The sequence below is a fragment of the Gossypium arboreum genome, chromosome 9 (genome assembly GCF_025698485.1).
Source record: "Gossypium arboreum isolate Shixiya-1 chromosome 9, ASM2569848v2, whole genome shotgun sequence".
In the NCBI taxonomy this organism is placed as follows: Eukaryota; Viridiplantae; Streptophyta; class Magnoliopsida; order Malvales; family Malvaceae; genus Gossypium; species Gossypium arboreum.
The window spans coordinates 37,105,627-37,249,805 of NC_069078.1; positions in this window are offsets into that span (position 1 = coordinate 37,105,627).

Genomic DNA, 144,179 nt, shown 5'->3' on the forward strand with positions numbered 1-144,179 from the left:
AGCGAGTAAAAGCAAGATAATCAGGTAAAAATACCTAATGTTCATAACTATATGATAGAGTGGGAATTTGATGTTGTTGTAGAAGAGAAAATGTTCAGCATATCATAAAACATAAGAATAAGGGCTGAAATTAAATTCCGAGCCTAGGGAAAAATTGTAATTTTGTAAAAGTTAGGGGCAAAATGTAATTTTTCTACAATGTGATTTTGGATTGAAATAAATAGTATGAGTATTAAATGAGCTAAATGTGTTATTATAGATCAAGAAAGGCGCGGAACCGACCTCGAGCGGGGAAAGAAAAAGTTTTGGACTAAATTGCAAAATTTCCATATTTTGCACCAAGGTAAGTTGTATGTAAATATTACAATAATTTCATGTACATTCTTATATTTCAGCCTATTATATAAATATACTAGCTGATGTTAAAATATAAATTGACTATGGGAAGAATGGAAATCAATACAGAGAGAGGATCCGGTTGAACATTGGAGAGATCGAATGAAATAGAGGGAGCGTAGCTAGGTCACATGTATGATGCTGGGTGCACATCATGTGTACAAGAAAGCTACTGAGACACCTGTAGTAGCTAGGTCACATGCGTGATACGAGATGTATCCCATGTAGACAAGAGAGCTACGTGAAAGATAAATGTAGCTAGGTCGCATGCGTGATTCCAAGTGAAGGACACCATGTAGACAAGAGAGCTACTGAGACAAATCGGCTAGGTCGCATGAGTGGTACTAAGTGTTCCCCATGTGTACAAGAGAGCCGAACTAAATGAAGTATGATGGTGGGGTGTGTCTTTGAAACCGTTAAATATCGAGGATTGATTCAATTGTTCAACGGGATGGTTTTGTGGTGACATTGTGGTTTGGACCTACACTTATAGTGAATGAAATGTGGTGAAAATGAATTGTGGCATATACATATATACGATAAAATGAGGTTAGCATAAAGAATGTGTGAAAGAGTGAAATTAGTATTAAAGCTGTTTTAGATGGCAGCAGTGACGTGATTTTGAAAAATCACCAAAAATAGAAGGAATATAATTAGAGGTTGAATGAGATGTGAAATTAAATCTTAATGAGTCTACTTTCATATAAAAGAAGCAGGGCAAGCAAAGGAATTCTATATTTTGAGATATTTACAATTGTAACTGACTTGCTCAGGATGAATACGTGATCCCCTGTTTCCACTTTGAAAAATCATTAAAAATTGTACAAAGCAAACTAAGAAATATAGTTTACATGCCTAAATTCCTTATTGAGACTAGTTTTAAATACAACAGACTTCAGGGTTGTTTGAGTTATGTACTGAGAGAAATTCAATTCGTAGTGGACAGAGGTCAGGCCAGTCGAGCTGTGTAACAGGGAAACTTTAACTAATAAACTGTACTAATCTGCTGAACCAAAATTATAAAAAAATTTAGCAAGAAGCTTTATGAGTCTAGATTCAGGAAATTTTACGGATATGAATTTCGAGTTTTGTAACTCGAGTTATGATTTATTTAGTGAATATGACACAGCAGAGACAGCTTAATCGAAGTGGAATAAGTAGTGAAGTTAAAGTAGACATACTTGAATTGTTGTGTAAACATGTTAGATTCTTAAATTAGTATTTACATACTACTTACTAAGCTATAAGCTTATTTCGTTTTCTCTCTTTTGTCTTATAGTGTTCTCCACTTGCTCAGAGTCAAGGATCGTGAAGATCTACCCGCACTATCATACTTTGGGGTATTTGAACTAAATGTTTTGAATTATGGCATGTATAGTAGGCAAAAATTATTTTGTTATGTGTCATATTTGTCTAGGTTTAAAATATTAGTTACATTATTCGACCGATTACTTTGTACAAGCCATAAAAGTTGGCTAATATTGTTCAAGATATATGTTATACGATGCATTATCAAATGGGATGACATATTTCTATCTTGGTATATGTTATGTTCGGTAATACCTTGTATCTGTTCCTGACGATAATGGGTAAGGGTGTTACATTACCTAGTAAGATTTTTGAGGACGAAAATTCTTAAAGGGGGGAGAGTTGTAATATCCCGAATTAGGGCCTAATTAGAATAGTGGTTTCGTGACCACAAATTCGAGATAGAAATAATTATTTTATAATTATTTTGATGTTTATGATATGATTGCATGATTTTGTGAAAATTTCGTGATGAAATCCTATGCCTAAAGTGCTTAAATTAAAACTAGGGACTAAATCGAATAATTTGTAAAACTTGCATTCTAGGAGTTTTTAGTATGAAATTATTTTGGAATATTAATGAGGAGGTCTTAAATAGCAATTTGACCAATTTCTAAGTCTATGGACAAAAATTGGACATGGATGGAATTTTTGGAAAGTTTAGTAGTAAGGGCATTTTGGTCATTTAGTTATTAAAATGAATTAAAAACAAAATTAAAAGCCAATTTTTGTCTATCTTCTTCATTAGGCCGAAATTTCAAGGGTTCTCCATAGTTAGGGTTTGTTTCAAGCTTCCAAGCTCCATAGTAAGTGATTCCAAGCCCCGTTTTTAATGTTCTTTACGTTTTTGGAATCACGGTAGCTCGATTAAGCTTATGCTAGCAATAATTCAACCTAGGGTTCATATTTGGAAAAATGCCCATAGGTTAAATTTGTGTATTTTGGTGTTTTATGATAGAATATGAGTTTTAAATTATGTTAGACAACTTGTACTACTCGGTTTTAAGCGAAAACGAGTAAAAGGGCTTAATCGGTAAAAATACCTAATAGTCATAAGTACATGTTAGAGTGTGAATTTGATGTTGCCATAGAAGGGAAAAATGATCAGCATGTCATAAAACATATGAATAAGGGATGAAGTTTAATTCCCGAGCCTAGGGGCAAAAGTGTAATTATGCAAAAGTTTAGGGGCAAAAATGTAATTTTGCCAAAGTTCGTATTAAATGCTTTTTTGATGAATGTATTTATTAAATAAGATTAATTTGGCATTATAGATCAAGAGAAACGAGATTCAAGTCGCGATCGAGGGAAAAACAAAGTTTACGAAGAATAGGCTCGATTGCTAATAATTTTGTACCGAGGTAAGTTCATGTGTAAATATAGTAACATAATTGTCATTTTAAGCAATTTAATGTTGTTTATATGATATGATGCTGATAATTATCATGAAATATTATGCTTTGTGGTTATTGTTGAATAATATGTAATAATGTAAATTACTTGATGAGTATGAACTATCACCGAAGTATCGATTTCAATATTCCGTGGAAGACGGAAAAGATGTGTGATCGAGGAAAATGCCCATTTGAACCTTGGGAATAGATTAGAATACAAGTGACATGTCACTAGGATGGTTGAGTTCCGAACTCGTTGAGTTGAGTCCGAGTCGTGAGATGTAACTAGGCATCCGAACTCGTTGAGTTGAGTCTGAGTTCACTTATGGATGCGAACGCCCGAGCTCGTTGAGTTGAGTCTGAGTTCACTTATGGGCGGGTTACATGGTAGCTTGGCTACATAAGTTCCGCAGGCTATTGAGTTTGTCTAGATGTGGGTATGGCTCTTCTGTTCATGAGATCCGCGTATTCAAATTATATTCCGATGTGTTCAACGGGTGAATCTTAAGTGAATAAGAAGAATGCCTAAAACGAAGGTGACATGTTGGTAAGTGTGGTAAATGAGAAAATTTGACAGGTATGTGCTTAAACCCTCGGGTTGAAAACTTGGTATGATGAAATCGTAGAAAGATATTAAATGTAAATGAAACATGAATGTCTTGGTGTTGTTTATGCAAATGATGTTTTATGTGAGATTGTGTGATTATGTTACTTGCTATTTGCATGTGAACTTACTAAGCATTTGTGCTTACTCCCTCCTTTTCTTTCATTGTAGTTTTGACAAGCCGGCTTGAGAATCGGGATAGGTCGAAGACTCTTCACACTTTCCGAAGGCTTAAATTGGTAAAATGGCTTGTGTATTTTGAATGTGGCATGTATGGCAAAACACTCACTTTGTGTAATTGATCTTATGCTATGGTTTGGTAAGAAAAGGGTTTGTAAATGATTAGCCATTGGAATGTCATATTTGATGTATGTTTAAAATGCTATTTAGTCCACGAAAATCCTTAGTAAAGTGAAATTTGCCATAAAACAGAATCTGACAACAGCCGTGATGTAAATTTGAAAAATCACTAAAAATAGTAGAAATGGAATTAAATGATGAGTAAGTTATGAAATTGAAGATTAGTCTATTTTCATATGGATTGAACAAAACAGGTATATAAATTATATTTTATGATTTATTTGAATTTTTGTTAAATAGGGCCAGAGTGATTTCTGGATCCCCTGTTCTTACTTTAAAAATTCATCATAAATTGTAAAACAATAATTAGAAGTCATGCTTTATATGTACAGATTCCTTATTGAGTCTAGTTTTAGGATAAATAAACTTCATAGTCATTGAAATTCTGTACAGAGAGATATCTGATTCGTAATATATAGAGGTCAGAGTAGTCGAACCCTGAAACAGGGGATACTTTAACTAATAAAATGTACTAATTAGATTGACCAAAAATTCTAGAAAAACATTAGTAAATAGATATCTGAGTCTAGTTTCATGGAAAATTTACAGAATTGGATTTCGAGTTTTGGAACTCAAGATATGAATTTTTAAGCGACTGTGATACAGATTGCTAGCTTGACTGGAAATTTTAAAAATAAATTGTTTGAGCTGTTTAAGTAATGAATTAAGTCGTTAACACCTCGTGTTCGACTCTGGTGACGGTCTCAGGTACGGGGCGTTACATGCCATCCATGCACATTCATCCAAGTCAATTTTGCTTAACCATGAAGCTGCCCATTGAAGTTCCAATCAGCTGAATGTGGACTTAACCCTTTAATGATTTATTCTAGAATATTCTAGTGCATTCTTAGCTAAATTTACTTAGTCTTTAAGCTACTAGTTTGTCCATTCGGTTACTACATGATAGGTTATAAATAGTTTGTTCATTTCATTGTAAAAGGACTTTTGCCAATTTGTTTAATGAACATTGTTCTTGTGAGGTTGCTTCCTCTCATATCTCGTACAAGTTTCGAAAGACTTATCTAGCTTGTGCTAGTGGCGTCAATCGTCCTTGTTTGAACTTATCACCAATCTTGGTGTGGCGTTCACCTATCCATCTATTCATCCTTTTCACCTTGACAATATAGGAATCGGGGTGACACTTTTTAGTGTTGAATCATTCCTAACGTTGAGTTTGTTTTCCATTCCCATCTCAAATTTCTTTCTTGTTAACCAAACGTAGCCTTCTATCCTTCATCCATCTTTGTTACCCATAGCCGAACCTATTATTAAACTTACCCTTCTTCAAAACCTTCCGCTTATCCTATCTTATTCTTTTACTTCTATTACTAAAATTCAAGGCACGAACGACTCTCTTGACTACGATCGGGCAACTAAGTGAATTCGACTCAACCACCCAGGCCGGATCACATCACAAAGCTTCACATTCATCCAACTACTTTTGCTTATACATGAAGTTGTCCAATACATTCCCATCAGCCGAATCAAGACTTAGCTAATTAATGTTTTCATTCTAGAACATTCTAGTTAGTTCATAGCCGAATTTACTTAGTCTTAAAGCTTGTTAATTTGTCCATTCCGCTACACATGTTAGTCTATAAATAGTTTACTCATTTCTTTGTAAAAGGACTTTTGCCAAATTATTGAATGAACATTGTTCTTGTGAGGTTGCTTCCTCTCATATCTCGTACAAGTTTCGAAGACTTATCTAGTTTGTACTAGTGGCGTCTACCGATCTTGTTTGTACTTATCACCATTCTTGGTGTGGCGTTCACCTATTTTCTATTCCATCCTTTCTCCTTAACAATATAGGAACCGGGGTGACACTTTTTAGTGTTGAATCATTCCTGATGTTAAGTTCGTTAATCCATCCTCATCTTTTGAATTTCTTTCTTGTTATCACCAAACCCGAACCATCTATCCAACATCCATCTTTGCGGTCCTTAGCCAAACCTATCACTATTCCTACACTTACTTGAAACCCTTCTGCTTAATTAAACCAATCCATTCACTTCTACTTTCTAGATCGAGGTACGAACGACTCTTCTTATTTACGATCGAGCATCTACGTGAATTTGACTCTATCACCCAAGCTGGATCACATCATTTGGTATCAGAGCTTGTAAAACGAGAGACACCGATGTTTGAATCAAGACCAAAATAGGTTCATTGTAAAAAAAAGGTCGAATTAAAAAAAATTATCAAGTTGTATTTGAAGTTTCTCCATTGTAATGTGTTATTTTGAAGTTAAAAAAAAAAAGAAATACGAAATTATAAAAAAAAGAAAAAAAAGTGAAGTGCTCAAATTTTTTTCTCTACTGTTTATACCATTGTTCCGATCATTAAAAAAAATATTCATTTCATCAACTTTTAACCCCCTATTCCAAAACGCTACACTACACCAAAAATTTATTTTTTTTAGCCTACCCATACACTAATTGATACGAACCGTCTCGAGAAGAGTCGAGTCGTATGTAGATTGCCCGATCGTCTACGAGAAGTTTCGTTAGGATTAGTTGAGTTGAAGGTATAGTCGAGTAGAAAGAGAATGCGAATGGAATGGTAGGAGCGAAAGGGTAGGAACAAAATGGTATGAACAAATTGGTGCATTTAGGTTCGATTAGGTAAGAAGAAAGAATGGGTTTGAACTACTAAAGGTACTTTCAAGAACCAAATACCGAAATGGTATCGACCCGTTGATTTAGCCTTTTGAGTTCGGTTATAGGTTTGGTAAGGGAAAACCTTGACCCACTATCTAACAAGATAGGAACCTCGGTATGTTGAACGCCACACTACGAATAGTGATAAGTTCGGGTACGACAAAGAACACGGTTGACACAACTAGAACGCTAGGAACGCCAAACGAATCTTTGAACGAAATATAAGAAAAGTATGCCTCACAATTTCGGCAGCATAACATTAACAAAAGTTTCAAAAGTGAATTGAACGATACTTTCTCGTAGATAATCGGGCAACTCAGCATACGCCTCCACTCTCCCCGAGGCGGTTCGTATCATTTGGTATCAAAGCTACCTAAAACGAGAAGCTTAGACGTTCGAAGCGAAGCATTCCCGAGGTAAGTTCAGAAAAAAAAATTGTATACCGAAGTTTTCTTATTTCGATTAGTTTGTTATTGTTGCTATAAAAACAAAAATCTACGCAGCCAAAGAAAAAAAAATCGCGTACAAAAGTGATTTTATTGTATTTAACTTGTCGATATAGTACAACAAAAAAAAGTTATACAAGTTAAAAAAATTCAAAAAAAAATTCAAAAAAAATTTGAAAAAAAAAATCAGAAAAAAAGAAAAAGAGTGATTTATGCAAATCAATTGATACTTGATCGTCAAGCTTTGATCTGATATAGTTCCCGACCCTTCTTCTATTCTACTCTCCTTAATTCGCCACATTTTTTTTTCTTGCCCAATTCCCTTTTCTTTCAGCCAACCTTAAACCTATACGCGTCTCCTTTGTTACCCTATTGAAACCGACCCCTAAGCCTACGATAAAGCCTTGGCAAGTCCGACTACGAAGTTGCGAGAGAAAAGATTGAGAGGTAGAAGGCACGAGCGAGTGAGATCATTCGAGCGGAGGTAAAAGCCAAACGAGTGTAAACACGAGCGGGAGTGACACCTTTTCCTTCTTCTTACCGAGCGAAATTGTGAGGTTTGTGGTGAGGTACTTAATTTTTTTTATTTTGTTTTGTGATCTAACATTTTCTTTTTAGCAACAAAAATCATGTCACGCGAAGAGTTAACCGAATCGGAATACCATTACTTGGTTCAAGAAATGCGAAGAATGGCGACTAAACGAGACCAAAGTGATCGAGTTTCTTCAAGTCGTAAAACGGAACCAAGAAACCCATGAAGATATACCCCCGACTACTACCTGAAAAAAAGTTCCAATCGTGATTCCTTTTCGCCATCTACATCGAGACAAAGAGATTCATACTATGACTCATATTCATCAGTGAATTCGAGAAGTGACTTCGATCGAAAGTCCTTTTCATCAAGAAATTCGAGAAGACGAGAAGCCGATTACGATTTTGATTCTTTCCAAGATGTCGTTCGGAGAGAAAGACATACTCCTAGTATATCTTCAAAGAAATCATTCAAGGAGTATTCTTCACGAAGTTTTGATTGTGAATCATACGCAAATAGTTCTTCATCTTTTGAACAAGATTTGTATTCTCATCGTTCTTTTGCACATTCTTGTAAAGAGAAAATAAAGAAAAGAAAAGAAAAGGCAAAAGAAGAAAAAGAAAATGAAATAAAAAGAAAAGAGAGGCAAGAGGCAAGTAAGAGAGAAAATGAGCGAATCTTGAGAGAACTTGAAAAAGCCTTTGAAAAAGTCTTTGAAAAGCAAAAAGAAAATGAAAAAGAAAATGAGATTGAAAAAGAGAACGAAAAGAAATTTGAGAGTGAAAAAGAAGATGAAAAAGAAATTGAAATAAAAGAATCGAGTGAGAAAACAAGTGAGCAAGTGAGGATTATTTCTACTAACCCACCTGTTCGATCTTCTTGTGAGTTAACTTTTCAGGTTCCTAGAAGTTTATGCGACCAATTCCATCTACATTACCTTCCAAACGAGAGGTGTTTTAGGTTGTTCGAAAAAGGTAAGTTCACGAATGACAGCCACCCACTTCCAATTGAAGGTAAGAAAGGTAAGGATTCCTTATTTATTGATTCGAGGCCGTTTGAATACAAAGTTGCTCATATAGATTTTTATGGCCTTATTTTTGAAAATCTTCCATCTTTTGATTTGGTTAATTACTGTTCACATACTAATGTTAACGATGTTGTTTCAAAAGATGTCATGAAGATTCCGTCTTATGACATGTTTTATAACGACAATTTTGTTAATTACATTGGATTGGTTCATCTGTGCAAATTGTGAATGTGTGTGATAGCAGTTTTCACGTTTTGATTTGTTTGATTATAAAAATTCTTTGAATTCATCTTTCTGTTTAAACGTGCCTATTCAAATGATTTGTGATGGATTTGAATTTCGAAAGGTTGCATGAACACAACTTCTTTGCTCGATATATGCGTTAAAAGATTTTTGTATGAAGTAATTGATCTGTTTGACTTTGTTCTTCAAGATAAATCTCTGAAATTTTGTGCAAGATTTCCATGCTTTGATCTATCTATTCGAGTAGAAATTACGATGCAAAATTGTTCGAGTATTTGCATGTTTAAGTTTCCTTTGATTTACTTGCATGATAACATGTTGCATCGTTTCTTTGGTGATAAAATGAATATGCTTGGTTGTGCCAATTTTTCAAGTCTAATTGAGCAGTGAAATTTGAATCATGCGATGAGTTGATTATATTTTCCTTATTTAACATGTTGCCTGCTAAATCAAATGATCAAGTTTGTGTGTTCAAGCCTGGTATTTGCTACATGAATTCATTTTATGGAAACATTAAGCACTTTGCATCATTTGCAATCAAAATATGTTTGCTTGATGTTCAAACTTTTGATAAGAAGGTGAAATTCAATGATTTGGGTTTCAATTTTGATTCATTTATTAATCACCTTGTTTGGCCACATCTGAAATTTTCGTTTCATTTCGAGAAGGTAAGGCCAAGCTATGTTTTTGGAATTGAATCAAATTTCCGTGGTAACTTTCCTTTTCCATTTAAGTCCATAGTTTTCGATAATACTAACCATTCTCATTTTTGTGAATTCCACCCCTCGAGGAGCAAGACATGTCATGGTGCGTCACCACCTATTCAAATTTATCGGAGTAATAGGTTAGTCTTACGTTATCTATCCAAAGAGAGAAGATTCATTTTGACCGAGAAAGGTAAACCCAATCCTCAATTGTCTTCTCTTCATATTCGTCAAGGTAAGTCATCTGAAAATTTTCAAATATCTTTGCTCAATTCGATTGAAATTGAAAATTCCATTGATTTGTTGTTTGGAAATTATTTATATTGTGATGTGATGGATTTTTCCTTTTGGCATTGTAATGATGTGATTATTATGTTGGAATTTGGAGACAACCCTTATGTTGTTCAAAAACGAAAGAAAGAGTTAGCATACCTTTGGCCATGGCATACCTTGCATGAGCAAGACAAAGGACCAAATGAGTTGCTATATTCGATTAAAGAAATTAAAAGGTTTTGGATGAGGAATAATGTGTTTAAGTGCCTGCCATCATTTTCAATCAATTATCCCTTGATCCAACTTAGTTTTCATGTTTGCAATGATAGTCTAACGAAACTCTTCGATAAATTTACGTATGCTTGCTTTGACCAATTGAGATTTTTGGCATATGTTCGATTGAATGAATTTTTTATGAACTGTCGAACACATTTGAATCTGACTCCTTTGAGTTTCTTTTTACTGGTTGTGGTAAGAATTTTTCATGTTTGTGTGACATCTTCCATCCCATTTGATTGAGGAAAGCCATGCACGAGTCAAAGTTCTCCCATGGACAAACAGCTCGACTTGAGGACAAGTCGCCTAAAAGAGGGGGAGGATGATACGAGCACGCCCTGCGAACTTCATCGAACAAGCCTGTCAAGCCGAGCATTGACATGTTGGCAAGCTAATCCAAGCTCGTTTCCAGCTCCACGAGCTCTGTCCAGCTCAAATCCGACTTATTCGAGCTCAATCCAACTTGCTGAGCTAAGCCGAGCTCACTCCTAGCTCATATTCAGCTCACGAGCTAAACCTTAGCTCGACTTCACTTAGGAGTTTAATCTCAGCTCAACTTTAGCTCACGAGCTAAAGCTTAGCTCATTTTAGTTTAACTTCGGTTTTGTCTTTAATGCATTAAATAAAATTTGCACATATTTATTTATGCATTAAACTTGTCTTATATTAATATTTGTTATTAATATGTCATAGATATCACATAACTTAAATGTGTTCACATTGTGCTGAATTTATGTGTGTTCACATGATGTCTTATGAATTGTTTTATTTCCTGTAGGTACAATGCTCATGGATGGCGCAATGAATGCTTGAAGAAACATCTCTTTTGGACATCCCACATGCATGAATGAACAACATTTATTTAGGTGCATGTATGACCAGATTCAAGGTGTTTACAAGTTCATGTATTTGCCAAATACATGAATGCACAAAATACATGAATGCTTGGGTTCAAATGCACATTCGGCTACATGAATGATGAAGATTCATGCATGAATGTATCTAGAAGATCCAATCCCTTTGGACGGTACACATGCATGCATGGAAGGAAATTAATGCAAGTTCATGTAGGGCTTGGTGCAATGTATGAAGAGGTGCATGTAGAATTGAGGTTCAATGGGCGGCATTTAAGGAGTACATGTCTGGAGACGTTCATGCAAGTAGGGGCTATTTAATGTTCATGTTTTGAAGGTTCATGGACCGAATTTATGGAGGAACATACATTGGGACGTTTCATACATGATCCATGCATTTTCAAGCTAACCATTCAAGTATTCAAGGTGCATTAAAGCTTCATTCGGTCAAGGGGGATGATGGAACATTAAAGGGCTGCACATTCATGGATATTCATGATTTTTCTTCTAGAATTATCTAGGTGTTTATGGCCGAATTTCTTAGCTTCTAAGCTTGTCCATTCAGCTACTTTTATTTAGGCTATAAATATATGTTATTTCATTTGTAAGAGGTTAGACTTTTCACTTAATGAAACTTTGTTAAACTTTTATGGAATTTGTGAGATTTCTTTCTCTCATATTTCGTTGAGGACTTCGTTGGCTTATCTAGGAAGCCTAGTGGCGTCAACCCTGTTCTTCACTATCCCGAACTTATCACTATCAAATAGTGTAGCGTTCACCCATATACCGAGGTTCCTACTTTGCTAAGTAGCGGGTCGAGGTTTATCACTTTCATCCTCCACCTTGAAAGCCTATAAGCATTTTGGGCCGATATTTTCTAATATTGGTTCGTGCTTGCTTTTAAGAACCCTTTTCTTCCATATCCATCATCTATTTACTTCTTTCACTTTCCCTTCCAATTTAGCCGAATATTCATATTATTCTTATCCATAAACCATCATAGAACCACTATACATAGTTTCCGTCCTATTTTTTCCATCAACTTCATTTCAAAAGTGAATTGAACGATACTTTCTCGTAGACGATCGGGCAACTCAGCATACGACTCCACTCTCCCTGAGGCGGTTCGTATCACTAATACATCATATCCATTGTAACCAATTTTGAAACCGACCCCAAAGCTCCAAGACGAGTTAAGAGAAATAAAATACGAGGTTACAAGAGTAAGTTCAAGTGGTAAAAGGCAAGAGAGTGTGAGCACATTCGAGTGTTGAAAATGTGACAGCCCTATAGTGACCCTAATCGGAAAGTGGTTTTGGGACCACAAAACCGAGTCACAAAAATGATTAGATGTTATATTCTGTGCTTATTGTAATTGGAATTTGTATGTGTGAATACCTTGTGCCTTGATTTTATCAATTAGGTGTTAATTTATAAGATAAGACTCATGTGATAAGACTTGAAAATGTGATAGGTGATTTTTAAAGTGCCAAATAATGCATGAACTATTGACATGGGGGACTTACATGTCAAATGGACCACTTTTAATATAGTGGCCGACCATAATGATGGTTGATAGATAATATATATTTTATTTAAGCATTATAATAAGTAATGGCATTATATTGAAATAAAAAAATTAGTAAAATAAGAAAAGGATGATAAAAATTAATGGAAGTTCACCTTTCTTTCTTCATTGCCGAATTAGAGAAAGAAAAAAATAGAAGAAGAGGTCAAGGCATTCCGGCCATGGTTGTTTCAATTTAAAGGTATGTTAATGTGATTTTTTATGTAATTGTTTATGAAATTAAATTTATAAGTGCATAGTATAGTTAACCCATGGTTTAAATTCATGAATCATTGAACATTTATGCATTCGGCAAGTTGCTAAATTTGTGTTATTTTGATAAGTTTTTGGAAGGTGTTATTTAGATGTTAAAGTAGCTTAAATGATGGTTGAATAAGTTGAATTCATTGTTGAGAGGTATGAATTGAAGCTGTATGTATACATATGCATTTTGGAAAGAAAATTTTGTTGTTGTTTGAGTTTTTATATATATGCACATTCGGTCATGGGGGATTTAAGATGAATTTAATTGTTATAGATTATTTTTAAGGTTTGTTAAATTGTTGTGGTCATTGCCGAATATATGTTTAGTTAAAGAAAATTGTTAAATTGTTTAGTTAATTAGTAGGTTAATGGTGTGTGCATAAATTATTTGAAATACAAACTTTGTATGAGTATTAAAAGTTGTATATGAATTTGGCCTTGGGAGAATTTTTAATATGAAATGCTTGAATTCTAGATAGGTTATTGCTTTAATGACCGAATGTGCCAAAGGTTAATGCATGGTCAAATTGATCAATATGTGTTAAGGGAATAGGAATAAATATCTGTTTGATGAGCTATATATATATATTCGGCTATATGGTTAAGATATGTACATGAAAATATGATAAGCCATATGAGTTTTGTGTTTGTGTATGTGAACTAGGTATTTAATGAATATTCGGCTAAGAGGGTTAAAGGTTAAGTCATAGGAATTTTGGTGAGATACATATTCGGTCATTAGGGTTATATGTACTTTGGCTATATAGGTTAAGTATTAAGTAAGCTACTTATTTGATATGTGTACTTGGTGAAATGTTTAATTAATTGTATTAAATTGTTTAAAGTGATTAAAATGGGTATGACCATTTTGTATTTGAGCTAAAGGTAGCTATATAACCTAGTAAATCTCTTGACATATTCGGCCATAAGCTAGCATGATGGAATTTTAATAAGTTAAATTTGTTTGAATTAGCTCAAGAGTATAGAGGGGCAAACTCAGATAGGGGAAAAGAGAAAGTAATCAAATAGCAGTTGTAATCATTCGACGATATCCGAGGTAAGTTTTAAGTAGTCACCTTTAGTATATAATTGATGATGCCTTGATATGTATATATTAGATGAATTGGGACCTTTTGGTTCTACTTGAATTAAGTTGTGTGATAAATAATTTATGTATATGACATATAGTCGAATGGTCACTATGGGTTAAGCTTGAATGGTGAAATGGATATGTGATATTTATGTATGACTTTTGAACCGAAATGTAAATGATGATGTTCATATGGACCTTGTATCGGAATGTAGCAAATAACTACTAATGTGATATGTTGAATGAGATGTGTTAATATATGATTAAATATGCATGATATTTGATGTGTATCCAGGCTTAAAGGTCCGCAGGCTTCGTGCTGGTATTATATCCGGGTTAAATCCCGCAAGCTTCGTACTGGTATTATATCCGGGTTAAATCCCACAGGCTTCGTGCTAGTATTATATCCGAGTTAAATCCTGCAGGCTTAGTGCTGGTATTATATTCGAGCTTAAAGTCCCACAGGTTTTGTACTGGTGACTGGATTCGGGTTTTTAAACCTTGCAGGCTTAACGCCGGTGATTCAAGTAAGAATATGAATTCGAAAGTTCGAGGTAAACTACTATTGATTATGTATGATACATTATGATAGTCAGTCGTATTATGTCTTGGCATGTGAATTGATTTTTAAGGTGAATTATTAGTATCAAAGAACGATATATGTGTGTGAATGATTACTATATCTACGAATAAGAGCATGACCTTTTCGGTCGATGTCTGTCATTATATGAAAGTATGTGACTTAAATTAATTGTATGAGCTATAAAGTAAAGTAAAGTATGTGCTGAAATTTCTTTGCGCATTCATATATTTATATACATATATATTCGGCCAATAGGCTTTTTAATTGGTGTACTTGTGTATATTCGGCCAAGTGATAACTAATTAGAATATTAGTTTTGATATACTAAATGCTCGATTTAAATGACAAGTTTTAATTGTTTGTATTGCTTAAAACTTACTAAGCTTTGAAAGCTTACTCTGTTCTTTATTTCTCTATTTTATAGATTGTTGATTTTGGCCACCGACTCAGGGATCGTTAGCAATTAATCACACTATCAATCTTTTTGGGTATAGTTATATTTTGGAATCAATATGGCATGTATAGGTTAGGCTGATGATAGCGATGTTTTGAAATTGTAAATATCCTGGCCATACGAAAATGGCGTATAACTTAAATATCAGTATGTATTTCAGCTCGATCTCTGTTTATGTTTATTTACAATGTGAATGAGATTATTAAATGTTTAGTTCGGTAATACCTCTTATCCTTAATTCGGCGATCAGATTTGGGTTAGGGGTGTTACAGAAAAAGCCTAAACAAGTGAAAACACGAGTGGAGTGCACAACTATTATTTCTTTTTCGAGTGAAATAGTGAGGTTTGTGGTGGGGATTTCATCTTTCTATTTTAATCATTTTTTTCTAAATCATGTTGCGAGAAGAATTTTCAGAATTTGAATTTCAGTATTTGTTGAAAGAGATGGAGTGCATGCTTGACCGAAAAATCAAGCCCATCCAAGAAAAGAAAGATCATCGAGCAAGAGCCCAATGGGAGCAAAGTCGAGGGATGGATTCAAGACTATTAAGAAAACAATCATCCAATGACTATTTTGGAAAAGACCTATATCGTGATTCTTTTTCATCAAGGAATTCGAGACGAAATCAAACAAGTTTCGAGTTTGAAGCCTATTATGGTGGCAAACAAGAAAGCACAAGTCGATCTTCGTGTACACCAGTTATTCATCCATGAAGAATCAATCTTGAAAAGATGATCATCGTTTGTATGAAGACCCCTCTTCTCATTCTCAACCAAAAGTCTCTCATTCTAATTCCTTCTTGTATTCTTCCTCTTGTAATAAAATTGAAAAAGCAAATGAGAAAGAATTTGAAAGAAAAAAAGAAACAAAAGAAAAAGAGCGTGAAAGAAAGCAAAAAGAGAATAAGAAAAATAAAAATGAAATTGAAAAATAAAGTGAAAAACAAAAAGAGATCGAGAGTGAAAAAGAATGTGAGAAGAAAAAGAAAACTGAAAAAGAAATTAAGTCTGAAAAGAGAAAAGTTATTGAGCAAGAAATGAGTGTTGTCGATGAAAAAGAAATGAGAAAAAGAGATCCAATAGAGTAAGAAAATATGAGGAGTGTTCCTACTAACCTATACATGAGATTTCCTTGTGTTGTTCCTTTTCAGGTTTCTGAAGATCCGAGCAAAGAATTTTGACTTCAATACCTTTCCGAGGAGAAAAGGTTTACGTTGATTGAAAGAGGTAACATTTTCAATGATCCTCGTTCGTCTTTTCCAAAAGGTAAGCAAGGTATGAGTTTTGAAGTTTTTAAAACACATCAGCCTCATTCGATTGTTGACGAAAACTTTGTAAATGATTTGGGTTTTGAAAAGCACCTTGTACTGTGGCATGGTTGATTGTCCTTCTTTGTTTAGTAATGATTTGTCTGTTACAAATGTCGATAACGCAAACATTACTCATAAAGAATATGTTGTTGACCAGCATACGAGTGGAGTAGTAATCATTAATCAGCAATTGCAAGGTTGGGTTATGCAAGATAATGAGCTATATAAACCTTTCAATTTTCTTGATAGTGGAGAAAATGTGTGGATGAGATTTGAAGCATATGAATTGGTTTAATTGCCAAAGTTTGGAGTAAGAAACTGGACCAAGATTGTATGTTCTTAATTCTGTGTGTCCCTAATGTTCTTCTTTATTTTGTTGTTGATAATTTGAAATGGCCCATCCAAAAAGAGGAAGGACATGTGAATAATACTTTGTCCTTCCAAGTTGTGTGTGTGAATCAGGTTATCGTGAGCCATGCTACCCCATTGATACAACCACACCTCCCGAGTTGTCGGCTGCCAATGAAGATCCTCTCGAATTGCCCGTAGGACCGATCACCCGAGCTCGAGCAAAGAGATTCAAAGACGCAACAACAACCTTAGTTGATAGAGTTTGGGGTGAAACCGTTGCTGGACTTCTTGAAAGCTCTTGGACCAGCAAGCCAAGCAAACCATGCATACTCCTTCAAGCTCAAATCAGCTCAACTTCAACAACTTAGCTCAACGAGCTCGTTTCACTCATTTCATTATTGCGTTTATTATGCGGGAATAAATCATTTAAGTTGCTGCTAGTTTTATTAGTTATTTGTTTTAATAATTAATTTGTCATAATCTGGACATGTTTTAATTATGTTCTAAATTAAGTACTTAATTAATTAGGACCAATTAAATGTCTTAACTATTACAAAGATTAATTATGTCCAGCCTAATTTATGGTGCAAGATTTATTTGTCTATGTTGCCGAATTTAATGTGTCTAAAAGGGATTTAATTTGCTGAATTAAATGTTGTAGGTACATTACCCCTTGGACGGCATAGGTGCATGGATGATTTAAAATTGGTGTGCTGATCTTTGGTGTTCCCTAAGTGACCATTCAGCCAAACCTTACAACTCTTCAAGAAGACCGATTGGCTGCCCAAGACAAATTAAAATTTGTTCACACCCACCGATTATTCCTTTCACACCAAGGGCTGTTCGGTTTTGTTTGTTCACACATGTGTGGCTGTTCAAATCGGTTTGTTCACACTCTAAGACTATTGAAGTGCTCTAGACAGCTCCTTAATCACATGAACATTCGGCTGAATCAAGCAGCAGCATTAATTCCAAATTCAAGCATTTGGCCGAACCTATTGATGGCATTTCAGCTCCCAAACAATTCATTCAATTTTTCTATTGAATCAAGGCATCTAAAAGCTGCCCCTTACCGTTCTCCGTGCACAAGAAACTTCAAGGAAGCTTCATCAAAAATTCTGGAATTTTCAGAAACCATTTAGCTACCTCAAGAGCCTATTCGGCTATCCCTTGCATTCACTATAAATTGTGGCTTGTGTTACTTTAAAAAGAACTTTTTGGACTTTTGTTAATGTTATGCTGCCAAATTTGTTAGGCAAAAACTTTTCTCAAATTTCGTTCAAAGATTCAATTGGCTTCCTAGCGTTCTAGTGTGTCAGCCGTTGCTCTTTGTCGAAACCGAACTTATCACTACTCGTAGTGTGGCGTTCAAACATACCGAGGTTCCTATCTTGTTAGATAGTGGGTCGAGGTTTTCCTTTACCAATTCAAACCAAACTAAAAAGCTTATAAACAACGAATTCGATACCAAATCGGTATTGGTTCTTGTTTGCACTTTTGTTCAACCCCATTTCTCCATTTACCTAATTGAACCAATTCCTTCATCCATACCTATTCGGACGCCAAACTCGAATTTTCAAACTCTTCTTACCTATTCTAATCCGAGCCTAAAACCAATACCTTCTTTCCTTCATCTGACCTTTTCAATTAAACCTAACGTAACTTCTTGTTGACGATCGGGCACACTAATACGACTCGACTCTTCCGAGGCGGATCGTATCACCCATTCGACAACCAAGGGCCTTATGGCGACAAACACTTTTTCGCGAGCAAGTGGCCCGACTTGAGGACAAGTCGCTTTGAAGAAGGGAGGAATGGTGTATGCATGCCTGGGGCTCCCACAAGTGCGAACCAAGATTCACTCGAGCTGCCTAAAGGACCCATAACTCGAGCTCATGCTAAACATTTCCTAGTAGCTATTTTAGCTTCTAATGCAAAACCTTGGTTCGAAACAAGGGCCAATGCTCACAAAATCAGCTCGAAGCAACTATCTAAAGAACCCTTGCATTGTTGGCAAGCTGATCCTAGCTCATTTCCATCTCTTCGAGCTCCGTCCAGCTCAACTCAGCCCATTTGAGCTCTTTTCAGCTCGTTTGAGCTCAACCGAGCTTACTTTCAGCTCATTTCTTTTCCATTTCAATAAACTAAGTTCTAAATTTGTTCTTAATTAAATTTTCTACAGCTTATGCCGAAATCCCTAGCTCAAATTAGTTTATTAGTGGTTTTTGATTATTTGAGCTAGCCGAATTTAATATGCTAGTTGACTTTTAATTAAAGTGTCTGAATTTAGTTAGTGTCATTTAAGTTGTCTAATTGCTGTTTAAAATTATGATTATATGAATAATTATATTTTATTTAATTATGTGTTTATTTCTTTGTAGGTTCAGTCAAATGTGGAGGAACATTAACGGCTAGGTGCATGAACGGGTTTGTTCAATGACTGAGAAGATTCATGCATGGTTCGATTCAATGCTTGGAGTAATTATGTTCATGTACATGGAAGATTAATTACATGTATTGGATTGGAAGATACATCCACTTTGGATGGCACAAATGCATGAATGGAGAGCATTTAATGCAAGTTCATGTACGGCCAGATTCAAGCTCCCTTCCAAGTTCCATGAATAGCCAAATGTATGTGGGAGAACCTTTGGAGTTTCTATGCACCTATTCAGCCAATAGACACCTCTTGGAAGCTTCATGCACCCCATGGCCGATCCTAGACAACCCATTGAGCTTCCAAAGCTTCACATTCATCCAACTGCTTTTGCTTATACATGAAGCTGTCCAATACATTCCCATCAGCCGAATCAAGACTTAGCTAATTAATGTTTTCATTTTAGAACATTCTAGTTAGTTCATAGCCGAATTTCCTTAGTCTTTAAGCTTGTTAATTTGTCCATTCGGCTACACATGTTAGTCTATAAATAGTGATACGATCCGCCTCGAAAGAGTTGAGTCGTATTAGTGTGCCCGATCGTCAACAAGAAGCTACGTTAGGTTTAATTGAAAAGGTCGGATGAAGGAAGGAAGGATATTGGTTTTGGGTTCGAATTAGGATAGGTAAGAAGAATTTGAAAGTTCGGGTTTGGAGTCCAAATAGGTATGGATGAATGAATTGGTTCAATTAGGTAAGGGGGAATTGAAGAAAAGGACGTAATGGAATGAAGGGTAAGAACGAAATGGTATTAAGAAATGGTTCGAATGGAATAGTCAGTTTAGGTACAATTGGTAAATGGAGAAATGGGGTTGAACAAAAAGTGCAAACAAGAACCAATATCGATTTGGTATCGACCCGTTGTTTATAAGCTCTTTTAGTTCGGTTTGGAATTGGTAAATGAAAACCTCAACCCACTATCTAACAAGATAGGAACCTCGGTATGTTTGAACGCCACATTACAAGTAGTGATAAGTTCGGTTTCGACAAAGAACAACGGTTGACACACTAGACGCTAGGAAGCCAATCGAATCTTTGAACGAAATTTGAGAAAAAGTTTTGCCTAACAAATTCGGCAGCATAACATTAACAAAAGTCTAAAAAGTTCTTTTCAAATTAACACAAGCCACAATTTATAATGAATGCAAGGGATAGCCGAATAGGCTCTTGAGGTAGCTAAATGGTTACTGAAAATTCCAGAATTTTTGATGAAGCTTCCTTGAAGTTTCTTGTGCATGGAGAACGGTAAGGGGCAGCTTCTAGACGCCTTGATTCAATAGAAAAATTGAATGAATTGTTTGGGAGCTGAAATGCCATCAATAGGTTCGGCCAAATGCTTGAATTTGGAATAATGCTGCTTCTTGATTCAGCCGAATGTTCATGTGATTAAGGAGCTATCTAGAGCACTTCAATAGTCTTAGAATGTGAACAAACCGATTTGAATAGCCACACATGTGTGAACAAACAAAACCGAACAGCCCTTGGTGTGAAAGGAATAATCGGTGGGTGTGAACAGCCTTAATTTGTCTTGGGCAGCCAATCGGTCTTCTTGAAGAGTTGTAAGGTTTGGCTGAATGGTCACTAGGGACACCAAAGATCAGCACACCAATTTTAAATCATCCATGCACCTATGTCATCAAGGAATAATGTACCTACAACATTTAATTCAGCAAATTAAATCCTTTTAGACACATTAAATTTGGCAATATAGACAAATAAATCTTGCACCATAAATTAGGCTGGACATAATTAATCTTTGTAATAGTTAAGACATATTTAATTGGTCCTAATTAATTAAGTACTTAATTTAGAACATAATTAAAACATGTCCAGATTATGACAAATTAATTATTAAAACAAATAACTAATAAAACTAACAGCAACTTAAATGATTTATTCTAGCATAATAAACGCAATAATGAAATGAGCTGAAACAAGCTCGTTGAGCTAAGTTAAGTTGAAGTTGAGCTGATTTGAGCTTGAAGGAGTATGCATGGTTTGCTTGGCTTGCTGGTCCAAGAGCTTTCAAGAAGTCTAGCAATGGTTTCACCCCAAACTCTATCAACTAAGGCTGTTGTTGCATCTTTGAATCTCTTTGCTCGAGCTCGAGTGATCGGTCCTACGGGCAATTCGAGAGGATCTTCATTGGCAGTCGACAACTCGGGGGGTGTGGTTGTATCAAATAGTTTACTCATTTCTTTGTAAAAGGACTTTTGCCAAATTATTGAATGAACATTGTTCTTGTGAGGTTGCTTCCTCTCATATCTCGTACAAGTTTCGAAGACTTATCTAGTTTGTGCTAGTGGCATCTACCGATCTTATTTGAACTTATCACCATTCTTGGTGTGGCGTTCACCTATTTTCTATTCCATCCTTTCACCTTAACAATATAGGAACCGGGGTGACTTTTTAGTGTTGAATCATTCCTGATGTTAAGTTCGTTAATCCATCCTCATCTTTCGAATTTCTTTCTTATTATCACCAAACCCGAACCATCTATCCAACATCCATCTTTGCTGTCCTTAGCCAAACCTATCACTATTCCTACACTTACTTGAAACCCTTCTGCTTAATTAAACCAATCCATTCACTTCTACTTTCTAGATCGAGGCACAAACGACTCTTCTTGTTTACGATCGAGCAACTATGTGAATTCGACTCTATCACCCAAGCCGGATCACATTATTTGGTATCAGAGCTTGTAAAATGAGAAACGCCGACGTTGAATCAAGACCGAAATAGGTTTGTTGTAAAAAAAGGTCGAATTAAAAAACAAAAAAATTATCAAGTTGTATTTGAAGTTTCTCCGTTGTAATAGTGTTATTTTGAAGTTTAAAAAAATACGAAATTATAAAAAAAAGAAAAAAAAATGAAGTGCTCAAATTTTTTTCTCTACTGTTTATACTATTGTTCCGATCATTAAAAAAAATATTCATTTCATCAACTTTTAACCCCCTATTCCAAAATGCCACACTACACCGAAAATTTGTTTTTTTTAGCCTACCCATACACTAATACATCATATCCCTTGTAACCAATTTTGAAGTCGACCCCAAAGCTCCAAGATGAGTCAAGAGAAACAAAATACGAGGTTACAAGAGTAAGTTCGAGTGGTAAAAGGCAAGAGAGTGTGAGCGCATTCGAGTGTTGAAAAAGCCTAAACGAGTGAAAACACGAGTGGAGTGCACAACCATTATTTCTTTTTCGAGTGAAATAGTGAGGATTGTGGTGAGGATTTCATCTTTCTATTTTAATCATTTTTTTTCTAAATCATGTTGTGAGAAGAATTTTCAGAATTTGAATTTCAATATTTTTTGAAAGAGATGGAGTGCATGCTTGACCGAAAAATCAAGCCCATCCAAGAAAAGAAAGATCATCGAGCAAGAGCCCAATGGGAGTAAAGTCGAGGGATGGATTCAAGACTATCAAGAAAACAATCATCCAATGACTATTTTGAAAAAGACCTATATCGTGATTCTTTTTCATCAAGGAATTCGAGACGAAATCAAACAAGTTTCAAGTTTGAAGCCTATTAAAGCACAAGTCGATCTTCGTGTACACCAAGTTATTCATCCATGAAAAATCAATCTCGAAGAGATGATCATCATTTGTATGAAGACCCCTCTTCTCATTCTCAATGAAAAGTCTCTCATTCTAATTCCTTCTTGTATTCTTCCTCTTGTAATAAAATCAAAAAAGCAAATGAGAAAGAATTTGAAAGAAAAAATGAAACAAAAGAAAAAGAGTGTGAAAGAAAGTGAAAAACAAAAAGAGATCGAGAGTGAAAAAGAATGTGAGAAGAAAAAGAAAACTAAAACAGAAATTAAGTCTGAAAAGAGAAAATATATTGAGCAAGAAATGAGTGTTGTCGATGAAAAAGAAATGAGAAAAAGAGATCCAATAGAGCAAGAAAATGTGAGGAGTGTTCCTAGTAACCTACACATGAGATTTCCTTGTGTTGTTCTTTTTCAGGTTTCTGAAGATCCGAGCAAAGAATTTTGACTTCAATACCTTTCCTAGGAGAAAAGGTTTACGTTGATTGAAAGAGGTAACATTTTCAATGATCCTCGTCCGCCTTTTCCAAAAGGTAAGCAAGGTATGAGTTTTGAAGTTTTTAAAACACATCAGCCTCATTCGATTGTTGACGAAAACTTTGTAAATGATTTGGGTTTTGAAAAGCACCTTGTACTGTGGCATGGTTAATTGTCCTCCTTTGTTTAGTAATGATTTGTCTATTACAAATGTCGATAACGCAAACATTACTCATAAAGAATATGTTGTTGACCAGCATGCGAGTGGAGTAGTAATCATTAATCAGCAATTACAAGGTTGGGTTATGCAAGATAATGAGCTATATAAACCTTTCAGTTTTCTTGATAGTGGAGAAAATGTGTGGATGAGATTTGAAGCATATGAATTTTTGAAAACATGAATGTTTAATTTTCAAATGATTCGAATGTTTGATAACTTGTTGATGTGTAAAATGCCTAGTTTGTTTGATTGTGATGGTGGTGTAATGTTTCTGCTTTGTTGTGTAAATTCCGCATGCCTGTGTCAGTTTGATCGAGTGAGACTTGAGTTTTATGATTGTTTGAATGATTGCTTGATCACATCTTCTTTGATTAACATACGTGGGACATTGGAAATCAAGAAACTCTTATTGCATATTGAATCAAGTGACCAAGCTCATGTGTTTAAACCCGAAATTTGTTATTTTAGTTTGATATGTGGGGAACTCAAGCATCCTAAATTTTTTGCGAATAATTTATGTTTATTTGTTGCTTGGCCTTTGACTAAGGAAACGAAATTTAAATATTCTGATTGGTTGTCATCGATGAATTTCTTGTTTCGTCATGATAAGGTGAGACCCCCTTTTATTTTTGATCCCGGCATTGGTTTAATTGCCAAAGTTTGGATTAAGAAACTGGTCCAAGATTATATGTTCTTAATTCGGTGTGTCCCTAATGTTCTTCTTTATTTTGTTGTTGATACTTTGAAATGGCCCATCTAAAAAGAGGAAGGACATGTGAATAATACTTTGTCCTTCCAAGTTGTGTGTGTGAATCAGGTTATCGTGAGCCATGCTACCCCATTCGACAACCAAGGGCCTTATGGCGACAAACACTTTTTCGCGAGCAAGTGGCCTTACTTGAGGACAATTCACTTTGAAAAAGGGGGAATGGTGTATGCACGCCCAAGGCTCCCACAAGTGCGAACCAAGATTTAATTGAGCTGCCTAAAGGACCCATAACTTGAGCTCATGCTAAACATTTCCTAGAAGCTATTTTAGCTTCCAATGCAAAACCTTGGTTCGAAACAAGGTCCAATGCTCACAAAATCAGCTCGAAGCAACTATCTAAAGAACCCTTGCATTGTTGGCAAGCTGATCCTAGCTCATTTCCAGCTCCTCGAGCTCCGTCCAGCTCAACTCAGCCCATTTGAGCTCGTTTCAGCTCGTTTGAGCTCAACCCAGCTGACTTTCAGCTCATTTCTTTTCTATTTCAATAAACTAAGTTTTAAATTTGTTCTTAATTAAATTTTCTACAGCTTATGCCGAAATCCCTAGCTCAAATTAGTTCATTAGTGGTTTTTGATTATTTGAGCTAGCCGAATTTAATAGGCTAGTTGACTTTTAATTAATGTGTTTGAATTTAGTTAGTGTCATTTAAGTTGTCTAGTTGCTGTTTAAAATTATGATATATGAATAATTATATTTTATTTAATTATATGTTTATTTCTTTATAAGTTCAGCCGAATGTGGAGGTACATTAATGGCTAGGTGCATGAACGGGTTTGTTCAATGACTGAGAAGATTCATGCATGGCTCTATTCAATGCTTGGAGGAATTATGTTCATGTACATGGAAGATTAATTACATGCATTGGATTGGAAGATACATCCACTTTGGATGGCACAAATGCATGAATGGAGAGCATTTAATGCAAGTTCATGTACGGCCAGATTCAAGCTCCCTTCCAAGTTCCATGAATAGCCGAATGTATGTGGGAGAAGCTTTGGAGTTTTTATGCACCTATTCGGCCAACAAACACCTCTTGGAAGCTTCATGCACCCCATGGCCGAACCTAGACAACCCATTGAACTTCCAAAGCTTCACATTCATCCAACTGCTTTTGCTTATACATGAAGCTGTCCAATACATTCCCATCAGCCGAATCAAGACTTAGCTAATTAATGTTTTCTTTCTGGAACATTCTAGTTAGTTCATAGCCGAATTTACTTAGTCTTTAAGCTTGTTAATTTGTCCATTCGGCTACACATGTTAGTCTATAAATAGTTTACTCATTTCTTTGTAAAAGGACTTTTGCCAAATTATTGAATGAACATTGTTCTTGTGAGGTTGCTTCCTCTCATATCTCGTACAAGTTTCGAAGACTTATCTAGTTTGTGCTAGTGGCGTCTACCGATCTTGTTTGAACTTACCACTATTCTTGGTGTGGTGTTCACCTATCTTCTATTCCATCCTTTCACCTTAACAATATAGGAACCGGGGTGACACTTTTTGGTGTTGAATCATTCCTGATGTTAAGTTCATTTTTCATTCCCATCTTTCGAATTTCTTTCTTATTATCACCAACCCAAACCATCTATCCAACAACCATCTTTGTTGTCCTTAGCCAAACCTATCACTATTCCTACACTTACTTGAAACCCTTCCGCTTAATTAAACCAATCCATTCACTTCTACTTCCTAGATTGAGACACGAACGACTCTTCTCGTTTATGATCAAGCAACTACATGAATTCGACTCTATCACCAGAGTCGGATCACATCAATTATTCCCAACCCATATGCAACCTAAACAAAATATCATATGAATACAGCAGGTATACATGTAACATCCATAAATCTTACATTCCACACATAAGGGTATTTTAGTCATTTCTGCCCTTAGGGGCATTTTCGATAATTTCTCTTTGTTATGGGTTTATTACTTACCTTGGCCTGTCAACAAGTCCTCGTTGGCTAAAGTGAATAGATACTATGCACCAGGTAGGATTCCAGAGAAGAGGAGGTGAGTCATCAAGACCGCTTAATTACCAAGCTCTCCCTAGATCCAATCCTAGACATGCATATACCCATTGCCACACCTCAACCTTATGACTTGTCCACGGTCGCAATTAATTAATTAATTAAGTTTTATGTCTGTTTAATCAGTTATCATATACTAGGCCCAAAACCCCTTACAAAGCCCAGACAAGTCTACATACATGCATATGGCCCACTAGGCCTAATCTCTTTCATATGGCCCATTAGGCCAAAATCACATTCATATGGCCTATTAGGCCCAATCACATTCATAGTCATGCAATTGTATGACTTTTCATCACTTAATATCAAATTGCCAATTTTGCCTATTATGGGGCCGTAGGCCCATTGGGCCCATTTAGCTCATTCTGGCCTAGTTGGCCAATACATGGCCCAAGTCCATGGAATCGCTCATGGGGCCTCTGATAAACTATTGGTTTCCCCCTTACGAGTGTTCACGCACTCGCAAGACTATTGTAGCCAAACTTTTGGCTTTCCAGCATTTCGAGATTTGCTGATCTACTGTGTGTGTGCAGTGTATTTACACACCTAGTAGTAAACGTACTGTGATCTCCTTAGCCACAAACCTACGAACGGTATCACTTAATGATTAATCACACACCTTTGCCTTACCTTGAACGACAAGCCTTACAGACCTTCCTTGATCACTAATCATGAGTACTCCTTAAATCTGCAACAATCTTAATCATTAAGAACTAACCAACAAGTGACTCGCAATCATCTTAAGTCACTCTTAAAACATCCATGACCATTCGGCCAACCTTAACCAATAAAAGAGGAACACTTTCCCAAACCCTAAAATGCCTAAAGAGCAATTTGACATAGATTTGAAACTCGAGATTCGATACTAATTCCACAAGAATCGACAGAAGTAGAGGGAGTAGTGGCAGCATAGAGGGTCTTCAAGAAAAGCGTTTTGACTTTTGAGATTTGTATGGTGAAAGGGGTTATTCAGCACAAATAAGAAGAAGAGAAGAAGGAATCGACTAAAGCCAAAGGTGAATCAAAAGAGACTTTGAGAAGAGACAGAATGGAAGATCGGCAAGCAAGGAACAAGGAATTCGGCTTCTGAGCACTTAGAGAGAAAAGTGTTTCGGCAACACAAAAAAACATGAGAAATTCAGCTAAAGGAAGAGAAGTAATTTCGGCATTACTCCAGAATCCCCAAAATCGGCACCTATATATACTATAGCCGAATTTCCTATCCCCAACTTCCCAATTCAGCTCCACCTCTCTACACCCCTCATCTTCTAATTTTTCTCCCTGATAACTCCTTAATCCCTTCCTTAAATTTCTCCTCTGTTCACTCCCTTCAGAGTTCACATCCAACGCCACTACTGGCCATTTATTGAGCAAAAATAAATCCATCTTTTGAGCAAGGAGGGATTCAAACCCCAAACCTCCTTGCCATGCATGTGATGCCACCTTTAAGCCCCACATGTGACGCTACTTGCCACTCCAACACAAGGCTCCTTGTGTCCAGTTCCTCCTTTATTTATTTAAAACCCAAACTACTTGCCATCAAGGTTCTTTTAATTATTAAACTATAATTTCCTTCACCCTAAAGTTCGACCTCAAAATTTAACCAAGGCCTATTATCACATAAATAACACTCGACTAGGAATATTAAGCACACCTTTTATCAAAACCAAAAAAAAAGGAGAAAGTTTGGGATTTTTGGGGCGTTACAACTCTTCCCTCTAAAAGAAATTTCATCCTCGAAATTCCCAACAAATAGTATAGTTGCATAACACAGACTACCACACCACGCTCCCGCTGTGTACTTTAACTCCAAACTAAGTAAATAGCACATTATGGGTAAAGTACGTACCAATATTTGCCTCTGGAACGTCTCCGTCCTGTCGACGACGTGCTGCATAGACCAACGCTGGCTGTCTCGCCTCCCAAGACTATGGTTTCCAACCCAAGTTCGCTTAATTAAGACCTGCATACAAATTAACAAACTGAAATTAGGTTTCATTTTGCACTCGGGCCCCTCACTTTTAGGCCAATCTCGATGTTGTCAAACTGTGTCAAAACATGATACGATCGGGATCGCTTCACTAGATAAATCACAAGCTATCCATTCGGTCTCCCAAGTGGCTGATCAGTTCTCATTCATTTTAAATATTTCCAGCTGCAAGAAGACACCTTGGAAGCTAACCATTGACGTTCTCAAGGCTGGGAAGTTCATGGCACCTTTATGAATAATTCTGGAAATTTCTAGCTCATTAAAAGCTAAAAAAAAAGGTCCATTTAGCTGCTTATTGGCCATTTGGCTACCTCTTAGTTTTTAGCTATAAATATGTGTTAATTTCATTTTGTAAAGGTTACTCAATTTTAGACTTTGTCACTTTTATGAATTTTATTGTTCTAGTGAGAATTCAATTCTCTTTATTTACTTTAGGACTAATTTGACTTATCGAGAATTCATTTCGTGGCGTCTATCTTTCCTTATTATCCCGAACTTATCACCTTTGTTGGTGTGGTGTTCAAAATTATACCTTTGGTTCCTATCACTCTTGATAGCAGGTTACGGTTCTTCGTTAATTTTCCTACACCAAAATCCATCTAAAGCCAATTTGAGACTCGGGTCAATAATCCCTATTGTTGGTTCATTCTCCAGCCTTAGTCACTCATTCCAATCAGTCATCAAAATATAATAAATCCTTCTTTTGAAACCCTTTTGAGCCTATTCCATACTTTGATTTCACCTTCTTTTCAATCGAGCTAAAGAGTTACCCAATTCACGATTGGGTAACTAATACAACTCAAATCACTCCTGAGGTGAGTTTGTATCATTTGGTATCAGAGATTGTTAAACTGAGGCAAGAATCGACATTTTTGATATTCTCGGGATTACATTTTAGCAAAAAAATTCAAAAAATTTTGAAAAAAAATTCAAAAAAAAGGAAAAAAAATATATATTTGAAGTGTAAAATTCAGAAATAGTAAAAAGAAAAAGAAAAGAGAATTACGAAAATATTAAAAAAAGGAAAAAAAGTGAAGTTGTCGTACAAGTTTTCTGCCCAAAATTCCTTCGTTCCTTTCTATTACCAGACAACTACACCTTCATCCTCTTGTTTTTTTTTTTTTAATTTTCTAGCCTACCCTTGTTCCAACAACATTTCCTACCCAAATCGAACATCATTTTTGTAAGCCGACTCCACACCGACGATCGCTAAGTCTAAGTAGTCCATTGTGAATCAAGAGAGGCGAATAGAGTGGAAAAAGGCACAAGTGTGTGGTGAGATTATTTGAGTGTGTAAAAGCAAAAAAATGTGAGAATTTTTCTTTTTGAGAGAAAGTGTGAGGTTTGCGTGAGTAAGCACCATGTTTCGAAATACCAAAAGTAATGGTAATTATGATAAAGATCTATCAGACCCAACATATCAAGAATTTATTCACGAGGTGGGTCAAATGCTCCAAAGACGACTAAAATCAATACAAGAATGTTTGGGATGTATCGAAGAAAGAGCCCAAACGTATCAAAGTTCTACAAATCAAAAGACGAAGACAAGATTATCATGGAGACACGTATCCGATGATTATTCAAGGATAGACTCATACCGAGGTTATTATTCATCAAGGAAGTCAAGTCAGTATGAAACAAACCATGAATTTGAAACCTTTTGAGGCTACCAACAAGAAGGTAGAAATTCTTCTTCAAACGCTTCAAAGTATTCCTCTGCGGAAAAGTCCAAACGAAGAAGTTGATACGATCACGGCTTCCCATAAGTCAAGTCCAAGCCGAGATCCGATGGTGCTACCTCAAGGGCCGATCATAAGGGCTCGTGCAAAACAATTTAAAGAAGCCGTTATAGCGTTAGTTCAGCATGTGTGGGATGATGTCAATGCTAGACCTATCGAACCGGTTAGTGGCCATTTGGAAATCCATGCGAACTTTTCTACAAGTTCGATTCACTCACCGAGCTCACCTTGATTCAAGTTAGCTCCCATGTAGCTCCACACTAGCTCATTAGCTCGGGACCAGCTCATTATCAGCTCACGAGTTTAAGTCCAGCTCGAGTTTAGCTCATGAATTAACCATCAGCTCGTGGAGTTCACTTTGAATTCATTTGACTACTATTGACTTTTTAATTAATAAGTTCAATAATTAGTTAACTAATATCCTACATATTAAATTTAGTTCACATTAGTTATATTAAGTATGTCTTAAAAGTGTTTATTGATGATAATTAAATTTGTCATAACCGAATTTAATGTTGATATTTGTGTTCACATTAGTTTGAATTAATTCTGTTCACATTTCTTGTAGAAACGCAATGGACATATGGAGATTAAAAGCAAGCATGAATTTTGAAGGTGCATGGACGGTTGGGGGACTTGAATCTCTTGGGTGCATGTTCGCCAAGTGCATGTATGACCATATTCAATGTCTTTAAGGTTCATGAATGTTTCCATTCATGTATGGTGTGCTATCTCTTCATTCTCCAAGGTGACCATTCGCCAAAGGACACTCACACATGCATGAAGATAGCTTGGCCAATTAGCTTCCCATGACTCTCCTTAATTTGTTCACACCTATGTTCACATGGCAAGACTATTCGGTTCACCTTGTTCACACTAGAAGACTCTTCAACATTCGGTTTCACACACATGATGGCCCTTGGAGTGTCCACAATTAATTCATACTTTTTGGCCAAACGTTGCTTCATTTAACAAGGTTGGTCGAACCTACAAGTGACCATTGGATATCATGCATTCACTTTGAGTTTTCTTAAGCATGAAGATTCATTCATTTCCTATTACCATAGCCGAATCTAGACATGCACATTAAGGGTCATTTTTTTCTAGAACTTTCTTTAATTAATATGTAAGCATGAAAGGCCAATCGGCTACCTAGACTTAGGCCTATAAATACTTGTTCAATTTTCATGTAAAGGACTTTTGAAACTTATGTTAATGTTATGCTGCCGAAATTGTGAGGCAAACTTTTCTTATATTTCGTTCAAAGATTCGTTTGGCGTTCCTAGCGTTCTAGTTGTGTCAACCGTGTTCTTTGTCGTACCCGAACTTATCACTATTCATAGTGTGGCGTTCAACATACCGAGGTTCCTATATTGTTAGATAGTGGGTCGAGGTTTTCCCTTACCAAACCTATAACAAAACTCAAAAGGCTTAATCAACGGGTCGATACCATTTCGGTATTGGTTCTTGAAAGTACCTTTAGTAGTTCAAATTTGTTCATATCCTTTTGTTCCTAACCTTTCATTCCTACCATTCCATTCGTACCCCTCTTTCTACTTTGATCATACCTTCAACTCAACTAAACCTAACGTAACTTCTCGTAGACGATCAGGAAATTTACATACGACTCGACTCTTCCCGAGACGGTTCGTATCAGAAGTGAACATGGTTCGTATGCATCTGAGTTTTCACTCACGAAAGGTCATCCCTGAAGAGATCCATATCACGATCCCTATTCAATGAGGAATTCGAGACGAAGCAAAGGAAACTTTGAGTTTGAACCCTATTACGGAGACGAACGAGAAGGTCCAAGTAATTCTTCGTATGCGCAAAGGTATTCATCCAAAAAAATTCAATCTCGAAAAGATGATCATATCTCATACCTAGATCCTTCATGTCTTTCCAAATGAAAATTTTCTCATTTTGAAGCTCTTAAGTTATCCCCCTCTTGTAATAAAATTGAAAAAGCATGTGAGAAAGAATTTGAAAGAAAAAAAGAAATTGAGGAAAAAGAGTGTGAAAGAGAGTAAAAAGAGAATGAGAAAAAGAAAATTGAAATTGAAAAAGAACAAGACTTTGATCAATAAAAGAAAATTGAAAAAGAGAGTGAGTATGAAAAAGAAAGAAAAATGAGCAAGAAGTGAGTGTTGTTAAAAAAGAACGTGAGTTAGAAAAAAAACGAGTGGAAGAGATGAGAGAGAATAAGAAAAAGTGAGTGTTGTTTCAACTAATCCATATGTGAGTTGTCCTTGTGCTATTTCTCATTTTCAGGTTTCTAAAGAATCACGTGACAAGTTCCAACGGCAATACTTCCCTGATGTGAGACGCTTTCATTTGATCGAAAAAGGTAAGGTCGAAGATGGAATCCAACCACAAGTGCTTAAAGGTAAGGAATCTTTAGCAACTGAGCCACGGCAAACAGGTTTGAAAGTTGTCGATAAAATTTTCGATGACTACATTTTTAAAAGATCTCTTTATTTTGAAATAATTACTCGTTATTCTTTGCTTGTGGTTGATAAATTAGTTCTAAGTGAAAGCATGACAAGTTGTTTTCTTGAATTGTTTTGTGATAAAAATCTGTTGATGTTGTTCGATTAGATCGACAAATACCAAATATGATCTTGCGTGATAACATGTTTTCACGAAAAGGGTTTAAGTTGTTTGACCGTGGTGATTATGTCAATCATCTCATACCTTGTGTGACATCCTTGAATTTGTGCAAATTTGATATGAGCACGCCCTGCGAACTTTATTGAGCAAGTCTGTCAAGCCGATCAATGACATGTTGGCAAGCTGATCCAAGCTCGTTTCCACCTCCACGAGCTCCATCCAGCTCAAATCCAGCTTATTCGAGCTTAATCCATCTTGCCTGAGCTAAACCGAGCTCACTCCTAGCTCACTTTCAACTCACGAGATAAACCTTAGCTCAACTTCAGCTTAGGAGTTTAGCCTCAGCTCAACTTTAGCTCACGAGCTAAAGCTTAGCTCATTTTAGTTTAAACTCAGTTTTGTCTTTAATGCATTAAATAAAAATTTGCACATATTTATTTAAGCATTAAACTTGTCTTATATTAATATTTGTTATTAATATGTCATAGTCATTACATAAATTGATTATGTTCACATAGCTGAATTAATGCATGACATTAATGTGTTCACATCATGCCGAATTTATGAGTGTTCATGAGATATCTTAATGACTTGTTTATTTCATGTAGGTACATCCCTTTGGACGGTACAATGTATGGATGAAGAAACATCTCTTTTGGGCATTCCACACTCATGAATGAAGAAGTACTAAATGCTGGTGCATGTACGGCTAGATGCAATGTTTCTACAAATTCATGCATGTGTCAAATGCATGTATGGACATTAAAGGCTAGTCCATGAATGGATCAAATGCATGGGATGATAGAATGCATGAATGGCTTAAGTGCATGTATGGTGGCTGTCTCCTAACTTCCCAAGGCACTTATTCAGCCAAGAAGTAGCTGCTAACTAATTCTATGTTGACCATAGAGCTCCTTGAACATGTTCACACTTTGAATTGACCTATAGGCTACTACACATGCATGGATGGGTTCAAGAACGTCCAAGGGAAGGAATTAACTCAATAATTCAACACATTGATTGAATTAAGTGCATGCACAAAGGGAGAACAATTTACTAGGTTCATGCTGCCATTTATGAACTTACATGCCATTAAAGTGTTTAATTATGAAGATACATGTTCCATACAAGTGCATGAACGTCCCAAGGAGATGAATGCAACCTTTTGGTGCACATACAAGTTACTTGAAGCCTTTCTTTATGACTAAGCATTCATGCACAAACCAAGGGGAAGAAAGTGTCCATTCAACTAGTGCATGAATCTGGAATTTATGAACTATTTTAATACATTAGTGTGAATGTTTTTATTATTGTGTGAACACCTAGATGCCGAATTTGAATGGTCATCTATGTGCCTATAAATATTTGTTTTCTTTCATTTGTAAAGGACTTTTTGCCAAAATTTTTATTGAATTTAATCTTGTGAGAATTTTCTTCTCTAAACTTTGTTTGAGGCTTTGTTGACTTCTACCTAGTAGTGGCGTCAACCCTGTTTCATTCACCCATATACCGAGGTTCCTACTTTGTTAAGTAGTGGGTCGAGGTTCTATCATTTTCATTTTCGCCTTGAAAGCCTATAAGCATTTGGGTCGATATTTTCTAATATTGGTTTGTGCTTGCTTTTGAGTTCCTTCTTTCCATTCTTTCATTTACTTTAAACCGAACCTTAATATTCATATTTTAACCCCTTCATTTGAACCCTTTGAATAGCTTCCACATAATTTATTTAGAAACATCTTTTTTGAACAAACCGAACTATACTTTCTCGTAGACGATCAGGCAAACTCGCATACGACTCGACTCTCCCCGAGGCGGTTCGTATCAAAATCTATCCTGATGAATGTAAAGAGTTTTGATTGTTTGATTCTGTATATGCAGAAATCCTTTTGGATTGGCATGTTTGATTTAATGAAAAAAATTAAACCTTTGCTACACTTTGGAATAAGTAAATAAATTCGTGTGTTCAAACCTGGAATTTAACATTTTGGTTTGTCTTGTGGGAAACTCAAGCACCCTAAACTTTGTGCGAACAATTTGTATGATGCCTGGTCTTTGACTAAGGAAACAAAATTTGGAAATTTTGATTACAACTTAAAATCATTCCTTGATCATTTTATGTGGTTATACATGAAATTCATGTTTCCTCTCGAAAAGGTAAGATCAACTCATGCTTTTGACCCTGGTATCGATTCATACATCCAATATGTGAATAACATATCAGTATGTCCCTTTGAGTCCGTTGTCCATGGTGACATTAGCCTCTTTCATTATTGTGAATGCAATACTTTGAAAAATGCAAGTTGTCTTTCTGTTTCATCATCATGTCAGGTTAGTCGAAATAAAAGGTTTGTTCATCACTATATTTCCGAGGAAAGAAGGTTTATGTTGGTTGAAAAAGGTAAACTCGATCTTCATTTCCCTATTCCCAAAGGTAAGCAAGGTGAGAATTCTTTATTCCTTAACCCACTCCATTCAAATTGTATTGACAACTTTGCTCATGACTTGCATTCTAAAAAGGATCCATCCATTGATGTGATCAATTGCTATTCTTTGATTGATGATAGCATGTTTGTCTTAGAAGATGGCAAGGCAAGTATTCCCATTGGAAATTGTGATGTTGGTGAGTTTGTTAGTAAGGTAAAAACCAATCGGCAATTGCAAGGTTTAATTATGCAAGATCTTGAATCATATGAAACTTCTCACTATGATGAAAATTTGCACTTATTGAGTTGCTGTGTGAAATTAATTTGCTAGAACAATGATGTGCAGAAGAGATTTGAGATTTATGAGTGTCTAGAAACATTTCTCTTGGATCGTTTATTTGATAACACCTTGGAATGTAAGATGTTTTGATTATTTGATCATGCATGCTTTGCATGAATGATGTTTGGACTACATATTTGTTTGGATAAATTCTTGTTGCATGCTGATTATAATTTGAGATCGAGTCTTATGCCTTCTTTATTTGTTGAATATAAAGACCAATTCGAAAAAGGTAAGACTGACTTCTATTTTTGATCCCGGAATTAGTTTATTTGTTCAAATTGTGAATAAAATTTTGGAAGGTTCCTTTGTGTTTAACCTTCATCGAGTCACTAATTGGTTTTATTCTTTTGTAGGTAACGATGTGAGGTGGTACCCTCCTAAAGAGGGAGGGCATACAAATAATTCCTTTCTTTTTGAGTCATGTTCGAATTTCAGATTCATGGGAGCAATTTTGTCAAATTTACTAACCAAGGTGTTCGTGACGAAGAAGGATTTTTCACAAGTAAGTTGCCCGATTTGAGGACAAATTACCTTAAAGAGGGAGGGGATGATACGATCACACCCCAAGCACACTCTTTGAATAGCTCCCCAAGCGTTGCTTACACTCTCTTGCTAGTTGAATTAGCTTGGTTCCTGTAACAGTCTGATTTAGACCTAATCAGAATGGTGGTTTCGGGACACAAATCTGAGTCAGAAAAATATTTAAAAATTATTTTTTGTGTTTATTTTGTGTGAATTTATATCTTTGAAATTTTCGTGATTTAATTTTGTCGTTTGGGTGTCCAATTAAATAAAGGACTTAATCGCGTAAAATGAAAATATGGTGGTTATTTCTAAAATGGGCCTAATTGCTATTGGCTTTATTAATGGAAGCCTTTATGTTGCAATTAGCCCATTAAAAGAAAGGGTGGACAGTAATAGGCATATATATTATATGGTTTTATTATAATTATATTAAGGTTAAAAATGTAATTAGGTAAAAATGTTAATATATGTTATAATAAACACTAAAATAAAACATGTTCATTCATTCTCTCTTGACTGAAACTAAACAAAAGAAAAAGAAATAACAAGAGCTAGGGTTCGTCCATCTTTAAAGCTCAATCAAGGTATGAGTTTAGCTCGGTTTTTGATAATTTTTACGTTTTTGAGATCGTTGCTAAGTTATCTTCAAATTTTTCACTTTGATGAATATTTTGAGTTATGCCATTGATGAGAGCTTTTTATTTTTGTTGTTTGATGATGAAATATGAAAGATATGTTTTAGATTAACATGTTTTGTATTGGAGTTTTTGATGATTTTGAGTAATTAGGACTAAATTGACAAAATAATAATTTGAGGGACTAAAATGTGAAATAAATGAAATATATGAACTTGTATGGATAGGGGTAAGATTCGGCCAAACATGGGTATAGAGAAATTTTGCATATTTTGTGTTTTGTGCAATAGGGACTATATTGTAAAAATTGTAAATATCAGGGGTAAAATGGTAATTGGACTAAATTGAATGAAAATATGTTTGAATGAGCTTAATTGGAATATGTTTAGATCAAGAACCAAAGAAATCGGATTTAGATAGGGGGAAAGCGAAAGTTGTCGACTAGCTATCCCGTTCCGTTGTACATAGTCCAAAGTAAGTTTATAAGCAAATAGTTGTACTCAATTTTAAATAAATGCAAAGTATATATGCTGAATTGATATGTATGAATTATTATATGCTATAGTTGAATGTGAATAAGCTTGATTACTATGTTTCCGAATTCGTTTCAACCAAGGTACGACGTCCGAAAGCACCGTATGAACCTTAGGAATAGTTAGGATACATATGTCATGACATAGGATTCTGATGTATGTGTACGAGTAAGACCATGGCATCAATATATGATTTCGATATATGTGTGCGAGTAAGACCCTGTCTGGGACAATGGCATCAATATGTGATTACATGTAAGACCACGTCTGGGACGTTGGCATTGTACGATTTATGTGTGATCATCTGAGTCCTATCCAATTCCGAATGGTTCATCGGGCAAAGACAAGTTGTGTTCGAATGTGCAAGATAAGCTAAATGGCGAGGTACGAATTGGCTTGTTGTTTATTTAAAATAAGGTAAGTGGGTAATTTGGTACTTATTTCAAATTATGCATAATGCAATTAAAGGTTACATGTGAATTTGGTAAGTGTACTCGGCCTTTTGAATAGTATTAAAATGAGTTTAAATTATACGTATGTATGAATACATGTATTCAGCTACATAACTAAAATGCATATGAAATTATATGATGACACATGAGCTTGTGTATTTGTGTGCATGTGAACTAGGTTGATATTAACTAATTGGCTTTGGAAGTTAATTGATAATATGTTAACATGGCTATATAAGCATTCGGTCAAAGTGACAAATATGAATGAATATATATATAATATAGATTTTATATGTTTAAATCTAAATGTTTTATAATAATGTGCTTTGGCTTAGTTTAATTAAATTGATGATATTTTTGGGTTGCTCATCTACTTATGACTTACTAAGCTATAAATAGCTTATTCTATGTATATGAGTGTTTCTATTTTATAGATTTTGGAGTCAAGCTATGAGCTCGGGGACTGTCAGTAAAGTTTCATCACACTATCAGCTATTTTGGTACCTTTATAAGTTTCATCACACTAAGTTTAGTTTTTGATTATGTTCGATTATGGTTTAAATTGTTTTTTTGGTGATGATGCTATGAGTTATGAATGAATGGCATAGGTGATAGATGTTATACATTATGGAAATGGTTGGATAGTGACATGAGTTAGGGTATTAAAGTTGGTTAATGACTTTGGAAGTGGCATGAATGAATCGGCTAAATATGTTTGTTTGGTTAGGATGTGTTTTATACTAAGATATAGTATACATTTGAATTTGCTTATTATGCTTAGTTTTGATCAAATAAGTTCTTAGCTATAATACCTAATGAGTTTAGTTTTGATAATTTGGTGATGGTAATTTTGGTTGTGTAAGTGTTTTGAAATAACATGATTCGGTATTATAGGTTGGTTATTGAAATAATCATGTCCGAATATGATATACCTTTGTCTTAATATGTTTATTATTGTGATATGGGAAAATTCATGTTACTAATATATTTATGTAAATTAGTTAAATGACTATGATTGTAGAAATGATATTCGGTTATGAGATGGGAGATATGATATTATTTTTGAGCTACCTAGGGTTTGACATTTGTGATTATACATGTAATAAAGTGGTTCGATGTATTATTTGAATTAAATGTTTATAAGATAAAATGATTTAGAATATAGGGATTGGGAGTTTGGTTGTAGTCTATGTTCATTGACAAGTATGAAATATATATATGTATATATATATTTAGTCATATGTATTTGGTTACTATGATAAAACATTCATTTAAGTCATAAAGGTTAGTTTCATTAATGAACTATTACATGGTATTAGCATGCATAAATGTTATAGCAAAATGATGTGACTTATGTGGTTGTTTTCTTTGAAATTAGATATTCGGTACTAATTGGGTTAGTCATTCTGCAAATATTTATTAAGATATTTGTTTGTATAATGTGTTGACATGTGGATTTAAGTATAAATTCGATTGATATTAGATATTAAAATGATACTCGAGTTTGGGTTGAGTAATGATATCATTAGCAGTTAATTTGGAAAGTCAATGTATACTCATGTATTTATAATACCTAAATAATCATTTAAGTTTATATCATATCCTTGTTAAAGTCTGTAAATGCTTTAATATTTGCATGTTATAATTCATTTTATTGCATGTGAATGATATGACTGTATGTATATGTATGATATGAAATGCTTCAAATTTAAGTGCTTTGTTAGTTCATGAAATAAATTTTGACTGATTTTCGAGATTCGTTCATGTGTATATATCAATATTTGGCATTGTGCTTTTGATCGATAATGCCTCATAGCCTTAATCCGATGACGGATACGGGTTAAGGGTGTTACAGTTCCAACTTGTTGAGCTCAATTCAGCTAGTTTGTAGCTGAAAAAGCTCGTTTGCTCATTCTATGAGATTAGTTCAGCTCAACTAAGCTCAAATTGAGCTCATCTCTATCTTTTAATTCTTGCATTTTGTTGCTAGAATAAATTACCTATTTTAGCTAAATTAGTTTAATTAGTTTAAGTTGTTTTAATGATACGAACCGCCTCGGGGAGAGTCGAGTCGTATGCTAAGTTGCCCGATCATCTACGAGAAAGTATCGTTCAATTCACTTTTGAAATGAAGCTGATGGAAAAATAGGACAGAAGCTATGTATAATGGTTCTATGATGGCTTATGGATAAGAATAATATGTATAGGTTCGGCTAAATTGGAAGGGAAAGTGAAAGAAGTAAATAGAGGATAGGTATGGAAGAAAAGGGTTCTTAAAAGCAAGCACGAACCAATATTAGAAAATATCGACCCAAATGCTTATAGGCTTTCAAGGTGGAGGATGAAAGTGATAAACCTCGACCCGCTACTTAGCAAAGTAGGAACCTCGGTATATGGGTGAACGCCACACTATTTGATAGTGATAAGTTCGGGATAGTGAAGAACAGGGTTGATGCCACTAGGCTTCCTAGATAAGCCAACGAAGTCCTTAACGAAATATGAGAGAAAGAAATCTCACAAATTCCATAAAAGTTTAACAAAGTTTCATTAAGTGAAAAGTCTAACCTCTTACAAATGAAATAACATATATTTATAGCCTAAATAAAAGTAGCTGAATGGACAAGCTTAGAAGCTAAGAAATTCGGCCATAAACACCTAGATAATTCTAGAAGAAAAATCATGAATATCCATGAATGTGCAGCCCTTTAATGTTCCATCATCCCCCTTGGCCGAATGAAGCTTTAATATACCTTGAATACTTGAATGGTTAGCTTGAAAATGCATGGATCATGCATGAAACGTCCCAATGTATGTTCCTCCATAAATTCGGTCCATGAACCTTTAAAAACATGAACATTAAATAGCCCCTACTTGCATGAACGTCTCCAATACATGTACTCCCTTAAATGTCGTCCATTGAACCCCAATTCTACATGCACCTCTTCATACATTGCACCAAGCTCTACATGAACTTGCATTAATTTCCTTCCATGCATGCATGTGTGCTGTCCAAAGGGATTGGATCTTCTAGATACATTCATGCATGAATGATACGAGCACGCCCCGCAAACTTCATCGAACAAGTCTGTCAAGCCGAGCATTGACATGTTGGCAAGCTGATCCAAGCTCTTTTCCACCTCCATGAGCTCCGTCCAGCTCAAATCCAGCTTATTCAAGCTCGATCCAACTTGCCTGAGCTAAACCGAGCTCACTCCTAGCTCATATTCAGCTCACGAGCTAAACCTTAGCTCAACTTCAGCTTAGGAGTTTAGCCTTAGCTCAACTTTAGCTCACGAGCTAAAGCTTAGCTTATTTTAGTTTAAACTCGGTTTTGTCTTTAATACATTAAATAAAAATTTACACATATAGATTTAAGCATCAAACTTGTCTTATATTAATATTTGTTATTAATATGTCATTGTCATTATATAAATTGATTATGTTCACATAGCCGAATTAATGCATGACATTAATGTGTTCACATCATGCCGAATTTATGAGTGTTCATGAGATGTCTTAATGACTTGTTTATTTCATGTAGGTACATTCCTTTGGATGGTACAATGTATGGATGAAGAAACATCTCTTTTGGGCATTCCACACTCATGAATGAAGAAGTATTATATGCTGGTGCATGTACGGCTAGATGCAATGTTTCTACAAATTCATGCATGTGTCGAATGCATGTATGGACATTAAAGGCTAGTCCATGAATGGATCAAATGCATGGGATGATAGAATGCATGAATGGCTTAAGTGCATGTATGGTGGCTGTCTCCTAACTTTCCAAGGCACTTATTCGGCCAAGAAGTAGCTGTTCACACTTTGAATTGACCTATAAGCTACTACACATGCATGGATGGGTTCAAGAACGTCCAAAGGAAGGAACTAACTCAATAATTCAACACATTGATTGAATTAAGTGTATGCACAAAGGGGAGAACGAATTTACTAGGTTCATGTCGCCATTTATGAACCTACATGCTATTAAAGAGTTTAATTATGAGGATACATGTTCCATACAAGTGCATGAACGTCCCAAGGAGATGAATGCAACCTTTGGTGCACATACAAGTCACTTGAAGCCTTTCTTTATGATTAAGCATTCATGCACACACTTAGGGGGAAGAAAGTGTCCATTCAACTAGTTCATGAATCTGCCGAATTTATGAACTATTTTAATACATTAGTGTGAACGTTTTTATTATTGTGTGAACACCTAGTTGCCGAATTTGAATGGTCATCTATGTGCCTACAAGTATTTGTTTTCTTTCAATTGTAAGGGACTTTTGCCAAAATTGTTAATGAACATTTGTTCTTGTGAGGTTGCTTCCTCTCATATCTCGTACAAGTTTCGAAAGACTTATCTGGCTTGTGCTAGTGGTGTCAATCATCTTGTTTGAACTTATCACCAATCTTGGTGTGGCGTTCACCTATCCATCTATCCATCTATCCATCTTTCACCTTAACAATATAGGAACCGGGGTGACACTTCTTAGTGTTGAATCATTCCTGATGTTGAGTTCGTTTTTCCATTCCCCATCTTTCAACTTTTCCTTCTCGTAACCAAACCGACTCATTTATCCATCACCCATCTTTGGTACACATAACCGAACCTATTACTAAACTTACCCTTCTTGAAACCTTCCACTTTATTCTAATCCATTATCTTACTTTTATTACTAAAATCTGAGGCACGAACGACTCTCTCGAACTACGATCGGGCAACTATGTGAATTCGACTCATCTACCCGAGCCGGATCACATCATTTGGTATTAGAGCTTGTAAATCGAGAGGCGCCGACGTTCGTATCAAGATCGAACTAGGTTTGTTGTGAAAAAAAATTTTGAATTAAAAAAAAATTTCAAGTTGTAATTTTAATTCTCTCTTGTAATAGTGATATTGTGAAGTATTAAAAAAAATAGACAAAAAAAAACGAAAATTATAAAAAAAAAAGTGAAGTGATCAAGTTCTTCTGTTGTTATATTTTGACCCGATCGACAAAGTGTTCTTGTCATCAACTTTGCACCCCATTCCCAAAACGCCACACTACACCAAAGACTAATTTTTCTTTTAGCCGACCCGTTCACTGTGACATTCTAACCTTTGTAACCATCTTGAAACCGACCCCAAGGCACTAAGACAAGTCGAAAGAAACAAAATACGAGGTTACGAGAGTAAGCTTGAGTGGTAAAAGGCTAGAGTGTGTGAGATCATTCGAGAGTTAAAAAAAAGCCTAAAAACGAGTGCAAACACGAGTGGAGTGTTCATCAATATTTCTTTGCGAGTGAAATAGTGAGATTTGTGGTGAGGTACTTGATTTTTTATTTATTTTGTTTTGTGATCTAACATTTTCTTTTCAGCAACAAAAATCATGTCACGCGAAGAGTTCACCGAATCGGAATACCAATACTTGGTACAAGAAATGCGAAAAATGATGGAGTCCAACACTAAGAACATACACGAGAGATTAAATCATTTGGAAAAACAAGATCAAAGTGATAGAGTTTCTTTGAGTTGAAAAATGGAGACAAGAACCCCACGGAGATATATCCCCGACTACTACTTAAGAAAAAGTTCCTATCGTGATTCCTTTTCGCCATCTACTTCGAGACAAAGAGATTCATACTATGACTCATATTCATCAGCGAATTCGAGAAGTGACTTCGATCGAAAGTCCTTTTCATCAAGAAATTTGAGAAGACGAGAAGTCGATTACGATTTTGATTCGTTCCAAGATGGCGTTCGGAGAGAAAGACATACTCCTACTAGATCGTCAACGAAATCTTACTCAGAGTATTCTTCACGAAGTTTTGATTGTGAATCATACGCAAATAGTTCTTCATCTTTTGAACAAGATTTGTATTCTCATCATTATTTTGTACATTCTTGTAAAGAGAAAATAAAGAAAAGAAAAGAAAAAGCAAAAGAAGAAAAAGAAAAAGAAATAAAAAGAAAAGAGAGGCAAGAGGCAAGTAAGAGAGAAAATGAGCGAATCTTGAGAGAACTTGAAAAAGCCTTTGAAAAGCAAAAAGAAAATGAAAAAGAAAATGAGACTGAAAAAGAGAACGAAAAGAAATTTGAGAGTGAAAAAGAAGATGAAAAAGAAATTGAAACAAAAGAAATGAGTGATTCAGAAGAAAAAGAATCGAGTGAGAATTAACTTTTCGATCTTCTTGTGAATTAACTTTTCAGGTTCCTAGAAGTTTGTGCGACCAATTCCATCTACATTACCTTCCAAACGAGAGGTGTTTTAGGTTGTTCGAAAAAGGTAAGTTCGCGAATGACTACCACCCACTTGCGATCGAAGGTAAGGAAGGTAAGGATTCTTTGTTTATCGAATCAAAGTCACTTGATTTGGATAATTTTTGTTCACTTCTTGTTGTTAACGAATTTGTTTTAAAAGGTGCCATATACTGACTTTTCTTATGACGATTACTACATTGGCAAATTTGTTGACAACATTGGATTAGTTTTCTCTAAGTGAATTTTGAACATGTTTGATCAAAGTCATCACGTAAAAATTCTCATGTGTTTGACCTCGCAAACTTTTTGAACTCATGTGTTAAATCTTTATGTTTAAATATGCTCGCTCAATTGATTTGTGATAAATCACTGTTTGAAAAGTTGCATGTTCGTTAAAAATTCTTTGTTTGGCATCCATGTTAAAAGATCTTTACATGATATGTGCAATTGTGTTCTTCATGAACAATCTTTGAGTTTTTGTGTGAAATTTCCATGTAGTGATTTGCATTCCCGATTAATACTCTTGAAGTATGAACCTTTGCATTTTGGTATGCTCGGTTTTGTCAAATCAACATGTGTGTTTAAACTAGTGAAATATAATTCGTGTGGTGAGTTGATTATATCTTTTTCTAATATGTTGCTTGTTGGAATTCCTAAACAAGTTCGTGTGTTCAAGCCTGGTATTTGCTACATGAATTCATTTTATGGAAACATTAAGCACTTTGCATCATTTACATTCAAATTATGTTTGCTTGATGTTCGAACTTTTGATAAGAAGGTGAAATTCAATGATTTGGGTTTCAATTTTGATTCATTTATTAATCACCTTGTTTGGCCACATCTGATACGAACCGTCACGAGAAGAGTCGAGTCGTATGTAGATTGCCCGATCTTCTACGAGAAGTTACGTTAGGATTAGTTGAGTTGAAGATATAGTCAGAGTAGAAAGAGGGGTACGAATGGAATGGTAGGAACGAAAGGGTAGGAACAAAATGGTATGAACAAATTGGTCGGTTTAGGTTCGATTAGGTAAAGAAGAAAGAATGGGTTTGAACTACTAAAGGTACTTTCAAGAACCAAATACCGAAATGGTATCGACCGTGATTTAGCCTTTTGAGTTCGGTTATAGGTTTGGTAAGGAAACCTCGACCCACTATCTAACAAGATAGGAACCTCGGTATGTTGAACGCCACACTACGTATAGTGATAAGTTCAGGTTCGACAAAGAACACGGTTGACACAACTAGAACGCTAGGAACGCCAAATGAATCTTTGAACGAAATATAAGAAAAGTTTGCCTCACGATTTTGGCAGCATAACATTAACAAAAGTTTCAAAAGTTCTTTTACATGGAAATTGAACATGTAAATATAAGCCTAAGTCTAGGTAGCCGAATGGCCTTTCATACTTACACATTAATTAAAAGAAAATTCTAGAAAAATAACTCTTAATATGCATGACCAGATTCGATTTTGGGAATGGTGGATGAATGCATCTTCATGCTTAAGAAAACTCAAAGTGAATGCATGATATCCAATGGTCACTTGTAGATTCGGCCAACCTTGTTAAATGAAGCAATGTTTGGCCAAAAAGTATGAATTAATTGTGGACACTCCAACAGCCATCATGTGTGTGAAACCGAATGTTGAAGAGTCTTCTAGTGTGAACAAGGTGAACCGAATGGTCTTGCCATGTGAACATAGGTGTGAACGAATTAAAGAGAGTCATGGGGAAGCTAATTGGCCAAGCTATCTTCATGCATGTGTGAGTGCCCTTTGGCCGAATGATCACCTTGGAGAATGAAGAGATAGCACACCATACATGAATGGAAACATTCATGAACCTTAAAGACATTGAATATGGTCATACATGCACTTGGCGAACATGCACCTAAGAGATTCAAGCCCCCAACCGTCCATGCACCTTCAAGATTCATGCTTGCTTTTAATCTCCTTATGTCCATTATGTTCCTACAAGAAATGTGAACATAATTAATTCAAACTAATGTGAACACAAATATCAACATTAAATTCGGTTATGACAAATTTAATTATCATCAATAAACACTTTTAAGACATACTTAATATAACTAATGTGAACTAAATTTAATATGTAGGATATTAATTAACTAATTATTGAACTTATTAATTAAAATGTCAATAGTAGTCAAATGAATTCAAAGTGAACTCCATGAGTTGATGGTTAATTCATGAGCTAAACCCGAGCTGGGCCTAAACTCGTGAGCTGATAATGAGCTGGTTCCGAGCTAATGAGCTGGTGTGGAGCTACATGGGAGCTAACTTGAACTGAAGGTGAGCTTGGTGAGCTGAAATGAACTTGTAGAAAAGTTCGGCATGGATTTCCAAAATGGCCACTGATACAACCACACCTCCCGAGTTGTCGGCTGCCAATGAAGATCCTCTCGAATTGCCCGTAGGACCGATCACCCGAGCTCGAGCAAAGAGATTCAAAGATGCAACAACAACCTTAGTTGATAGAGTTTGGGGTGAAACCGTTGCTGGACTTCTTGAAAGCTCTTGGACCAGCAAGCCAAGCAAACCATGCATACTCCTTCAAGCTCAAATCAGCTCAACTTCAACTTAACTTAGCTCAACGAGCTCGTTTCAGCTCATTTCATTATTGCGTTTATTATGCTGGAATAAATCATTTAAGTTGCTGTTAGTTTTATTAGTTATTTGTTTTAATAATTAATTTTTCATAATCTGGACATGTTTTAATTATGTTCTAAATTAAGTACTTAATTAATTAGGACCAATTAAATATGTCTTAACTATTACAAAGATTAATTATGTCCAGCCTAATTTATGGTGCAAGTTTTATTTATGTTGCCGAATTTAATGCGTCTAAAAGGGATTTAATTTGCTGAATTAAATGTTGTAGGTACATTACCCCTTGGACGGCATAGGTGCATGGATGATTTAAAATTGGTGTGCTGATCTTTGGTGTTCCCTAAGTGACCATTCAGCCAAACCTTACAACTCTTCAAGAAGACCGATTGGCTGCCCAAGACAAATTAAGGCTGTTCACACCCACCTGATTATTCCTTTCACACCAAGGGCTGTTCGGTTTTGTTTGTTCACACATGTGTGGCTGTTCAAATTGGTTTGTTCACATTCTAAGACTATTGAAGTGCTCTAGACAGCTCCTTAATCACATGAACATTCGGCTGAATCAAGCAGCAGCATTAATTCAAGCATTTGGCCTAACCTATTGATGGCATTTCAGCTCCCAAACAATTCATTCAATTTTTCTATTGAATCAAGGCATCTAGAAGCTGCCCCTTACCGTTCTCCATGCACAAAAGGAAGCTTCATCAAAAATTCTGGAATTTTCAGAAACCATTTAGCTACCTCAAGAGCCTATTCGGCTATCCCTTGCATTCACTATAAATTGTGGCTTGTGTTACTTTGTAAAGAACTTTTTGGACTTTTGTTAATGTTATGCTGCCAAATTTGTTAGGCAAAAACTTTTCTCAAATTTCGTTCAAAGATTCGATTGGCTTCCTAGCGTTCTAGTGTGTCACCGTTGCTCTTTGTCGAAACCGAACTTATCACTACTCGTAGTGTGGCGCTCAAACATACCGAGGTTCCTATCTTGTTAGATAGTGGGTCGAGGTTTTTCCTTTACCAATTCCAAACCGAACTAAAAGAGCTTATAAACAACGGGTCGATACCAAATCGGTATTGGTTCTTGTTTGCACTTTTTGTTCAACCCCATTTCTCCATTTACCTAATTGAACCAATTCCTTCATCCATAACTATTCGGACTCCAAACCCGAATTTTCAAACTCTTCTTACCTATTCTAATCCGAACCCAAAACCAATACCCTTCTTTCCTTCATCTGACCTTTTCAATTAAACCTAACGTAACTTCTTGTTGACGATCGGGCACACTAATACGACTCGACTCTTCCGAGGTGGTTCGTATCAGCCACTAACTGGTTCGATAGGTCTAGCATTGACATCATCCCACACATGCTGAACTAAAGCTATAACAGCTTCTTTAAATTATTTTGCACGAGCCCTTGTGATCGGCCCTTGAGGTAGCATCATCGGATCTCGGCTCGGACTTGGCTTATGGGAAGCCGTGATCGTATCAACATCTGAAATTTTCGTTTCATTTCGAGAAGGTAAGGCCAACCTATGTTTTTGGAATTAAATCAAATTTCCATGGTAACTTTCCTTTTCCATTTAAGTCCATAGTTTTCGATAATACTAACCAGTCTTATTTTTGTGAATTCCACCCATCGAGGAGCAAGACATGTCATGGTGCGTCACCACCTATTCAAATTTATCGGAGTAATAGGTTTGTCTTACGTTATCTATCCAAAGAGAGAAGATTCATTTTGACCGAGAAAGGTAAATCCAATCCTCAATTGTCTTCTCTTCATATTCGTCAAGGTAAGTCATCTGAAAATTTTCAAATATCTTTGCTCAATTCGATTGAAGTTGAAAATTCCATTGATTGGTTGTTTGGAAATTATTTATACTTTGATGTGATGGATTTTTCCTTTTGGCATTGTGATGATGTGATTATTACGTTGGAATTTGGAGACTCCCCTCATGTTGTTCAAAAACGAAAGGAAGAGTTAGCATACCTTTGGCCATGGCATACCTTGCATGAGCAAGACAAGGGACCAAATGAGTTACTATATTCGATTAAAGAAATTAAAATGTTTTGGATGAGGAATAATGTGTTTAAGTGCCTACCATCATTTTCAACCAATTATCCCTTGATCCAACTTAGTTTTCATGTTTGTAACGATGGTCTAACGAAACTCTTTGATAAATTTATGTATGCTTTCTTTGTCCAATTGAGATTTTTGGCATATGTTCGATTGAATGAATATTTTATGAACTATCAAACACATTTGAATTTGACTCCTTTGAGTTTCTTTTTACTGGCTGTGGTAAGAATTTTTTAGGTTTGTGTGACATCTTCCATCCCATTTGATAGAGGAAAACCATGCACGAGTCAAAGTTCTCCCATGGATAAACAGCTCGACTTGAGGACAAGTCGCCTAAAAGAGGGGGGGAATGATACGAGCACGCCCCGCGAACTTCATCGAACAAGTCTGTCAAGCCGAGCGTTGACATGTTGGCAAGCTGATCCCAGCTCGTTTCCAACTCCACGAGCTCCGTCCAGCTCAAATCCAGCTTATTCAAGCTCGATCCAACTTGCCTGAGCTAAACCGAGCTCACTCCTAGCTCATATTCAGCTCACGAGCTAAACCTTAGCTCAACTTCAGCTTAGGAGTTTAGCCTCAGCTCAACTTTAGCTCACGAGCTAAAGCTTAGCTCATTTTAGTTTAAACTTGGTTTTGTCTTTAATACATTAAATAAAATTTGCACATATTCATTTAAGCATTAAACTTGTCTTATATTAATATTTGTTATTAATATGTCATTGTCATTATATAAATTGATTATGTTCACATAGTCAATTAATGCATGACATTAATGTGTTCACATCATGCCGAATTTATGAGTGTTCATGAGATGTCTTAATGACTTGTTTATTTCATGTAGGTACATTCCTTTGGACGGTACAATGTATGGATGAAGAAACACCTCTTTTGGGCATTCCACACTCATGAATGAAGAAGTATTAAATGCTGGTGCATGTACGGCTAGATGCAATGTTTCTACAAATTCATGCATGTGTCGAATGCATGTATGGACATTAAAGGCTAGTCCATGAATGGATCAAATGCATGGGATGATAGAATGCATGAATGGCTTAAGTGCATGTATGGTGGCTGTCTCCTAACTTTCCAAGGCACTTATTCGGCCAAGAAGTAGCTGTTCACACTTTGAATTAACCTATAAGCTACTACACATGCATGGATGGGTTCAAGAACGTCCAAAGGAAGGAACTAACTCAATAATTAAACACATTGATTGAATTAAGTGTATGCACAAAGGGGAGAACGAATTTACTAGGTTCATGCCGCCATTTATGAACCTACATGCTATTAAAGAGTTTAATTATGAGGATACATGTTCCATACAAGTGCATGAACGTCCCAAGGAGATGAATGCAACCTTTGGTGCACATACAAGTCACTTGAAGCCTTTCTTTATGATTAACCATTCATGCACACACTTAGGGGGAAGAAAGTGTCCATTCAACTAGTTCATGAATTTGTCGAATTTATGAACTATTTTAATACATTAGTGTGAACGTTTTTATTATTGTGTGAACACCTAGATGCCGAATTTGAATGGTCATCTATGTGCCTATAAGTATTTGTTTTCTTTCAATTGTAAGGGACTTTTGCCAAAATTGTTAATGAACATTTGTTCTCGTGAGGTTGCTTCCTCTCATATCTCGTACAAGTTTCGAAAGACTTATCTGGCTTGTGCTAGTGGTGTCAATCGTCTTGTTTGAACTTATCACCAATCTTGGTGTGGCGTTCACCTATCCATCTATCCATCTATCCATCTTTCACCTTAACAATATAGGAACCAGGGTGACACTTCTTAGTGTTGAATCATTCCTGACGTTGAGTTCGTTTTTCCATTCCCCATCTTTCAACTTTTCCTTCTCGTAGCCAAACCGACTCATTTATCCATCACCCATCTTTGGTACACATAACCGAACCTATTACTAAACTTACCCTTCTTGAAACCTTCCGTTTATTCTAATCCATTATTTTACTTTTATTACTAAAATCTGAGGCACAAACGACTCTCTCGAACTACGATCGGGCAACTACGTGAATTCGACTCATCTACCCGAGCCGAATCACATCAATGAATCTTCATCATTCATGTAACCGAATGTGCATTTGAACCCAAACATTCATGTATTTTGTACATTCATGTATTTGACAAATACATGAACTTGTAAACAACTTGAATCTGGTCTTGCATGCACCTAATAAATGTTGTTCATTCATGCATGTGGGATGTCCAAAAGAGATGTTTCTTCAAGCATTCATTGCGCCGTCCATGAGCATTGTACCTACAAGAAATAAAACAATTCATAAGACATCATGTGAACACACATAAATTCAGCACAATGTGAACACATTTAAGTTATGTGATATCTATGGCATATTAATAACAAATATTAATATAAGACAAGTTTAATGCTTAAATAAATATGTGTAAATTTTATTTAATGCATTAAAGACAACATCGAGTTAAACTAAAATGAGCTAAGCTTTAGCTCGCCGCCAAAGTTGAGCTGAGATTAAACTCCTAAGTCAAGTCGAGCTAAGGTTTAGCTCGTGAGCTGAATATGAGCTACGAGTGAGCTCGGTTTAGCTCAGGCAAGTTGGATTGAGCTCGAATAAGCTGGATTTGAGCTGGACGAAGCTCATGGAGCTGGAAACAAGCTGGGATCAGCTCGCCAACATGTCAATGCTCAGCTTGACAGACTTGTTCGATGAAGTTCGCGGGCGTGCTCGTATCATTTAATAACTTGGCTAAGTGTTAAATATGTCTTTTTAAAAGCTAATTAATTTGTCTAAAATATTTCGGCATTAATAGGTCTAAATTACTATAGCAATTTAAGTTGTTTTTAGCTCATTTAATTTGTCTTAGTTACTGCATTATTTTAATGTGTTTAGATTAAGACAAATTTAATAGTTACTGCCAATTTAATTTGTCTTTGTCCAACCGAATAAGCTTAATTAGGTTGTTTTTGAGCTGACGATTTTTAATGTGCCTTAAAGCTATTAATTTGCTGATTGTTAATATGCAGCTCACATACATGAACGACATTAAAAGAGAGCTGAAAATTATTTCTTTTCATGAAGTTTGCTCGTGCAACTCAATGGACATGTGCTGAAATTAAAATTCCACCAGCAGCCATTTAAATGTCTCCTGGTGTCTCTTTGAGGATTTCACTAGCCACCACTCTTCATCAAGATTCGGTTGAATAGTTGCTATCCATTAGAGTATCCTAAGCTCCATTATTAATTCCCCAAGGCTGTTCAGCTAACTGAAGCAGCATATTAGCTCCATGGATTCACTTGGCCGAACATACCAAGGAATTTCTAGCTCATTCATTACCCTTCAACTGGTTAGGAAGCTACAAGGAAGTTTCAAGGAAATTTCAGCCCTTCTAGATAAATCACAAGCTGTCCATTCGATCTCCCAAGTGGCTGATCAGTTCTCATTCATTTTAAATATTTCCAGCTGCATGAAGATACCTTGGAAGCTGACCATTGACTTTCTCAAGGCTGGGAAGTTCATGGCACCTTCATGAATAATTCTGGAAATTTCCAGCTCATTAAAAGCTAAAAACAATGGTCCATTTAGCTACTCATTGACCATTCAGCTACCCCTTAGTTTTTAGCTATAAATATGTGTTAATTTCATTTTGTAAAGGTCACTCAACTTTAGACTTTGTCACTTTATGAACTTTATTGTTCTAGTGAGAATTCAATTCTCTTTATTCACTTTAGGACTGATTTGACTTATCGGGAATTTGTCTCGTGGCGTCTATCTTTCCTTGTTATCCCGAACTTATCACCTTTGTTGGGGTGGCGTTGAAAATTATACCTTTGGTCCCTATCACTCTTGATAGTGGTCAAGGTTCTTCGTTAATTTTCCTATACTGAAATCCACCTCAAGCCAATTTGAGACTAGGGTCAACAATCCCTATTGTTGGTTCATTCTCTGGCCTTAGTCGTTTATTCCCATCCGTCATCCAAATATAATAAATCCTTCTTTTGAGACCCTTTTAAGCCTTTCCATACTTTGATTTCACCTTCTTTTCAATCGAGCCAAAGACTGACCCAATTTACTATCGGGCAACTAATATGACTCAAATCACTCCCGAGGAGAGTTCATATCATGAAATCAGCTTGTGTGAACACCTTTAAGCACCAAATAAATTCGGTTAAGGCACCTTCAATAGCTCAATTTAAGTTGTACAAACTTAAGACATTTTAAATAACTGTAGGAGCTAAGACATATTAAATGGCTGTAGTAATCAAAAAATATTTAATTACTTAGACATATTAATGCCGAATATTCTTAGACATGTTAATTAGCTTAAGAAACATTTAATTACTTAAGCTAAATATTATTTAAACTTATTCCAGCAACTAAGTAAGCTAAAAAAAATGCATAGATTAAGTAAAGCTAAATTTAAGTTGAAACCGAGTTAGATATTCCAGCAAATTGGTGCACAAGCTAAAACGGAATAATATTGAGCTCAATGAGCTTGGATAAGCTATGAACGAGCTGAATGAGCTTGTAGCAAATTGCATAGAACACTTAAATCGGACTTCTTTGATTGTTTGATTTTTCTAGCAATGGTTTCCAACCCAAACTTGTTTAATTAAGGCCTGCACACAAATGAACAAACTAAAATTAAGCTTCATTTTGCACTTAAGCCTCTCTTGTTTAGGCCAATCTCGATGGTGTCGAGTTGCGTCGTAACATGATGGGATCGGGATTGCATTATACCCTCTGTCTTGAAGATGATTTGTCCTCAAATCGGGCCATTTGCTCGCAAAGAAACTCTCAAGGACACAATCCCTTTTGTTCATGAGTCTAACAAAATCATTTTCAAAACCCCAAGAACCACAATTGGTTCGACAAGGAAGTAGGTTATTTGCATACCCTCCTTCTTTAAGAGGATACCACTTCGGCTTGTCACCTACACAAGAATAGAGCAATTAGTGACAAAATAAGTTATAGGCACAAAAGAACTTGCTGAAATGCTATTCATAAATAAACCAATGTCGGAATCAAAAACACAATCGGTCTTACCTTTCCACAATGAATCAAAAAGCTCATAGATGGAAACAAGCCCGAATCACAAGGCATTCGATAGCTATAGTTTTGAACATCAACACCCCATGGTTCAAATCCTTTAGACAAGGATATAGGATGATGTGCATCGGGATCAAAGACAAGGTTTTCTCTTACTAGATGTTCGATGTGGAATGTTTTAGTTTTTCTATTTCATTTTTATTTGTTATAATTTGGTCCTATCCAAAATAGATAGTTACCTATCCATATCAATCATTACTTTTTTATTTATTTATCTATTTTTAAATCTAATATTTAAATATATCAAATGATTTAGATTAAATATTTTAAATATAAAAGAATTAATTGAATGTATAAAATTTCATCATTTAACAAATCTCAAGTAAACATTAAATCTTAAACCATTTAATATATATAAAGTTTATCTATTATCTCTTAAATAATTTAAACTATAATCATAATTTTAATATATTAAAATTAATATTAGATCTTTTACAATTATATAAGAAATTATTTAATATATAAATTACATAACACTAACTAATCTAAACCTTAAACCCTAACCCTAAACCCTAAATCATAAAATATAAATCATAAACCCTAAACCCCTAAAACTTAAACCTTAAACCTTAAACCTTAAACCCCAACCCTTAAACATAACCCATAATCCCTAAACCCATAATCCATAAACCTTAAAATAGTAACTCATAAACCTTAAACCCTAAACCCTAAACCCTAAACCCTAAACTATAATGATAATTAATTCAATATTTTAAATTTAATACTATATCTTTTATGATTATATAAGAAATTATTTAATATATAAATTAAAAACAATCAGTCATATACCCAAAAAACTTTAAAATTATTTTAAATAATAGTATTTTAATTTTTTCAATTTTAACAAATATTTTCTATGTTTTAATTTCAAATCTTTTCAACGTGTCATTATTTTTTGAAGAATTTAAATATTCAATTAAAAATTGTATTTTAATTAATATAAATAAACTAGTTAAATAATAAATAGACAGATAAAATGTTTTTTGCGGTGTTTTTAAAAAAGCACCACTAAAGCTCAATCTATAGCGGCATTTTTCAAAAAGTGTCGCTAATGCTGATCTATAGCACGTTTTTCAAAAAGCTCCGCTAATGCCACTAAAGCTCAACATAAAACAACATTGTGCTTAATTTTTTTGGGTTGTTCTTCAGAAAGTGCTGCTAATGGTCGACCTATAGTGACATTTTTTAAAAAGCATCGCTAATTCTCGATCTATAACGGCATTTTTTAAAAAGCGCCACTAATACCACCAAATCTCAACATAAAATGACGGTGTTGTGCTTAATTTTTTGCGGCATTTTTAGAAAGCGCCGCTAATGCTCGATCTATGGCGGCGTTTGTCAAAAAGCGACTCTAATGCTCTATCTATGGCAGTGTTTTTTTTATCCAAACGCCTCTAAAAACCTGTTTTGCTGGAGTGTTGTTTAAGGTGCCCTTATGGCATATTGGTTGAATGGAATTTGGTCATTTGAAAGTATGCATGGTTGAACATGCTTTGATACCTTGGTCATATGTGCAAATGGCTTGTTTAGGTGTGCTTGAATTTGTCATATTTCTTGTCAACACAGCCTAAGGCACGGGGGAGTGTCTCCTATAGACATTTTAAAGGTTGCATTTCAAGAGTTACACGGCCTAGAATACGGACGTGTGGCTTGGTCGTGTGAATCAAGTCAGAGAATTACACAAGCACGGACACAGGTTGGGATATGGTGTGAGTCCCTACTTCGAATGTTCACACGGCCTGAGACATGGGTGTGTGTCAGAGCCGTGTGAGTCACACGGTTGTGCGACCCTATAGTTTGAATTTTTTAACTTTTTTCCATGAAGTTTTAAATGCTTCTGATTTAGTCTCAAATCGTTTCTAAAGTATTTCTAAGGCCTCAAGGCTCAAATTAAAGATGTTATGAGCGTGTATGTTTGAATTTTTCAATGATTATGAAATGTTAGGAATGAATTATTTAAGTTTGGTGTTTACAGTAATGCTCCGTAACCTTATTCCGGTGAAGGATACGAGTTAGGGGTGTTACAGAGGAACTAAATTGTAAAAGTCCAATGGCTATAGTGTTTTAATTAAGAAAAGCGTGGGGACCTAGATAGAATTATCCAAAGAATTAAAAAGGTATATAAACAAATGTTCTTTATATAAATGGTGTGATGTGATGATGATATCTATTATGCATAATTTATAATTAAATTAAACTAAACATGTTTTCAAAATTAACTAAACATACTTAATTAAGTTAATTAGCTTACTAATTATACTATATATATGTTAAATGGGATGATAGAGAAAAGCTATATCATCTTCTCCCAACCTGTAAACACCATTTAAGAAAAGAAACAAGAAAGCATGAAACTTTTGAACATTTGTCTATTCAGTTTCAAGTAATTCCCTAGCCATTTTTCTTTGATTTTTATGGAAATTAAATTGTGGGAGCTTGATTTAGCTAGCCCATGTACAAATTTGTGAAACTTTTAAAGTATTTAAGGGTTTCAATCATTGGGAAATGGATAAAATTGGTGTGAATTTGATAGAAATTAATCTTAGCTTATAAAAAAGGCCAAATTGTCAAGCTTAATTGTTAGTTTCTATATTAGGGACCAAATTGAATAAAATGCAAACTAGTATGAAATTTCAATAGGAATAGGAAATAGAGGGTCCCTAATTAGTATATGTGAAATCAATTTAATCTAAAGCTTTATATTAAAAGTTATGCTTGTCTCAAGTTTAATTGAATAATTTGCAAAATATGTTTATCTTTGTATTTGAATGTAATATGGATGGAAATTGATGATGTGTCATTGTTTAATTATTATTCGTAGCTAAAGAAACAACCAAGCCATCGAGAGGGAAAGGAAAGGCAAGAGCCAACAACAGTACACAAGCTTTCGATTTGTATTTTGATGGTTTAAGAGCAATTTAATTATTTCATATTTATGATATCTTGCATAACATGATATTAAAACGACAGAAATGTGCAAATGTACACAATCGCAACAAGTAATAAAGTGACAAGTAAATGTTGAGTTATTGTACCCATAGGGACCGTGAAAAGAATTATTTATGAATGCTATTTAAAACACTTTGGTGAAGAAAAATAATTTTTTTGAAGATGGTGATTAAAAACTAAGATTTTAAACTAAGTAAGCTAAATAAATAAATCTCAAATGCATGATTTCAAAACACGATTTTAATCAAGATGACATAATTGTGTTAGATCAATTACATTTCTTAACTTAGAATTATTAAACTCATGTTTATATTGTTACGAATAAATTCACGGCAACCTGGTAATTTGCTAACTTATGAACATACTCACCTACAAAAATGCATTCATCTCATGACTATATCCCTATGTCAATTCAATAGATTAAACAAATCTTTAACAGGCAAATATGTTATTGCACATACATACTTATTAAATTGAAATAATCTCTTTATCCCTATGCCAATTCAAATGATTAATTAAATCTAATAAACACATAAAAGACTACATGAGGTAACAAAGTATCCCTACCTTGAAACAGTTTAATCACAATAATCTTGCAAGTTATGCAAGGCAAATGTATTGTCAGATATCGTTGCTAATTTAACCCTCAACTACCTTAGATGATTAAACATGCATTGATTAAGTATTATGTCCATTCATTATAATTTCAATCCATTTAAATAATTAATTCATTAGCTATCTCAAGAATAACATAGTCTTGATTTTACTTAATCAAGCATCTTACCGAGGCCTATAACAACATAAACACAATTTTAACAATTTTAGCAAATGAAATGCAATCAACCTAACACAAATTAAATTCAAGCTAAATTTATTAAATTACCCATTATAGCAACATAAATATACATAGATATGTTCATCATAACAACAACAAAAATTAAAGAGATAGGGAATAAGAATCAAATCCGGTGTTTTTCTGTAGCTTGACTAGTTTGCTTCGTTCTTCCTTCTCCATTGTCCTCGTCGACCAAGGCTGCTATGAACATTTAATTGCTACTCCAAATGGCTGATAAATGCCCCTTTTCCAAGAGGAGAAATCGGCAAGAGAGCAAGGGAATTTGGAATGGAAAAGAAGAGAGAAAGTGGAGAGAAGAGAGAAAAGATGTGAATGCTTGAGATGTCTTTCAAATGACCAGCCTAAGAGGGCTGCTAAAAATAGCTAAAATTATCGGCCAAAGAGCCCTCCCTTGGCTGGCCACACATGTGGCAAGGTTGATAGTTTCAACTTTGCTAATTTAGGCTTGGGGCAAATCTATAAAGCCACCAATTGTGGAGGGGTTTGTTTGCAACTTGAACAAGTCTTCAATGGCCTCTTTGCAAGCTAAATAATTAGCTAATAAGTTGATTTGGGTCAGCATATGGACAGTTTTGGGCTGTCTACTTCTTGGTTGATTCGGTTCACTTGGTTTGGCTCAACTAGACCACTTTTTCATAATTAATTAATAATAATTTATTTAATCCAAATTAAATTGGATATAAATTAAAATTAATTATATTGTGAATTAATACACATAATTGGACTGACTTAGGCTGGAAATTAGTCGCCTTGATGCTTCAAATTGCTTCTCAGTTTTGAACTTCTAACAGTGTTTGCCGAGCCAATATTCATCCTTTGTGCAAATCTATCGAAAATAATCAAAATTAATTATAAAATTAATTAAAATTCATTATTTTAATAATTTAAGTACAAAATAATTATTTTATAATATTTATATATTTTTTGACAATAATTTTACCGAAACTATATGATATTTGAGTTAAAAAGGGCATGAAAAAGTGTGTATATTTTTGTGTTTCTAGATATTAAGGTGATCTAAAAATGGTTATTTTTTAATTAATTGTGGTGATTGCTATGATATATCGAGATAGATGACTAAATTTAATAAAATAGAAAATAATATGGTTTAATTGATATATGATATTTGGTATGACATTAAGTTGACATGTTATATGATGTGTGGGAATGGTGAAATAATGATGAATTGAGAATGATGGAATGTGAATTAAACTATAAGATGAAATAAATAAAATTGGTTACCTTTTTAATTATTCAACCAGAGTCAGATATAGTTGGTATGTCACACAATTAGATTGTGTACGAGTTTATACTTCGATTTAGCCGATGATGCACTTATATGCCAGTACATTTGCTTTAATTTATTCGATGATGCACTATCTGTGACAATATGATGGCTTCGATTTATCCAATTATGCACTATGCGTGCCAGTATATTTGCTTCGGTTTATCTAATGATACGCTACATTTTCCAATATGATTACTTTGGTTTATCTGATGATGCACTGTGTGCTAGTATATTTGCTTTGGTTTATTCGATGATGTGCCATGTGTGTCAGTATGATTGCTTCGATTTAAACCAATGATGAATGTTTGCTAGTATATTTGCTTCAGTTTATCTGGTGATGCACTGTAACAGCCTGATTTAGACCCCAATCAAAACAGTGGTTTCGAGACCACGAATCCGAGTCAAAAAAATATTTAAAAATTATTTTCTGTTTTTTTGTGTGAATTTATATCTGTGAACTTTTCGTGATTTAATTTTGTCATTTGAGTGTCTAATTTAACAAAAAGACTTAATCGCGTCAAGTACAAAATTTGTATCTAATTTATGAAGTGTCTAATTGCTTTGTTCTTTTAATGTGGGGTATTTATGATGTAATTATACCCTTGAATTTTAGATGGACACATTCGGTCATTGTTAGTGGAGTATGAATAATATTAAAATAAGGTTAAAAAAATGTAAAACATATAATAATAAAATATTACTATATATGTTATATTATAAGATAACTAAAACAATCTTTTATTATTTCATCACCTTGCTGACTATATAAACAAAAGAAAAAAGAAAAGAAAGGAAGCTAGGGTTCGGGTGGTTTTGGAGCTCAATCAAGGTATGAAACTAGCTCGGTTTTTTGATAATTTTTACGTTTTTGAGATCGTTGCTTCAATTACTATAAAACCCATGCTTGAATTTTTGATTTTGAAGAATATTTTGAGTTGTGCCATTATTGATAGCTTGTGATTTTTGTTGTTTGATGATGAAAAATGAAAGATATGTTTTAGATTAACATATTTTGTATTGGAGTTTTTGATGATTTTGAGTAATTAGGACTAAATTGAAAAAATAATAATTTGAGGGACTAAAATGTGAAATAAATTGAATATATGAACTTGTTTGAGAGTGAGTAAAATTCAGCCCAACATAAGTATAGAGAAATTTGGTGTATTTTGTGTTTTGTGTAATAGGGATTAAATTGTAAAAAGTTGTAAATGTCAGGGATAAAATTGTAATTTGCCTATTTATGTGTTTTTGGACTAAATTGAATGAAAATATGTTTGAATGAGCTTATTTTGAATATGTTTAGATCAAGAACTAAAGAAATCGAATTTGGACCGGGGAAAGTCAAAAGTTGTCGACTAGTCGATCCGTACCAATTTTTCATTGTCCGAGGTAAGTTTATAAGCAAAAAGACGTGTTTATTTAGTAATTAAATGTTATATTTATATGCTGTTATGAAATGTAGAATTTTAATATGCTATGGCCGAAAATGATTAAATTTGACTACTACACTTCCGAGTTCAATTTGACCGAGTTACGAAGTCTCAAAGCCCCGTATGAACCTTAGGAATAGCTAGGATACATATGTCATGACATAGGATTCCGATATATGTGTGCGAGTAAGTCTATGGCATCGATATGTGATTCTGATATGTGTTTACGAGTAAGACCCTGTTTGGGACAGTGGCATCGATATGTGGTTACATGTAAGACCATGTCTGGGACATTGGCATTGTATGATTTATGTGAATATTCGAGTGTCCTATCCAATTCTGAATGGTTCATCGGGCAAAGATAAGTTGTATTCGAGTGTGTAAAATGAGCTAAATGACCAGGTATGAATTAGCTTGAGGTTTATTTAAAATAAGGTAAGTGTGTAAATTGATACTCATTACAAATTGTGTGTACTGCAAATGAGGATTACTTGTGAACTAGGCATGGGTATTCAACCTTGTGAAAATTATTGAAATGAGTATTAATTATATGTATGGGAATTTATGTATTCGGTCACATAATCAATGCATGTATAAGAAATTATATGGTAACACCTGAGCTTATGTAATTGAGTGTATGTGAATTAAATTTGTAATGATTATTTGGCTTTAGAAAATTAAATGCTAATATGTTAGTTTGACTATATATACATTCGGTTAGGTGATATTTATAATGAATATATAATATGAATTTATATGCGTTTAGACCTAAATGTGTTATGATAATATAATTTGGTTTAGTTAAATTAAGTTGATAATATCCTTAGGTTGATTATTTACTTATGACTTACTAAGCTATAAAAAGCTTACTTGTGTATATGTGTATTTTTGTTTTATAGATTTTAGATCAAGCTACGAGCTCGGGGACTGTCAGCAAAGTTCATCACACTATCTACTGTTTTGGTACCTTATAAGCTAAACTCAAATTATGGTATGTATAGGCTATACTATCCTTTGGACATGATTGATTTTGGTATGTATGTATTATAAGCCATGCGAAAATGGCTTGTTAATTTTGCCAAATATCTTTTCATGTTTTCATTAAATGATACGGTTGATATATTAATTATGGTTGGCATATTCAGCTATGATATATATTTAGATGTGAAATATGCTTGATGTGGATAGATAAATTTCTATATTAATTTGGTGCATAATTAGATGGAAGTAATGATTATAAAATGTTTTGGTTTTGGGTGATTTGACTACGACTTGTATATATGTGAGTATATGTAAAATTGGTTGATATGTTTGTTAAGACATGAATCTATGAATTGGTTTTGGATGAATTCGATGTTGATATATAGGAGAAATGAGAAAATATTTAATTATATGTAAGTTCAAATATTTAGCCAAATATGTGGCCATGGATTTAGTCTTGGATATGACCATTGTGGCATTACATGATGAGCAATAAATAAAAAAACATGTTTGGATTCGATTCAGTAAGTTTAAGTGAAGGTCAAATAGTTGTTATTACTAATATTTTAATTTTTATGAAAATTATTATCATTATAATTATTAGATACAAATATATTTATAAAATTATTGTTGTTAATTTAGTGTTTAAATTAACATATTATTAGAAAATTTTACTGTATCTATTTTTATTGATTTATGGAAATTATAATTATTATTATTAGGAAAAATATATATATATTATCGTATTTGAAATTTTCATTATTATGGTTATTATTATTATCATTTTAGTTTTTAAATAAATTACAATGGATTTACAAGTGGGGAAAAATTCGGACCAAGACTCTAGCAAAAAATTATTATTTTTGCTCCTTTAGGGATCTGGGCATTAAGGTTTATTAATAAGTTGGGCTAAAATTGGACATAAGGAGGAGTCCTGCCTAGTGGTTAGGCGTGTTAAGCAAGAGGAAGGGAGCAGGGTTCGATTCCTGCGTGCACAAATGTGGGTTTTATTTTAGAAAACCAAGGGTCATCCCTGTAGGCCTTATTAATTGTTCAAAGCTAATTCATGTTAGAAGCAAGCATCTGGCCCAGTGGCTAAGTGTGGTAGGAGGGCGGAAGAGTGCCTGGGTTCAAGGCACGGTGCGCGCATAAGTTGCTTTTTTATTTTAGAAGCCACGTTGAGCTAAGGTAAAACTTAAGTATAGTTGCGACCGAGTTATGCCACTAAAAGGTTTGTGGCGTAGCGGACGTAGTGCGTTAGGAGTACCAAGGTGGCTCGGGTTCGAGTCCAGGCGCATGTATGTTCTGTTTTATTTTTAAAAGAACTCAGGACGTCAGCAGGTAAGGTTTAAAAGTAAACGCGACGCTATTATATCAAAGAAGGAGACCCGTCCCAGTGGTCAGCAGTGTGTTGGGCACCCTGGAAGTCCCATGTTCGAGCAGCGTTGCATGCAGGAGGGTGCTTCTTTTTGATGTGCGCGCACGAAAAGGGCCGTACCGGATTGAAACTCCCCCCAGCAGCAAGGTGCAAGGTGAGTCAGCCAAGCGGAGGACTCCTGCTGCTGTTTGCACAAGGAGAGTTTGAATTAAATTCATACTATGTTGTTGGCTATAAAGAAGGAGATAGGCACGAGATTTAAATTGGGATATATTCTTAGCCAATTAGCCGAATCTGTTTCTTTTTATTTTCAATTGATGTTTATTTTGCTCATTCACTTTTCACAAAATCTTCTCCCTTATTCTTAATTTATTTATTCCTTTGATTTTCTTTTCCAACAAGCCGAATCTATACTGTCATCTCCTCTTTTCTATCTTTCTATTTTCTCTTTTTCATTATACTAAAATCTGAAACATCCATACTTTAGTGATTCGGGAATTAATTTTTAGATCTATTTCCTACTTGCGATTAAGATAGATTCACAGTGGATTTAAGATTTGAAAAGTGTTGGAAACGCTTCGACAAGAACGCCTTTGGTGGTAAGCATTCAAATCTTATTTTTTATTTAGTAATTGAGGATAAGCTAAAAACCCCTAAATACTTTAGGGAGACTATCGATTTTTGCCAAGATTAAAATTAAGTATTTTTCATTCGATTTTTTATATGTGCGAATCGAAGGCTAGCCATCAAGATCTATTTGGAGGCTAGTAAGATCAACAAGGTTAATCGTGGGGGAGATCTCGTTAGTGAATCGTCATAAAATAGGTGTGTAAACGACAACCACTCATAGACTAGATCGGCAAAAGCCGAAAAGCCGAAAAGCCGGCATTTGTGAACTTGCGAGCATGCGAGCGCTTGTGAGGTGGTTTGGTTGTTAATTTTGGTAATCGCAAGTAGTATGATTGCAGAGTGCGCAATTTCGTGCACTTCGGTATATTTGGGCTTAATGGGCCAAAAACGAGTTAGCGGGCCAACGGGCCCAATTCGGTAAAAACGCTCGGTAAGTGTTTCTGTAATAGCCCAAAATTGGGTCTAGTTGGAACAGAGGTTTTGAGACCACAAAATCTGAGATATAAATAATTATTTTATGATTATTTTGAGGTCTATGATATGATTGCATGATTGTGTGAAAATTTCGTGAAGAAATTCTATGCATAAAGTGCTTAATTCGAAGTTAGGGACTAAATTGAATAAGTTGCAAAACTTGCATTCTAGAAGTTTCTAGTATGAAATTGATTTGAAATATTAATTAGGAGGTCTTAAATAGCAATTTGACCAATTTCTAAGTTATGGAAAAAAATTGGACATGGATGGAATTTTTGGAAAGTTTAGTAGTAAGGGTATTTTGGTCATTTAGGGGTAAAATGAATTAAAATACAAAATTAAAAGCCAATTTTGCTCATCTTCTTCACCATGGACGTGTATACCAAGGGAGACTCCATGGCTAGGGTTTTCAAGCTTCCCAAGCTCAATTGTAACTCCGTTCTAACCCCGTTTTTCAAGTTCTTTACGTTTTTAGAGTCCCGGTAACTTGATTTAGCTTATGCTAGCAATAGTTCAACCTAGGGTTCATATTTGGAAAAATACCCATAGGTAAAATTTGTGTATTCTGGTGTTTTATGATACAATATGAGGTTTTAAGTTATGTTAGACAACTTGTGCTACTCGGTTTTAAGTGAAAACGAGCAAAAGGGCTTAATCGGTAAAAAACCTAATAGTCATAAGTATATGTTAGAGTGAGAATTTGATGTTTCCATAGAAGGAAAAGTGATCATCATGTCATAAAACATAAGAATAAGGGATGAAGTTTAATTCTGAGCCTAGGGGCAAAAGTGTAACTATGCAAAAGTTTAGGGCAAAATTGTAATTTTCCAAAGTTTGAGTTAAGGACTGTTTTGCATAGTACATTAATTAAATAAGTAAAATATGATGTTTTAGATCCCGGAAACGAGATTTTAACCTAGAATGAGAGAAAATTGAAAATTGGGAAAGTTGGTAAAATGGCCGTTTTAATATCAAGGTAAGTTCATATGTATAATAAGCATTAATTTATGCATGTTTCAATGTAAAATTGATATATTTACTATGATCTCCGAGGTGTTGAAAGTATGTAAGTTGGTATGATAATAATACAACAATAATGATGTAATTTATATTTGAAAGTTAAATTTAGTGAATTAATTGAATTATGTTAAATTAAATGATTATGGTGCCAAGTTTATGAATTGATTTAAAATATGTCTATGGTACATGAAGTGCATTGAATTATCATACATAAATGTGATTTCTATGATTATGGATATTATGGGAAATTATAAGTTCATATGATTTTTAATAAGACAATGTGTAATTTAATGTTACTGCGTTGATATTAAATGAGATGTAAGTTTATATGTAAGTAATACATCACTATTACTTGTATTATGATATTTTATAAAAATATTGGAAATATGTTTGTGGATAATTACTTGATTGGTGAAATTGTTGGGAAAGAGAGAGAAGTCCCGGTTGAACCTTCGGAAAGATTGGATGATACAGATGGTATGTAGCTAGGTCACATGTATAGTGCTGAGTGCACATCATGTGTACAAGAGAGCTACAAGACATTATGATGTAGCTAGGTCGCATGGGTGATACTATGTGTACACCATGTAGACAAGAGAGCTACGAGATATATGTAGCTAGGTCGCATGCGTGGTTCCAAGTGAAGGACACCATGTAGACAAGAGAGCTACGAGATAAACTGGCTAGGTCACATGGGTGGTACTAAGTGTTCACCATGTGTACAAGAGAGCCGAACTATATGATGGGTGGAGCTATGTGCTGAAACCACCAAGTATCGAGGATTGATCCGAAGTGTTCAATGGGAGACTCTCTATGTATTGCTTTGTGAGTTTTGTGATGAATAAGTGCAGGAACTTGGTTATGTGAATGATGTGTTCATTAAGTGACCAGGATGTGGTAAGGTTATAAACAAGTAAGTTATACATGAGGATGATTTTATGGTGACCTTGTGATCATGGGCCTATACTTGTGATGTATGAAATGTGGTGAAAATGATTTGTGATATATATGTTAAAATGAGGTTAATACAAAGAAAGTGTGAAAGAGTGAATTAGCAATAAAACTGTTTTGGACAGTAGCAGTGACGTGATTTTGAAAAATCACCAAAAATAGTATAAATTGAATCAGAGGCTGAATGAGATATTAGATTAAATCTTAATGAGTCTATTTTCATATAAAATAAACATACAAAGCAAAGGAGTTATATATTTTGAGATATTTATGTTTTTGTGAGACTGATTCAGAATGATTATGTGATCCCCTGTTCTGACTTTGGAAAATCACAACAATTTGGAGAAAAATAATTAGAGTCTAAAATTATATTTTTAAAATCCATAATGAGTCTATTTTCAAGATAAATTAACAAGAACATTATCCGAGTTCTGTATCTGTGAGATAATTATTTTTTTGTGAAGAGAGGTCGAATCGACGAAAGTGAAACAGGGAAATTTTAATGAATAAACTATACTAATTGGCTAAACCAAAAATTATAAAAATTTTATGGTGGAAAGATATGTGAGTCTAGTTTCAGGGGAAATTTACGAATCTTAATTTGGAGCTCTGTATCTCGAATTATAAATAATTAAGTGACTATGACTCGTGTGGACAGTTTGATGTGAACATTTATTAGTAAATTGTGAAATCGTACTTACAAGAATGCTATATACATTAAGAATGTGGAATGGAGAGAAGGAGGAGGAAAATAAATATATGTGGAATGCATGGAAACTATGGTATATGAAATATTGATATAATGAAATAAATGATATGTGTTTATAAGAAAACAAAAAGAGAATGTTATGTATCATGACATGTAATGCTTGTCTCAATGTAATGCTTGTTGGGTATGGAATTGAATTGAAATGTTTCAGGCAAACATGTTATTCTGCGCATCTGAATCGTGGTATTTTATAAAGATATGATCTAGCTTTAAATACTAATGCTTGATGATTAAGTCAAGATATTTGGTAAGATGATAATCTTGGTATAAATGTATAAGTGGTACTATAATAAACAAGGTAAAATGAGTATGAGAGACACATGTATGATGACATACAAATGCTATGTTTGTGGTTTAATTGAGGATGTTTAATCATTAAATGAATACCATGTTATATGCTTTTGATTTTGTATAAGTGTGTAAGAGATCAAGGTTGACCAAAGCTTGGAAAATAGCCTAGGTATATTCCACACAGCAGAGACATGACCATGTGTCTCAAAGTGTATGGAACACGACTTTGGGACACGGGCGTGTGAAGCCTTAAAGCATGAAATTTCCAAGATTTTCTTAAGTTCTCGGTTTAGTCCCAAACCCTTTCTAAAGTATGTTTTGGGCTCCGTAGACTCAAATAAGGGACTATGTGTAAGAGAATGAACGCTTTGAAATATGAATAAAATTTTATGGCTCATATTTTAGTTTAATGTTTGTATGTTTGTCTGTAACGCCTGCTCCTTAGCCCTGCCTCGGATACGGGTAAGGGGTGTTACAGTTTCTGTTAATGTGTTAATGGTTATAATATGTATGTAAACTCTAGAATAGTAAATTTTACTGAAATACCCCTAAGTATGAAAATTACCATTTTACCCCTAGGTGCAAAATGACCGTTATACCCCTAGGGTTAATTTTGACTGAAATGCATGATATTCTGATTATGTTTGTTGTATGCCATGACATGTATATCTCATTACATGGGGTTGGGTTTTGTTATGGAGGAAGAACCTGCTCGGTGGTCGTGCCACGATTTCGATATAAGCGCTTTTGTCATGGATTATAGTTAGTGCCGCAACCGATGCTAACACCGTAAGTGTAGGGATGGCGTGGTGATTTATTCCCCACAGAAGTGTAGGGATGGACGGAGGAAGTGCGGGTTGGATGGGGTTATCATGCATTAATCATATGAGATGTTTTATTATGGGCCAATCAGATTAAAATGGGCCCAATCAGGTCAATATGGGCAAGGCCCAATATATCTCGACTTGTAATAGGGCTATGGCCCGATTGATACTTGATATGGGCTAGGCCCAGATACTCTATTCGTAAGGGGCTATGGCCCAGACAATATTGACTGGCTAAGGCCCGCTAACACTAAATTAATAGGGCTTAGGCCCAAGAAAGCTTGAACCGATTTGGGCTCGTTGGGATACTTTACACATCGAGTTTTCCAAACTCACCCCCTTTTTCCCATCTTTGTAGGTGAGCCTTAGATCGATGGACTTGGAGCTAGGCGGGATTCAGAGTGGCCACGAAGATAAGTTTTGTTTTCTTTAAAATAAGTTTCGCATTTATTATTTTGATTATTTTTATTCTGGTTAAAGTTGTAATAAGGCCGCTCTTTTTATTATTTTTAATATTTTGGGTTATTAAATTGGTTAGCTCTAGGGCGCGTTTTATAAAAGTTACTTATTTTTAAAATATCACGATAACCGAGCAAAGCTTCCGCAACGTAAATGTTTTCAAAGGAAATAAATATTTTAAATAGACTTAAACTTAATTTATTTTTCGTGGACAAGTAATAGGCTTAAAGTGTGGCAATGGATGTGTGCATGTCTAGGATTGGATCATGGAAGAGCTAGGTACTTAAGTAGTTTAATTGACTCACCTCCTCTTTTCTTGAATCCTACCTGGTGCGTAGTATCCATTCACTTTAAGCCATGACAAAGAAGGTTTGATACTTAACTGTTTTTTTAAAATAACATGATTCTGCCAACTACAAAGGTTTACAAGTTTTCAAAGTTTCCATAAGATTTTACAAGGTTGTTAACAATGCTTTGATTATTACAATGAATCACGTTTTGGAAAAAAATAAGGCTAAGGTTTTATTCAAGTTTAAACGATAAAAGTTTCTAAACATCAAGAAGGGTTTTCAATGAAAACATGGTTTTCAAAAAACACTTCAATGTGACACGCTGGATTCGATCGTAACGTCTGGGCCGGGTTTGGGGTGTTACAAATATGAAAGGCAAAATTATGATTGATGTCTTGAATTGATTCTTTGAAATGTTTATGCGCATGGAATGATTGAATAGAAATGGAAGTGAATATTAGTTAATCATAAGTATTAAGCATTATTTGCATTCGATTAAGCTTAAGAAAATGATCAGATGAATAGTAACTTTTGTTACAAGTTGATAAAATGTCTATATATGAATTTAATAAATTGTCTTGAGCATTTGTGAAATGATGAGTAATGATACTATGAAGGTATATTAATGCTCATGACATATTCGGCCTAAATCACACATTTGTTTGTTTTCATAAAAGGTTTTATATGAGCATGTGACATAATTTGATGGATATTAATTTAGGCTTTAGTCACCTTGGTTATGATTTTTTTTTTTATAATGATTTAGACAATAAGCATGCAAAATGGTCCATGTTATATTTATGTACTAAGTTCATAAAACCTTAGTAATAGATTTTTTTTTTATTAATTTCTTTGGAAATTATGTTAATGTAGATTATTTTATACGTTTATAAGCATGGTTCATGATTTTTTTATTGAGATTAAATGTATGCTTTTTTTTTTGAATATGACCTAAATGTATTAGAGAATGTATGATAGTTGTATCTTTTTCGGTAATGCCTCGTAACCCCCTTCAGTGATGGACACGGGTTAGGAGTGTTACATGCACCATTTATGCCAATATGATTGTTTGAGTTTATCTAATGATGTACTATGTGTTGGATCTAGTGCCCTAAGTGTAGTATTTTCATTAATGCACACTTGTAACTTTATTAAACTGATTGGTTAATAAAATTATTCATAATTACATTAATACCTTTTGTATATTTTCCTCACCTGGTTTTTGCATGTAAAGCAAAATAGAAGGAAATAATTACCTTACTGGTTGTTTAATGTTTAACTAATACTATGAGGTATTACATGATTGGATCGTGACACGAAAGTACAACTTATTTTAATAGACAAACCTAAACATTGTGTTAGCGTAACTAGAAATGAGCAAATCGATTGAAAGACTAATATGCCTTCTATCAAGTCTACTTAGGGGCTTGCCTTGTCTTAGGCATCAGAGTGGATAGCTCCTAGAAGATAGAGATATAGATGTGACTGACTAGACTGACAATACATCGGACTGGATTCAAGGACAACAGATCCTGAATCTGTTTATGGATTTATTCACTTCTAATAATGATATTGTGGAATACCTTAATCATGAGTGGATGATGGACTATGTGTGCGTGAATCGTACACATTGATGTAGGTAAAAGCCTAAGTTCAAATAGATAAGGAATTGAAAGTTGTTACATTAAGTATACGACTTTTGGAGTATGTAGCGTAATTCACAATAGTGAAATTCATAGCCCGACATATGGGTAATGTCACACCCGATTTCATTAAACTCAGGATTTAGGTGTAACCCCTTGTAACAGCCTATTTTAGGGTTAAATTAGAACAGTGGTTTCGGGACAACAAATTTGAAGTATAAATATTTATTTTATTATTTATTTAAGGTCTACAGTATGATTGAATGATTGTGTGAAAATTTCATTAAGAAATTTTATCGATTGAGTGTCTAATTTGACTAATAGGTGCAAAATGTGTGTTCTAAAAGCAGAGGCGTCTAATTGTTATGAAATTTTAAGTTGGAGGTCCTTAAATGGTAATTATACCATTATACTTTAATATGGACAAAAATGGACTTGGTTAGATAAAATTTCAAAGTTTTAAGTGAAGGCCATTTTGGTCATTTGGTTAATAAAGACAAAAAATAACTAAGATCAAAGATGTTCATCTTCATCAAATTAGTCCCTTAGCCAAAAATCCAAGGGTCTCCATAGCTAGGTTTTCCCAAGCTTTCCGACTCGATTATAAGTTGGTTCTTTCCCCATTTTTAATGATTTTTATGTTTTTAAAGTTGTCTCAACATAATCTAGCTATTTTAAGGACTAATTTGAAAGAAAGATGACGCCTAAAATTTTACCCATGTTAAATATTTGTGTATTTTGATGTCTAATGGTAGAAAATGTATGCTTGATGTTAGGTAAAGAACATTTACCAAGTGATTTTTGCTGAAAATGTCAAATAGGGACCTATTTGTAAAAGTTGTAAAATGTATGTAAAAATGTGAATAAATGAAAAATGTGGATTGATATGAGTACTAAAATAATCGGCTAGGCTTGGGTAATGAAGAAATCAAATGAAAATCATTTTACGAGACTAGGGACTAAAATGTAAAAAGTTGAAAAGTTAGGGGTACAAATATAATTTTTTCCATAAGGTGTTTTTGGGATTAAATTGAATAATGTAATGATTGAATGAGTTAAATTTGATATTATAGATCAAGAAAGACGAGGTTCTAACCTAGACCGGGGAAAGAACAAGGTTGTGAACTAAATTGAACTATTAGCCATTTTGTACAAAGGTAAGTTCGTATGTTAAAAATAAGCTTTAGAATAATTGTATTTAAATGCTTTAATATTGCATGAATTGTATGTTTGATTATGTGAATGAGTATGATTCTACGAACGAGTTTGACGATGATTCGGCAAGCAAGAAATCCCATTTGAACCTTAGGAATAGGGTAGGATACAAGTGACATGTCACTAGGGTCATTATGTGTTATGTGATTATGTGATCCGAGTACTGGCCTTGTACGTCATACCGATGGCTGAGAATACCAGCATATGTTGCGGATACTTGACAGCTTGTGTGAGTAGCACCAAGTAGCTATGTCTTGACATCTTATGTGAGCAGGCCTGTTGATAGCTCGAGAGCGAGCAACTATGTGATATGAGACTTAGGTAGCTTTGGCTACATATGTGGCACTTAGAGTGCAAATTTTCTAAGTATCTGACATTGTTATTCCTAGTGGTTCATGGGTATGTCAAAGATAAGAAAATGTGTAAGTTCATTTCGAGATGGTTCAGGTATGTACGTAAAGCTCATGTTTATTAAATGCTTAAAATGATGAAAATGAGGTAAGTTTGGTGATGGAATGAATTATGATCATGAGACTATGGTAAATTTACATTATGTTATAATATTTAAATGTTATATGTATGGCAAGGTTAGCTTATTTCTTGCATACGAGCTTACTAAGATATATAGCTTACTCTGTTTATTTTTCATGTTTTTATACTGTCGCCAAGATAGCTCGGATCAGAGATCGTCAGAGATTCGAATCACACTATCGAATTCTCATTTTAGGTATTGATGATCTTAGTCTTTGAAAGTATGGCATGTATAGGGGCTTGGTCATTTTATTATATATGTTATTATGATTTAGCCAATATATTGGCTTGTAATTTGTCAAAGGCTTGATTTGATATTTGGCCATGTAAATTGGCTTATTTTGGCTAACATGGTTGTAAGCCTAAGTATATTCATATATGTGCCAACGTCTTTGGTGATATGGTCATGGAATGCTTGGTGATTGATGGAATGTGATTCATAGCATGAATGTGAAATGTTTGGAAATGTGATCTATTGATGAGATAATAGATCTGTGCACAAATTGGTGTCATGAAAATAGTTTAATGATACTTAGTATATGTAGAATTAGCATGATTGATTTAGGGCATAATAAATGTTGTGAGTATGATAGATGTTGCTATTGTATTGGCATGTGTTGGTCATATTTGTGGATGTTTTGGTTGCCTAAGTATAATATGTTTTGTGCCATTGAATTGGTGTATGTGTATGTGTGAATAAGGGTGGCAAATGGCTTGGTAAATAGCCTTTATTTTGTCCACACGGGTAGACACATGGGCATGTGTCTAGGCCGTGTGTGACACACGGTCTGCGCCATGGGCATGTGTTCTGGCCATGTGTCCCCTGTACCTAAATTTTTTAGAAGTAGAATGCTTATAATTGAGCACACGGGCAGAGACACAGGCGTGTGTCTCAACTGCGTGGATGACACGGCCTCTAATATGGGCACACTGCCCTGGCCGTGTGAAGTCTGCACCTATTTTATGAAAATTAATTTTTCCGCACAACCTAGCACACGGGTGTGTGACTTGGCCGTGTGACCTCAATTTGTTCATGGGTTACAAGTCAGAGAGTTACACGGGGTGGGGACTCGGGTATGTGTAGTACAGGGCCTGCTCACACAGGTGTGTCCCAAACCACATGGGCGTGTGACCCCTGTTCAAAGAAAAAATTTTCTAAGTCTTGTAAAAATTTCTTGAGTTGTCGGTTTACTCCCAAACCACTTTCAAAGCATGTTTTGGGCCTCGTAGGCTCGTATTGGGGATTGTTTGGTTGAATGCAAATGGTTTTAATTTGGACACAAATTTATGACTTGGAAATTGTGTGAATGTAACAGCCCTTTTTTGAGTCAAATCGGAATAGTGGTTTTGGGACCACAAATCCAAGGTTAAAATATTACTTTAATATTATTTTTGGTGTTTATAACATGTTATTTGATATGTGCGAAAATTTCGTGAATTAATTTTATCGTTTCATTAATCAATTTGAGAAATACGACTAAATCCCGTAAAATGAAAAAAGTTGCATTCTATTTGCTAAAGGTGTCAAATAGCTTTGACTTTTAAATATGATGGCCTTAAATAGAAATTAGACCATTTTAAAATGATAGTGGACTTTTATGGACAACATTTATGTGTTTTTAAATGTTATAATTTAAGGTTAATTTGGTAAATTGGTTATTAAATGTTAATTAAATAAAACCAATTGAATTTCACTCATGCATTCATCTTCTCCACCAAATGCTAGAGCTAGAGAAACCATTTTTTCAAGCTTTTTAATTTTTGAAACTTCAAGCTTAAATTGGTGAGTGATTTTAGCTCGGTTTTTAATGATTTCTATGTTTTTCAGATCGTTGTTTCGTATTATAGTTAGCCCGTACCTTAGATTTTGAAACTGTTAAAGATTTTGAGAGTTTCCATTGTTGTATACATGTGTTCTTTGAGGTTTGATGATAATTTATGAAAGCTTGGTGATAGATTTTCATGTTTTGCAAAGTGATTTTTGATGAAAATGCATATTAGGGCTAAATTGAGAAATGTTGAAAATGTGTGGTTAAAATGTGAAATAAATGAAAGTTTTGGGCTGCTAGGGCCTTATATACAATTTGGCCAAGCTTGGGTGTAATGAAATTATGTGAATTTTGTGTAATTGTGAAATAGGGACTAAATTGTTAAAAGTGTGAAAGTTTAGGGGCTAAAATGTAAATATGCCTAAATGCATGTTTTGGACTAAATTGAAAGAATATATGATTGAATAAGTCAATTTTGAATTCATATAGATCAAGAAAGAAAGAATTCAGATTTAGATTGGGGGAAAAACAAGGTTATTGAGTAGTTGACTTGATCAGTCAATTTCGAACACGAGTTAAGTTCGTATAATTGAACTTAAATGTGTATACATTTATTGAGTGGATGAAATTCAGATAGTATTTATTCTATTAGATAAATGTTGAGATCTTACGTGAAATGTATGAGTTTAGTACGGCAAGTTGTCAAATAAAACCATAGTTGGGCTATGGCAATCGAATAATAAGACCATAACTGGGTTATGACATGTGAATGAAAGACCACGACAGGGCCTTGGCAATATATGTGTAAGACTATAATTGGACTATGGCATTGAAAAATCGATGAATGTGTATCGTAAGTACTTATAAATTGGAGCGGTTTGATAAGAGTATTGATGAGAAATAAAAATGTATCGGTACAAGTATGTATGGAAAACTATTCAAGTATCGAGATAGATGAAGTTGAGAACTCATGAATGAGGTTATGAATAAATTCTATGTTAGCTCATGAATTGATCTTTAAATGTTGATGATATTATCTATTTTGAATTGATATATGAATGTTGTGATTATTTCATGTTCACATACAAACTTACTAAGGTTTATAGCTTACTTTGTTTAATTTTCTATGTTTTATAGTTTTGTGAAGCTGGGTCGAACCCAGGGATTGTTAGAGACTTCATCGTACTATCGATCCTCTAATTTGGTACTTTGAAGCTATGTGTATATAGTATATGGCATGTATAGGCTTGAGTCATTTTGGTATGTTTGATGAATATGTATTTTGGCCATTTGAGTTGGCATAAGATGATGAACTTGATGATGCTTATGAATGTGCAAATAGTTCTACTTTTAATGTTTGGTAATAGACCTATAATGAATAAATGGGACTAAAGTGGTTATGTATGTTTGGATTGGTTTTGCCTAATGAATTATGCTTAGTAAAGCAAGTAAAATTGTTTGGTATTTGAATAGGTAAATGGTATGAATTTGAGTATTGAATTTAGTTGAAATGGAAATGGTATGATTATGTATTGCGGCTGCATATTTGTGACTTAATATGATACCATATGAGCTTGTGTAGGTATGTGCAACAAAGGGTGGCAAATTGGTCTTGCAAATGGCCTATTTTTGTCTACATGGGCAGAGACACGGGCATGTGTCTCAGTCGTGTGCAACACACGGTTAGGCTACACGCCCATGTGTCCCTTGGTTTTGAAATTGAATTGAAGTCAGTATGCTTCACACGATCTCACACACTAGCTTGTGACTGGCCATGTGGTATAAGTCAGTATACCCCCTAAATGGCACACAGCCTAGCACACGGGTGTGTGGTTGGCCGTGTGACCTAAGTCAATATACTCTCTAGTTTTCACACGGCCTGGCACACGGGCGTGTCCTCGGCCGTCTGATGCAAGTTAGTATGTATGCCCTATTTTTACACGGCATAAGACACGAGCGTGTCTACTAGCCGTGTGAAGCACACGGTCTGTTCACACGGGCGTGTGACCTCTGTTTACATGAAAAATTTCTAGGTTTACCAAAATTATTGTATGTTATGGGTTTAGTCTCGAACTATTTCTAAAGCATATTTAGGGCCTCGTAGGTCTTTATAAGGGACAATATGGTTGTATGAAATGATGCATGAGAATGAATGCTACATGTTGTGTATTAATCGGTAATACCTCATAACCCTATTTCGACAACGGATATAGGTTAGAGGTGTTATAGTGAATGCTTGTCTTGTAAGTCCGATAATGCCTCGTACACTATTCCAGTGTTGAATACGGGTAAGGGGTGTTACACCCTTCATACCGGGCCTATATATTATGGCTTAATCTAAGCGATTACATAGGCCATACAAATTGACATGACCATGCCCTGAAGCTCAACGAGTTCTAAATCCGATTCCATCGAGCTCCCTAAAGGTCCCAAGACTCGAGCTCGAGCTAAGCGACTTTAAGAGGTTGTTTCAGCTTTAACAACTCAATTTTGGGAAGAATACAAGCTCAATGCTATGAAGAAGCTCAGGCTAGATCTTTTAAGAACCCTTGCACCTTGTGCAAACCGAACTCACTGCCTCCAACTCCCGAGCTCTAATCAGCTCGCTTGAGCTTATTTCAGCTTGTTTGAGCTCAATTTAGCTACTTTTTAGCTTGTTTTCTTTATCATTAGAATAAACTAAGTTTCTATTCTAATTAGTTTATTTTGCTATAGCTCATTAGTTCATTTAATAGCTCACTCCAGCTTATTTATGCTTTTCACATCATTTGAGCTAGCTGAATTAATATGATAGCTAAGCTTTTATTAAATATGTTCTAATTTAATTAATATAATTATTAATTTATCTAGATTATAATTTATTAAGGTTCAACCGAATCTATGTGTGATTTAATGTGTTCAATGTTTGTTTGTAGGTACAGCCGAATGCATGAAGGTGCAATTAACACAAGGTTCATGAATGGCTTCGTGCAACGTATGGAAGGGTGCAAGCATAATTAAGGTTCAATGGATGGCATATAAAGGAGCACATGTGATACGAGCACGCCCCGTGAACTTTATCGAGCAAGTCTGTCAAGCCGAGCAATGACATGTTGGCAAGCTGATCCAAGCTTGTTTCCAGCTCCACGAGCTCCGTCCAGCTCAAATCCAGCTTATTCGAGCTCAATCCATCTTGCCTGAGCTAAACCGATCTCACTCCTAGCTCACTTTCAACTCACGAGCTAAACCTTAGCTCAACTTCAGCTTAGGAGTTTAGCCTTAGCTCAAATTTAGCTCACGAGCTAAAGCTTAGCTCATTTTAGTTTAAACTCGGTTTTGTCTTTAATGCATTAAATAAAAATTTGCTCATATTTATTTAAGCATTAAACTTGTCTTATATTAATATTTGTTATTAATATGCCATAGTCATTACATAAATTGATTATGTTCACATAGCTGAATTAATGCATGACATTAATGTGTTCACATCATGCCGAAATTATGAGTGTCCATGAGATATCTTAATGACTTGTTTATTTCATGTAAGTACATCCCTTTGGATGGTACAATGTATGGATGAAGAAACATCTCTTTTGGGCATTCCACACTCATGAATGAAGAAGTATTAAATGCTGGTGCATGTACGGCTAGATGCAAGGTTTCTACAAATTCATGCATGTGTCAAATGCATGTATGGACATTAAAGGCTAGTCCATGAATGGATCAAATGCATGGGATGATAGAATGCATGAATGGCTTAAGTGCATGTATGGTGGCTGTCTCCTAACTTTCCAAGGCACTTATTCGGCCAAGAAGTAGCTGTTCACACTTTAAATTGACCTATAAGCTACTACACATGCATGGATGGGTTCAAGAACGTCCAAAGGAAGGAATTAACTCAATAATTCAACACATTGATTAAATTAAGTGTATGCACAAAGGGGAGAACGAATTTACTAGGTTCATGCTGCCATTTATGAACCTACATGCTATTAAAGAGTTTAATTATGAGGATACATTGATACGATCCGCCTCAGGGTGAGTCGAGTCGTATGTGAGTTTGCCCGATCGTCTACGAAGAAGTAGCGTTTGATTTATTCAAAAGGATGTTTTAACATAAATAATGGCGAAAGCTATGTAAAAGGATTCAAAGATAGGTTTATGGATATGAAGTTTATGTAGATGGGTTTATGGATATAAAGTTTTTGTAGGTTTGGTTATAATGAAACGAAAAGATGGAATGGAATGGAAATGAAAATGATCTCAAAAACAAACTCGAACCAATATTAGAAAATATTGACCCAAATATTTATAAGTTTTCAAGGTAGTCAGATGGAGAATATGATATGATCCACCTCGGAAGAGTCGAGTCGTATTAGTGTGCCCGATCGTCAACAAGAAGTTACGTTAGGTTTAATTGAAAAGGTCAGATGAAGGAAAGAAGGGTATTGGTTTTGGGTTCGGATTAGAATAGGTGAGAAGAGTTTGAAAATTCGGGTTTGGAGTCCGAATAGGTATGGATGAAGGAATTGGTTCAATTAGGTAAATGGAGAAATGGGGTTGAACAAAAAGTGCAAACAAGAACCAATACCGATTTGGTATCGACCGTTGTTTATAAGCTCTTTTAGTTCGGTTTGAATTGGTAAAGGAAAAACCTCAACCCACTATCTAACAAGATAGGAACCTCGGTATGTTTGAACGCCACACTACGAGTAGTGATAAGTTCGATTCGACAAAGAGCAACAAATAACACACTAGAACGCTAGGAAGCCAATCGAATCTTTGAACGAAATTTGAGAAAAGTTTTTGCCTAAAAATTTGGCAGCATAACATTAACAAAAGTCCAAAAGTTCTTTACAAAGTAACACAAGACACAATTTATAGTGAATGCAAGGGATAGCCGAATAGGCTCTTGAGGTAGCTAAATGGTTTCAAAATTCCAGAATTTTGATGAAGCTTCCTTGAAGTTTCTTGTGCATGGAGAATGGTAAGGGCAGCTTCTAGATGCCTTGATTCAATAGAAAATTGAATGAATTGTTTGGGAGCTGAAATGCCATCAATAGGTTCGACCAAATGCTTGAATTTGGAATTAATATCTTTGCTTGATTCAAATTAATGTTCATGTGATTAAGGAGCTGTCTAGAGCACTTCAATAGTCTTAGAATGTGAACAAACCAATTTGAACAGCCACACATGTGTGAACAAACAAACCGAACAGCCCTTGGTGTGAAAGGAATAATCGGTGGGTGTGAATAGCCTTAATTTGTCTTGGGCACCAATCGGTCTTCTTGAAGAGTTGTAAGGTTTGGCTGAATGGTCACTTAGGGAACACCAAAGATCAGCACACCAATTTTAAATCATCCATGCACCTATGCCGTCCAAGGGATAATGTACCTACAACATTTAATTCAGCAAATTAAATCCCTTTTAGACACATTAAATTCGGCAACATAAATAAATCTTGCACCATAAATTAGGCTGGACATAATTAATCTTTGTAATAGTTAAGACATATTTAATTGGTCCTAATTAATTAAGTACTTAATTTAGAACATAATTAAAACATGTCCAGATTATGACAAATTAATTATTAAAACAAATAACTAATAAAACTAACAGCAACTTAAATGATTTATTCCAGATAATAAATGCAATAATGAAATGAGCTGAAACGAGCTCGTTGAGCTAAGTTGTTGAAGTTGAGCTGATTTGAGCTGATTTGAGCTTGAAGGAGTATGCATGGTTTGCTTGGCTTGCTGGTCCAAGAGCTTTCAAGAAGTCCAGCAACGGTTTCACCCCAAACTCTATCAACTAAGGTTGTTGTTGCGTCTTTGAATCTCTTTGCTCGAGCTCAGGTGATCGGTCCTACGGGCAATTCGAGAGGATCTTCATTGGCAGCCGACAACTCGGGAGGTGTGGTTGTATCAGAATATGAGAACCTCGACCCGCTACTTAGCAAAGTAGGAACCTTGGTATGTTTGAACCTTTGATTTAGCCTTTTTACAAGCTATACACCTCTTGCAAACTTGTTCCACATATTTGCGCATTCGCCGCCAATAGAAGTGTTCTTGAAGTGTTGCAAGCATCTTGTTGACTCCAAAGTGTCCCATAAGTCCGCCGCTATGGGCTTCGTGCACTAATAAATCTCGAACAGAGCCACAAGGAACACAGAGTTTACTTTCTTTGAAAAGAAAGCCTTCATACCTATAAAAGTTTTCAAACACACCATTCTCGCACGCTACAAAGATCTCACCAAAATCAGAATCGTTAGCATAAGAGTCTTTTATCAAAGCAAAACCAAGAATTTTGGAGTCCAAATATGTCAAAAGAGTATACCTTCTCGAAAGTGTATCAGCCACTATGTTATCTTTACCTTTTTTGTATTTTATAACATAAGGAAATGATTCAAGAAACTCCACCCATTTTGCATGATGTCGGTTTAATTTGTGCTGGCCTTTGATGTGCTTTAAAGCTTCATGATCGGAGTGTATAACAAACTCCTTTGGCCATAAATAATGTTGCCATGTCTCAAGAGCTCGTATGAGCGCGTACATCTCTTTATCATATACGGGATAGTTGAGTACGGCTCCACTAATCTTTTCGCTAAAATAAGCCATGTGTCGTCCTTCTTGTGTTAAAACAGACCTATTCCAACGCTCGAGGCATCACACTCAATCTCGAAAATCTTTGAAAAATCTGGAAGAGCAAGTAAAGGAGCGTTAGTAAGAAAATTCTTAATTTTGACAAACGACTTATCTTGCTCATCATTCCAAAAGAAAGTAGAGTTCTTCTTAATGACGTCAGAAGAGGAGCAAAGAATGGTGCTGAAATTAGGAACAAATCGTCGGAGAAACTTGCTAGGCCATGAAAACTCCGAACTTATGTAATACTAGTTGGCCTTGGCCAATCTTGAATGGCCTTGATCTTTTCTTGGTCTACTTGAGACCTTCTAGCTAAGCACAAAGCCTAAAAAGACAACTTTATCGTAACGTAAAGAACACTTTTAAGGTTAGCATATAATGTTTCTTTACATAAAACTTCTAAAACAGATTTAAGATGCCTTACATGATCTTCGATGGATTTGCTATATATCAATATGTCGTCAAAATACACAACACAAAACTTACCGATAAAAGACCTTAACACGTAATTCATTAGCCTCATAAATGTGCTAGGGGCATTGGTTAGTCCAAAGGGCATGACCAACCATTCGTGACAGCCCATGCTTGGTCTTAAATGCCGCTTTTCCACTCATCACCTTCTCGCATCCGAATCTGGTGGTAGCCACTTTTAGGTCAATTTTCGAAAATACCTTAGCTTCACCGAGTTCATCAAGCATATCATCAAGGCGAGGAATTGGATGACGGTATTTGATGGTGATCTTATTTACGGCTCGACAATCTATGCACATTCGCCATGTTCCATCTTTTTTGGTACTAGTAAAATGGTACAAAGACAAGGACTAAGACTCTCTAACGTAACCTTTTGCAACAGATCATTGACTTGCCGTTGCAATTCTTTAGTCTCTTCTGGATTGGCTCGATAAGGTGACGGTTTGGGATAGCAGCCCCAAAGATAAAATCTATTTGATGTTCAATTCCACAAAGCGGTGGTAAACCATTTGGGACTTCCTCCAGGAAAACATCTTTAAAATCCTGCAAAAAAGACAAAACAGAAGAAGGTAGAGTGTCGGGTAATTCGTTAGTAGAAAACAAGGTTTCTTTGTACATGAGTACAAGAACGGTATGATTCATTACTAACACTTTTCGAATATCACTAACTTTTGCAAAGACACTCATTTTTTCAATTTCCTTCTCTTTTTTTTCTTTTTCTTTACTGATTTTCTTTTCACTCTCTTTTGTTTTCTTTTTCTGATTTTTTTCCTCTTTTATTTTTTTACAATCTTCTTTTTCTTTCTCTCTCATTTGTTTGATGGATGCTTTCAACTTCAATTGATCATCGTAAACTTGTTTGGGAGTTAACGGTGCCAATGTAACATTCTTTCCCATAAACTTGAAAATATACCGATTGGTATACCCATCGTGTAGCACTCGCCGATCAAACTGCCACGGACGTCCAAGGAGTAGATGGCCCGCATGCATTGGGAGCAACGTCACATAACACTTCGTCCGAGTACTTTCCAATGGTGAAAGAAACTAGTACTTACTTGGTCACTTTAAGTTCTCCACCGTCATTGAGCCACTGAAGTTTGTAGGGGCTCGGATGCTTAGTAGTTGGCAAACTGAGTTTTTCAACCATCATCGTACTTGCTACGTTTGTACAACTACCACAGTCGATGATGACACAACAGACTTTTCCTCCAACCAAGCATCAGGTATGAAATATGTTCTCCCGTTGTAGCTCATTATCCATGCCTTGGAGACTAAGACTTCTTTTGACAACGAGTAGTTCACCTTCCACAGGTTGTTCTAAGTCCTCTTCAGTTTCAGAAACCGATTCAGACTCCTTTTCTTCTTCATCCTTCGTCTCGATTTCACCATCGATACGAATCACCATAGTTCTTCGATTTGGGCACTGACTGGCTATGTGTCCCCTTCCTAGACATTTGAAACATTTAACGTCACAATTACAATTTATAGAAACCTCGGGTGCCTTACCTTTGTTTGTTTCGATATTAGGCTTGTTTGGTTTCGAAAGTGCCATAGAATCCTTTCCTTGAGATGTTGAAAAACCTCTACTTGAACTTTGGCCCCATTTGGATGTGTTAGAAGTGGAAAAACCTCGATTTGAGCCTTTACGCTTAAGTTGCTTTTCTACCTTAATAGCCATATGAACCATGTCCACCACTTCAAGATAGTGTTGAAGCTCGATGACATTCGCAATGTCTCGGTTTAATCCGGACAAAAATCGTGCCATCGTTGCTTCAAAATCCTCTTGAACATCTGCCCGAATCATTGCAATTTCCATCTCCTTGTAGTAGTCTTCGACGCTTTTGGTCCCTTGTGTAAGATTTTGAAGTTTTTGGTGCAACTCCCGGTGGTAGTAAGAAGGGATAAATCTCGCCTCAGGACTGCCTTCATCTCGGTCCATGTAGAGATCGGTTGTTCTCCATTACGTCTCCGGCTAGTAGTCAGTTGATCTCACCAAATCATGGCATAATTCAAAAATTCAATTGCTGCTAACTTCACCTTTTTGTTTTCAGAATAGTTATGACAATCAAACACCAACTCGATCTTCTTTTCCCACTCAAGATTGGCCTTCGGATTTGATCTACCTTGGAACGGTGGTATAGAAAGTTTGATGTTCTTAAGATCATCATCTTCACGTCTCCGATCTCGGTGTCGTGGTTCCCTCCGGCAATTACTTGCATTCGAATCTTGACCACTTTCAAGATCACTATGATCATTTACAGCATCATCTTGATCTCTTCGTCTTTCCCGTTTGATTTAGCCTCTCCCGTCTAGGTCGGACAACTTTAGGAGTTCTTTCGTGTTGCTCTCTTGCTTCTACTTGGAATAGACGATCTTCAAGGGGATTTAATCTTCTATCTAAAAGTCTTTCCATCTCTCGTAATAATGCTTGCATGTTCAAATCTGGGACGTTGCGAACAGGTTGTCGTACAGGATGATCTTCCATGTTAGGATCAGATTCTTGTGACATTGAGTTTAGTAAAGAACCTCACAACAAAAACCTCACTAGTCACTCACAAGAAAATTTTATTGGCACTCACACTCATGTTTTACGCCGAGAATAGGCTTTTATCTCCACTCTATTGCGCCACAACTCTCGTGCCTTTTACCTTTCTTTACCTTTCTCGTGATTTCAGTAAGCGATTCGCCAAGGCTTAACCTTAGTCTAGGTGGTTGGTTTCAAATGGGTAACAAAGGATGATGTGATTTAAAACTGGGTAGGCTTATAAGAAAGAAATTAATTCGGGTATAGTGTGGCGAAAAGGTCAAGGATGGAAGTGGATGAGAGGGTAAAAGTTTCAGGATTGAAAAATGGAGAAGGAGTAAAACTATGTTCAAATTTTCAGATTTTGTTTTTTTTTTCAATTTTTTTTTTCAAATTTTGTTTTGATTTTTTTTTTGAAACTTACTTGATGAGTCACAGACTATTCCTGGAGTAATTTTGAATGCTCGTACTTCTTGTTTTTGTAGCTCGATAATTGAAAGTATTGAAAATTTTGATGAAAAAGTTTGCCTCACACTACTTTTTGGAATATTTTGTTAATGATATTCGCCAAATTTGTGAGGCAAACTTTTCTATTTTCGCTCAAAGATTTGTTGGCTACCTAGTGTTCTAGTTGTGTCATCCATTTTCTTTGTTGAAAATCGAACTTATCACTACTGTAGTGTATGCTCAAACATACCAAGGTTCCTACTTTGCTAAGTAGCGTGTCGAGGTTCTCATATTCTCCATCTGACCACCTTGAAAACTTATAAACATTTGGGTCAATATTTTCTAATATTGGTTCGTGTTTGTTTTTGAGATCATTTTCATTTCCATTCCATTCCATCTTTTCGTTTCATTATAACCAAACCTACAAAAACTTTATATCCATAAACCCATCTACATAACTTCATATCCATAAACCTATCTTTGAATCCTTTTACATAGCTTTCGCCATTATTTATGTTAAAACATCCTTTTGAATAAATCAAACGCTACTTCTTCATAGACGATCAGGCAAACTCACATACGACTCGACTCACCCTGAGGCGGATCGTATCATACATGTTCCATACAAGTGCATGAACGTCCCAAGGAGATGAATGCAACCTTTGGTGCACATACAAGTCACTTGAAGCCTTTCTTTATGATTAAGCATTCATGCACACACTTAAGGGGAAGAAAGTGTCCATTCAACTAGTTCATGAATCTGCCGAATTTATGAACTATTTTACCCATGTTAAATATTTGTGTATTTTGATGTCTAATGGTAGAAAATGTATGCTTGATGTTAGGTAAAGAACATTTACCAAGTGATTTTTGCTGAAAATGTCAAATAGGGACCTATTTGTAAAAGTTATAAAATGTATGTAAAAAAGTGAATAAATGAAAAATGTGGACTGATATGAGTACTAAAATAATTGGCTAGGCTTGGGTAATGAAGAAATCAAATGAAAATCATTTTACGAGCCTAGGGACTAAAATGTAAAAAGTTGAAAAGTTAGGGGTACAAATATAATTTTTTCCATAAGGTGTTTTTGGGATTAAATTGAATAATGTAATGATTGAATGAGTTAAATTTGATATTATAGATCAAGAAAGACGAGGTTCTGACCTAGACCGGGGAAAGAACAAGGTTGTGAACTAAATCGAACTATTAGCCATTTTGTACAAAGCTAAGTTCGTATGTTAAAAATAAGCTTTAGAATAATTGTATTTAAATGCTTTAATATTGCATGAATTGTATGTTTGATTATGTGAATGAGTATGATTCTACGAACGAGTTTGACGATGATTCGGCAAGCAAGAAATCCCATTTGAACCTTAGGAATAGGGTAGGATACAAGTGACATGTCACTAGGGTCATTATGTGTTATGTGATTATGTGATCCGAGTACTGGCCTTGTACGTCATACCGATGGCTGAGAATACCAGCATATGTTGCGGATACTTGACAGCTTGTGTGAGTAGCACCAAGTAGCTATGTCTTGACATCTTATGTGAGCAGGCCTGTTGATAGCTCGAGAGCGAGCAACTATGTGATATGAGACTTAGGTAGCTTTGGCTACATATGTGACACTTGGAGTGCAAATTTTCTGAGTATCTGACATTGTTATTCCTAGTGGTTCATGGGTATGTCAAAGATAAGAAAATGTGTAAGTTCATTTCGAGATGGTTCAGGTATGTACGTAAAGCTCATGTTTATTAAATGCTTAAAATGATGAAAATGAGGTAAGTTTGGTGATGGAATGAATTATGATCATGAGACTATGGTAAATTTACATTATGTTATAATATTTAAATGTTATATGTATGGCAATGTTAGCTTATTTCTTGCATACGAGCTTACTAAGCTATATAGCTTACTCTGTTTATTTTTCATGTTTTTATAGTGTAGCCAAGATAGCTCGGATCAGAGATCGTCAGAGATTCGAATCACACTATCGAATTCTCATTTTAGGTATTGATGATCTTAGTCTTTGAAAGTATGGCATGTATAGGGACTTGGTCATTTTATTATATATGTCATTATGATTTAGCCAATATATTGGCTTGTAATTTGTCAAAGGCTTGATTTGATATTTGGCCATGTAAATTGGCTTATTTTGGCTAACATGGTTGTAAGCCTAAGTATATTCATATATGTGCCAACGTCTTTGGTGATATGGTCATGGAATGCTTGGTGATTGATGGAATGTGATTCATAGCATGAATGTGAAATGTTTGGAAATGTGATCTATTGATGAGATAATAAATCTGTGCACAAATTGGTGTCATGAAAATAGTTTAATGATACTTAGTATATGTAGAATTAGCATGATTAATTTAGGGCATAATAAATATTGTGAGTATGATAGATGTTGCTATTGTATTGGCATGTGTTGGTCATATTTGTGGATGTTTTTGTTCCCTAAGTATAATATGTTTTGTGCCATTGAATTGGTGTATGTGTATGTGTGAATAAGGGTGGCAAATGGCTTGGTAAATAGCCTTTATTTTGTCCACACGGGTAGACAGATGGGCATGTGTCTAGGTCGTGTTGACACACGGTCTGCCCCATGGGCATGTGTTCTGGCCATGTGTCCCCTGTACCTAAATTTTTTAGAAGTAGAATGCTTATAATTGAGCACGCGGGCAAAGACACAGGCGTGTGTCTCAACTGCATGGACGACACGGCCTCTAATATGGGCGTGTGCCCTGGCCGTGTGAAGTCTGCACCTATTTTATGAAAATTAATTTTTCTGCACAACCTAGCACACGGGTGTGTGACTTGGCCGCGTGACCTCAATTTGTTCATGGGTTACAAGTCAAAGAGTTACACGGGGTGGGGACTCAGGTGTGTGTAGTACAGGGCCTGCCCACACAGGTGTGTCCCAAACCACATAAGCGTGTGACCCCTGTTCAAAGAAAAAATTTTCTAAGTCTTGTAAAAATTTCTTGAGTTGTTGGTTTACTCCCAAACCACTTTCAAAGCATGTTTTGGGCCTCGTAGGCTCGTATTGGGGATTGTTTGGTTGAATGCTGGTTTTAATTTGGACACAAATTTATGACTTGGAAATTGTGTGAATGTAACAGCCCTTTTTTGAGTCAAATTAGAATAGTGGTTTTGGGACCACAAATCCAAGGTTAAAATATTATTTTAATATTATTTTTCGTGTTTATAACATGTTATTTGATATAGAAATTAGTCAATTTGAGAAATATGACTAAATCCCGTAAAATGAAAAAAGTTGCATTCTATTTGCTAAAGGTGTCAAATAGCTTTGACTTTTAAATATGATGGCCTTAAATAGAAATTAGACCATTTTAAATGATAGTGGACTTTTATGGACAACATTTATGTGTTTTTAAATGTTATAATTTAAGGTTAATTTGGTAAATTGGTTATTAAATGTTAATTAAATAAAACCAATTGAATTTCACTCATGCATTCATCTTCTCCACCAAATGCTAGAGCTAGAGAAACCATTTTTTCAAGCTTTTTAATTTTGGAAACTTCAAGCTTAAATTGGTGAGTGATTTTAGCTCGGTTTTTAATGATTTTTATGTTTTTCAGATCGTTGTTTCGTATTATAGTTAACCCGTACCTTAGATTTTGAAATTGTTAAAGATTTTGAGAGTTTCCATTATTGTATCCATGTGTTCTTTGAGGTTTGATGATAATTTATGAAAGCTTGGTGATAGATTTTCATGTTTTGCAAAGTGATTTTTGATGAAAATGCATATTAGGGCTAAATTGAGAAATGTTGAAAATGTGTGGTTAAAATGTGAAATAAATGAAAGTTTTGGGCTGCTAGGGACTTATATACAATTTGGCCAAGCTTGGGTGTAATGAAATTATGTGAATTTTGTGTAATTGTGAAATAGGGACTAAATTGTTAAAAGTGTGAAAGTTTAGGGGCTAAAATGCAAATATGCCTAAATGCATGTTTTGGACTAAATTGAAAGAATATATGATTGAATAAGTCAATTTTGAATTCATATAGATCAAGAAAGAAAGAATTCAGATTTAGATTGGGGGAAAAACAAGGTTATTGAGTAGTTGACCTGATCAGTCAATTTCGAACACGAGTTAAGTTCGTATTGTAATATCCTGATTTTGGGCCTAGTCAGAATAGTGGTTTCGTGACCACAAAATCCGAGATAGAAATAATTATTTTATGATTATTTTAAGGTCTATGATATGATTGCATGATTGTGTGAAAATTTCGTGAAGAAATTTTATGCATAAAGTGCCTAATTTGAAATTTGGGACTAAATTGAATAAATTGCAAAACTTGTGTTCTAGAAGTATTTTGCATAAAATTGAATTAGATTATTAATTAGAGGTCCTTAAAGAGTAATTTTACCAATTTCTAAGTCTATGGACAAAAATTGGACATGGATGGAATTTTGGAAAGTTTAGTAGTAAGGGCATTTTGGTCATTTAGGGTAAAATGAATTAAAATACAAAATTAAAAGCCAATTTTGCTCATCTTCAACCCCATGGCCGAATATAGCAAGGAGAAACCATGGCTAGGGTTTTCAAGCTTCCAAGCTCGATTGTAAGTTCGTTCTAGCCTCGTTTTAATGATTTTTACGTTTTTGGAGTCCCTAGCTCGATTTAGCTTATGTTAGCAATAATTTAACCTAGGGTTTATATTTGGAAAAATACCCATAGGTGAAATTTGTGTATTTTGGTGTTTTATGATAGAATATGAAGTTTTAAATTATGTTAGACAACTTGTGCTACTCGGTTTTAAGTGAAAACGAGCAAAAGGGCTTAATCGGTAAAAATACCTAATAGTCATAAGTACATGTTAGAGTGAGAATTTGATGTTGCCATAGAAGGGGAAAATGATCAGCATGTCATAAAACATAAGAAAATAGGCTGAATTTTAATTTACGAGCTTTGGGGCAAAAGTGTAAATATGCAAAAGTTTAGGGGCAAAATTGTAATTTTTCCAAAATATGATTTTGGGTCAATTTGAATAATGTGAGTCCTAATTAGACTATATTTTAAATGATAGAGCAAGGAAAACTGAAATTGGGCTAAAATGGAGAAAATACCAAGTGGTGGACGAAATGGTAAAAATAGCCATTTTGCATACGAGGTAAGTTCATATGTAAATGTTGGTAACATAGTTATTATTTTAAATGTTTTAATGTTTTTAAATGATATGATAATTATTATGAAATATTATACTTGTGATAATTGTTTGATAATATGTCAAATTATGTGATATACTTGGAAAATATGAAATACTACCGAGTATCGGTATCGGCATTCCGTAGAAGATGGTTGAGACACATGATTGGGAAAAAGGTCCCGTTGAACCTTAGGAATGGATTAGGATACAAGTGAAATGTCACTGGGATATTTGGGCATCCGAACTCGTTGAGTTGAGTCCGAGTTCACTTATGGATGCGAGCGTCCGAACTCGTTGAGTTGAGTCCGAGTTCGTGAGATGTAACTAGGCATCCAAACTCGTTGAGTTGAGTCCGAGTTCACTTATGGATGCGAACGCCCAAGCTCGTTGAGTTGGGTCCGAGTTCACTTATGGGCGGGTTACATGGTAGCTTGGCTACATATGTGGCACTTATGTGCAAACTTTCCATGTATCCGAATTATATTCCGATGTGTTCAACGGGTAAAGTTCTACTCAAATGGAGGAATACTCAAGATGAAAGGGACGTATTGGTAAGTGTTGTGAAATGGATAATTTGAACAGGTATGTACTTAACCCTCGGGTTGAAAACTCGATATAACAACAATATGGTAAGATGATAAATGAAAAGGTGATATGAATGTCTTGGTGATGATTATGCAAATGATGTTTTATGTTTGCTTATATGGTTATGTTACTTGCTATTTGCATGTGAGCTTACTAAGCATTTATGCTTACTCCTCCTTTTCATTCCTTGTAGTGTTGACAAGCCAGCTCGAAATCGGAAGCGGTCGGAGGCACGCTCACACTATCCGTATACCATCTTGGCATAATGGCTTGTATATTTTGAGTATGGCATGTATAGCATTATAATCATTTTGTATATATGGTCTTATGATATGGTTATTGAGTGGTATGGAAATAGAAATGCTTGGTAATGATTAGCCATTGGAATGGCTAATCATGATCATATTTGGTATTATGTATGTCAAATTGCTAGCTAATCCATGGAAACCATGAAATAGGTAAAATTTACCATAAAATAGATTCAGACAACAGCAGTGACGTGAGTTTGAAAAATCACTAAAAATAGTAGAAATGGAATTAAATAATGAATAAGTCATGGAATCGAAGCTTGATGAGTCTATTTTCATATGGAATAAGCAAAACAGGTATATGAGCTATATTTTATGAGATGTTTAAATTTTTGTGAAACAGGGCCAGAGCGATTTCTGGATCCCCTATTCTGACTTTGGAAATTCACCATAAATTTTACAAAGATAATTAGAAGTCACGCTTTATATGTACAGATTCCTTATTGAGTCTAGTTTTATTAGAGACAAACGGCATAGTCATTGAAGCTCTGTACAGGAGATATCTGATTCGTAATACACAGAGGTCAGAGTAGTTGAACCCTGAAACAGGGAGACTTTAACTAATAAACTGTACTAATTGGCCCAACCAAAATTCTAGAAAAAATTAGTAGATATATATATGAGTCTAGTTTCAGTAAAAATTTACGGAATTGGATTTTGAGTTTCATAACTCGAGATATGATTTTTAAAGCGACTGTGATGCAGTTAGCCAGCTTGTCTGGAAATTTTAAAATGAATTGTATGAGCTGTTTAATTAATGAATTAAGTCTGTTAACACCTCGTGTTCAACTCCGGAAACGGTATCGGGTATGGGGTGTTACACGTATAATTGACTTAAATGTGTATACATTTATTGAGTGGATGAAATTCAGATAGTATTTATTCTATTAGATAAATGTTGAGATCTTACGTGAAATGTATGAGTTTAGTACGGCAAGTTGTCAAATAAAACCATAGTTGGGCTATGGCAATCGAATAATAAGACCATAACTGGGTTATGACATGTGAATGAAAGACCACGACAGGGCCTTGGCAATATATGTGTAAGACTATAATTGGACTATGGCATTGAAAAATCGATGAATGTGTATCGTAAGTACTTATAAATTGGAGCGGTTTGATAAGAGTATTGATGAGAAATAAAAATGTATCGGTACAAGTATGTATGGAAAACTATTCAAGTATCGAGATAGATGAAGTTGAGAACTCATGAATGAGGTTATGAATAAATTCTATGTTAGCTCATGAATTGATCTTTAAATGTTGATGATATTATCTATTTTGAATTGATATATGAATGTTGTGATTATTTCATGTTCACATACAAACTTACTAAGGTTTATAGCTTACTTTGTTTAATTTTCTATGTTTTATAGTTTTGTGAAGCTGGGTCGGACCCAGGGATTGTTAGAGACTTCATCGTACTATCGATCCTCTAATTTGGTACTTTGAAGCTATGTGTATATAGTATATGGCATGTATAGGCTTGAGTCATTTTGGTATGTTTGATGAATATGTATTTTGGCCATTTGAGTTGGCATAAGATGATGAACTTGATGATGCTTATGAATGTGCAAATAGTTCTACTTTTAATGTTTGGTAATAGACCTATAATGAATAAATGGGACTAAAGTGGTTATGTATGTTTGGATTGGTTTTGCCTAATGAATTATGCTTAGTAAAGCAAGTAAAATTGTTTGGTATTTGAATAGGTAAATGGTATGAATTTGAGTATTGAATTTAGTTGAAATGGAAATGGTATGATTATGTATTGCAGCTGCATATTTGTGACTTAATATGATACCATATGAGCTTGTGTAGGTATGTGCAACAAAGGGTGGCAAATTGGTCTTGCAAATGGCCTATTTTTGTCTACATGGGCAGAGACACGGGCATGTGTCTCAGTCGTGTGCAACACACGGTTAGGCTACACGCCCATGTGTCCCTTGGTTTTGAAATTGAATTGAAGTCAGTATGCTTCACACGATCTCACACACGAGCTTGTGGCTGGCCATGTGGTATAAGTCAAGATACCCCTAAATGGCACACTGACCTAGCACACGGTGTGTGGTTGGCCGTGTGACCTAAGTCAATATACTCTCTAGTTTTCACACGGCCTGGCACACGGGCGTGTCCTCGGCCGTCTGATGCAAGTTAGAATGTATGCCCTATTTTTACACGGCATAAGACACGGGCGTGTCTACTAGCCGTGTGAAGCACACTGCATGTTCACACCAGGCGTGACCTCTGTTTACATGAAAAATTTCTAGGTTTACCAAAATTATTGTATGTTATGGGTTTAGTCTCGAACTATTTCTAAAGCATATTTAGGGCCTCGTAGGTCTTTATGAGGGACAATATGGTTGTATGAAATGATACATGAGAATGAATGCTACATGTTGTGTATTAATCGGTAATACCTCGTAACCCTATTTCGACAACTGATATAGGTTAGAGGTGTTATAGTGAATGCTTGTCTTGTAAGTCCGGTAATGCCTCGTACACTATTCCGGTGTTGAATACGGGTAAGGGGTGTTACACCCTTCATACCGGGCTATATATTATGGCTTAATCTAAGCGATTACATAGGCTGTACAAATTGACATGACCACGCCCTGAAGCTCAACGAGTTCTAAATCCGATTCCATCGAGCTCCCTAAAGGTCCCAAGACTCGAGCTCGAGCTAAGTGACTTTAAGAGGCTGTTTCAGCTTTAACAACTCAATTTTGGGAAGAATACAAGCTCAATGCTATGAAGAAGCTCAGGCCAGATCTTTTAAGAACCCTTGCACCCTTGTGCAAACTGAACTCAGCTCGTCTCCAACTCCCCGAGCTCTAATCAGCTCGTTTGAGCTTATTTCAGCTTGTTTGAGCTCAATTTAGCTACTTTTTAGCTCGTTTTCTTTATCATTAGAATAAACTAAGTTTCTATTCTAATTAGTTTATTTTGCTACAGCTCATTAGTTCATTTAATAGCTCACTCCAGCTTATTTGTGCTTTTCACATCATTTGAGCTAGCTGAATTAATATGATAGCTAAGCTTTTATTAAATATGTTCTAATTTAATTAATATAATTATTAATTTATCTAGATTATAATTTATTAAGGTTCAACCGAATCTATGTGTGATTTAATGTGTTCAATGTTTGTTTGTAGGTACAGCCGAATGCATGAAGGTGCAATTAACACAAGGTTCATGAATGGCTTGGTGCAACGTATAGAAGGGTGCAAGCATAATTAAGGTTCAATGGATGGCATATAAAGGAGCACATGTGATACGAGCACGCCCCGCGAACTTTATCGAGCAAGTCTGTCAAGCCGAGCAATGACATGTTGGCAAGCTGATCCAAGCTCATTTCAGCTCCACGAGCTCCGTCCCACTCAAATCCAAATTATTCGAGCTCAATCCATCTTGCTCGAGCTAAACCGAGCTCACTCCTAGCTCACTTTCAACTCATGACCTAAACCTTAGCTCAACTTCACTTAGGAGTTTAGCCTTAGCTCAACTTTAGCTCACGAGCTAAAGCTTAGCTCATTTTAGTTTAAACTCGGTTTTGTCTTTAATGCATTAAATAAAAATTTGCTCATATTTATTTAAGCATTAAACTTGTCTTATATTAATATTTGTTATTAATATGCCATAGTCATTACATAAATTGATTATGTTCACATAGCTAAATTAATGCATGACATTAACGTGTTCACATCATGCCGAATTTATGAGTGTCCATGAGATATCTTAATGACTTGTTTATTTCATGTACGTACATCCCTTTGGACGGTACAATGTATGGATGAAGAAACATCTCTTTTGGGCATTCCACACTCATGAATGAAGAAGAATTAAATGCTGGTGCATGTACGACTAGATGCAAGGTTTCTACAAATTCATGCATGTGTCAAATGCATGTATGGACATTAAAGGCTAGTCCATGAATGGATCAAATGCATGGGATGATAGAATGCATGAATGGCTTAAGTGCATGTATGGACATTAAAGGCTAGTCCATGAATGGATCAAATGCATGGGATGATAGAATGCATGAATGGCTTAAGTGCATGTATGGTGGCTGTCTCCTAACTTTCCAAGGCACTTATTCGGCCAAGAAGTAGCTGTTCACACTTTGAATTGACCTATAAGCTACTACACATGCATGGATGGGTTCAAGAACGTCCAAAGGAAGGAATTAACTCAATAATTCAACACATTGATTGAATTAAGTGTATGCACAAAGGGGAGAACGAATTTACTAGGTTCATGCTGCCATTTATGAACCTACATGCTATTAAAGAGTTTAATTATGAGGATACATGTTCCATACAAGTGCATGAACGTCCCAAGGAGATGAATGCAACCTTTGATGCACATACAAGTCACTTGAAGCCTTTCTTTATGATTAAGCATTCATGCACACACTTAGGGGGCAGAAAGTGTCCATTCAACTAGTTCATGAATCTGCCGAATTTATGAACTATTTTAATACATTAGTGTGAACGTTTTTATTATTGTGTGAACACCTAGATGCCGAATTTGAATGGTCATCTATGTGCCTATAAGTATTTGTTTTATTTCAATTGTAAGAGACTTTTTGCCAAAATTTTTATTGAATTTAATCTTGTGAGAATTTTCTTCTCTAAACTTTGTTTGAGACTTTGTTGACTTATCTACCTAGTAGTGGCGTCAACCCTGTTTTGTTCACCCATATACCGAGGTTCCTACTTTGTTAAGTAGTGGGTCGAGGTTCTATCATTTTCATTTTCGCCTTGAAAGCCTATAAGCATTTGGGTCGATATTTTCTAATATTGGTTCATGCTTGCTTTTGAGTTCCTTCTTTCCATTCTTTCATTTACTTTAAACCGAACCTTAATATTCATATTTTAACCCCTTCATTTGAACCCCTTGAATAGCTTCCGCATAATTTATTTAGAAACATCTTTTTTGAACAAACCGAACGATACTTTCTCGTAGACGATCGGGCAAACTCGTATACGAATCGACTCTCCCCGAGGCGGATCGTATCAACATGTATTTGGGACGTTCATGCAAGAGGGAGCTACTAAATGTTCATGTATTTGAAGTTTCATGGACCGTATTTATGAAAAAACATGCATTGGGATGATTCATGCATGCTGGTTAGCTCCATGCACATTCAAGCTGACCATTCAAGTATTTAAGGCACATTAAAGCTTCATTTGGCCAAGGGAAATGTAGGAGTATTAAAGGGTTGCACATTCATGGAATTAGGGTTGTTCTTCAAGGCTAAGTATGCGTGAATGCATCAAGTGAAGCAACATGATGGTTCGACCAAATTCATGCACCTTCTTTAAGCATGAACCAAATTTTAATGCTATATGTGTGGACATGTTAAATACAAATATGAACAAATTTAAGATTAGTTTGAACACATTTAGATGCTGAATTTCAATAGGCACTTTAGGCTTATAAATAGTTGATATAATCATGTAGAAGGGGACTTTTTGCCAAATTATTGAATGAACATTTGTTCTATGAGGTTTACTTCCTCTCTATTTTTGTACGAGTCTCGAGTGACTTATCTAGCGTGCTAGTGGAGTCAACCTGATCTCTTTCTATCCAAACTTATCACCAGCCTTGGTGTGGCATTCGTCCATCTTTTTATACCTTCGGTTCCTACTTTGCTAAGTAATGGGTCGAGGTCCATCAACCTATTTTCCTTCTTTCACCTTAAGCCATATAAGTCTAGGGGCGATACTCGTTATAGTATCAAATTGTTCTTGACGCTTAAGTTCTAACTTCCGTTTCCACTTTCTATCTTATCTATGTTTCTTTCTTTATTTGTTAAACTGAACCCATCCAATTATCTTTCATCTTTTATTTCTTGATAGCTGACTTAACCTATATATATCGAATTAAAAAAATTCAAGATGAATTCAAAAGTTCTCTTGTATTCATTCAATTGTAGTTGAAGTTAAAAAAAAAGTATACGAGTTAAAAAAAAAGTGAAGTGTTGAAGTGCTTGTTTATTCATCCATTTGTAATCCCGATCATCAAGTTGTTTGTTTTACTATTAGTTGCCCTCCCAATGTCACACTTAACCCAAGTTTTCTTTGTTCAACCTACCTCACACCTTTTACGTTATAACCCTTGAAACCACTTTGAAACCGACCCTTAAGCAGCAAATAAGTCTAAAAGAGATGAAATACGAAATCACAAGAGAAAGAATTAAGTGGAAAAAGGAATGAGTGTGTAAGCGCATTGAGAGAAGAAAAGCCTTAAACGAATGTAAACACGAGCGCAAGTGTAAAATCATTAATCTTCTTTCCGAGTGACTAGTGAGGTTTTTGTGTTTCCGTTTTGTGTTTTTAACATTTTTCTTTTCAGCAATAAAATCATGTTTGGGGAAAAGTTTTCGAAATCTGAATTTCAGTATTTGATGGAAGAGATGGAGTGCATGCTCAACCAAAAAATCAAGCCTATCCAAGAGAAGCGAGATCATCGACCAAGAACCCAACGAGAGCAAATTTACCCAAGTGAAAGACAGAAACGAGATTACCAAGGAGATGAACATCCAACGAATATGAGAAAAGAGACCCTTATCGAACTTCCTATTCCTCAAGGAATTTGGGTCAAAATAAAACCAATTTTGAGTTTGAGTCCTTTCGAGATGACAAAAAAGAAGGTCGAAATATCTCTTCAAGTGCATCAAAGCGCTCAACCCTAGAGGAGTCCTTGCAAAGAGATGAACGTGGTTCGTACGAAAATCATCTAATTATGAATCAGTTGTAACATATTCATATTGTAATGAAAGAACGAAGCAAAAAGACAAAGAAATAAAAATAAAAGAGATGCAAGAAAAGATAATACGAGAGAATGAACAAATTTTTAAAGAAATTGAGAATGAAAAAGAAATAAAAAAAGAAAACAAAAAAGAAAAAGAGAACGGAAGAGAGCAAAAAGAGATTGAGAGTGAAAAAGAATGCTAGCAAGAAAAGCAAACTGAAATAAAAAGTGAGAATGAGTTTTCAAAAGAGACGATTGAAAAAGAGAGAGTTTGAACCTGAGATTGAAAAAGAGATGATTGAAAAAGACAAGAGAGAATAAGAAAATGTGAGCGCTATTTTTACTAACCGAGAATGAGTTGTCCTTGTTTTGTTTCTTCTTTTCATGTTTCTAAAGGTTTATGTGACGAGCTCCAACTTCATTACCTTTCCAACGAGAGGTGATTTCGATTGCTCGAGAAAGGTAAGAATGAGAATGACATCCACTCACCATGGCTTAAAGGTAGCAAGGTAAGGGACCTATAACATTTGAGCCTCATTTATCAATGTTGAACAACTCATCGAAGATATAACTTTTTAAAGAGTTCTTCATCTCGATTTGTTTAAGAGTCACTCTCTGATTATTGAAGAAAATCGTGGTGTGAATAATTTTTCTGTTGTTGAGTATGGCATTGGTAAGCTTGTTGAAGAAAGATTAATTCAGCATAAACCACACCTGATCTCGTGTAATAAAAAGTTGATACATTAAACTCCTAATATGCTTGCTTGTGATGTTATTGAATATCTTCTAAGTTGTGCAAAATTTATATGTTTGTGCCAGTTTGTTCACATGAGATCTAAAATATTCGATTGTATGAGTATGTGTGTGCTTAATTTCCCTATGCCTAGCATGAGTGATTTATTGGTGACAATGAATTTTATGCTATGTTTTGGAACGGGTGATTAAAATCATGGGTTCAAACCCGGAGCATGTTTTCTTAAGTTGATACCAAGTAAGGGTAAGCATTGTGATTATATGTTGAATAAATGTGTTGACCTTTTCTGTGTGCTCTGAATTTTATCCTTTGTTCGAAGATAAAGCACATGAATGTAGTTGACTTGCGAAGTCAAAATCATGTTCTTGATTCTGGAAATTATTTTAAATTGTGGTTTAAAAGATTCGAGCATGTTTTGTCTAATAATGGCTTCAAATTACTCCATGATCTTTCTACAATTCTGGTCAAGGAAATTTCTTGCCAGTTTGAAAAGGTAAGAGGAAAGTTTTGATCCCTGTAATTATTGTTTCTTGTTATTAATCAAGGGATTTGAGACATGGTTTTCTGCTGTCCAAAGTTATAAGTTTCGAATGCTTCATGATTTTGGTATTTTACCATTGAAGAAATTCTTGATTCACCATGAAAAGGTAAGACCCATCTTTGTTTTTGAATCACGGCAACTAAATTTAAATGTTTGTCATTATATTGTTGATATGGTTATTTGCCCTTCTTTGATTAATGTTGATTCTTTTGTATTCAATGAAAGCAATGAGAGTTTCTTTAATGAAAATTGTTGCATTGACCAATGTGTGGATGAAGTAAGATTAAATCATCACAAACACATCTCAAGCCTGTATGATAAAAGGTTTACATGCAAAATGCCTAGTTTACTTGATTGTGATGATGATGTGTCGTTTATGCTTTGTTCTGTAAATTCTGCATGTTTATGTAAGTCTGATCAAGCGAGACTTAGGATATATGATTGCTTGAATGATTACTTGATCTCATATTATTTGTTTAATATGAGAAAGATCAATCCATACAAACTTTGTGAAGGTAAGTTTGAGTGCGATGTGTGCCTGATTGATGTTTGGCCCTTAGTTAAGAAAATAACACTTGTGCAAGATGATTCCAAATTTATTCCTCTACTTTCATTTTTGCCGACCTTGAAGATCCATTTTGACAAGGTAAAACCTATTTATACACTTGAATTCGGTAATGGTTTACTTGCTCTAGTTTGGAATAAGGATTTGGCGCGAGTCTGTAAGTTCATAATTCAATATGTCCCTAATCCTTTTCTTTATTATGACAATGATACTTTGAAATGGCTCATTACTAAAAAGTGGGGCTATGTGACTAATATTTTGTCTTTTCGAGTCTTGTGTGACTTTCATGTTATTTTGAGCCATTCTACCCCATTTGACAACCAAGGGCCTTGTGACGACGAACGCTTTTTTGAAGCAAGTGGCCCGACTTGAGGACAAGTCTCTTTGAAGAAGGGGGAATGACGTGACCACGCCCTGAAGCTCAACAAGTTCTAAATATGATTCCATCGAGCTCCCTAAAGGTCCCAAGACTCGAATTCAAGCTAAGAAACTTTAAGAGGCTGTTTTAGCTTTAATCACTCAATTTTGGGAAGAATACAAGCTCAGTGCTATGGAGAAGCTCGGGCCAGCTCTTTTAAGAACCCTTGCAACCCTTGTGCAAACTGAACTCAGCTTGTCTCCAGCTCCCCGAGCTCCAATCAGCTCGAATCAGCTCATTTGAGCTCAATTTAGCTACTTTTCAGCTCATTTTCTTTATCATTAGAATAAACTAATTTTCTATTCTAATTAGTTTATTTTGCTATAGCTCATTAGTTCATTTAATAGCTCACTCCAGCTTATTTGTGCTTTTCACATCATTTGAACTAGCTGAATTAATATGATAGCTAAGCTTTTATTAAATATGTTCTAATTTAATTAATATGATTATTAATTTGTCTAGATTATAATTTATTAAGGTTCAGCCAAATCTATGTGTGATTTAATGTGTTCAATATTTGTTTGTAGGTACAGCCGAATTCATGAAGGTGCAATTAACACAAGGTTCATGTACGGCTTGGTGCAACGTATGGAAGGGTGCATGCATGATTAATGTTCAATGGATGGCATATAAATAAACACTTGTATTTAGGACGTTCATGCAAGAGGGAGCTGCTGAATGTTCATGTATTTGAAGATTCATGGACCGTATTTATGAAGAAACATGTATTGGGACGATTCATGCATGCTGGTCAGCTCCATGCACATTCAAGCTGACCATTCAAGAATTCAAGGCACATTAAAGCTTCATTTGGCCAAGGGAGATGTAGGAGTATTAAAGGCCTGCAAATTCATGGAATTAGGGCTATTCTTCAAGGCTGAGTATGCATGAATGCATCAAGTGAAGCAACATGATGGTTCGCCCAATTCATGCACCATCTTTAAGCATGAACCGAATTTTAATGCTATATGTGTGGACATATTAAATACAAATATGAAAAGATTTAAGATTAGTTTGAACACATTTATATGCTAAATTTCAATAGGCACTTTAGGCTTATAAATAGTTATTATAATCATGTAAAAGGGGACTTTTTGCCAAATTATTGAATGAACATTTGTTCTATGAGGTTCACTTCCTCTATATTTTTGCACGAGTCTCGAGTGACTTATCTAGCGTGCTAGTGGCATCAACCCGAACTCTTTCTATCCAAACTTATCACCAACCTTGGTGTGGCGTTCGTTCATCTTTTTATACCTTCGATTCCTACTTTGCTAAGTAACGGGTCGAGGTCCATCAACCTATTTTCCTTCTTTCACCTTAAGCCATATAAGTCCTGGGCCGATACTCGCTATAGTATCGAATTGTTCTTGACGCTTAAGTTCTAACTTCTATTTCCACCTTCTATATTATCTGTCTTTCTTTATTTGTTAAACTGAACCCATCTAATTATCTTTTATCTTTTATTTCTTGATAGCTGACTTAACCTAACTATCTTCTAGCCTTTGAACCTATTTCATCATATACTTCTATACTTAGCCAAAATACACCTTTCTCTCAAAACCGAACGACACTTCTCATCGACGATCGAGCAACTTAGGTCGACTCGACTATCAAAGCCGGGCCAGATTACGTCACAAATGGTGAAAACATTTATTGACTTGGATTCATTTTTCTTTGTAAAATTGAAGTTTTTGTTTCTTTCAAAAATGATGGAAAATACCTTTTTTTTTTTGAGAACATCCTAGTGATTCTTAAGCTCATGTTCGTTAAATAAAGTTTACAAAAATGGTGTTATTAAGAAATTACCAATTCTTTCAATCCATAAAATAAATCCATGCAAATTAACCTGTGTTCAAAATTTAAAATACCATGCCACAATTCAATAGTTTATCACAAAAATTAAAGCCCAAATAAAATCATAAAGTCCATAAAAGTCCCAAAATAAAATATAAGTTCATAATCATGAAAACCATTGTTTGATAGCATCTCTGATGACCGAATCCGAGTCCTAACCACAAAGATTATCTAAAATACACAAGTAATGTGGGTGAGCTTTAAAAGGCTCAGTGTGAGACCAACAGAAGTATATTTTCACATACATATCATTCCATAAAAGAATCACAACATTTCATAGATTATAACACTGATACTTATGCATGGACATATCGATGCATATCTAAAAATGATGCACATTTTATAAAAGTTCCTACCGATCTACGCTACACACCACGTATCGAGTTCCCTATAGCTCATTTATTATCATTTGTAACAGTCCATTTTTAGTGAAATCAAAATAGTGGTTTTGGGACCACAAATCCAATGTGAAAATATTTATTTTATTATTTTAGGATTTAAAAATATTGGAAAAGTCATATAAAAACTTTGTTAAGAAATTTTATCGTTTGCATACTTAATTTGGTAAAAAGGACTAAATTGTAAAAGGTGAAAATTTTGAGTTCTACAAGTTAAAGGAACTAAATAGCTATGGAATTAAATATTTAAGGGATTTAAATGGTAATTTTACCATTTATAAATTTAGTGGATATTCTTAGACTTGTATTAAGTGATTTTAATGTTTTATAATAAGGTTATAAATGTAATTTAATAAAAATTAAGTAAAATAGTTCCACTGTTCTATTCATTCATCTTCTTTACCAAAATTGTATAGGAAGATAACACCATTTTAGGGTTCGTAAGCATTCAGCCAAGTCTTCTTGTGCAAGTAAGTGATATTTTGATCTGTTTTTAATGATTTTTATGTTTTTGAAGTCGTTGTAGCTTAATCTAGCTAGCCTAGGAACTAATTTATAAAATTGTTAAAAGGTTAGGGTTTTTTCATAAATGTATTCATGAATTTTTTTATGTTTGATGGAAGAAAATGAATCCTTGTTGATAAATAAACAACTTTTGTAAAGTCATTTTTGTTGAAAATGTCAATTAGGGATTTATATGTAAAATATGTGTATTACAAGGTAAAATGGTGAAATAATGAATTGTATGAGTTTCTATGAGTATATATTGGATTCGGCTAGCTTTATATGTGGATGAAATTGCATGAATTTCAATATACGGGCTTAAGGATTAAATTGTAAAGAAATTAAAATATTAGGGGAAAAAGTGTAAAATTTTAAAAGTGTGTATTTCAGACTAATTTGAATAGAATTATTATTGCATGTATTGAATTTGATTATTTAGATCAAGTTAAGCCTCGTACGAATTTAGATCGAGGGAAAGATAAAGTATCAAACTAATCGACCCTATTTCATCGTTTTTATGATAGAGGTAAGTTCATAAGTTTAAATAGTTTGATTTAAATTGTAACGCCCCAAATTTTGAGCCTAGAAGTATTAGGTTTTGAGTATGGGAACAGTTAGGAGGCTGCACATAAATGTTTAGTTTTGCTAGAAAGAGACACAATTGAGTATTTTCTTTAGTGGTCATGTGTTTTGGGAGTGTCTGAGAAGTCTTGAGTTCAAACCTTGGCTTGTGCAAAAGTTTTGTTTTAAAATGAATAAACCTCTGTCTCTAGTCAGTAAGCTTTTAAATAAATGTGGGAAGTTTATGTCAGAAAGGGCCTGCTAGTCTAGGGGATAGGTGGCGTGTTGTTATTCTATGAGGTCTGAGGTTTGAATCATGCTTTAAGCAGTGGGAGCATTTTATATTGCTGCCAAGGCCGTGTGGGAGTTCTAGTCTACCTGAACTACTGAAGTGTTTGAGTGGATTTTGAATTAAGTAGTTGAGGGAGGAGTGGATAGCATGGAGGGATTTGGGGAGGAAATTATTGGAAGTTGAGGTGAGAGGGAGTGTTGTGTCGAATTTGAATTCTAAGCACTCTAGAATTTCGGCTGAGGCTGAATGTTCTCTCCAGTTTTCTATTTCTAGCAATATTGTTTTCACTTTTGGTGGCCGAGTTGTGCTAGGGGTTCTTGTTTGTATCTCTCGTTTTCATTTTTGGTTTTGACTTGGTCTTTTCCTTGCAATTCTTTTCATTTATCGATTCCCTATTCTTCCTCTACTCTTCTATCTGGTAGCCCTTCCTTTTGCCTTTGGCCGAATACCCCTCTCCTCTCTCTATTAGTTTTTACTTTGGATAAATATCCTCTCTTATTTCATTCGACTTTTACTCTCCTTGTAGCCTAACCTTGCCTGTTCTCCATCCATCTCTCCCTCTCTTTCATTGTCGAACCTTTTTCATTCTTTCTTAATTGTTGTGTTCCTTTCAACTTCTGGAACTTTTTGAGAAATGAAGGATTATTCATTGATATTGGAGCAGTCGAAACCTCTCTCTCTTCACTCGATCTAAGGTGACTTTGTCTTTAGTTATCGTGTGTTCAACCCTGATGCTTTGGCTTCCATTTTTGGGGGCAGGCCGATTGCCTCATTCCCCTATCTTTGGTTCTAGGTTTTCTATAAGTTGGTGTGCATTTGTATCAGGCTATGTGTATGGACAGTAGTGGTTAACAGAATTTGGTTGTATGCAGATATTCGCCAAGGAGCAGGTAATCAATCTTTGCCATCGGTTTAAGTGGGCAAAGGCACATTTGTTCAATAAAGGTATGTGGTTGTCGATTGGATGATTTAAGTGTAATAGTACAGTGTTATCTTGATGTTCGTTGATTAGGTGTTTACCTATTGTTGGTTGGTGCATAGGGACCTTTTGAAGGGGGAAAAATCCTTAGTTGGCATTAGGGTGGACGAAACTCCCCTCTTGGCTTGATCGAAGGTATGTTGTTAGGAGTTTAACGATTGGGGCAGTTTGTGTGTATTCGATTAAGTACTTGGTTAAGTGAGTAATTGAGATTGTTGTTTAAGTGTAGGGTTCAAAGGTTCGAGCTGTCTCTTCACTCAAAAAATAGAAACAAGGTGTGTACAAACACAACTTCGGCTATGGTTGATAAGATCACGGCTTCCCATAAGTCAAGTCCAAGCCGAGATCCGATGGTGCTACCTCAAGGGCCGATCACAAGGGCTCGTGCAAAACAATTTAAAGAAGCCGTTATTGATACGAACCACCTCGGAAGAGTCGAGTCGTATTAGTGTGCCCGATCGTCAACAAGAAGTTACGTTAGGTTTAATTGAAAAGGTCAGATGAAGGAAAGAAGGGTATTGGTTTTGGGTTCGGATTAGAATAGGTAAGAAGAGTTTGAAAATTCGGGTTTGGAGTCTGAATAGGTATGGATGAAGGAATTGGTTCAATTAGGTAAATGGAGAAATGGGGTTGAACAAAAAGTGCAAACAAGAACCAATACCGATTTGGTATCGACCCGTTGTTTATAAGCTCTTTTAGTTCGGTTTGGAATTGGTAAAGGAAAAACCTTGACCCACTATCTAACAAGATAGGAACCTCGGTATGTTTGAACGCCACACTACGAGTAGTGATAAGTTCGATTCGACAAAAGAGCAACAGGTGACACACTAGAACGCTAGGAAGCCAATCGAATCTTTGAGCGAAATTTGAGAAAAGTTTTGCCTAACAAATTTGGCAGCATAACATTAACAAAAGTCCAAAATTTCTTTACAAAGTAACACAAGCCACAATTTATAGTGAATGCAAGGGATAGCCGAATAGGCTCTTGAGGTAGCTAAATGGTTTCGAAAATTCCAGAATTTTGATGAAGCTTCCTTGAAGTTTCTTGTGCATGGAGAATGGTAAGGGCAGCTTCTAGATGCCTTGATTCAATAGAAAAATTGAATGAATTGTTTGGGAGCTGAAATGCCATCAATAGGTTCGGCCAAATGCTTGAATTTGGAATTAATCTGCTTGCTTGATTCAGCGAATGTTCATGTGATTAAGGAGCTGTCTAGAGCACTTCAATAGTCTTAGAATGTGAACAAACCGATTTGAACAGCCACACATGTGTGAACAAACAAAACCGAACAGCCCTTGGTGTGAAAGGAATAATCGTGGGTGTGAACAGCCTTAATTTGTCTTGGGCAGCCAATCGGTCTTCTTGAAGAGTTGTAAGGTTTGGCTGAATGGTCACTTAGGGAACACCAAAGATCAGCACACCAATTTTAAATCATCCATGCACCTATGCCGTCCAAGGGTAATGTACCTACAACATTTAATTCAGCAAATTAAATCCCTTTTAGACACATTAAATTGACAACATAAATAAAACTTGCACCATAAATTAGGCTGGACATAATTAATCTTTGTAATAGTTAAGACATATTTAATTGGTCCTAATTAATTAAGTACTTAATTTAGAACATAATTAAAACATGTCCAGATTATGACAAATTAATTATTAAAACAAATAACTAATAAAACTAACAGCAACTTAAATGATTTATTCCAAGATAATAAGCGCAATAATGAAATGAGTGAAACGAGCTCGTTGAGCTAAGTTAAGTTGAAGTTGAGCTGATTTGAGCTTGAAGGAGTATGCATGGTTTGCTTGGCTTGCTGGTCCAAGAGCTTTCAAGAAGTCCAGCAACGGTTTCACCCAAAACTCTATCAACTAAGGTTGTTGTTGCATTTTTGAATCTCTTTGCTCGAGCTCGGGTGATCGGCCCTACGGGCAATTCGAGAGGATCTTCATTGGCACCCGACAACTCGGGAGGTGTGGTTGTATCATTCCCCTCTCTTGAGCGATTTGCCCCAAATCGTCACCTATATCATAGAAAGAGAGATCAGCTACATTAAAGGTAGCACTTACATTGTACTCACAGGAGATCAAGTTTATAAAATTATCGTTTATTCGTTCCAAAACTTGAAACGCCCATCTCCTTTCGGCAATAACTTCGACTTTCATTGGCGGAAACCTTTCTTTTCGCATATGAACCCACACCCAATCTCGGGTTCAAAACTACTCGTTTTGGCCTTTGTTAGCATTACGCACATAGGACTCGATCCTAGCCTCGATATTGGCCCGCACCTTGCTGTGTAAATCCTTGACAAAATCTGCCTTTTTCTTCGCATCTACATAGACAAACTGATCAGTAGGTAAAGGCAATAGATCTAAAGGAGTCAAGGATTAAAACCGTAAACAATTTCAAATGGGGAGAATTTAGTCGCAGAATGGACGAAACGATTATCATAAACTCAATATGGGGTAGACAGGTCCTCCCGTCTTCAAATTCTTAGAACGATGGCCAAGTAAAGTAGATAGAACTCTATTGACAACTTCCGTTTGGCCATCGGTTTGGGGTGGCAGTGGTCGAAAAGAAGTTTGGTCCCTAATTTACCCCACAAAGACCTCCAAAAGTGACTTAAAATTTTGCATCTCGGTCCGACACGATCGTGCGAGGAATGCCATGTAGTCTAACAATATCCCTAAAAACAAGTTCGCAACATGAACGGCATCGTCGGTCTTAGTACGAGCAATAAAATGAGACATTTTGAAAATCTATCAACAACAACAAAATAGAATCCTTCCCGTTTTTGTGCGCGAACTCCGAGAACAAAATCCATAGAGATGTCAATCCACGGTGCTTCAGGAATGGGCAATGGTGTGTACAAGCCATGGGGTTGAACCTTTGATTTAGCCTTTTTGCAGGCTATACACCTTTCACAAACTCGCTCCACATCTTTTCGCATCCATGACCAATAAAATGTTCATGGAGAGTGGCTAGTGTCTTATTGACTCAAGTGTCCCATAAGCCCGCCACTATCGCCTCATGCACTAATAGGTCTCGAACAGATCCATAAGGAATGCATAGTTTACCTTCTCGGAAAAGATAGCCCTCGTACCTATAAAAATTTTCAAAAGGACCTTTCTCGCAAAAAAAAAATATCTCTCCAAAATCGGAATCGTTTACATAGGAATCTTTTAATAATGTAAAACCAAGAATCTTAGAATCCAAATATGATAACAGAGTATACCTTCTTGAAAGCGCATCAGCCACAATATTATCTTTACCTTTCTTGATGACATACGGAAACGACTCAAGGTATTCAACCCACTTCGCGTGGCGTCGGTTCAACTTATGTTGGCCTTTGATGTGCTTCAAGGCTTCATGATCGGAATGAATAACGAATTCCTTAGGCCACAAGTAATGTTGTCATGTCTCAAGGGCTCGTATGGCGCGTACATCTCTTTATCATACCGGATAGTTGAGTACGGCTCCATTGAGTTTTTCACTAAAGTAAGCCACGAGACGTCCGTCTTGTGTCAACACGACCCCAATTCCAATGCCCAAGCATCGCTTTCGATCTTAAAAGTCTTGAGAAATCTGGAAGGGCAAGCAAAGGAGCGTTAGTGAGACAATCTTTGATTTTTATAAATGATTTCTCTTGTTCATCGTTCCAAATAAAGAAGAATTTTTCTTAATAACACTTGTAAGTGGATCAGCAATTGTGCTAAAATTCGAAACGAATCATCGGTAGAAACTTGCTAGGCCATGGAAACTTGAACTTGCGTAACGCCGTAGGCCTTGGCCAATCTCGTATGGCCTTAATCTTCTCTTGGTCTACCTCAAGACCATCCACACTAACTACAAATCCTAGAAAACAGTTTTGTTAGAACAAAAGAACATTTCTTTAAATTAGCATATAAGGTCTCTTTTCATAAAACTTCTAAAATAGATTTGAGATGACTTACATGTTCTTCCATAGATTTGCTGTAAATCAATATATTGTCGAAATATACCACACAAAACTTACCGATGAAAGGCCTTAAGACATGGTTCATTAGTCTCATGAACGTACTTGGAGCATTGGTAAGGCCAAAAGGCATAACCAGCCATTCAGATAGTCCGTGCTTGGTCTTGAATGTGTTTTCCATTCGTCTCCTTCTCGCATCCGAATTTGGTGGTAGCCACTCTTCAAATCGATTTTTGAGAACACTTTGGCCCCACTAAGCTCATCTAACATGTCATCTAAGCGAGGAATGGGATGACGATTTGATTGTTATCTTGTTAACGGCTCGGCAATCCACGCACATCGCCATGTTCCGTCTTTTTCGGTACCAATAATACGGGAACAACACGGGGACTTAGGCTCTCATGAATGTAGCCTTTTCCATTAGCTCATTGACTTGTCTTTGCAACTCCTTGGTCTCCTCCGGATTGGCTCGATGGCGGTCGATTTGGAATAACCGCTCCCGGCATGAAATCAATTTGATGCTCGATTCCACGAAGTGGTGGAAGACCACTCGGGGTTTCTTCCGAAAAAACGTCTTGGAAATCCTGCAACAAAGACAAAATAGGAGGGGGTAGGGTATCGGGTAAATCGTTATTAGAAATTAATGCTTCCTTGTACAAAAGTACAAGAACAGTTCGATTCATCACCAAAGCCTTCCTCACATCACTAACTCTTGCAAAAACACTCATTTTCTCGATTTTCTTTTCTTTTTCTTCTTTTTCTTGGATATTTTTCTTGTCACTCTCTTTTGTTTTCTTTTTCTTATTTTCTCTTCTTTTATTTTTTACAACTTTCTTTTCTTTTCTCTCATTTGCTCAATAGAAGCTTTTAGCTTGATTTGGTCTTCATACACTTGTTTGGGAGTCAATGGCGCCAACGTCACATTCTTTCCCATGAATTTGAATGTATACCAGTTGGCATACCCGTCGTGTTGAACTCGTCTATCAAACTGCCACGGTCGGCCAAGTAGCAAATGCCCTGCATGCATCGGTACGACGTCACAAAGAACTTCATCCGAATACTTGCCGATGTTGAAAGAGACAAGTACTTGCTTTGATACCTTAAGCTCTCCTCTGTCATTGAGCCATTGTAGTTTGTAGGGGCTCGGATGCTTGGTAGTAGGTAAACCAAGTCTTTCAACCATCATGGTACTTGCTACATTGGTACAGCTGCCTCCGTCGATAATGACGCTACAAACTTTGCCTCCGACTTGGCACCGAGTGTGGAAGATATTCTCTCGTTGGAGATCATTCTCCGCGCCTTGGAGACTTAGACTTCGTTTTACAACAAGTAGTTCTCCTTCCATGGGTTGTTCCACGTCCTCCTCGACTTGAAGTGATTGATTCTTTCTCCTCCTCATCCTCCGTTTTGATCTTGCCATCGGCTCGTAATACCATGGTCCTTCGATTTGGGCATTGGCTTGCTATGTGGCCTCTTCCGAGACACTTAAAACACTTAATATCCCGATTTTGATTGTATGACGATTCGGGTGCCTTGCCTTTGTTCATTTCGACGATGGGCTTGTTGGTTTTTGGAGGTACCGTGGTCTCCTTCCCTCGAGGATTGGCAGGTCCTTTGCTTGATCCTTGGCTCCACCTTGAAGGGTTGGAAGTGGGAAACCCTCGACTTGGGCCTTTTCTCTTGAGTTGTCTTTCCACCTTGATGGCCATATGGACCATATCAACCACTTCAATGTAGTGTTGTAATTCCACTACGTTTGCTATATCTCGATTTAGACCAGCCAGGAATCTCGCCATCGTTGCTTTGGGATCTTCTTGGACATCCGCTCGAATCATCGCAATTTCCATCTCTTTGTAGTAATCCTCAACACTTTTGGACCCTTGTGTGAGATTTTGGAGTTTTTGGTGCAACTCCCGGTGGTAGTACGCAGGGATAAATCGTCGCCTCATCACCGCCTTCATTTCGGTCCATGTAGAGATAGGACGTTCACCGTTACGCCTCCGACTAGTGGTTAGTTGTTCCCACCAAATCATGGCGTAGTCTGAAAACTCTATTGCGGCTAGTTTCACCTTTTTATTCTCGGAGTAATTGTGACAATCGAACACCAACTCTATCTTTTTTTCCCACTTAAGATAGGCCTCCGGATCCGATCTACCTTGAAACGGTGGAATAGTCGGTTTAATGTTCTTGAGATCATCATCTTGGCGTCTTGATCTCGTTGTCGGTGTTGCCTACGTCGATCACTAGCATTAGACTCTTGTTCACTTTCAAGATCACTAAGGTCATTTGCTTCATCGTCTTGGACCCTTCGTCTTCCCGGTTCGATTTGGTCTCTCCGTCTTGGTCTAACCCCTCGGTGCTCTTTCACGTTGGCCATTCACTTCAACTTGGAACAAACGGTCTTCGATGGGATTGAGCCTTCGATCTAGGAGTCGCTCCATTTCTCGTAATAAGGCTTGCATGTTTAAGTCGGGGACGTTGCGAATGGGTTGTCTTGCCGGACAATCTTCCACGTTGCGATCTGACTCTTGTGACATTAAAACGTTATTAAAGTAAACCTCACCACAAAAGCTCACAATCTCTCGAAAAGGAAAAGAAGTTGTTTCTCTCACACTTGTGTTTGCACTCGAAATTAGGCTTTTACCTCCACACTATTGCACTTACAACTCTCGTGCCTTTTACCTCTCTTAACCTTTTCTCGTGATTTCGTAAGCAGATTCGTTAAGGCTTAGTCCTTGGTCTAGGTGGTCGGTTCAAAAGGGTAACAAGTGATTGATGTATTCGGTTTGGGTAGGTGAAAGAATAGGAATTGGGTTAAAAGTGTGGCGTATTAGGAAGAGTAGGATAGAAGATGGATCGAAAACTATATCAACTCAAAGCTTGACGATCAACTAACAATTGAATTGCATAAATCACTTCTTTTTTTGAATTTTTTTTTGAAATTTTTTTCAAACTTGTATAACTTTTTTTGTACTATATCAGCAAACTAAATACAATAGAAGCACTTTTGTACACGATTTTTCTCTCCCATTGCGTGAATTTTGTTTTATAATAACAACAACAAACCAATCAAAATGAGAAAACTTTGGTATACGAATTTTTTTTTCTGACCCTACCTCAGGAATGCTCCGCTTCAAACGTCTAAGCTTCTCGTTTTAAGTAGCTTTGATACCAGATGATACGAACCGCCTCGGAAGAGTCGAGTCATATTAGTGTGCCCGATCGTCAACAAGAAGTTACGTTAGGTTTAATTGAAAAGGTCAGATGAAGGAAAGAAGGGTATTGGTTTTGGGTTCGGATTAGAATAGGTAAGAAGAGTTTGAAAATTTGGGTTTGGAGTCCGAATAGGTATGGATGAAGGAATTGGTTCAATTAGGTAAATGGAGAAATGGGGTTGAACAAAAAGTGCAAATAAGAACCAATACCGATTTGGTATCGACCTGTTGTTTATAAGCTCTTTTAGTTCGGTTTGGAATTGGTAAAGGAAAAACCTCGACCCACTATCTAACAAGATAGGAACCTCGGTATGTTTGAACCCCACACTACGAGTAGTGATAAGTTCGATTTCGACAAAGAGCAACGGCTGACACACTAGAACGCTAGGAAGCCAATCGAATCTTTGAACGAAATTTGAGAAAAGTTTTTTGCCTAACAAATTTGGCAGCATAACATTAACAAAAGTCCAAAAAGTTCTTTACAAAGTAACACAAGCCACAAATTATAGTGAATGCAAGGGATAGCCGAATAGGCTCTTGAGGTAGCTAAATGGTTTCTGAAAATTCCAGAATTTTTGATGAAGCTTCCTTGAAGTTTCTTGTGCATGGAGAATGGTAAGGGGCAGCTTCTAGATAACTTGATTCAATAGAAAAATTGAATGAATTGTTTGGGAGCTGAAATGCCATCAATAGGTTCGCCAAATGCTTGAATTTGGAATTAATCTCGCTGCTTGATTCAGCCGAATGTTCATGTGATTAAGGAGCTGTCTAGAGCACTTCAATAGTCTTAGAATGTGAACAAACCGATTTGAACAGCCACACATGTGTGAACAAACAAAACCGAACAGCCCTTGGTGTGAAAGGAATAATCAGTGGGTGTGAACAGCCTTAATTTGTCTTGGGCAATCAATCGGTCTCCTTGAAGAGTTGTAAGGTTTGGCTGAATGGTCACTTAGGGAACACCAAAGATCAGCACACCAATTTTAAATCATCCATGCACCTATGTCGTCAAGGGGTAATGTACCTACAACATTTAATTCAGCAAATTAAATCCCTTTTAGACACATTAAATTGACAACATAAATAAAACTTGCACCATAAATTAGGCTGGACATAATTAATCTTTGTAATAGTTAAGACATATTTAATTGGTCCTAATTAATTAAGTACTTAATTTAGAACATAATTAAAACATGTCCAGATTATGACAAATTAATTATTAAAACAAATAACTAATAAAACTAACAGCAACTTAAATGATTTATTCCAGCATAATAAACGCAATAATGAAATGAGCTGAAACGAGCTCGTTGAGCTAAGTTAAGTTGAAGTTGAGCTGATTTGAGCTTGAAGGAGTATGCATGGTTTGCTTGGCTTGCTGGTCCAAGAGCTTTCAAGAAGTCCAGCAACGGTTTCACCCCAAACTCTATCAACTAAGGTTGTTGTTGCATTTTTGAATCTCTTTGCTCGAGCTCGGGTGATCGGTCCTACGGGCAATTCGAGAGGATCTTCATTGGCAGCCGACAACTCGGGAGGTGTGGTTGTATCAGTTATAGCTTTAGTTCAGCATGAGTGGGATGATGCCAATGCTAGACCTATCGAACCAGTTAGTGGCCATTTTGGAAATCCATGCCGAACTTTTCTACAAGTTCAGTTCAGCTCATCGGGCTCACCTTCAGTTCAAGTTAGCTCCCATGTAGCTCCACACCAGCTCATTAGCTCGGGACCAGCTCATTATCAGCTCACGAGTTTAAGCCCAGCTCGGGTTTAGCTCATGAATTAACCATCAGCTCGTGGAGTTCACTTTGAATTCATTTGACTACTATTGACTTTTTAATTAATAAGTTCAATAATTAGTTAATTAATATCCTACATATTAAATTTAGTTCACATTAACTATATTAAGTATGTCTTAAAAGTGTTTATTGATGATAATTAAATTTGTCATAACCGAATTTAATGTTGATATTTGTGTTCACATTAGTTTGAATTAATTCTGTTCACATTTCATGTAGAAATGCAATGGACATATGGAGATTAAAAGCAAGCATGAATTTTGAAGGTGCATGGACGGTTGGGGGACTTGAATCTCTTAGGTGCATGTTCGGCCAAGTGCATGTATGACCATATTCAATGTCTTTAAGGTTCATGAATGTTTCCATTCATGTATGGTGTGCTATCTCTTCATTCTCCAAGGTGACCATTCGGCCAGAGGACACTCACAGTGATACGATCACGGCTTCCCATAAGTCAAGTCCAAGCCGAGATCCGATGGTGCTACCTCAAGGGCCGATCACAAGGGATCGTGCAAAACAATTTAAAGAAGCCGTTATAGCTTTAGTTCAGCATGTGTGGGATGATGTCAATTCTAGACCTATCGAACCAGTTAGTGGCCATTTTGGAAATCCATGCCGAACTTTTCTACAAGTTCAGTTCAGCTCACCGGGCTCACCTTCAGTTCAAGTTAGCTCCCATGTAGCTCCACACCAGCTCATTAGCTCGGGACTAGCTCATTATCAGCTCACGAGTTTAAGCCCAGCTCGGTTTTAGCTCATGAATTAACCATCAGCTCGTTGAGTTCACTTTGAATTCATTTGACTACTATTGACTTTTTAATTAATAAGTTCAATAATTAGTTAATTAATATCCTACATATTAAATCTAGTTCACATTAGCTATATTAAGTATGTCTTAAAAGTGTTTATTGATGATAATTAAATTTGTCATAACCGAATTTAATGTTGATATTTGTGTTCACATTAGTTTGAATTAATTCTGTTCACATTTCATGTAGAAACGCAATGGACATATGGAGATTAAAAGCAAGCATGAATTTTGAAGGTGCATGGACGGTTGGGGGACTTGAATCTCTTAGGTGCATGTTCGGCCAAGTGCATGTATGACCATATTCAATGTCTTTAAGGTTCATGAATGTTTCCATTCATGTATGGTGTGCTATCTCTTCATTCTCCAAGGTGACCATTCGGCCAAAGGACACTCACACTGATACGATCACGGCTTCCCATAAGTCAAGTCCAAGCCGAGATCCGATGGTGCTACCTCAAGGGCCGATCACAAGGGATCGTGCAAAACAATTTAAAGAAGCCGTTATAGCTTTAGTTCAGCATGTGTGGGATGATGTCAATGCTAGACCTATCGAACCAGTTAGTGGCCATTTTGGAAATCCATGCTGAACTTTTCTACAAGTTCAGTTCAGCTCACCGGGCTCACCTTCAGTTCAAGTTAGCTCCCATGTAGCTCCACACCAGCTCATTAGCTCGGGACCAGCTCATTATCAGCTCACGAGTTTAAGCCCAGCTCGGGTTTAGCTGATGAATTAACCATCAGCTCGTGGAGTTCACTTTGAATTCATTTGACTACTATTGACTTTTTAATTAATAAGTTCAATAATTAGCTAATTAATATCCTACATATTAAATTTAGTTCACATTAGTTATATTAAGTATGTCTTAAAAGTGTTTATTGATGATAATTAAATTTGTCATAACCGAATTTAATGTTGATATTTGTGTTCACATTAGTTTGAATTAATTTTGTTCACATTTCTTGTAGAAACACAATGGACATATGGAGATTAAAAGCAAGCATGAATTTTGAAGGTGCATGGACGGTTAGGGGACTTGAATCTCTTAGGAGCATGTTCGGCCAAGTGCATGTATGACCATATTCAATGTCTTTAAGGTTCAAGAATGTTTCCATTCATGTATGGTGTGTATCTCTTCATTCTCCAAGGTGACCATTCGGCCAAAGGACACTCAAACATGCATGAAGATAGCTTGGCCAATTAGCTTCCCCATGACTCTCCTTAATTCGTTCACACCTATGTTCACATGGCAAGACTATTCGGTTCACCTTGTTCACACTAGAAGACTCTTCAACATTCGGTTTCACACACATGATAGCCCTTGGAGTGCCACAATTAATTCATACTTTTTGGCCAAACATTGCTTCATTTAACAAGGATGGCCGAACCTACAAGTGACCATTGGACATCATGCATTCACTTTGAGTTTTCTTAAGCATGAAGATTCATTCATTTCCTATTACCATAGCCGAATCTAGACATGCACATTAAGGGTCATTTTTCTAGAATTTTCTTTAATTAATGTGTAAGCATGAAAGGCCAATCGGCTACCTAGACTTAGGTCTATAAATACTTGTTCAATTTCCATGTAAAGGACTTTTGAAACTCATGTTAATGTTATGCTGCCAAAATTGTGAGGCAAACTTTTCTTATATTTCGTTCAAAGATTCGTTTGGTGTTCCTAGCGTTCTAGTTGTATCAACCGTGTTCTTTGACGTACCCGGACTTATCACTATTCATAGTGTGGCGTTCAACATACCGAGGTTCCTATCTTGTTAGATAGTGGGTCGAGGTTTCCCGTACTGAACCTATAACCGAACTCAAAAGGCTTAATCAACGGTCGATACCATTTTGGTATTGGTTCTTGAAAGTACCTTTAGTAGTTCAAACCCGTTCTCTTCTTTACCTAATCGAACCTAAACCGACCAATTTGTTCATATCCTTTCGTTCCTACCATTCCATTCATACCCCTCTTTCTACTTTGACCATACCTTCAACTCAACTAAACCTAACGTAACTTCTCGTAGACGATCGGGCAATCTACATACGACTCGACTCTTCCCGAGACGGTTCGTATCATCTGGTATCAGAGCTACTTAAAACGAGAAGCTTAGACATTCGAAGCGGAGCATTCTCGAGGTAGGTTCAGAAAAAAAAATATTGTATATCGAAGTTTTCTCATTTCGATTAGTTTGTTATTGTTGCTATAAAAACAAAAATCTATGCAGTCGAAGAAAAAAAATTCGTGTACAAAAGTGTTTTTATTGTATTTAGTTTGTCGATATAGTACAACAAAAAAAGTTATACAAGTTAAAAAAAATTCAAAAAAATTCGAAAAAAAATCCAAAAAAAATTAAAAAAATAAAAAAAAAGTGATTTATGCAATTCAATTGTTATTTGATCGTCAAGCTTTGATCTGATATAGTTCTCGACCCTTCTTCTATTCTACTCTCCCTAATTCGCCACATTTTTTACCCAATTCCCTATTCTTTCAGCCTACCCTATATCGAATACATCAATCACTTGTTATCCCTTTTGAACCGACCACCTAGACCAAGGACCGAGCCTTAACGAATCTGCTTACGAAATTACGAGAAAAGTCAAGAGAGGTAAAAGGCAAGATAGCGTGAGCGCATTCGAGGGGAGGTAAAAGCCGAACTAAGAGTGTAAACACGAGTGTGAGTGTCATCAAGCTTCTTTCTTTTTGAGCAGATTGAGAGGATTTGTTTGTGAGGCTATCTTAAACGAATAGATGTCCCAAAATAGTGGACAAAACATGGAAGAACAATAAGGGCGACAACCCATCAGAAACGTTCCAAATTTGCAAATGCAAGCCCTTTGCGTGACATGGAACGATTACTTGATCGAAGGCTTAATCCTCTTGAAGATCGACTCTACCAAGTCGAGGCCCAAAGACAAGGCGATGAATATCCTGAAGTTGCTAGGCAAAGACGTGAAGGGCCCAATCAACGACGAAGACAACCAAGGGTTCAAGATGATGATGTTAATGAAAATAGTGAAGATGAAAGCGATCACGGGTCTAACATAAGCCTAGAAAGGAGACGACCCCGAAACCGTGGACAAGTAGATCGAAGGCGGGAAGATTATGACTTGAAGAATATCAAACTCCCTATTCCTCCTTTCCAAGGTAAATCTGATCCCGAGGCGTACCTTGAGTGGGAGAAGAAAATCAAACTAGTGTTCGAATGTCATAACTACTCTGAAAATAAGAAAGTAAAACTCGCCGCAATTGAGTTTTCAGATTACGCAATGATATGGTGGGATCAGTTGACCACTAGTCGGAGGCGCAACGGGGAGCATCCCATTTCTACTTGGACCGAAATGAAGGCGGTTATGTGACGATGATTCATTCCATCCTACTATCATCAGGAGTTGCATCAAAAACTCCAAAATCTCATCCAAGGGATGAAGAGTGTGGAAGATTATTATAAAGAAATGGAAGTGGCTATGATCCGTGCCGATATACAAGAAGATCGAGAAGCCACAATGGCTCGCTTTCTAGCGGGACTTAATCGAGATTGCAAATGTCGTAGAACGCAACATTACATTGAGGTTGTGGACATGGTCTACATGGCTATCAAAGTGGAGAAGCAGTTGAAGCGAAAAGGTACCACCTGAGCCTATCCTAACACCAATCCTTCTAAATGGGGCCAAAGCACAAGCAAGGGTTTTCCAACAAATCGAACGAAGGATTCTTCAACAATATCTAAGGCGAATAAGCCTATTGCCGAGTCAAGTAAAGGTAAGGCTCCTGAAAGTTCCACCGCCCGTTCAAGGGACATAAAGTGCTTCAAGTGTCTTGGTCATGGACATATAGCGAGTCAGTGCCTGAATAGACGTACCATGGTGATAAGGGCCAACGGTGAGATTGAAATGGAGGACGAGGAAGAGAACGATCCTGAATCGAATTCCGAAGTTGAGGAGGACTTAGAACAACCCGTTGAAGGTGAATTACTCGTCGTCAAGCGAAGCCTAAGTCTTCAAAGTGTGGAAGATGAACAACAACGTGAGAACATTTTTCATTCGAGATGTCAAGTGCAAGGGAAAGTGTAGCATCATAATCGATGGAGGAGTTGCACAAACGTGGCAAGCACCCTCATGGTAGAAAAGTTAGGGCATCAACCACCAAGCACCCGAATCCATACAAGCTTCAAGGGCTTAACGATGGCGGTGAACTCAAAGTGACAAAACAAGTCCTAGTGTCCTTTAGCATCGGGAAGTATTCTGATGAAGTATTATGCGATGTAGTGCCAATGCACGCGAGCCATTTACTTCTAGGACGACCATGGCAGTTCGACCGAAGGGTGATGCATGATGGTTACACTAATAGATACTCCTTCAAACATCTTGGCAAGAATGTGACACTTGCACCCCTCACTCCGAAGCAAGTGTACGAGGATCAACAAACACTTAAACTTTCAGTGGAACAAGCGAGAGAAAAAGAAAAGAGTGCAAAAGAGAAAATTAAGGAAAAAGAGAGAGAAAAGACTAAAAATGCGAGAGAAAATGAAAAGAAACAAAAACAAGTAAAAAGTGGAGAGGAAAAAGAAAGTGGAAAAATGAGTGTGTTTACGAGGGTTAGTGATATTCGGCGAGCGATGTTTTTGAGACAGCCTATGTATGTATTTATGTACAAGGAGGCATTGTTGAATACTAACGAGTTACCTGAAAACTTGCCTGCTTCTGTATTATCTTTGATTCAGGAATTTGAAGACATATTTCTGGATGAAATACCAAGTGGGCTGCCCCCTATCCGAGGCATCGAACATCAAATAGACTTAGTACCCGGAGCTGCACTACCCAACCGTCCTGCTTATCGGAGTAATCTCGAAGAAACGAAGGAATTGCAAAAGCAAATTACTGAACTCCTAGACAAAGGATACATCCGAGAGAGCTTAAGTCCCTGTGCGGTGCCGGTGCTGCTTGTATCCAAGAAAGATGGGTCGTGGCAGATGTGCGTGGATTGTCGCGCCATCAACAAAATCACTATCAAGTATCGACACCCGATACCCCGTCTTGACGACATGCTTGACGAATTAAGTGGAGCCCAGATTTTCACGAAAATCGATCTTAAAAGTGGCTATCATCAAATATGAATGCGAGAAGGCGATGAATGAAAGACGGCCTTCAAAATGAAATTGGGGTTGTACGAATGGTTGGTAATGCCATTCGGCCTTACAAATGCTCCCAACACTTTTATGAGATTGATGAACCATGTATTATGTGCGTTTATTGGTAAATTTTGTGTTGTATACTTTGACGATATCTTGGTCTACAGCAAAACTTTAGAGGAGCACGTACCACATTTACGAGCGGTGTTGGAAACTTTACGAAAAGAGGTATTGTATGCTAATCTCAAAAAGTGTTCATTTTGCACTGATAAAGTTGTGTTTTTAGGTTATGTCGTGAGTGCCAACGGTTTGGAGGTGGATCAAGAAAAAGTTCAAGCGATTCAAGAATGGCCGCGTCCGACGAACATTAGCCAAGTTCGAAGCTTCCATGGATTGGCTAGCTTCTAACGTCGATTTGTGCCCAACTTTAGTACCATTGCAGCACCCTTAACAAGCGTGATTAAGAAAAACTCCGCATTTCACTGGTCTGAATATCAAGAACGTTCATTTAATTTGATTAAAGAATGTCTTGTGAAAGCTCCTCTATTGTCCCTTCCAGATTTTACTAAAACAATTTGAAATTGAGTGTGACGCTTCAAGTGTAGGGATCGGGGCTGTGTTGACCCAAGACGGAAGACCGGTGGCGTACTTCAGTGAGAAATTAAGTGGCGCTTCCCTCAATTATCCGGTGTATGACAAAGAGATGTATGCCTTGATTTGATCACTTGAAACTTGGCAGCACTATCTAAGACCGAAGGAGTTCGTGATTCATTCTGATCACGAAGCACTTAAGTTTATTAAAGGTCAGCATAAACTCAACAAACGACATGCAAAATGGGTCGAGTATTTAGAATCATTTCCCTACGTCATCAAATACAAGAAAGGTAAAGAACATGTAGTGGCTGATGCCCTGTCACGGAGATATACCTTATTGACCACTCTTGATTCTAAGTTACTTGGTTTTTATCATATGAAAGAGTTTTATGCTAATGATGAGGATTTTGGAAATATATATGCTACTTGTGAAAATGGGTCTTTTGAGAAATTTTTTAGGTACGAAGGGTTTCTTTTTAAAGAAAATAGGTTGTGTATACCACAAGGCTCCATTCAAGAGTTACTTGTGTTAGAGGCGCATAGTGGTGGCCAGATGGGACACTTTGGAATAAGCAAGACATTGTTGACCCTCCATGAACATTTTTATTGGCTGCGAATGCGGAGAGACGTGGAGCGGATCTGTGAACGCTGCCTAATTTGTAAACGGGCTAAGTCAAAGGTCCAACCTCATGGACTTTACACACCACTTCCCATTCCCAACATCCCGTGGACCGATGTCTCTATGGATTTTATTCTTGGATTACAGAAATCTAAGACAGGGAAGGACTCAATCTTTGTTGTAGTCGATAGATTCTCTAAAATGTCACATTTTATTTCTTGTGCTAAAACTGATGACGCTGTGCATATTGCTAATATGTTTTTTAGGGAAATTGTACGACTACATGGATTACCAAGAACGATTGTTTCCGATCGAGATACAAAGTTCTTGAGTCACTTTTGGCAGACATTATGGGGAAAACTTGGGACGAAGTTATTATTTTCAACCACTTTCCATCCCCAAACGGATGGCCAAACCGAGGTGGTAAACCGATTTTGGTCAACTTTGTTGCAAGCGTTGGTACGAAAGAACCTCAAGACGTGGGAAGAATGCTTACCCCACATCGAGTTCGCTTATAATCGCTTTGTTCACTCGGCAACCAAATTCTCTCCTTTTGAGACTGTCTATGGATTTAATCCTCTTACTCCTCTTGATTTATTACCTTTTCCTGTTGATCAATTTGTCCATACAGATACAAGGAAAAAGGCTGAATTTGTCAAGGAATTACATAGGAAAGTTCGAGAGAATATTGAATCTCGAACCAAGCAATACGTCCAACGACCCAACAAAGGATGAAAACGAGTTGTATTTGAACCCGGAGACTGGGTCTGGGTGCACATGAGAAAAGAAAGGTTTCCAGCTCAACGAAGATCTAAGTTGTTGCCGCGAGGAGACGGCCCCTTCCAAGTCATCGAGCGAATCAATGAAAATTCGTATAAGCTTGACTTACCAGGTGAGTACAATGTTAGTGCTAGTTTTAATGTCTCTGACTTGACTCCTTTCGATGTAGATACTTGATACGAGCACGCACCGCGAACTTTATCGAGCAAGTCTGTCAAGCCAAGCAATGACATGTTGGCAAGCTGATCCCAGCTCGTTTCCAGCTCCACGAGCTCTATCCAGCTCAAATCTAGCTTATTCGAGCTTAATCCATCTTGCCTAAGCTAAACCAAGCTCACTCTTAGCTCACTTTCAACTCACGAGCTAAACCTTAGCTCAACTTTAGCTTAGGAGTTTAGCCTCAGCTCAACTTTAGCTCACGAGCTAAAGCTTAGCTCATTTTAGTTTAAACTCAATTTTTTCTTTAATGCATTAAATAAAAATTTGCACATATTTATTTAAGCATTAAACTTGTCTTATATTAATACTTGTTATTAATATGTCATAGTCATTACATAAATTGATTATGTTCACATAGCTGAATTAATGCATGACATTAATGTGTTCACATCATGCCGAATTTATGAGTGTTCATGAGATATCTTAATGACTTGTTTATTTCATGTAGGTACATCCCTTTGGACGATACAATGTATGGATGAAGAAACATCTCTTTGGGCATTCCACACTCATGAATGAAGAAGTATTAAATGCTGGTGCATGTACGGCTAGATGCAAGGTTTCTACAAATTCATGCATGTGTCGAATGCATGTATGGACATTAAAGGCTAGTCCATGAATGGATCAAATGCATGGGATGATAGAATGCATGAATGGCTTAAGTGCATGTATGGTGGCTGTCTCCTAACTTTCCAAGGCACTTATTCGGCCAAGAAGTAGCTGTTCACACTTTGAATTGACCTATAAGCTACTACACATGCATGAATGGGTTCAAGAACGTCCAAAGGAAGGAATTAACTCAATAATTCAATACATTGATTGAATTAAGTGTATGCACAAAGGGGAGAACGAATTTACTAGGTTCATGCTGCCATTTATGAACCTACATGTTCCATACAAGTGCATGAACGTCTCAAGGAGATAAATGCAACCTTTGGTGCACATACAAGTCACTTGAAGCCTTTCTTTATGATTAAGCATTCATGCACACACTTAGGGGGAAGAAAGTGTCCATTCAACTAGTTTATGAATCTGCCGAATTTATGAACTATTTTAATACATTAGTGTGAACGTTTTTATTATTGTGTGAACACCTAGATGCCGAATTTGAATGGTCATCTATGTGCCTATAAATCTTTGTTTTTCTTTCAATTGTAAGGAACTTTTTTTTGCCAAATTTTTTATTGAATTTAATCTTGTGAGAATTTTCTTCTCTAAACTTTGTTTCAAACTTTGTTGACTTATCTACCTAGTAGTGGCGTCAACCCTGCTTCGTTCACCCTTATACCAAGGTTCCTACTTTGTTAAGTAGCGGGTCGAGGTTTATCACTTTCATCCTCCACCTTGAAAGCCAATAAGCATTAAGGTTGATATTTTCTAATATTGGTTCGTGCTTGCTTTTAAGAACCCTTTCTTCCATATCCATCATTAAACCATTATACATAGCTTCCGTCCTATTTTCCTATCAACTTCATTCCAAAAGCGAATTAAACGATACTTTCTCGTAGACGATCGGGCAACTCAGCATACGACTCGACTCCCCCGAGGCGGTTCGTATCAATACTGACTTGAGGACAAGTCATTTTCAAGAGGGGGAGGATGATACGATCACGGCTTCCCATAAGTCAAGTCCAAGCCGAGATCCGATGGTGCTACCTCAAGGGCCGATCACAAGGGCTCGTGCAAAACAATTTAAAGAAGCTCTTATAGCTTTAGTTCAGCATGTGTGGGATGATGTCAATGCTAGACCTATCGAACCAGTTAGTGGCCATTTTGGAAATCCATGCCGAACTTTTCTAGAAGTTCAGTTCAGCTCGCTGAGCTCACCTTCAGTTCAAGTTAGCTCCCATGTAGCTCCACACCAGCTCATTAGCTTGGGACCAGCTCATTATCAGCTCACGAGTTTAAGCCCAGCTCGGGTTTAGCTCATGAATTAACCATCAGCTCATGGAGTTCACTTTGAATTCATTTGACTACTATTGACTTTTTAATTAATAAGTTCAATAATTAGCTAATTAATATCCTACATATTAAATTTAGTTCACATTAGTTATATTAAGTATGTCTTAAAAGTGTTTATTGATGATAATTAAATTTGTCATAACCGAATTTAATGTTGATATTTGTGTTCACATTAGTTTGAATTAATTCTATTCACATTTCTTGTAGAAACGCAATGGACATATGGAGATTAAAAGCAAGCATGAATTTTGAAGGTGCATGGACGGTTGGGGGACTTGAATCTCTTAGGAGCATGTTCGGCCAAGTGCATGTATGACCATATTCAATGTCTTTAAGGTTCATGAATGTTTCCATTCATGTATGGTGTGCTATCTCTTCATTCTCCAAGGTGACCATTCGGCCAAAGGACACTCACACATGCAAGAAGATAGCTTGGCCAATTAGCTTCCCCATGACTCTCCTTAATTCGTTCACACCTATGTTCACATGGCAAGACTATTCAGTTCACCTTGTTCACACTAGAAGACTCTTCAACATTCGGTTTCACACACATGATGGCCCTTGGAGTGTCCACAATTAATTCATACTTTTTGGCCAAACATTGCTTCATTTAACAAGGATGGCCGAACCTACAAGTGACCATTGGACATCATGCATTCACTTTGAGTTTTCTTAAGCATGAAGATTCATTCATTTCCTATTACCATAGCCGAATCTAGACATGCACATTAAGGGTCATTTTTCTAGAATTTTCTTTAATTAATGTGTAAGCATGAAAGGCCAATCGGCTACCTAGACTTAGGTCTATAAATACTTGTTCAATTTCCATGTAAAGGACTTTTGAAACTCATGTTAATGTTATGCTGCCGAAATTGTGAGGCAAACTTTACTTATATTTCGTTCAAAGATTCATTTGGCGTTCCTAGCATTCTAGTTGTGTCAACCGTGTTCTTTGACGTACCCGGACTGTAACGCCCCGTACCCGAGACCATTGCCGGAGTCAAACACGAGGTGTTAATAGACTTAATTCATTACTTAAACAGCTCATATAATTCATTTTAAAATTTCCGGACAAAGTGGCTAAGCGCATCACATCGCTTTAAAATCATATCTCGAGTTCCGAAACTCGAAATCCAATTCCATAAATTTTTCTTGAAACTAGACTCATATATCTATCTACAAATTGTTTTCTAGAATTTTTGGTCGGGCCAATTAGTACAGTTTATTAGTTAAATTCTCCCCTCTTTTAGGGTTCGACTACTCTGACCTCTGTGTATTACGAATCGGATATATCCATCTACAGAGTTCAATGACTATGCTGTTCATCTCTAATAAAACTAGACTCAATAAGGAATCTGTACATATAAATAATGACTTCTAATTATCTTTGTAAAATTTATGGTGAATTTACAAAGTCGAACAGGGATCCAGAAATTGCTCGCCCCTGTTTCACAAAAATTTAAACATCTCATAAAATATAACTCATATACTGTTTTGTTCCATCCATATGAAAATAGTCTCATAATTATTCAATTCCATATATTATTCATCATCTAATTGTATCTCTACTATTTTTAGTGATTTTTCAAACTCACGTCCATCGGTGTTTGTCTGAATCTATTTTATGGTAAATTTTACCTATTTCATGGTTTCCATGGATTAGCTAGCAATTTAGCATACATAACACCAAATATGATCATGATTAGCCATTGCAATGGCTAATCATTTCCAAGCATTTCCATACCACTCAATAACCATATCATAAGACCATATATACAAAATGATTATAAAATGCTATACATGCCATACTCAAAATATACAAGCCATAAGCCAAGATGGTATACGGATAGTGTGAGCGAGCCTCCGACCGTTCCCGATTTCCGAGCTGGCTTGTCAAAACTACAAGGAATGAAAAGGAGGGAGTAAGCATAAATGCTTAATAAGTTCACATGCAAATAGCAAGTAACATAACCAAATAAGCAAACATAAAACATCATTTGCATAATCATCACCAAGACATTCATATCACATTTTCATTTATCATCTTACCATATTGTTGTTATATCGATTTTTCAACCCGAGGGTTAAGTACATACCTGTTCAAAGTATCCATTTCACAACACTTACCAATACGTCCCTTCCATCTTGAGTATTCCTCCATTTCAATAGAACTTTACCCGTTGAACACATCGGAATATAATTCGGATACATGGAAAGTTTGTACATATGTAGCCAAGCTACCATGTAACCCGCCCATAAGTGAACTCGGACTCAACTCAACGAGCTCGGATGCCTAGTTACATCTCTCGAACTCGGACTCAACTCAACGAGTTCAGACATTCGCATCCATAAGTGAACTCGGACTCAACTCAACGAGTTCGGATGCTCAACCATCCTAGTGACATGTCACTTGTATCCTAATCTATTCCTAAGGTTCAAACGGGATTTTTTCCTCGATCTCACATCTTTGCCGTCTTCCACGGAATATCAGAACCGATACTCAGTGATAGTTCATACTCATCAAGTAATTCACATAATTACATATTATTCAACAATAACCACAAAACATAACGTTTCATGATAATAATAAGCATCATATCATATAAACAACATTAAATTCCTTAAAACAACGATTATGTTACTACATTTACACATGAACTTACCTCATATGCGAAAATGGCTACTTTTACCATTTCGTCCACAACTTGGTATTTTCCCCATTTTAGCCCGAATTTCAGTTTTCCTTGCTCTATCATTTAAAATATAGTCTAATTAGGACTCACATTATTCAAATTGACCCAAAATCATATTTTGGAAAAATTACAATTTTGCCCCTAAACTTTTGCATATTTACACTTTTGCCCCTAGGCTCGGGAATTAAAATTTATTCCTTATTCTTATGTTTTATAACATGCTGATCATTTTCCTTCTATGGCAACATCAAATTCTCACTCTAACATGTACTTATGACTATTAGGTATTTTTACCGATTAAGCCCTTTGCTCATTTTCACTTAAAACCGAGTAGCACAAGTTGTCTAACATAATTTAAAACCTCATATTCTATCATAAAGCACCAAAATACACAAATTTCACCTATGGGTATTTTTCCAAATATGAACCCTAGGTTGAATTATTGCTAGCATAAGCTTAATTGAGCTACGGGACTCCAAAACGTAAAATCATTAAAAGCGGGCTTGGAATCACTTACTATGGAGCTTGGAAGCTTGAAACAAACCCTAGATATGGAGAACCCTTGAAATTTCAGCCTAATGAAGAAGATGGACAAAATTTGGCTTTTAATTTTGTTTTTAATTCATTTTAATAACTAAATGACCAAAATACCCTTACTACTAAACTTTCCAAAATTCCTTCCATGTCCTAATTTTGTCCATGAACTTAAAATTGGTCAAATTGCTATTTAATACCTCCTCATTAATATTCCAAAACAATTTCATATTAAAACTTCTAGAATGCAAGTTTTGCAACTTATTCGATTTAGTCCCTACTTTCAATTTAAGCACTTTAGGCATAGAATTTCATCACGAAATTTTCACACAATCATGCAATCATATCATAGACCTTAAAATAATCATAAAATAATTATTTCTATCTCGGATTTTGTGGTCACGAAACCACTATTCCGACTAGGCCCAAAATCGATATTACAACTCTCCCCCTCGAGGATTTTCGTCCCCGAAAATCTTACCAGAAAAGTGGTCTTCACTTTTAATCTCATATTCGGTGTCGAAGAACTTGCACTTAGACTGTACCTCCAATACATCTCTTCAATTTCTCATATGATCTAAAAGCTTACAGTCTCAACTCTCAACTGTTCTTAAACTTTCAACCCTTCTCAGTTTCCCATGATATCATGACATAAAACCCGGATCTCAACTTGATTTAATGGAGACCGGAATTCCAAGAAATCCAACAATCAAAGAGACCTGAAATTCCATGAACCTGATGAGTAGGAATTCATTCAATACAGATATGATTTATAGATCTCGCCAAACATTTAACAATAGGATAGATCACACTTTTCCTCTTTCCGCCATAGAAATAATTCTGATATGGCCTCAAGAATAATCCTTCTCATTTCCATCCCAATATCAACACGACAAGGATAATTTTGATAGATCCCAATGCTCGGCTTTAACCCTTTAACAACTCCGATTTTATGTAACATCGGATGCTCTAAACTATCACATTACCTCACCGTCTTGAAACACGTCACAATTCATACAACAAGACATTCTTGAAAGTCGAAGTCTTTACTCAATGTAGACTAGTCTAGTTCGACGCCTTGATTCTGATATTCTCATCTATCCGAACTCTGTCAACATGTAATAAACTTTTCAGCTTTCACAAGATGGAAACCTTATCATTCAGTAGTGACTTAAACTAATATCCAACTCTTTTCTAATAAATATACACTTCTCGTTCAAACTATTTACTCTTTTATCCGTACAAAATGAAATTCTATTATCGACTTGGGAAAAATAATCCGACATAATTGTCACATGAAATCTTTCAAATAAATAATTTACCATACGATGAAACTCGCTTTTATCACCTATGCCTTTACTTGATGTCAAATCCTTACGAAATTAGAAAAAATCCCAATACTAAAATCACCACATTACTAAGATCAAATTAGAAGTATAGTCATATTTGACATGATTATCACGAGCTGAAGAACGCACTTTGAACACGAGTCATAATTGACAAATTATGGAACAAAGATAACAAGGAAACTGAATAAAGAAATCCAAGATAGAGAAATCCAGAATAAAGAAATCCAGAATAAAGAAACCCAAGATACGATACTATGCCGGAGAATCGAAAACCAAACTCATAGAAAAATACGAATACCCGATAATTCTTCAAAGAAAGAAAGTCCAGAAGAAAACATCATTTAATCCCACTGAAATCAAATATAACAAGATCAATATATCTTCCCATACATATATATCAGATGAAGCATCAAGTAGACGAAACAGAATCATAATAACATACGTATTCTCTCATCAATTCTTATAAGACGAAATGAAATAGAATACCCGATGAAATAGAGCAATATAAATTATAAACCAGTCAGACCACCAATGCTTTCATCCAACACTAGAATTAGAAGACATTCCCATATAACAAGAATTTCTTCAGAAGATCAATAGCCATAGAAATATTTACGAGAACGGGTAAACACATAGAACATCTCAAAAGAGATCGCTAAATCTGTCTAGTCATAATCATCACACTCGGATAGTTCACATTTCAATTATCATTTCCCCAACTAGTTTTGCGGTCACAAATTTCATATTAAACCATTCACTAAAGAAGGCCAATTCGAATAAATTTCGATTTACACTTTTCTCAACCTTGCACCGAGTAATTACGCTTACCAAGGAGAATTCCTTTTCTAATCGGACGATGCATAACTCCAATAATCTTTACGTCAATCCGATACTTTACTGGCTCTGACTTTACTTATCAGCTCATTTTCAATCTCTAATCATACTTATAATTATTCTATCACTGTACTCTTTGGGTTCTCAACCGGAAACTTATTCAATACAAATCTCATGAAATTCCATTATAAGTACCACTTCGGTAAGGGGGAGGGGTTGTAGGACCTCTGACTCGACTTTCTTATACATACACATATGACACAACTTCCATCATCATAGTAACATCATCAAAATCATGTCATTCATTCATGTTGGCTTACACCAATTTTCCTATTGTCCCATTTAGACAATATACTTATGCATACATTCTATGTTTTCTAGACAGCTTTACTTATCCATTCATTTAATTAAATTAATTCATGCTCATGACATTATATAAGGCCAAACAAACATAGATATTTGCATCACAATCACAATTTTCATTTCGTGCATCATCATGTACATATCATTACAATTTCAGTCCAACAATTTAACATAGATAAGTTCATTTCATTATAATCCTTTATCTCATAAAAATTATATATCATTAACATTTATCAACATTTGACGTCCAAATCAAGACAAGGACATTTTCACTCATATTATAATATTATGACCTTTATTCATACCTCTACTACTTTCTATTTATTCCGTTCATCTTATCAAGTAAGCCACATACACTACATCATATGAGCATTAAGCAAATATAAATATTTATCACAACATGAACTTTCATCTCACATATTATCACATATGTATCATAAACTTTTATTCATACTTTTCGAATCGAGACTTATCATAATCATAACTTTACTCAAATACCTTCACATAACATTGAACATGGTCGGCACATTTCGGTTGGAGAGTACCTGTCTAAATAAGGCGGTACTCATACGCGCGTCGGAAGACATCACACTATCACAAATCGTTGGCATGTATAGCTAAACTTTTACACATGCTTGGTTAGTCCGAGAACCGACTAAACCTGCTCGATACCACTAAATGTAACACCCGTGCAGAGACCATTGTCGAGTCGAACACAAGGTGTTAATAGACTTAATTCATTACTTAAATAGCTCATACAATTCATTTTAAAATTTCGGACAAAATGGCTAAGCGCATCATAGTCGCTTTAAAAATCATATCTCGAGTTTCGAAACTCAAAATCCAATTCCGTAAATTTTTCCTGAAACTAGACTCATATATCTATCTACTAATTTTTTTCTAGAATTTTTGGTCGAGCAAATTAGTACAGTTTATTAGTTAAAGTCTCCCCTGTTTTAGGGTTTGACTACTCTAACCTCCATGTATTACGAATCAGATATCTCCCTCTACAGAGCTTCAATGACTATGCTGTTTGTCTCTAATAAAACTAGACTCAATAAGGAATCTGTAAATATAAAGAATGACTTCTAATTATCTTTGTAAAATTTATGGTGAATTTACAAAGTCAGAACAGGGGATCTAGAAATCGCTCTGGCCCTGTTTCACAAAAATTTAAACATCTCATAAAATATAACTCATATTCCTATTTTGTTCCATCCATATGAAAATAGACTCATAATTATTCAATTCCATATATTATTCATCATCTAATTGTCTCTCTACTATTTTTAGTGATTTTTCAAACTCACATCACTGGTGCTATCTGAATCTATTTTATGGTAAATTTTACCTATTTCATGGTTTCCATGGATTAGCTAGCAATTTAGCATACATAACACCAAATATGATCATGATTAGCCATTCCAATGGCTAATCATTACCAAGCATTTCCATACCACTCAATAACCATATCATAAGACCATATATACAAAATGATTATAATGCTATACATGCCATACTCAAAATATACAAGCCATTATGCCAAGATGGTATACGGATAGTGTGAGTGAGCCTCCGACCGTTCCCGATTTCCGAGATGGCTTGTCAAAACTACAAGGAATGAAAAGGAGGGAGTAAGCATAAATGCTTAATAAGTTCACATGCAAATAGCAAGTAACATAACCATATAAGCAAACATAAAACATCATTTGCATAATCATCACCAAGACATTCATATCACATTTTCATTTATCATCTTACCATATTGTTGTTATATCGATTTTTCAACCCGAGGGTTAAGTACATACCTGTTCAAAGTATCCATTTCACAACACTTACCAATACGTCCCTTTCATCTTGAGTATTCCTCCATTTCAGTAGAACTTTACCCGTTGAACACATCGGAATATAATTCGGATACATGGAAAGTTTGCACATATGTAGCCAAGCTACCATGTAACCCGCCCATAAGTGAACTCGGACTCAACTCAACGAGCTCGAGCGTTCGCATCCATAAGTGAACTCAGACTCAACTCAACGAGCTCGGATGCCTAGTTACATCTCTCGAACTCGGACTCAACTCAACGAGTTCGGACATTCGCATCCATAAGTGAACTCGGACTCAACTCAACGAGTTCGGATGCTCAACCATCCTAGTGACATGTCACTTGTATCCTAATCTATTCCTAAGGTTCAAACGGGCTTTTTTCCTCGATCTCACATCTTTGCCGTCTTCCACAGAATATCGGAACCGATACTCGGTGATAGTTCATACTCATCAAGTAATTCACATAATTACATATTATTCAACAATAACCACAAAACATAACGTTTCATGATAATAATAAGCATCATATCATATAAACAACATTAAATTCCTTAAAACAACAATTATGTTACTACATTTACACATGAACTTACCTCGTATGCGAAAATGGCTACTTTTACCATTTCGTCCACAACTTGGTATTTTCCCCATTTTAGCCCGAATTTCAGATTTCCTTTCTCTATCATTTAAAATATAGTCTAATTAGGACTCACATTATTTAAATTGACCCAAAATCATATTTTGGAAAAATTACAATTTTGCCCCTAAACTTTTGCATATTTACACTTTTGCCCCTAGGCTCGGGAATTAAACTTTATTCCATATTCTTATGTTTTATAACATGCTGATCATTTTTCCCTTCTATGGCAACATCAAATTCTCACTCTAACATGTACTTATGACTATTAGGTATTTTTACCGATTAAGCCCTTTTGCTCGTTTTCACTTAAAACCGAGTAGCACAAGTTGTCTAACATAATTTAAAACCTCATATTCTATCATAAAACACCAAAATACACAAATTTCACCTATGGGTATTTTTCCAAATATGAACCCTAGGTTGAATTATTGCTAGCATAAGCTTAATTGAGCTAGGGACTCCAAAACGTAAAAATCATTAAAACGGGCTTGGAATCACTTACTATGGAGCTTGGAAGCTTGAAACAAACCCTAGCTATGAAGAACCCTTGAAATTTCGGCCTAATGAAGAAGATGGACAAAAATTGGCTTTTAATTTTGTTTTTAATTCATTTTAATAACTAAATGACCAAAATACCCTTACTACTAAACTTTCCAAAAATTCCTTCCATGTCCTAATTTTTTCCATGAACTTAAAATTGGTCAAATTGCTATTTAAGACCTCCTCATTAATATTCCAAAACAATTTCATACTAAAAACTTCTAGAATGCAAGTTTTGCAACTTATTCGATTTAGTCCCTACTTTCAATTTAAGCACTTTAGGCATAGAATTCCATCACGAAATTTTCACACAATCATGAAATCATATCATAGACCTTAAAATATTGATAAAATAATTATTTCTATCTCAGATTTTGTGGTCACGAAACCACTATTTCAACTAGGCCCAAAATCAGGATATTACACGGACTTATCACTATTCATAGTGTGGCGTTCAACATACCGAGGTTCCTATCTTGTTAGATAGTGGGTTGAGGTTTCCCTTACCAAACCTATAACCAAACTCAAAAGGCTTAATCAATGGGTCGATACCATTTCGGTATTGGTTCTTGAAAGTACTTTTAGTAGTTCAAACCCGTTCTGCTCTTTACCTAATCGAACCTAAACCGACCAATTTGTTCATATCCTTTTGTTCCTACCCTTTCGTTCCTACCATTCCATTCGTACCCCTCTTTCTACTTTGACCATACCTTCAACTCAACTAAACCTAATGTAACTTCTCGTAGACGATCGGCCAATCTACATACAACTCGACTCTTCCCGAGACGGTTTGTATCACACACATGCATGAAGATAGCTTGGCCAATTAGCTTCCCTATGACTCTCCTTAATTCGTTCACACCTATTGATACAACCACACCTCCCGAGTTGTCGGCTGCCAATGAAGATCCTCTCGAATTGCCCATAGGACCGATCACCCGAGCTCGAGCAAAGAGATTCAAAGACGCAACAACAACCTTAGTTGATAGAGTTTGGGGTGAAACCGTTGCTGGACTTCTTGAAAGCTCTTGGACCAGCAAGCCAAGCAAACCATGCATACTCCTTCAAGCTCAAATCAACTCAAATCAGCTCAACTTCAACTTAACTTAGCTCAACGAGCTCGTTTCAGCTCATTTCATTATTGCGTTTATTATGCTGGAATAAATCATTTTAATAATTAATTTGTCATAATCTGGACATGTTTTAATTATGTTCTAAATTAAGTACTTAATTAATTAGGACCAATTAAATATGTCTTAACTATTACAAAGATTAATTATGTCCAAATTAATTTATGGTGCAAGATTTATTTGTCTATGTTGCTGAATTTAATGTGTCTAAAAGGGATTTAATTTGCTGAATTAAATGTTGTAGGTACATTACCCTTGGACGACATAGGTGCATGGATGATTTAAAATTGGTGTGCTGATCTTTGGTGTTTTCCCTAAGTGACCATTCAGCCAAACCTTACAACTCTTCAAGAAGACCGATTGGCTGCCCAAGACAAATTAAGGCTGTTCACACCCACCGATTATTCCTTTCACACCTGTGGCTGTTCGGTTTTGTTTGTTTACACATGTGTGGCTGTTCAAATCGGTTTGTTCACATTCTAAGACTATTGAAGTGCTCTAGATAGCTCCTTAATCACATGAACATTCGGCTGAATCAAGCAGCGACATTAATTCCAAATTCAAGCATTTGGCGAACCTATTGATGGCATTTCAGCTCCCAAATAATTCATTCAATTTTTCTATTGAATCAAGGCATCTAGAAGCTGCCTTTACCGTTCTCCATGCACAAGAAACTTCAAGGAAGCTTCATCAAAAATTCTGGAATTTTCAGAAACCATTTAGCTACCTCAAGAGCCTATTCGGCTATCCCTTGCATTCACTATAAATTGTGGCTTATGTTACTTTAAAAAGAACTTTTTGGACTTTTGTTAATGTTATGCTGCCAAATTTGTTAGGCAAAACTTTTCTCAAATTTCGTTCAAAGATTCGATTGGCTTCCTAGCGTTCTAGTGTGTCAGCCGTTGCTCTTTGTCGAAACCGAACTTATCACTACTCGTAGTGTGGCGTTCAAACATACCGAGGTTCCTATCTTGTTAGATAGTGGGTCGAGGTTTTTCCTTTACCAATTCCAAACCGAACTAAAAGAGCTTATAAACAACGGGTCGATACCAAATCGGTATTGGTTCTTGTTTGCACTTTTTGTTCAACCCCATTTCTCTATTTACCTAATTGAACCAATTCCTTCATCCATACCTATTCGGACTCCAAACTCAAATTTTCAAACTCTTCTTACCTATTCTAATCCGAGCCCAAAACCAATACCTTCTTTCCTTCATCTGACCTTTTCAATTAAACCTAACGTAACTTCTTGTTGACAATCGGGCACACTAATACGACTCGACTCTTCCGAGGCGGATCGTATCACCTATCTTCACATGGCAAGACTATTCGGTTCACCTTGTCCACACTAGAAGACTCTTCAACATTCGGTTTCACACACATGATGGCCCTTGGAGTGTCCACAATTAATTCATACTTTTTGGCCAAACATTGCTTCATTTAACAAGGTTGGCCGAACCTCACAAGTGACCATTGGACATTGATGTGATCCAGCTCGGGATGATGAGTCGAATTCACTTAGTTGTCCGATCGTCGTTCGTGTTTCGGGTTTTAGAACTAGAAGTGAATGAAAAGATACGGGTAAGCGGAAGGTTTCAAAGTAGGGTGAATTTAGTAATAGGTTCGATTTAGTAGCAAAGATGGATGATGGTTAAATGGCTTGGTTTGGAATAAGAAGAAAACAATTCGAAGGATGGGAATGGAAAACGAACTTAACGTCAAGAATGATTCAACACTAAGAAGTGTCACCCCGGTTCCTATATTGTTAAGGTGAAAAGATGGATAGATGGATAGGTGAATGCCACACCAAGATTGGTGATAAGTTCAAACAAGACGATTGACGCCACTAGCACAAGCCAGATAAGTCTTTCGAAACTTGTACGAGATATGAGAGGAAGCAACCTTACAAGAACAAATGTTCATTAACAATTTTGGCAAAAGTCCCTTACAATTGAAAGAAAACAAATACTTATAGGCATATAGATGACCATTCAAATTCGGCATCTAGGCATTCACACAATAATAAAAACGTTCACACTAATGTATTAAAATAGTTCATAAATTTGGCAGATTCATGAACTAGTTGAATGGACACTTTCTTCCCCCTAAGTGTGTGCATGAATGCTTAATCATAAAGAAAGGCTTCAAGTGACTTGTATGTGCACCAAAGGTTGCATTCATCTCCTTGGGACGTTCATGCACTTGTATGGAACATGTATCCTCATAATTAAACTCTTTAATAGCATGTAGGTTCATAAATGGCTGCATGAACCTAGTAAATTCGTTCTCCCCTTTGTGCATACACTTAATTCAATCAATTTGTTGAATTATTGAGTTAATTCCTTCCTTTGGACGTTCTTGAACCCATCCATGCATGTGTAGTAGCTTATAGGTCAATTCAAAGTGTGAACAGCTACTTACGGGCGAATAAGTGCCTTGGAAAGTTAGGAGACAGCCACCATACATGCACTTAAGCCATTCATGCATTCTATCATCCCATGCATTTGATCCATTCATGGACTAGCCTTTAATGTCCATACATGCATTCGATACATGCATGAATTTGTAGAAACCTTGCATCTAGCCGTACATGCACCAGCATTTAATACTTCTTCATTCATGAGTGTGGAATGCCCAAAAGAGATGTTTCTTCATCCATACATTATACCGTCCAAAGGGATGTACCTACATGAAATAAACAAGTCATTAAGATATCTCATGAACACTCATAAATTTGGCATGATGTGAACACATTAATGTCATGCATTAATTCAGCTATGTGAACATAATCAATTTATGTAATGACTATGACATATTAATAACAAATATTAATATAAGACAAGTTTAATGCTTAAATAAATATGTGCAAATTTTTATTTAATGCATTAAAGACAAAACCGAGTTTAAACTAAAATGAGCTAAGCTTTAGCTTGTGAGCTAAAGTTGAGCTGAGGCCAAACTCCTAAGCTGAAGTTGAGCTAAGGTTTAGCTCGTGAGTTGAAAGTGAGCTAGGAGTGAGCTCGGTTTAGCTCAGACAAGATGGATTGAGCTTGAATAAGCTGGATTTGAGCTGGACGGAGCTCGTGGAGCTGGAAACGAGTTGGGATCAGCTTGCCAACATGTTATTGCTCGGCTTGAAAGACTTGCTTGATAAAGTTCGCAGGGCGTGCTCGTATCAGACATCATGCATTCACTTAGTGTTTTCTTAAGCATGAAGATTCATTCATTTCCTATTACCATAGCCGAATCTAGACATGCACATTAAGGGTCATTTTTCTAGAATTTTCTTTAATTAATGTGTAAGCATGAAAGGCCAATCGGCTACCTAGACTTAGGCCTATAAATACTTGTTCAATTTCTATGTAAAGGACTTTTGAAACTTTTGTTAATGTTATGCTGCCGAAATTGTGAGGCAAACTTTTCTTATATTTCATTCAAAGATTCGTTTGGCGTTCCTAGCGTTCTAGTTGTGTCAACCGTGTTCTTTGTCGTACCCGAACTTATCACTATTCGTAGTGTGGTGTTCAACATACCGAGGTTCCTATCTTGTTAGATAGTGGGTCGAGGTTTCCCTTACCAAACCTATAACCGAACTCAAAAGGCTTAATCAACGGGTCGATACCATTTCGGTATTGGTTCTTGAAAGTACCTTTAGTTGTTCCAAACCCGTTCTCTTCTTTACTTCGTTGAACCTAAACCGACCAATTTGTTCATATCCTTTTGTTCCTACCCTTTCGTTCCTACCATTCCATTCGTACCCCTCTTTCTACTTTGACCATACCTTCAACTCAACTAAACCTAACGTAACTTCTCGTAGACGATCGGGCAATCTACATACGACTCGACTCTTCCCGAGACGGTTCGTATCAATGGTGATCGGCAAAAGCCGAAATAAATGAATGATGATGCTACATGGGCGTGCGCTCGCTCGTGTGGTAGTCTGTAATGCTCCAAATTTTAGGCCTAAAAGAAATGGGCTTCGCGTATCGAAGGAATTGGAACTTAGTTGTGCAAGTGGATGACACAAATATATGTTTGTTTTTGTGGTTAAGTGTCTTGGGAAGTGCCTGAGAAGTCTTGGGTTCAATCCTTATGATACAAACTCACCTCGGGAGTGATTTGAGTCGTGTGAGTTGCCCGATCGATAAATTGGGTAAGTCTTGGCTCATTTTGAAAAAGGCTAAAAATGGATAGAAAGGAGGCTTAAGAAAAGAGGTTAAAAATGGATTAGAAGAATGGTGGATAAAATTAGGCTAATGGCTTTGATAAGCAAGGCAGTTGGATCAAAAATTCCTTCCATGTCCTAATTTTGTCCATGAACTTAAAATTGGTCAAATTGCTATTTAAGATCTCCTCATTAATATTCCAAAACAATTTCATACTAAAAACTTCTAGAACGCAAGTTTTGCAACTTATTCGATTTAGTCCATACTTTCAATTTAAGCACTTTAGGCATAGAATTTCATCACGAAATTTTCACACAATCATGCAATCATATCATAGACCTTAAAATATTGATAAAATACTTATTTCTATCTCAGATTTTGTGGTCACGAAACCACTATTTCGACTAGGCCCAAAATCAGGATATTACACGGACTTATCACTATTCATAGTGTGGCGTTCAACATACCGAGGTTCCTATCTTGTTAGATAGTGGGTTGAGGTTTCCCTTACCAAACCTATAACCGAACTCAAAAGGCTTAATCAACGGGTCGATACCATTTCGGTATTGGTTCTTGAAAGTACCTTTAGTAGTTCAAACCCGTTCTGTTCTTTACCTAATCGAACCTAAACCGACCAATTTGTTCATATCCTTTCGTTCCTACCCTTTCGTTCCTACCATTCCATTCGTACCCCTCTTTCTACTTTGACCATACCTTCAACTCAACTAAACCTAATGTAACTTCTCGTAGACGATCGGCCAATCTACATACGACTCGACTCTTCCCGAGACGGTTTGTATCACACACATGCATGAAGATAGCTTGGCCAATTAGCTTCCCTATGACTCTCCTTAATTCGTTCACACCTATTGATACAACCACACCTCCCGAGTTGTCGGCTGGCAATGAAGATCCTCTCGAATTGCCCGTAGGACCGATCACCCGAGCTCGAGCAAAGAGATTCAAAGACACAACAACAACCTTAGTTGATAGAGTTTGGGGTGAAACCGTTGCTGGACTTCTTGAAAGCTCTTGGACCAATAAGCCAAGCAAACCATGCATACTCCTTCAAGCTCAAATCAACTCAAATCAGCTCAACTTCAACTTAACTTAGCTCAACGAGCTCGTTTCAGCTCATTTCATTATTGCGTTTATTATGCTGGAATAAATCATTTAAGTTGCTGTTAGTTTTATTAGTTATTTGTTTTAATAATTAATTTGTCATAATCTGGACATGTTTTAATTATGTTCTAAATTAAGTACTTAATTAATTAGGACCAATTAAATATGTCTTAACTATTACAAAGATTAATTATGTCCAGCCTAATTTATGGTGCAAGATTTATTTGTCTATGTTGCCGAATTTAATGTATCTAAAAGGGATTTAATTTGCTGAATTAAATGTTGTAGGTACATTACCCCTTGGACAGCATAGGTGCATGGATGATTTAAAATTGGTGTGCTGATCTTTGGTGTTTTCCCTAAGTGACCATTCAGCCAAACCTTACAACTCTTCAAGAAGACCGATTGGCTGCCCAAGACAAATTAAGGCTGTTCACACCCACCCGATTATTCCTTTCACACCAAGGGCTATTCGGTTTTGTTTGTTCACACATGTGTGGCTGTTCAAATCGGTTTGTTCACATTCTAAGACTATTGAAGTGCTCTAGATAGCTCCTTAATCACATGAACATTCGGCTGAATCAAGCAGCAGCATTAATTCCAAATTCAAGCATTTGGCTGAACCTATTGATGGCATTTCAGCTCCCAAACAATTCATTCAATTTTTCTATTGAATCAAGGCATCTAGAAGCTGCCCCTTACTGTTCTCCATGCACAAGAAACTTCAAGGAAGCTTCATCAAAATTCTGAATTTTCGAAACCATTTAGCTACCTCAAGAGCCTATTCGGCTATCCCTTGCATTCACTATAAATTGTGGCTTGTGTTACTTTAAAAAGAACTTTTTGGACTTTTGTTAATGTTATGCTGCCAAATTTGTTAGGCAAAAACTTTTCTCAAATTTCGTTCAAAGATTCGATTGGCTTCCTAGCGTTCTAGTGTGTCAGCCGTTGCTCTTTGTCGAAACCGAACTTATCACTACTCGTAGTGTGGCGTTCAAACATACCGAGGTTCCTATCTTGTTAGATAGTGGGTCGAGGTTTTTCCTTTACCAATTCCAAACTGAACTAAAAGAGCTTATAAACAACGGGTCGATACCAAATCGGTATTGGTTCTTGTTTGCACTTTTTGTTCAACCCCATTTCTCTATTTACCTAATTGAACCAATTCCTTCATCCATACCTATTCGGACTCCAAACTCGAATTTTCAAACTCTTCTTACCTATTCTAATCCGAGCCCAAAACCAATACCTTCTTTCCTTCATCTGACCTTTTCAATTAAACCTAACGTAACTTCTTGTTGACAATCGGGCACACTAATACGACTCGACTCTTCCGAGGCGGATCGTATCACCTATCTTCACATGGCAAGACTATTCGGTTCACCTTGTTCACACTAGAAGACTCTTCAACATTCGGTTTCACACACATGATGGCCCTTGGAGTGTCCACAATTAATTCATACTTTTTGGCCAAACATTGCTTCATTTAACAAGGTTGGCCGAACCTCACAAGTGACCATTGGACATTGATGTGATCCAGCTCGGGATGATGAGTCGAATTCACTTAGTTGTCCGATCGTCGTTCGTGTTTCGGGTTTTAGAACTAGAAGTGAATGAAAAGATACGGGTAAGCGGAAGGTTTCAAAGTAGGGTGAATTTAGTAATAGGTTCGATTTAGTAGCAAAGATGGATGATGGTTAAATGGCTTGGTTTGGAATAAGAAGAAAACAATTCGAAGGATGGGAATGGAAAACGAACTTAACGTCAAGAATGATTCAACACTAAGAAGTGTCACCCCGGTTCCTATATTGTTAAGGTGAAAAGATGGATAGATGGATAGGTGAATGCCACACCAAGATTGGTGATAAGTTCAAACAAGATGATTGACGCCACTAGCACAAGCCAGATAAGTCTTTCGAAACTTGTACGAGATATGAGAGGAAGCAACCTTACAAGAACAAATGTTCATTAACAATTTTGGCAAAAGTCCCTTACAATTGAAAGAAAACAAATACTTATAGGCATATAGATGACCATTCAAATTCGGCATCTAGGCGTTCACACAATAATAAAAACGTTCACACTAATGTATTAAAATAGTTCATAAATTTGGCAGATTCATGAACTAGTTGAATGGACACTTTCTTCCCCCTAAGTGTGTGCATGAATGCTTAATCATAAAGAAAGGCTTCAAGTGACTTGTATGTGCACCAAAGGTTGCATTCATCTCCTTGGGACGTTCATGCACTTGTATGGAACATGTATCCTCATAATTAAACTCTTTAATAGCATGTAGGTTCATAAATGGCTGCATGAACCTAGTAAATTCGTTCTCCCCTTTGTGCATACACTTAATTCAATCAATGTGTTGAATTATTGAGTTAATTCCTTCCTTTGGACGTTCTTGAACCCATCCATGCATGTGTAGTAGCTTATAGGTCAATTCAAAGTGTGAACAGCTACTTCTGGGCCGAATAAGTGCCTTGGAAAGTTAGGAGACAGCCACCATACATGCACTTAAGCCATTCATGCATTCTATCATCCCATGCATTTGATCCATTCATGGACTAGCCTTTAATGTCCATACATGCATGAATTTGTAGAAACCTTGCATCTAGCCGTACATGCACCAGCATTTAATACTTCTTCATTCATGAGTGTGGAATGCCCAAAAGAGATGTTTCTTCATCCATACATTATACCGTCCAAAGGTGATACAACCACACCTCCCGAGTTGTCGGCTGCCAATGAAGATCCTCTCGAATTGCCCGTAGGACCGATCACCCGAGCTCGAGCAAAGAGATTCAAAATTGCAACAACAACCTTAGTTGATAGAGTTTGGGGTGAAACCGTTGCTGGACTTCTTGAAAGCTCTTGGACCAGCAAGCCAAGCAAACCATGCATACTCCTTCAAGCTCAAATCAGCTCAAATCAGCTCAACTTCAACTTAACTTAGCTCAACGAGCTCGTTTCAGCTCATTTTATTATTGCGTTTATTATGCTGGAATAAATCATTTAAGTTGCTGTTAGTTTTATTAGTTATTTGTTTTAATAATTAATTTGTCATAATCTAGACATGTTTTAATTATGTTCTAAATTAAGTACTTAATTAATTAGGACCAATTAAATATGTCTTAACTATTACAAAGATTAATTATGTCCAGCCTAATTTATGGTGCAAGTTTTATTTATGTTGCCGAATTTAATGTGTCTAAAAGGGATTTAATTTGCTGAATTAAATGTTGTAGGTACATTACCCTTGGACGACATAGGTGCATGGATGATTTAAAATTGGTGTGCTGATCTTTGGTGTTCCCTAAGTGACCATTCAGCCAAACCTTACAACTCTTCAAGAAGACCGATTGGCTGCCCAAGACAAATTAAGGCTGTTCACACCCACGATTATTCCTTTCACACCAAGGGCTGTTCGGTTTTGTTTGTTCACAAATGTGTGGCTGTTCAAATCGGTTTGTTCACATTCTAAGACTATTGAAGTGCTCTAGACAGCTCCTTAATCACATGAACATTCGGCTGAATCAAGCAGCAGATTAATTCCAAATTCAAGCATTTGGCGAACCTATTGATGGCATTTCAGCTCCCAAACAATTCATTCAATTTTTCTATTGAATCAAGGCATCTAGAAGCTGCCCTTACCATTCTCCATGCACAAGAAACTTCAAGGAAGCTTCATCAAAATTCTGGAATTTTCGAAACCATTTAGCTACCTCAAGAGCCTATTCGACTATCCCTTGCATTCACTATAAATTGTGGCTTGTGTTACTTTGTAAAGAACTTTTGGACTTTTGTTAATGTTATGCTGCCAAATTTGTTAGGCAAAACTTTTCTCAAATTTCGTTCAAAGATTCGATTGGCTTCCTAGCGTTCTAGTGTGTCACCGTTGCTCTTTGTCGAAACCGAACTTATCACTACTCGTAGTGTGGCGTTCAAACATACCGAGGTTCCTATCTTGTTAGATAGTGGGTCGAGGTTTTTCCTTTACCAATTCCAAACCGAACTAAAAGAGCTTATAAACAACGGTCGATACCAAATCAAGATTGGTTCTTGTTTGCACTTTTGTTCAACCCCATTCTCCATTTACCTAATTGAACCAATTCCTTCATCCATACCTATTCGGACTCCAAACCCGAATTTTCAAACTCTTCTTACCTATTCTAATCCGAACCCAAAACCAATACCCTTCTTTCCTTCATCGACCTTTTCAATTAAACCTAACGTAACTTCTTGTTGACGATCGGGCACACTAATACGACTCGACTCTTCCGAGGCGGTTCGTATCATCTGGTATCAGAGCTACTTAAAACGAGAAGCTTAGACGTTTGAAGCGGAGCATTCCCGAGGTAGGGTCAGAAAAAAAAAATTCGTATACCGAAGTTTTCTCATTTTGATTGGTTTGTTGCTATTATTATAAAAAAATAAAAGAAGAGAAAAATAAGAAAAAGAAAACAAAAGAGAGTGACAAGAAAAATATCCAAGAAAAAGAAGAAAAAGAAAAGAAAATCGAGAAAATGAGTGTTTTTGCAAGAGTTAGTGATGTGAGGAAGGCTTTGGTGATGAATCGAACTGTTCTTGTACTTTTGTACAAGGAAGCATTAATTTCTACTAACGATTTACCCGATACCCTACCCCCTCCTATTTTGTCTTTGTTGCAGGATTTCCAAGACGTTTTTGGAAGAAACCCCGAGTGGTCTTCCACCACTTCGTGGAATCGAGCATCAAATTGATTTCATGCCGGAGCGGTTATTCCAAATCGACACCTTCGAGCCAATCCGGAGGAGACCAAGGAGTTGCAAGACAAGTCAATGAGCTAATGGAAAAAGGCTACATTCGTGAGAGCCTAAGTCCCTGTGATGTTCCCGTATTATTGGTACCGAAAAAAGACGGAACATGGCGCATGTGCGTGGATTGCCGAGTCGTTAACAAGATAACAATCAAATACCGTCATCCCATTCCTCGCTTAGATGACATGTTAGATGAGCTTAGTGGGGCCAAAGTGTTCTCAAAAATCGATTTGAAGAGTGGCTACCACCAAATTCGGATGCGAGAAGGAGACGAATGGAAAACAGCATTCAAGACCAAGCATGGACTATACGAATGGCTGGTTATGCCTTTTGGCCTTACCAATGCTCCAAGTACGTTCATGAGACTAATGAACCATGTCTTAAGGCCTTTCATCGGTAAGTTTTGTGTGGTATATTTCGACGATATATTGATTTACAGCAAATCTATGGAAGAACATGTAAGTCATCTCAAATCTATTTTAGAAGTTTTGCGAAAAGAGACCTTATATGCTAATTTAAAGAAATGTTCTTTTTGTTCTAACAAAACTGTTTTTCTAGGATTTGTAGTTAGTGCGGATGGTCTTGAGGTAGACCAAGAGAAGATTAAGGCCATACGAGATTGGCCAAGGCCTACGAGCGTTACGCAAGTTCGAAGTTTCCATGGCCTAGCAAGTTTCTACCGACGATTCGTTTCGAATTTTAGCATAATTGCTACTCCACTTACAAGTGTTATTAAGAAAAATTCTTCTTTTATTTGGAATGATGAACAAGAGAAATCATTTATAAAAATCAAAGATTGTCTCACTAACGCTCCTTTGCTTGCCCTTCCAGATTTCTCGAAGACTTTTGAGATCGAGTGCGATGCTTCGGGCATTGGAATCGGGTAGTGTTGACACAAGACGGACGTCCTGTGGCTTACTTTAGAGAAAAACTCAATGGAGCCGTACTCAACTATCCGGTGTATGATAAAGAGATGTACGCTACCATACGAGCCCTTGAGACATGGCAACATTACTTGTGGCCTAAGGAATTCATTATTCATTCCGATCATGAAGCCTTGAAGCACATCAAAGGCCAACATAAGTTGAACCGACGCCACGCCAAGTGGGTTGAATACCCTGAGTCGTTTCCGTATGTCATCAAATATAAGAAAGGTAAAGATAATATTGTGGTTGATGCGCTTTCAAGAAGGTATACTCTGTTATCATATTTGGATTCTAAGATTCTTGGTTTTACATTATTAAAAGATTCCTATGTAAACGATTCCGATTTTGGAGAGATATTTGTTTTTTGCGAGAAAGGTCCTTTTGAAAATTTTTATAGGTACGAGGGCTATCTTTTCCGAGAAGGTAAACTATGCATTCCTTGTGGAACTGTTCGAGACCTATTAGTGCATGAGGCGCATAGTGGCGGGCTTATGGGACACTTCGGAGTCAATAAGACACTAGCCACTCTCCATGGACATTTTTATTGGCCGCGGATGCGAAAAGATGTGGAGCGAGTTTGCGAAAGGTGTATAGCCTGCAAAAAGGCTAAATCAAAGGTTCAACCCCATGGCTTGTACACACCATTGCCCATTCCTGAAGCACCGTGGATTGACATCTCCATGGATTTTGTTCTCGGACTTCCGCGTACAAAAACGGGGAAGGATTCTATTTTTGTTGTTGTTGATAGATTTTCAAAATGTCTCATTTTATTGCCTGTACTAAGACTGACGATGCCGTTCATGTTGCGAACTTGTTTTTAGGGATATTGTTAGACTACATGGCATTCCTCGTCGATCGTGTCGGGCGAGATGCAAAATTTTTAAGTCACTTTTGGAGGTCTTTGTGGGGTAAATTAGGGACCAAACTTCTGTTTTCGACCACCTGCCACCCCCAAACCGATGGCCAAACGGAAGTTGTCAATAGAGTTCTATCTACTTTACTTCGGGCCATCGTTCGGAAGAATTTGAAGACGTGGGAGGACTGTCTACCCCATATTGAGTTTGCGTATAATCGTTCTGTCCATTCTGCGACTAAATTCTCCCCATTTGAAATTGTTTACGGTTTTAATCCCTTGACTCCTTTAGATCTATTGCCTTTACCT